Source organism: Melospiza melodia, chromosome 10 (genome assembly GCF_035770615.1).
Source record: "Melospiza melodia melodia isolate bMelMel2 chromosome 10, bMelMel2.pri, whole genome shotgun sequence".
Taxonomy (NCBI): Eukaryota; Metazoa; Chordata; class Aves; order Passeriformes; family Passerellidae; genus Melospiza; species Melospiza melodia.
In genome coordinates this window covers 12,620,904-12,746,223 of record NC_086203.1, presented here as the reverse complement: position 1 = coordinate 12,746,223, position 125,320 = coordinate 12,620,904, and the positions used below count along the sequence as shown (strand labels likewise).

The 125,320-nt window shown below is 43.5% G+C and overlaps 1 protein-coding gene across 2 annotated transcripts; it reads right to left on the bottom strand.

Moving 5' to 3' along the window:
- Window positions 1-15,139: 15,139 nt before the first annotated feature.
- On the bottom strand, window positions 15,140-120,739 carry VGLL4 (vestigial like family member 4). 2 transcript variants are annotated; one of them, XM_063164408.1, is made up of 6 exons: window positions 120,708-120,739; window positions 111,831-111,907; window positions 49,101-49,287; window positions 27,356-27,578; window positions 21,863-21,977; window positions 15,140-17,981 (listed from the first exon to the last, which is right to left on the bottom strand). In XM_063164408.1, exons 2-6 carry the CDS (start codon window positions 111,892-111,894, stop codon window positions 17,719-17,721), a joined length of 852 nt encoding a protein of 283 aa, XP_063020478.1. In that variant the 5' UTR covers window positions 111,895-111,907; window positions 120,708-120,739; the 3' UTR covers window positions 15,140-17,718. The 2 variants fall into 2 exon arrangements, with proteins under 2 accessions (XP_063020478.1, XP_063020477.1); XM_063164407.1 differs by lacking the exons at window positions 111,831-111,907; window positions 120,708-120,739 and adding an exon at window positions 77,095-77,484.
- Between the last annotated feature and the right edge of the window lie 4,581 nt (window positions 120,740-125,320).

Sequence of the window (125,320 nt, the reverse complement as noted above, 5' to 3'; positions counted from 1 at the left end):
AATGTGTGACTCTAATCTTGTTTCTTTGTATAAATTCTGGCTGCTCACCTTAAACAGATGCAACAGAAGTATTTGCAAAATGGACTGGCTCTGCCATCTACAATCCCTTTATTTTAGTTTTTCACTTGTGCTCTTATTTAGAAAACTCACTGAGATGGGGTTTATTTCTGAGCTTTGCTCTGTGGAACCATTTGCAAACTCTTGTTTCTGCCTCTTAGTGAAGCAGTTCCTCCTGAATCTCTGTTAACTTGCCTGACTGGGGTGGGTGATGGAGTGTCTTGGTTTGGAAAGCCAGGAGTCTGCTAAGGAAGGCAGGAGCCTCCCCTGAAATGGAGAATGTAAACCCTCCCCTCCCAATTGCTATAAATTTTAAATTAAGGGGCTCTCAGGCAAAAATATGGGGGCAGGAAATAGCAGTTCTTTAACAGGGAAAGGAAAAAAAGAATAAAGGATAAAATGAACAATGCAGTGCACTAAAACAGCACTGACAGAGTCAGAACCCAACCTGACACCCTGTGGGTCAGGGTGTTGGTGGCAGTCCCATTGGAAATGTGGCTCAGCCCTCCTGCAGTGTCAGGGGTGGTTCTGCTGGAGCAGGGGGATCTGTAGAGAAGGATGGATTCTTCCTCTGAAGATCCAGTGGAAGGAGAGGCAGCTGCTGTTCCTCTGGGGAATCCCGTGGAGAAGCCGTGCTGGTGTCTCAAAACCTCTGGATTATTTCTGGGTAGGAATGCTTGGCTCCTCCCTCTGGGTTATATCTGGGTAGCAATGCTTGGCTCCTCCCTCTGGATTATATCTGGGTAGCAATGCTTGGCTCCTCCCTCTGGATTATATCCATGTAGCAATGCTTGGCTCCTCCCTCTGGATTATATCTGGGTAGCAGTGCTTGGCTCCTCCCTCTGGATTATATCTGGGTAGCAATGCTTGGCTCCTCCCTCTGGATTATATCTGGGTAGCAATGCTTGGCTCCTCCCTCTGGATTATATCTGGGTAGCAATGCTTGGCTCCTCCCCCTGGATTATATCTGGGTAGCAATGCTTGGCTCCTCCCTCTGGATTATATCTGGGTAGCAATGCTTGGCTCCTCCCTCTGGATTATATCTGGGTAGCAATGCTTGGCTCCTCCCTCTGGGCTCACATCTCCCAATGGGATGCTGTAGTTCTTATCAGCCATGCAGTGACATTCAGTAGCTGTTATCAGCAATGTCCCCTCCCGAGGGAGGTGTGAATGTGGTCACTCAGAGAGAGAGATAAGGCAAACTGCCCACTTGGCAAAGGGAATCTGCCATACAGATGGGAATGGAAAACATCTGCATGGCAATCTTCAACATGGAGCCAGAGAAGCATTTGGTTGGAAAAGACCCTTTGATCACCAAGGCCAAGGGTCCTGCAGCCCTTCCAGCTCTCCATGCTCTGGGGCTCTTCTGGGCCACAAAGAGCTCACCCAGCTCCCTTTGAGTTTATTCCCTTTTTTCCAGCCCCACCATAAAAGCAGTGAGATCCTGAGATGGTTTTTGGGAGCAGACTTTGCTGTGCAGGATTCTCACCAGGGCCAGGGATGGCTGAGATCACTGCTCAAGGACACTCTGCCTCTCACACAACCCATGAGTTTATTTTTATATAGCTCCTCTTCAAAGAATAACCAAATTTAAAGAGTTCCAGGTGAATCCCAGCTCTCAGTTCTGGTGGGAATAGGAAGGATTGTCACATTCCTGCAGAAGGAAATCCATTTCAAACTGGCACAGCCCCAGCCTGTCTGCTCCCTCCATGTGCTCCAGGCCACTCTGGTGTCCCTGATTGCTGCTCTGGGACTTTGCATTCAGGGTGCACGCAGGGAGAGAGAGCAGGAGCAGCTCAGTGGTGAGACTTCACTGCCAGGTTTTGGATTTCTTCTTGAAATAACGATGCAAGGCTTTTCTTAGAAACAAGTGAGCACTTATACTCCAAAGAGAGCCATTAAAGAAGAATTTGCAACATGGGAAATTTTAGCTGGCTTCATAAGAAGCAGAGTCTGGAAGATGTCTCCAGCCTGTTACCATTTGGCTTCATTAATTCCTTTTTTTGCTTTTTCTTTCATTTCACTTTCAGTGCAGCTGATGTGCTCGTGCACATCCTGCCAGGATGAAACTTTCCTTTTCCAGAGGCTGTTGTGCACCTTTGCCCTTGCAGAGCACCTGGATTAACTGTTAGGAAAGGCACAAACACTACACTGGGAGGACTTTGGACTGTGCCAGGGTGTAAATCCCCTGCCCCATTTCCAGCTCTCCTGGCCTTCTGCAGAGCCCAGAAACATACTTTAGGTTTGAAATTCATTCAGGCCATGCTTTAGGTTTGAAATTCATCTGAGCTGCCCTCTCTGCTGCCTCTTCAGCTTCCCAGTACAATAATTTGTGGAAAGTTCATTTTCTTACCTCTGCAGCACTTGGCAGGTTTGGAAGTAAAAATACCCTAACAGTTTATTGATATTTTTTAATCTCTCATTTTGCTTTTATTGCTAATTTGTCAATAATCTCTCTGAGCTTTGTTCTCAGTTTCCCTGGCTCAGAACTGTTGTTTTGTGGCCATGTTGAAGGCTCAATAACCAGGCTGTGGCTCCTGCTCCCCTTTCCTTCATTGCCACCCAGCAATGCCCATCCTTCCACCAGTCCAGCTGGAAAGGAATCCCTGGATGAGGCACCTGGGGATTGTTTCAGCTCCTCCCAGGAGAATGAGCAGCTCCAAGCTGCAGTGGCAGTGCTTTAGGCACCCTCAGCTATCCCATGGCTTGGGGCAGCACTTTGCTCACCTCGTTTCCCAGCCCAGGATGCTCCAGCTGTATTTAAATTAAAGCTTTAATTGCAGCCTCACTAATTACGTTATCAGCCTGTTGTGACTTAATTTAGCACTTTCCCAAATGCACTGGGATTATTTAGGAGAGATTTTCAGAGCCCACCAGTTATTTGTCAGAATTTAACCAGCACAGGTTCTTTTTGCTGAATCAAGCCAGACTCTCTTGCTCCTTGGTCTTAGGGAGAAAAGAACATTTTTTTTTGCTAAAAACAGCCTGGTTTGTGTTTCCTGGCTGGCAGGGAGCAACAATCCTTCCATCCATGTCCCTAAATGCCTGTTTCCTCCTGCTCCTGCTGGAAGTTTGTGTGGGACACTGATAGGAAGCACAATGGGCTTTGTCTCTGCAGTGAAGGTCACATGCACACACGTGCCTTTCATTTTCAATGTAAAAAAATGTCAAATTGCTTCTTTACAAAATATTGCAGTGAGCTAACAGGAAAGCACAGGAGCAGCTGTGCTGCTCCAAATCAAAAAAGAGTTTTCAAAACTGATTCCTTGTCATTTCCCTCCGGTTCCTTTCTGTTCTTGCATTCCTTGGCTGTGGCTGGCTGCTTCAGTAGTCTGAGCATGCAAAAACTCCGGCTCGTGTGGAACTCCAGCCTTGGCACCGGGGCCTGGACTTGTGCAAGGTCCCAGCAGGATGATTCATTGTTGGGTCTGTCAGTGAAATCCCGCTCTGCACCGAGGAACCAGGACAGGACAGACATTAAACTGGGCAGCTGAAGGCTTCTGCCTTCATTTCTCTTTGGTCTAAAGGTTTTCATGGTCCTCTGATGGTCTTGACTCATCCCTCAGGAGCTGCACTGGTACATCCTGCAGGCTCAAGGCACGTGAAATGCAGGCTGGAGGCTCCTTGCTGGGATGGTTTGCTTCTCAGTGTCTGGAGCAGAGCTGCTGGGATTGTTTCCTCCAGGGAAGGAGAGAAGCTTCCATGTCTGTGCTCTGAGAGCGTTTGAACTCTGGGGTTTGGTGGCTTTTGGTGTCCTGTCTTTCCTCTTTTTATTTCTTTTCCCTCTCTCCCCACATCCCCAGTGCTGCAGGCTCCCTGCAGGGGAGCTCTCAGTGACTGCATCTCCATTCCCAGTTCATTCCCAGTCCATCTCCATTCCCACTTCACAGAATCCCAGAATGATGAGGTTGGAGGAGACCTCTAAGATCATCGAGTCCAACCCATGCCCTAACACCTCAGCTATAGTGTAGCACCAAGTGCAGTGTCCAGGCTTTTTTAAACACATCCAGAGATGGTGATTCCACCGCCTGCCTGGGAAGAGCATTCCAGTACTTTATTATTCTTTTGGTGAATAAAGTACTGGAATGTACAGTTCATTTCCATTCCCACCTTCATCTCCATTCCCATCCATCTCCATTTCCAGTGGCAGACTTCCCCCACGTTAGCAGGGAGGGATTCTCCACAGCAGGCACGATTTTCCTTGAGGTTTTTCCTTTGTCTGGGAGTGTTTTTATTTTCATTCTGTGCTCCCAGGGCTGCCTTTTCTCCAGCAGTTCCGTAGGTGTTGCCACTTCCTCAGGAGCCTGTGAGTCAGGCCACGTTAAACGCCCTGACACCACAGCGTCCCTGGAGCTGCTGCTTCCCTGCACGGGGGCCTGGCTCTGCTCCGGCACTGCCAGCTCTGCTCTGTGTCACTGTCACTGTGTCACTGTCACTGTGTCACTGTCACTGTGTCACTGTGTCACTGTCACTGTGTCACTGTCACTGTCACTGTGTAACTGTGTCACTGTCACTGTGTCACTGTGTCACTGTCACTGTGTCACTGTCACTGTGTAACTGTGTCACTGTCACTGTGTCACTGCCACTGTCACTGTCACTGTCACTGTGTCACTGTGTCACTGTCACTGTCACTGTCACTGTGTCACTGTCACTGTGTCACTGTCACTGTCATTGTCACTGCCACTGTCACTGTGTCACTGTCACTGCCACTGTGTCACTGTCACTGTGTCACTGTCACTGTGTCACTGCCACTGTCATTGTCACTGCCACTGTCACTGTGTCACTGTCACTGCCACTGTGTCACTGGGTCACTGTCACTGTCACTGTGTCACTGTCACTGTGTCACTGCCACTGTGTCACTGTCACTGCCACTGTGTCACTGTCACTGTCACTGTCACTGTCACTGTGTCTGTGTCACTGTGTCACTGTCACTGCCACTGTGTCACTGTGTCTGTGTCACTGTCACTGTGTCACTGTCACTGTGTCTGTGTCACTGTGTCACTGTCACTGCCACTGTGTCACTGGGTCACTGTCACTGTCACTGTGTCACTGTCACTGTGTCACTGCCACTGTGTCACTGTCACTGCCACTGTGTCACTGTCACTGTCACTGTCACTGTGTCTGTGTCACTGTGTCACTGTCACTGCCACTGTGTCACTGTGTCTGTGTCACTGTCACTGTGTCATTGTCACTGCCACTGTGTCACTGCCATTGTGTCACTGCCACTGTGTCACTGTCACTGCCACTGTGTCACTGTCACTGTCACTGTCACTGTCACTGTGTCTGTGTCACTGTGTCACTGTGTCACTGTCACTGCCACTGTGTCACTGTGTCTGTGTCACTGTCACTGTGTCACTGTCACTGCCACTGTCACTGTCATTTTCACTGTGTCACTGTCACTGTCACTGTGTCACTGTCACTGTGTCACTGTCACTGTGACACTGTCTCTGTGACACTGTCACTGCCACTGCAACAGGAGTATTGATGATATTTCTGCCTGATGTCAGGGAGGAATGATGCATCTGACTCCATCCTATCAGAAGGCTAATTAATTACTTCATTATACTGTATTATTCCATATTAAATTACATTATATTACATCTACACTGAATCTGCCAAGCACTGCACTGCACAGAATTGTGTGACAGTCAGCCCACAGTCCTGACACACACACACACCTGGATTTAATTGGTCAGTGAATCAAAACACTCACACCAGAATCTAATTATTAGATTCTAATCTAATAATCTAATTATTATTATTTATTTCCCTTCAGGTAAAGAATCTTCCACAATGCAATGCACTTGTGAACAACATAGAAGCAGCAAATGAGAAATCATTTTCCTTTCTCTCACGTTCAGAGAATGTGAATCCCAGGAATATTCTTGGGAAGTGACACCTTGGCTTAGATGGATTCAATTGCCCAATGAACCACAACACTCACACCAGAATCTAATTATTAATTCCCTTCAGACAGAAAACCTTACACAATGCACTCTGCTTGTGAACAACAGAGCAGTAAATGATATAAGAATTTTCTTCCTCTGAGACTCGGAGAATGTGAATCCCAGAAATTTCTTGGGAGGTTGCGTCTTGCTTTTCTCGGTGCACGGAAATGCAGACGCAGCAGGAGCTGCAGAGGAGGCAGGGCAGGGGTGCTGCCCATGGCAGGGATGTGTGAGAGTGCCAGCCCATCACCCAGCTGCTCCTGTGCTCGGCCCTTGCCTGGGGCAGCAGCAGCTTTGGGGGCTGGCAGAGCCCTGCAGCCTTTGGGGGAGCCCCCAGGCAGAGCCCCTGTGCTGGCATTTGAAGCAGAACTCAAAGGGAAATGGGGTCAGGGCTGCTCTGGGTCATGGGCTTTCTGCCAGTGATGCCAGACTCTGGCTCTATTATGAATTAACACATTAGGCCAAATTTCTTTTTAAAAAGGATCTCTTCTGCATCTCTTTCTACTTTTTCAGATTTTTTTTAATACATTTTTTAATACATTTTTTTCTCACCTTCTTAAAGTTGCTGTTGAGTCCTGCTGCTTGGGTCCTTTATTTTCTAAATTACCTTATAAATTCCTTTTAACATAAAGCTCTCACTGAAGTCCCACCCAGAGGATTGATCCTATTTCTACATCCCATGAGTGATTTCTCATTTCTGGCACCAAGCTGGGGACACTGAGATGCAGGTGGTGTGAATGTGATAACATCACCACTATTTACCTACAAAAAGGCATTTTTCCTCTAATTAAAACATTTGCAGTTGCGTGTCTCCTGCATGCATTTAGGCCCTATTTGTGATGTTTTCTGGGGCAGTAGTTGGGAGGACTGAGCTGTAAATTCTGCCCTATGAACTCAGTCTTTAGCAACACCACAAACTTAAGCCAGGGGTTTTTTAGCCCTGATTTTCAAGGCAGGGATGGAGCAGTCCCAGCTTTGCCCTGGGGCTGGACAGATCCTGGTCCCACTCCCAGCCACGATGGGATCTGCTCATTCCTTTTCCTGTGGATGGTATTTGGAAATGTCATTAAGAGATTCAGTGAGATAACAACTTCAAGATAGCAACTCCTAAAATTCCTGTGGGAGCAGAGAATAACAAAATACCTGTGGATGTCAGATACTGGAGAAGAATGGGACTGAAATGTCACAGGGGGTGACACTCAGGACGTGGGGACGTGCAGCACAGCACAATTCACAGCATGACCAAAGCTCTGCTCTCAGTTATTCCCTTCCTTTAGCTGAGGGTGAATTCAGACATTTTCTAAGCCAAGGTGTCACAGTTTGGAGTGCAATGTCATGAATTACTGAGGTTTTTTTGAAAACACTGCTGTTTAAAGCACCTCTGTCCTCTCCGTGGCTGCCACCGGAGATTCTTTGTCTGTCCAGAGCTGCCTGGGCTGTGAGAGGCAGGAAAACCCTGAGAGCCTGAGCAGCTTCAGAGGGCTGGGCACAGCAAGCCCAAGCTCACGGAGGCACTGGGCAAGAGGATAAATAATGCAGATTGTGGGGCTGATGCAGCTCTGCCTCCCCCTCACTCTGCTGCTGCCTTGCAGCTGCACTGGGACAACTGCTCCAGAGTTACTGGAATTCATCGGCCTCAGTTTTGGATGCCCAGCTTGGGATGCTCCTTGATCATGTCTTAAACTGGGTTTCAGAGTTCTGAGAGAAGTCTGATGTCAAATGTCAAGACAATCTTCCCCCAAGCGTGTGTTTTTAAAAGTTCTGTGTGCGAAAGAGGAATAAATAAATAAATAAAGCTGCTCTTACCTTGTCATTGCTCTCTGAGTTTGGTTTTTCCCTGCAGGTGTGTTCTGGGCTCTGTGGGACAAATCAGCTGAAATGGAGTCCCCAAAGAGCTTTGCTGTTCTCATGGAATACAAACATCAGGACGGGAAATGTCATTTAATGCTCTTTTTAAAGGGAAATGTCATTTCATGATCTTGTTTAAAGGGAGTTTCTGGTTTTGAGGCTCGTGGTGTTTGTTCCCCATCTCAGTGCAGGAGTTTGGCTCTGTCCCAGTGATCCCAAGGGGATTGGGATCCACACTCAGCTGGAATTGGGGTGCAGGAGCTCAGAAACCCAGGCTGAGAGGGCAGGGAATGGAGGCTGAGCCCTCCCAGGCCCGGCTGGCATTGCAATTTCTGTCCCCAGGAACCAAAGCTTTGGATCCATTTGGTGCCTTGACTTTGGTAATGGAACAGAATTCAGAAACAAATAATTTGGCTTGGGTTTTTTTAAAATAATTCTTAATTAACAAGCATTTCTTCATGCTGAACCTATATTATAAATATACACCAGAGGAGAGGAAAAAAGGGGGTTTGTTCCCTTCCTGAGTGAACTCAGTACAAAGTGTAAATTAGTTGCCATGACCTGTAATTTGTTGGGCTCTACAGGGGTGTTACTGATATTTTTGTGTTTTACAAACCTTCCCAATGTTGTCATTGGCTTTTCACCAGTTAAACTTTTCACTAAAAAAAAAAAAAATACAAAACTTCCATTATGGGAGAAGAGCAAACGAGCTGAGAAATCCTTTGAAAGCCTCACCCACTGCCCCAAATCTCTGCTGCAGTGAAACTCCAGCAATTATTTTTGTCATTCCATGTTCATGTTCTCCTTCCCTCCCTTGTTCCAGCTCTATGTGGAAGATGTGGAGGTGCAGGAGAAGAGGAGGAACCTGGAGGAGAGGCAGGAAAAGCAGCTGGAAGGAGCCCAGTTTGGAGCTTTCCTTGTGGAGCTCCAGCTCATCCCCCAGCCCTGGCACATCCCTTTGTCTGTTTGTCTCTGGGCAGCTCTCCTGATCCTCAGCATCAATTTTATTTTTCTTTTGGGGTTTCCAGATTTTGTGGAGCTACAGGAGCAGTGGCTGTGAGGCTTTGGAGAGTCCCAGGCAGCTCTCAGCTCCTCTGAGCAGAAATGAAATGCAATTTCTTTCTTGTTACCCAGCTCTGGTGCTCTCTAAAAGGACAGGAATCTTCTGAATTTGTACCTACAGAGAAATTAAAGCCACAGATTTGCTTGAGCAGAGTGGCCAGCCCTGAGCTGAGTCAATAAACGCCGTTCTGGAGGGTTCATTTGTGAATTTGGAGCTCAGTGAGCAATCCCTGGGCTCCCAATCCCCGTCCCCATCCAGGCTCTGTTTGGGTTTGAGGTTGGGCTGGAGCTGTTCCCACTTTGGGATGCAGAGCTCAGCAGTGCAGGTTTCCTGAGGGGAGAAGCTTTGCTTTTCACCAGCCTGGGGAAACTGCAGCTTTCCCAACTCTCAGAATGCTGCTGCTCTCCCAGAGCTGGGGTTTTGTTCTTTTGTGCTCCTCCAATTCCCAAGGATCTGTTTTCTTTTTTTTTTTCTTCCATTTCAAAACGAACCCATCTGTTTTGTGGCCGTGTCAAAAAAAGGCTTGAAAATGTGAAGCTAAATGCCTCAAGAACAGAATTAACTCCAAATGTCAGCATTCAGAATAACTTGATTTCCATTTTGCTCCTGAAAAATTGGAGTGAAATATTGGAGTGAAAAACTGGAGTGAAAAACTGGAGTGAAAAATTGGAGTGAAAAATTGGAGTGAAAAATTGGAGTGAAATATTGGAGCGAAATATTTTCTGAGTGTTGGGAGTGCACAAAACAGTTGTGAGATATCTTCTAGAATTGATCACATGAGTTATATCCCAAATATCTGATGGTAAAAAAGCTTTTCAGGCCCTGCAGCACTTTGATGTTGCTCTGTTTGTTGTCCCTGGTTCTGTGCAGGACAAGCAGCCACGGAGCAGTGGAGATTTGTGCAAGCGATATAATATAATATAATATAATATAAAAGCAATGCTCTGTATCTTTCTTTAGCATTAAAAAGGCAAAAAACCCAATTTTTGGATGGCTGGGGAGTTGTGTAAAGAAGTCTCCATAGTGCAGAGTGATGTGTGAGCTGATTTAGCTGTGCTGGTAAAAGGGTCAAATGGTCAAATGGTCAAATGGTAAAATGGTAAAATGGACATTTCTCTTAGGGAAATCCATGGGATTTGTTTGGGGATGTGTCCCAGAATGGGGAGGAGATGAATCTGCCATGGGGCAGTGCTAAAAGCAGCCACATTTTCCTCTAAACAGAGAATATTTCCTGCCTCCCCTTTGTCTGTAATGATCCCCGATGGGTGGATCTGCATTGGGTTTGATCCTCAGCCTCTGCCCCAGTGAAATTCACATTTCCTGTGAGAATTGCTGGGACCAAAACTGCACCAGCTGCCACAGGGCAGAGCAGGAGGAGAATCCCACACTCCTCTTCCTGCATTTCCAGGCAGAAATTGTTTATTTGTTGGATTAATCACCACTCGGAGGTACAGACGTGTCAGCAAAGGCAGGATCTGATTTACTGCTGCTGATTTTGCATCATCCTCAAAGGTCAGAGCTTGACTCACAGCCTGCATTTGTCAGCCTGGCAGCAACCAAAGCATTATTTTCTGTTGTGAGGAAATCTGGTGAAAATCTTTCAAACCAGCCCTGGGATTGTTTTCAATGGTGGCTTTGCAGTTCTTGGTTTTTATTTTCTTCATTTTCCCACCTGAAAACTCCATGTTTGAGTTAATTCCATTAATTACTTTGATCAGACCAGGGACTGGAGGCTGAATTAGCTGTCAGAGGAGGGGAGCACAACAAAGTGCTCTGAAATAGGACAATTTATGCAACATTTTTAAAAGCTGAAGTGCATTTTACCCTTCTGGGGTTGATTCTGAACCCTGTCCTTAGCCTGTCACATCTTGATCAGAGCAAAGAAAATTTCTGCAGTGCTTTCAGATATTGTTTTCCTCTGGGCACTTTCCTGATGTATCCTTGGGGCTTCCTCTTTTTTATGTACCTGGGTATTAATGTGCTGAGTTCTAGGGAAAAATGAGAATATTGCTTGCATTTAACAATCAGGTCTGCTGGTCATTGCTGTTACTTTATTCATGGGACCTGCAGGTTAACAAATGACCTCTTTCAATCTTGATTTTCCAATTCCTGAGGGAGGTATGAGAGCCACTGGGAAGGAGAGACGAGTGCCAAAAGGTTGGAATAATTAAGGTGAAAAGCTTCACAGCAGAGGGTGACTTTGTTTTCAGCAGCTCTGATTTGAGGTGTGTTTGTGTCGGGGCATGGAATGGGACAGGGCAGTAAAAATTGAAAAATTGCATCAAGCTCAGCCCAGGTATGTCAGGGAAATCAGGAGAAAAGCCTTTGTTCCCTGGGGGGCTGTTTGAAGCCACCCACACTTTCCTCTGGGGAAATTGATAAACTGAGATTTTCTGTAGGATTTTCTTAGCAGGAGCCCAAGAACTCACCCCTTGGAAGGGAAAAGGAAAAGGAAAAGCCCTTGCTTTGATGTGTGAGTATTGTTAGTTCTTCCCACTATTTTCATCTCTATTTCCCCCACTAAAAAACCAGGTAAGTGAATATTGCAGTGTGGCAGTGAGAGCAGGGAAATATAATTATATTAATTATATTATATTATATTAATTACATTATATTAATTATATCATATCATATCATATCATATTATATTATATTATATTATATTATATTATATTATATTATATTATATTATATTATATTATATTATATTATATTATATTATATTATATTATATTATATTATATTATATTATATTATATTATATTATATTATATTTCTTGGGAAATATTATTTTTTAAATGTGTTGAATTTTTTCCTCTGAAAGCAAAAACAATCCTGTACTTTTAACTCCCTAGAACTACTCCAACCCTGGTGGTACATTGTTTATATTTTAACAAATATATAATATAATAAAATATAAACACATTGTTTATATTTTAACACACCAGCCAGATGTCATTAACACAAGCCAGAGTATTTTGCTGTTTTCAGGAAGCTGCAGATGAGAGCTTTGTGTTTTCCTGCATTAGAAAAGGTAACTTTGGTTCCCCAGGAGCAGAGGCTCTCAGAGGGGCTCTGTGTGCAGAGAATTTCCCCAGAGTGAGCGAACACTTGGGAGATAAGCAGATTTTTTGGCTCTGAAATGTAGCAGGGCTTGGTGTTGACACATGCCTTTGTGCCTCCCTGTGATGGAGAGAAGGCAGATGTTCTCCCTGGCGTTTCAGAAAGCTGCTGCTTAGCAAAATAAAATGTGAAATTTATGTAAAATGTGAGCAGTGAAACTGGCTGAGCAAGGAAAGACTGAGAGGGTCTCGTGTGCCTGCAGTGAGAGGAGGCAGGAACTGCTTTGTCACGGTGGGAAATGAGCCTGTGGAAAAAGAAATCCTGGTTTTTCCCAATGCATTGCAGGGGGAATATCCAGGTGGAACTGATGCCATGCCAGCATTCCCAGCAGAGAGGAACACCCCTGGCTGTGGATGTCCCAGTGCCACAGCAATCATTCCCAGCAGAGAGGAACACCCCTGGCTGTGGATGTCCCAGTGCCACAGCAATCATTCCCAGCAGAGAGGAACACCCCTGGCTGTGGATGTCCCAGTGCCACAGCAATCATTCCCAGCAGAGAGGAACATCCCTGGCTGTGGATGTCCCAGTGCCACAGCAATCATTCCCAGCAGAGAGGAACATCCCTGGCTGTGGATGTCCCAGTGCCACAGCAATCATTCCCAGCAGAGAGGAACATCCCTGGCTCTGGATGTCCCAGTGCCACAGCAATCATTCCCAGCAGAGAGGAACATCCCTGGCTCTGGATGTCCCAGTGCCACAGCAATCATTCCCAGCAGAGAGGAACATCCCTGGCTCTGGATGTCCCAGTGCCACAGCAATCAGCAGCTCCAAAGCCCTGAAGCTGCCCTTGCTGGCTGAACTGGGCTCCCGACCCTTCCCAAAGGAGAATTCCCTCTCTGGTGCTGCTCCCTGGGATGGGGACAGTGCCCACCACAGGGAAGGGCAGCTCAGGAGCTGGGAATGTGCTGGGAATGGGCTCCTGCTGGCCACTGGTCCCACTGCAGCCTAAAAATCCACATTTACATGATTTTGGCCCTCTTAGACCCAAGCAAGCAGCTGTTGCAGAGAGGGGCAGAATGCTCCCATTTCAAAAGAGGTGAAAACAATTATTAATGGATATAATTAAGTGGATATAATTATTAAATGGATATAACTTCTATCAAGAGCTGCTCAGGGATAAATGTGCTTTATCCTACCTTGTGATCCAGCTGTGGAATCCCTGTGTGCCCAGGGAGCAGAGACTGGGAGCACACCTGGGGCTGGGACAGGGATTGGGAGCAGGCAGAGGGCTTGGGATTTCTAGAAGGATCTAAAGGTGTGTGAGCAGCCCTGGGCCAAGGTGCCACCCTGGGGAGAGCACCAATGGCACTGGAAATGACACTGGAAGGGCTGCTGGGGGTGGCACACTGAGAACAGGAGCTGGTGGCACTGCTGGGACACTGCAGGAGTCTCCATTGATGGGGAGCCTGAGCAGGGCCACTGCCAGGTCCTGAGTGCCACCTCAGTGCCACTGCCAGGTCCTGAGTGCCACCCCAGTGCCACTGAGTGCCAGTGCCAGGCCCCTGAGTGCCACTGCCAGGTCCTGTGTGCCACCCCAGTGCCACTGAGTGCCACCCCAGTGCCACTGCCAGGTTCCTGAGTGCCACCCCAGTGCCACTGAGTGCCACTGCCAGGCCCCTGAGTGCCACCCCAGTGCCACTGCCAGGCCCCTGAGTGCCACTGCCAGGTTCCTGAGTGCCACCCCAGTGCCACTGCCAGGTCCTGAGTGCCACTGCCAGGCTCCTGAGTGCCACCCCAGTGCCACTGCCAGGACACTGAGGTGCCCTCAGCCCAGGTGGGCAGCCCAGGACTCACTGTGGGCACTCAGTGTCACTGGGCACAGCCAGGGCTGGCACCTGTGCCACCACTCCAGGGCACACCAGCACTGGATGCCTTTGCCTGCACAGGTGATTTCCACACCCAGCCCAGCCTGAAATGCACCCAGAGCACCCTCAGGAGAGGGCACTGCCCGAGCTGGGCATCCCTGAGGGTGTTTGTGCTGCCAGCTCTGCTTTCTGACTCCCGGATTTCAACCCAACACGGAAATGGTTGGGCTGCAATCAGCAAAGGTGCCTCTCATTCAGCTCCCAGAAGATGCCACCACAAACACCGAGACATTTGATGGAATACTGAAGTGTCTGGTGGTTCCTCCACGGTGCCAGCTGGAAAAACCCTTTATTCATGCAGGAAATGGAGTCTGCTGTGAGTTACTGACCTGGGAGCCAGCAATGAGCCTGGCCTGTGTCATGGAGCCCCCAGATTTTGGGTGCAGGGACATTTTCCCTTTCCCTGGAGGCCTGGGGGGTGTCCTTGGTCTGCCTCCCACACCCTCCCAGGGCTCTTCAGCAGGGAAATGCTCCAGATGTGTTCCACCAACCCTGCTGAAGTGTTCTCATGGCATCTCCCTCACCCTGAGCCATGTTCCCAAACCTGCTGAGCCAACAGGAGCTTTGTGTCTCCTTCCTTTTAGGGCTTTTTTTTTCATTTTGGAGCTCCTTTCTTGCCTGGCTTGCAGGGCTTTCTCAAACTCAGGTAATTAGAAGCATTTTTTGAGAATTAACCATCTCCAGTGCCATTGGAATGCTCACCTGGACTAGAGGACAGTGGATGAACCAGAGGACAGTGGATGTCAAGATTTGAAATTCAGCTGCTTTCACCAGGGAGGGATTCCCTGAAGAAGTTGAGGGACAAACAAAATGCCACAAAATTGGTGTTTCCAGGAACAGAAATGCAGCACCAGCTGGTGTTTTCCAAACCAGTCCCTGTCCAGGTGATTACAACCACTTTTTGAGAATTAACCACCTCCAGTGCCATGGGAATGTCACTCACCTGGAGCAGAGCATGGTGGATGTCAAGATTTGAAATTCAGCTGCTTTCACCAGAGAGAGATTCCCTGAAGAAGTTGAGGGACAAACAAAATGCCACAAAATTGGTGTTTTCAGGAACAGAAATGCAGCAGCAGGGTTTTTATTGCTGTAAAGGATTTCCTTGGGGTTATTATGGTCCTAAAAAAGGTAGGGATGCTTGGAAGGAAGACAAGACATGGCCAGAGGTTTGCTTCTGCCTCACACACACCAATTCCTGTCTCAGCAGGCAATACAGAGGCTTAGGAACACACCTGTGATTTAAGAGCACTTTATTGTTCTTTAAGGCTACTTTTAAGTACAAAAAAAAAAGATGGCCTGCCAAACCTTTTTTTTTTTTTTTTTCCAGGTGAAACAAGGCCACAAAAGAATGGTATATTACAGATTTACAAACACAGAGAGAATCTTTCAAACTGACCTGTAGATAACCTGGCTCTGTGAAGAAGATGATGGTGAGTTCAGTTTAGTGTCCTTCCACCTCCCCCCAACCCTTTGGCTTTCGTGCCATTGTTGTGCCCAGTGTTTGCTTTACTGGACATAGCACATTAAACTTTATTGCCCTCAAATCCATTTACCTATCTCAGATAAGTAAATGTAACCTTGTAAAACAGCTATTATTGAAAATATTAGCTTTAAAAAAACATTATCTTGTGTTTACAAAGAAATAGAGGAGTCACATTTTCCACAGAGTCCATCTACAGTATTAGTATTGACTGTTATACTGCTCAGTAGCCTGTAGCAATAACAAACGAGTGGCTATTAATGCTAATGCAGTGTCCTCATAGAATAACTGTGTTCCTGCACTTTTTACTGTATTACAGACAAATCTACAACAAAAAAAAAAAAAAAAGATCAACTTTTTTCTCCAAACAAATGAACAAAAAAGAAAAAAAAAAAAAAAAGAATGATTACAATAAAGGAAAAGGGAAAAATTAAATAGCTACATATCATTAACAAATTAATTGTTCCTCAAAAAATACCTACAAATTTCTCTGTACATTCTTTACGCACAGCGTAACGATGGTCTTAAAGTTACCTATATAAAAAAGTGTTCTTTTAACAATCTTCCTACAGAGAGTAGGGTACTGAATGCCAAAGCAAGGAAGCATTGACTACCCAGTAAGATGGTAGTGAAATGTGTAAAATTGGGGGGCTTAGGTGTTGGGTTGGGGTTTTTTTGTGTTTTTTTTTTTTCATTTTTTTACAGAAAATTGAGCAGCCACCTTCTCACCAAGAGTAAGAGCCAATCTCCCGATCTCCTTCTACCCCGCACCTTTTCCAAATTAAATAGCTTAACTTTAAAAAAAAACAATAAAACAAACCAAAAAAAAAAGCATAAAATAAAAGCCACAATGGACCCAATACTGTAACATAGTCCATAATACATCACGTGGAGTTCATCTTCCAACCAGTTCTCACTTCCTACACTGAGCCCATCCTTTCAGGGAGCCCAGCATAAAAACCAAGCCCTGGCTGCAACTGTCCTGGGAAGATGGAATGTACTGGGGAGAGTAGTTACACTTAACAAGAAGAAAGAGAAGCTCTTAGCACTAGCACAGCTGTGGTTTTATGCCTGCCTCTACTGCCTAATTTCTAGTTAGTAGCTATTAATATAGCAAATGATAATAAATGCAGTAATACCTGTATAAAACCTACTGGAGGAATGTATGCTGCGACTCGGCATAGGCTGACGGATAGGCTTCAAAAAAAAAACAAAAACCAACCAAAATGAAAGAAACAAAGGGAAAGATCATCTTTCACAAACTGTAACAATCTGTTGTCCAGCCAGGATGTGTAAGGGTAGCAGTTCCTGGGGGTTGGGAAGCAGATCCCTGTGAAGCAGCAGTGCTGCACGAGGCCTGTCCTGAGCTGCCCTCGGTGCTGCTGCCACTAAAGTGAATAGCAAATACAAATATCATAGAGTACAACTGTACCAGCAGTAAGTATATCTAGGGTTGTTACTGACAAAAATAAACTAATTCTGAAGAGAAGCTAATAAGTATTATGATTCTTACTGTCTATACATTAATAGATACCAGCTATTTTTCATAAAACATGCATCGTTAAGCACTATGGAACCCTCCAACCTCAGCTCTATTCTAACAAACTGCAGTGTTTAGGAAAAAATGCCCGTGTTCTGTAAATTATGCAGTCCAGTTGCAAGCACTAAGCACCTGAAATCTAAAGAGAGAAAGACCTATAACCTGTATGAGACTTCCCCTTCCAAAGCTGTTTTGCTCTAAGAAAAAAATCAAACTGATAGAAATGTCATCCTTAAACCCTTTTTTCAGCAGTTTGCCCTCAAAATATTTAGCCTCTTCCAGAAAGTTGCTGTGCAACTTCAGTCCTCCTCCAATAGTGCAAATCATACATGACAGTTCTTTTCAAGTATATACATACAAAATTACTTCACAGAGGGAAAAAAAAAAAAAAAAAAAAAAGCAATGTAAGCCAACCAGACAAATTCTAGTCTTGAGAAAAGCTAAGAAAAGCAAAAAAAGCACTTGGGTCAACCAACTAAGTGTAATGGCTTTTGTGGATTAGCGTGCATTGTTTTTTTAAGGGGCAGCAGATTTGCATCAGAGGTTTCTTTGGTAATTGAGGCAGGAAGAAAAGGATGCTACATCGTATGAATCTTTATGAAATAGTTCCTGCTATCATCTTTAACGGCACCCTTTTACAAAAAAAAAAAAAAAAAAAAAAACAAAACAAAAAACCAACGAAGCGAGTACACAAAACCGTGTGCTGCACACTGACCTCCCCTCCCCAGCACTAGTGAAGCACTTGTTCCGAGCTCAGTCAAAGCGCGCGGCCGCCGGCGGGAAGGGCTCTGTCCTCAGGAGGCCACGGAGGGCGAGTGGCTGTGGCTCACCATGTGTGAGGAGGGCGACGCCCGGCCCCGCCGCGCCTCGGGGCTGCCGCCCACGGCGTCCTTGGCAGCCTTGATCTGCAGCCACGTGTCCCCCAGCGCTTTGGCAAAGTGATCATCCACCGAGCCCGTGATGGACACCGAGTTCGCCACCGGCTCCGGCTCCTTGTAGTTCTTGCCCAGGCTCCTGCGGAAGTGCTCCTCCACCACCGGGTCGCACGCAGCGGTGGCTGTGGGGACAGCAGCACACGGGGGCGCTTCAGACTCCGCGCTGCGCCCACAATCTGCGTTTCCAGCCTGCTTTGTCTCACACATCTTGGAATGGCCTTAAAGCTCAACCCTCAACTACCCCCAACCACACCACCTAGGGTTCCAGGCTGCTCCAAGCCCATCCAACCCGGCCTTGGGCACTGCCAGGGATCCAGGGGCAGCCACAGCTGCCAGGGCCTGCCCACCCTCAGGAACAATTCCTTCCCAATATCCCACCCAACCCTGCCCACCCTCAGGAACAATTCCTTCTCAATATCCCACCCAACCCTGCCCACCCTCAGGAACAATTCCTTCCCAATATCCCACCCAACCCTGCCCACCCTCAGGAACAATTCCTTCCCAATATCCCACCCAACCCTGCCCACCCTCAGGAAGAATTCCTTCCCCATATCCCACCCAACCCTCCCCTCAGGGCCTGCCCACCCCTTCAGGAACAATTCCCTCCCAATATCCCATCCATCCCCGTCCACCCTCCCAGGAACAATTCCTTCCCAATATCCCATCCAATCCTGCCCACCTTCCCAGGAACAATTCCCTCCCCATATCCCATCCATCCCTGCTCACCCTCCCAGGAACAATTCCCTCCCAATATCCCATCCATCCCTGCCCACCCTCCCAGGAACAATTCCTTCCCAATATCCCATCCAATCCTGCCCACCCTCCCAGGAACAATTCCTTCCCAATATCCCATCCAATCCTGCCCACCTTCCCAGGAACAATTCCCTCCCAATATCCCATCCATCCCTGCTCACCCTCCCAGGAACTATTCCTTCCCCCATATCCCATCCAAACCTGCCCTCTGGGTTGGATGGAATATTGGAAGGAAAAACCAAACCAATATTGGTTTTTTAATTGATATTGGTTGGAAAAACCAACCCAACTCCTCAGCCCCCCAGTTTTACACATTTCACCCTCCCAGGAACAATTCCCTCCCAATATCCCATCCATCCCTGCCCTCTGGGCCATAGGAAGCCATGCCCCTTCTCCCAGCACCCCAGGTCCTTGTCCCCAGTCCTTCCTCAGCTCTCCTGGAGCCTTTTCAGGATCTGGAAGGGCTCTGAGCTCTCCCCAGGGCCTTCTCCTCTCCAGGCTGTCTGCAGAGCACAGGGGCTCCAACCCCCAAGCATCTCCCCTGTAGCCTGATGCCCTGTCACTACAAGTCCCCATCACTAAGATGACCTTCCTCACACCCTTACAGACCTAGGAGTGGGCAATGAGGTGGGAAGGAAAGAGTCAAAATGAAAAAAAAAAACAATTAAATTAAATACTTTTATGTTTCTGTGAGCATTTATATGCAATTGTATTTCTCCCTCAGGCAACTAACAGCTCCAGTTCTATGGAAACCTTCTCCCAAAACAATCACACAGAATTTATATTTAGGCTTAAATGGAGTTAATGATGTAAAGAGTTGTTTAAAATCAGCTCCCAAGCCTGCTGATGGCAGTCAGGTGTGAGGAGAGCCCACCCTAAACTGCAGCATGCCAAAAGTGGGCTCAGGCTTTCATCTCACTCCACACACTTGTGCTGGGAGCAGTCAGGGCTAAATGAATCAGGAGCACTGCAGTAAGTGCTCTAAGACTGTTACAAAAGCCTGAAAAGGCAGGTTTTGACCAAAAACTGTAGTAATTCCTCAGACTAAATAGCAGAGCACTGCAATTTTGCAGTTCAGAATCACTATTTGTGTGTCTTAATAAGAGCTGTCTTTCCAAAAATACACGGAACTGTTAGGATCCATGGCACAGCCTTGCTGCTTGATTGATCCTAAAATAAACCCAAGTGTCATGCACAGACACATCTTCACCTGACAGGAACAGATCTTTTCTGGAAACATCCAGCCCTGTTCCCATGCCCACTGGAGCTGCTATCCTGGGACCAGTAGCACCAGTTTGTGAGATTTTAACATCTGAGATCCTCAACGATTGATTTCTCCAAGAGTCTAAGGGGCTCCTTCAGCTCCCAGTTCTAGTTATCAACAGAATACTGATCTTTATAAAAATAAAAAAATTACTATTTATAAAACATACTAATAATTATGCTGCTGTGGGCTTTAGGTTTCTGCCTCCATCATGCTGGTTTTGTTCCATGCACACATCCTGCCCTGCAAGTTAAAGCTCTGCCCAGCAGCTAAAGGACTTGCAGGGGAAGGGCTGAGCTGCCCTGTGCCCTGTGTGCAGTGAGAGGGAGCAGAACAGCCCAGCTCTCCCAGCCAGTGCTGCCTGAGCAGATTTCATCCAGGCACAAAGCTAAAGCTCCCTGCTTGGGTTGCTGTAGCAACTGCCCTCCAAAGGTTTTTGTGTTCTCCATGCAGAGCAGGGTGCAGGGCCCAGGCTTTGGGAGGGTGTTTGTGGCTGCAGGAAAGATTTCTGTGAGTGCAGCTGAATCACAAAAGTCTCCTGGCCATTGAGAGAGCAGGGAAACTACAGCTCCTAAAAAAGCAGCGTGGGGGGATCTGCTGGCCCTGGCTGCTGTTTGTCAGCTGGATTAAAATAAACATAATGACTAATTTGTCTGTGTGGGGTGCTTGGTTTTTGTTTTGTTTTTAAATAAGCTTTTCCATGCAAGAAGAAAGAACACCTCTCCCTCCCTAGTTCTGCAGCAGTACCTGCAGCTATGGCACAGGAGCAGACAAAGGGGTGACCATCATTTCACCTCCTTTTCTCCCTGTCAGTGTGGGCACAGTGGGCACCACTCTGCTCTGCTGGGACCCCAGTGAGGGCAGGCTGGAGGGTGGCACTGCCGTGGGGTGCAGGGCAAGGTGTGCTGGGGGTGTGTGTTCTATTGCCAGCTCTTGGAGATGGGACAGTTCTGTTCATTGGGCAGTTCTCTTTATCTCTCCCACAAACCCATCCTCCTTCCAGGAGATATTTTCTGTTAATGGGCCAGCGAGTGTCCCTGCAGGGCTGATAAAATTCCACCATCCCATGGGGAGAAGCTCCGCCCAGGGGAGGAGCCGAGCATTCCAAACCAGATGGAATCAGAGATTAGGAACACCTCAGCAGCCTTTGCCCCCTGCACTGCCAGAGGAGCAGCTTTCTGCTGCCCTGCATGGCCAGAGGGAGCCCAGGCCCATCTGCAGCAGCCCTGGAGCTGCAGAGGAAAACTCCCCCCTTGTGCAGGATCCCTGCTGCAGCAGAGCCACAGCTGGCACTGCAGGAGGGCTGAGCCCCCTGGGATGGGGCTGGGACACCCCCTGACACACAGAGTCAGTTCCTATTCTGACTCTGGCTCTGACTCTGGCACTGCTGGTTTGTATCACTGCATTTTACTTTAATTTCCCAAGTCAAGAACTGTTACTCCTACTCCCATGTCTCTGCCTGAGAGCCCCTTAATTTCAAAACTAGAATAATTTGGAGGAATTGATCCTAAAACAAACCCAAGTGTCATGCACAGACACCTCTTCACCTGACAGGAACAGATCTTTTCTGGAAACATCCAGCCCTGTTCCCGTGCCCACTGGAGCAGCTCTCCTGAGACCTTCAGTGTTAAAGTTCCCCCTTGTGCAGGATCCCTGGAGCAGCAGAACCACAGATCCCTGCTCCACCAAAGCCACAGCTGGCACTGCAGGAGGGCTGAGCCCCCATGGGATGGGGCTGGGACACCTCCCTGACCCACAGAGTCCGTTCCTATTCTGACTCTGGCACTGCTGGTTTGTATCACTGCATTTTATTTTAATTTCCCTACTCAATAACTCTTACTCCTACTCCCACATCTCTGCATGAGAGCCCCTTAATTCCAAAACTGTGATAATTCAGAGGGAAGGGGTTGACATTTCCCATTTCAGGGGAGGCTCCTGCCCCCCTCAGCAGCCCCCTGTCCTGTGCAAGCCCAGGCAGGCACTTACAGCTGGAGGGTCTCCTGTAGGCAGCCCCGGCGCAGGCGCTGTGGGCGATGGGGCAGTGGGACAGGTTGCAGTTGCGGTTGTTGGCAGAGGCACAGGTGATCACAGAGGGACGGTTCTGGGGGGACACAAGCACAGGGGCACACTCAGCGCAGCAATTCAACCCTCTGCATGTTAACCACCAAATTCTGTTTGTTGTATTCTGCTGTTTCTTGGATTAAAAGTGAAAATCCACATCGCGTTTCCACAGCGGTTCTTATGTACGTGAACAGAAAATGGGCAGTGTGAAGGTAAATCTTAAAAATAACTGTTGCAATCTCACAGCAATTAAAACCATAAACTATACAATTCATATTAAACCTCTAAATATTCAGCTGTTTCTTTAATTAAAAATGAAAATCCACATCGCATTTCCACAACGGTTCTTATGTATGTGAACAGAAAATGGGCAGTGTAAAAGTGAATCTTAAAAATAATTTTACACTGATTGTGGCAACTTCACAGCAATTAAACCCATAAACTATCCAATTCATATTAACCCCTAAATATTCTGCTGTTTCTTGGATTAAAAATAAAAATCTACATCACATTTCCACAGTGGTTCTTATGTACATGAACAGAAAAAGGAGAAAGGAAAAGTGAGAAAGTAAAACTTAAAAATAATTTTACACTGATTGTTGCAACTTCACAGCAATTAAACCCATAAACTATCCAATTCATATTGAACCCATAAATCATCAAATCCATATTAAATCCCTAAATATTCAGCTGTTTCTTTGATTAAAAATAAAAATCTACATCACATTTCCACAAGTTCTTATGTATGTGAACAGAAAATGGGCAGTGTGAAAGAAAGTCTTAAAATAATTTTACACTGATTGTTGCAACTTCACAGCAAATAAACCCATAAACTATCCAATTCATATTAAACCTCTAAATATTCAGCTATTTCTTTAATTAAAAATTAAAATCCACATCGCATTTCCACAACGGTTCTTATGTAATGAACAGAAAAATGGGCAGTGTAAAAGCAAATCTTAAAAATAATTTTACACTGATTGTTGCAACTTCACAGCAATTAAACCCATAAACTATCCAATTCATATTAACCCCTAAATATTCAGCTGTTTCTCTGATTAAAAATAAAAATCCACATCACATTTCCACAGTGGTTCTTATGTACATGAACAGAAAAAGGAGAAAGGAAAAGTGAGAAAGTAAAACTTAAAAATAATTTTACACTGATTGTTGTAACTTCACGGCAAATAAACCCATAAACTATCCAATTCATATTGAACCCATAAATCATCAAATTCATATTAAATCCCTAAATATTCAGCTGTTTCTTTGATTAAAAATGAAAATCCACATCACATTTCCACAATGGTTCTTATGTACGTGAACAAAAAAAGGGCAGTGTAAAAGTGAATCTTAAAAATAATTTTACACTGATTGTTGCAACTTCACAGCAATTAAACCCACAAACTATCCAATTCATATTAAGCCCCTAAATATCCAGCTGTTTCTTTGATTAAAAATTAAAAATAAAAGTCCATTTTTAAAAATCCATTGCATTTCCATTGAGGTTCCTGTTATTTCAGTGAACAGAAAAATGGAAGCGTGAAAGCCAAACTCTGCAGTGATTTTACAGTGATTGTGTCAGCCTCCCTGAGCTCCATATCAACACATGAACTGCTGGTTTCATTCTGTGGCCACACATACAAGGGGTTTGCAGATTTTCCAGGTTTTTGTTGTCTGGGTGTTATAATTTTTATTCAGAAGTTGAGTTTTCCCAGCCCTACCTCTATTCCACAGTGCATCCTAATCCCATGGCATGTACAATAAGTATGAAGAACTCTGAGCCTGTCTGGACCACAAATCCTTTCTTGTTGGAACTCACCTGCCTTTCCAGCAGGTGAATTAATTAATACTTAATACTTAATTAACTTCACTGTCATTCTCAGCACATGCAAATTCCCCAAAATGTCTATTCACAGCTGCATGATATTAGAACTCCTCCATCTGTACTTTAGGTGTAACATAAAATTCTTTTTTCAGAGTTGTTTACTATGGACATTTACACAAAGCCCTGGGAAAAGAAATGTCCCAGTTTCTCCAGGTGGCTGAAGGGAAATAAAACAGCTATTGGAATAAATTCTATATATTTGATGATGCAAGGAGTCCATTATACTCAATGCAAATTAAGTAGTAAGTTCAAAAGATTAACAGAACTGATGGAATTTAATTCCTTGAAAATTTTACCCACAAAAAAATCACCTACTCCCATAAAAAGTCAGTGAGAAAGGAAGAAATTTCCCTTCTTTGGTGGTACTTTAGGCAGAGTAAGAGCAAGGCCAGTAAAATAAAAGAGCTGAGCTTTCCAGGGAAGTTTAACATCATTTTTGCCAGGCCAAAACAGCAATGAGGTTTTTTACCTCTTACTGCATTGGCAGCAAAGTAGAAAAAAGTAAATAAAGAAAAACAGAAGAATAATTTGATTTTTCTGAAAACAGTTCACATGTGGGAGTAATTATTTTCTGTAGGGGTGAGGATTTTGTGCCTCTCAGAAGTGGTTTTTGAGAAAGGCATGAATTTAATTCTCTTCAGAAGAGTATTTTGGACATGCAGGAGGTGGGGAGCAGAGAGACAGGTAATAATATCAGAAATGCACATGCCAACACCTTGAGAACCCAATAAGGGTTCCTTAACCTCTGCTATGGTTCTGTGTGCATAGAATATAGAAACTTTTATAAAAATATTGAGATAAACTCAGAATTCAGTAATAATCACTAACTATATCAGCTGAATAACATGTCCTGCTGCAAATAAGGTATTCTTCTCCTACCTGTTTTATTAGAAATGAAATCTCATTCAACATGTTAAGGTTAAAAAAATCCCCAAAAAAAGGAATTATCAAACTAGGATTTATTTTTCTCAGTACACTTTTTATTTTGTATGATTCCTACTCTGTGCTCTTAGCAAGGCCTTGCCCCAACATCCTGTTTTCCCAAAAAAATGATTGTAATCTGGTTCAAAATAGAGCAGAGAGGGATCAGGGAAGGCAGAGCTTGGGTACAGGAGCCAGTTTAACTTCTCAGTGCTGCAGCTCATCACAGCTCAATTCTCTGCTTTGTCTCTCCACTTGCAGGAGGGATAAAAGTGAGTCTGGCACATGAGGAAACTGCTCCTGCCTACAGAAATGGCTCAGCTTTGCACTGCTGCAGCAAAACAAATGCCACGTGCAAGATGGCAAAGCAAAAATAACCAGCAAAAAATCCTGAACAACCACTCCAGCACATGGAAATCAGCATAAAATAATCAAAAAGAATGACTTGGCTTTAGGAAAAGGGAATGAGTGGTACAACACTGCTCTGAGCAACACAGCAAATGCTTCTGGCTGGTAAAACCACTAAAATCCCCCAGAGTCAAATTCTCCCTTTGGTGTTGTGCCCCTTGCTGAGGGTGGGGAGAGCTGGGACAGGGCCACAGGAGGGGCTCAGGGGACGTCCCCAGGCACTGCTGGGGGTGCTGGGCCTCCCTGAACCAATCACACTCTGAATTCCCAGTGAAAACACAGCTATTCCCACATAAAAACTCAGGCATTCCCAAAAACAATTGGTTCATTCTTAAATACAAACTCATGCATTCCCAAATATTCCCAAATAAAACTCAGACATTCCCAAATACAATTCCTGCATTCCCAAATACAATTTGTGCATTCCTAAATACAATTTGTGCATTCCCAGATACAACTCCTGCATTCCCAAATAAAACAACTGCATTCCCAAATACAACTCATACATTCCCAAATAAAACTCCTGCATTCCCAAATAAAATACATACATTCCTAAATACAACTCATGCACTCCCAAATAAAATTTGTGCATTCCCAAATACAAAGTCATGCATTCCCAAATAAAACTCATGGATTCCCAAATATTTCCAAATAAAACACATGCATTCCCAAATAAAAACTCACACATTCCCAAGTACAATGCATGCATTCCTAAATAAAACTCACACATTCCCAAATATTTCCAAATAAAATTCATGCATTCCCAAATACAACTCCTGGATTCCCAAATAAAATTCATGCATTCCCAAATAAAAACTCCTGCATTCTCAAATAAAAACTCATGCATTCCCAAATACTACTGCATTCCCAAATATTCCCAAATAAAACAGATGCATTTCCAAATAAAAACTCACACATCCCCAAATAAAATTAATGCATTCCCAAATAAAACCTATGCATTCCTAAATAAAAATCACACATTCCCAAATATTTCCAAATACAATTCATGCATTCCCAAATAAAATACATGCATTCCCAAATACAACTCTTGCATTCCCAAATAAAACCTACGCATTCCTAAATACAACACATGCAATCCAAATTAAAACTCACCCATTCCCAAATACAACTCCTGCCTTCCCAAATATTCCCAAATAAAACTCCTGCATTCTCAAATATTCCCAAATAAAACTGCATTCCCAAATACAACTCCTGCATTCCTAAATACAACTCCTGCATTCCCAAATAAAATTCATAGATTCCTAAATACAAAACATGCATTCCCAAATAAAAAAACACACATTCCCAAATAAAACTCCTGCATTCCCAAGTACAATTCCTGCATTCCCAAATAAAATTCATGCATTCCTAAATACAACACATGCATTCCCAAATAAAAGCACACACATTCCCAAATAAAACTCCTGCATTCCCAAGTACAATTCCTGCATTTCCAAATAAAACTCATGCATTCCTAAATACAACACATGCATTCCCAAATACACACTCATGCATGCCCAAATATTTCCAAATAAAACTCATGCATTCCCAAATACAATTCCTGCATTGCCAAACACAGCACATGCATTCCAAATAAAAGCTCACCCATTCCCAAATACAACCCATGCATTCCCAAATACAATTTCTGCATTCTCAAATAAAACCTATGGATTCCTAAATACAACTCCTGCATTCCCAAATATTCCCAAATAAAACCTATGCATTCCTAAATACAACTCCTGCATTCCCAAGTACAATTCCTGCATTTCCAAATAAAACTCATGCATTCCTAAATACAACACATGCATTCCCAAATACAAACTCATGCATTCCCAAATATTTCCAAATAAAACTCATGCATTCCCAAATACAATTCCTGCATTGTCAAACACAGCACATGCATTCCAAAGAAAAGCTCACCCATTCCCAAATACAACCCATGCATTCCCAAATACAATTTCTGCATTCTCAAATAAAACCTATGCATTCCTAAATACAACTCCTGCATTCCCAAATATTCCCAAATACAACTCCTGCATTCCCAAGCTCGGGAATGTCACAAGGAATACCATGATGACCCTGTGACATTCAGGGCGCGTTTTTAACCCCGTGCTGCCCGCGGAGCAGCCTCTCCTCGGGCTGTGGCTGTGCCCAGAGCCCTCCCCACGGCCCACGGACCGAGCCCGGCGCCAGCCCCGTACCTGCTGCCGCTCCACGCTGCTCAGGCTGGGGGAGATGCCCACCGTCCTGGCTGCATCCAGGCTGTTTTTGGTCAGTGCTAGGGGCTGCTCCACGCTCAGGCTGGGGATGGAGGTGTACATGTGGTTGGCGTGCAGGCTGACGGCGGGGGCGGCCGCCCGCTCGATGGGGCTGCGGCTCCGCTCGCGGTGCTCCTTGCGGTAATCCCCGTTGGCAGGCTTGCTTCTGCAGGGGGCAAACAGCGACAAGGGGTCGGTGTGCTTCCAGGCTGGCCCGAGACACCCCATTCCATCAGCTCTGGCAGGAGTGCACCTTGCCAGGGGAATCCCCCCACACCCCACACCTGCCAGGTTTGTCACAACTCGGTGCATCCCCCCGGCTGTCCAGAGTAGCCAAGGACGCTGCCAGGGGGCTCAGAGACCCTGGCTCAAATCCCCAAACCTGAGGATTTGACTTTGACCCCTGAAGCAAGTCGCCAACTTTGTATGAGGACCCGAAAGTCACACATGTTTGAATAGTATAACAATCCAATTATCACAGGGTGAAAATGTAGACTTTATTGGTATGGGGCTTGTGGGGACAAGATGGAGGAACTTGGGCGTGTCCAGCCTTTCTTCTTCTTGTTCTCCATTTTCTACAGCGCTGTTGGCACTTTGGGAATGGTGTAGAGTAGAAGTGCACTGTCTAACATAGGTGATAGGTATTGGGAATTAAGTGTAAATATGTTATATGGAGTTTGTAGTATAAAAGGACAATGGGGGTTGTGGGGACAAGATGGAGGAACCTGGGCGTGTCCAACCTTTCTTCTTCTTGTTCTCCATTTTCTGCAGTGCTGTTGGCACTTTGGGATTGGTGTAGAGTAGAAGTGCACTGTCTAACATAGGTGATAGGTATTGGGAATTAAGTGTAAATATGTTATAGGTACTTTGTAGTATAAAAGGATAACACAGAGTGCCTGTGGCTGCCCTGCTGAGCAGACCTCGGCTGGGCAGAAAGAAAATTTTATAGATAAGAATTAATAAACAACCTCAAGGCTGAAAAGTGAAGAGTCCAGACTCGTTCTTCAGCTGTGCAGGCTGAAACAGAGACATCCTGCACATCTCAGGGCAGGAATTAACAACAGCTACCCAAGACCAACCAGCATCTCTCTTCAGCCTAGGATTCCTTCAGATACTCATCCACATGCACCAAGAAACAACTGTTCCAAATGTCAGACTAATCCCACTCCATCTAACACTGCAATATTCCCTAAGCATTGTTGAAGCCCAAGAAAAGTTTATTTTACTGAAAAGACATGGCTGATATCAGCAAAAACGCAGGGAATCAAGGCAGGAAGCAACATTTTCAGAGCAGAAAATGAAAGAAGAGCAAATTACACTGCAGTTATCTCAGAATCTTTTATTTACAACTCCTCTATCAAAAGACTAATTTCCAGCTACTCCTGATAAATCCCTGTAGCTGTGCTCACATAATGAGCTCATCATTCACTGCAATGAAAAGAAAGCTGGGTTTGTATCTGTGGATGAGGGATTTCAGCTTCCACACTGCAACAGAATTGTCATTAAAGGCAAACCAGTGACTGAAGGGAAAAACATTTCTCTTATCAGCAGGTGAATGTGGGCATCCCCAGCAGCCTGGAGTCAGCTGCAAATTCCAGCTGCAAAAGCACCAGAGGAGACCCCTGGCTCCATGGAAAAAAAAAATAACAACCTGTCTTTGGATCATTCTTTAGTATCAGTGAAACACCCTCTGTGTCCTGTCTATAAGTGTGTGAAATTCAGGGGTGTTTTTCTCCTGTTTTTTAAAGACTATCATGGCAAATTAATATACAGGAAAATCTTTAAAAAGGCTCTGATGAAAGGCAGAGATAAGGAATCAATATTCAGTGCTGAAATAAGTTACAAGACCAGAAGCTACTGCTTATTTCAATGTCTGAGGAAGTCTCTCCACACACAAGGCTGAGATAAAAAAGTCCTGCCAATGGAGGGAAATGAGGAGCCCCTAAAACACCCACATGGGGTGTGGGGATGTCCCATGGTGATCCTGCCCAGCCCTAAATCCTTTAGCCCCACATCCCCTGGTCATGGACTCCAGGCTTTAAACTCTGTACTTTTTAAAGTACCTTTTCTTCACAGGCTCTTTTTGTTTCTTTTCAACCTAAAATCCAATGGCTTGGATGCCCTGGCCCTGACTCCTGAATGAGGAGAGAGACAAAGCCATTGCTCCCCTCTCATCATCTTGAACTCCCAAATTCATGTCTCCAACAAGATTTCATTCCAGTAAAGCTTGTTCAAATAAAACCTGTAGCCTTGTCATCTTTGTGTCCTCTGTCAGCAAGAGCTAAAATTCACCTCCTTCCTGGAGATGAGGATCCAGATCTCTGCTGGAATCAGGAACAGCAGTTTGGCTGAACTACTCACAATTCCTCTGTGCTGTTCCTCAGCTTGCTCCAGAGCCACTTGGCTGTACAGAAATCACTGCTCCTGCACAGAAATCACTGCTGCTGTACAGAAATCATTGCTCCTGCACAGAAATCACTGCTCCTGCACAGAAATCATTGCTGCTGTACAGAAATCATTGCTGCTGTACAGAAATCACTGCTCCTGCACAGAAATCATTGCTGCTCTACAGAAATCATTGCTCCTGCACAGAAATCATTGCTGCTGTACAGAAATCATTGCTGCTGCACAGAAATCATTGCTCCTGCACAGAAATCACTGCTCCTGCACAGAAATCATTCCTCCTGCACAGAAATCACTGCTCCTGCACAGAAATCACTGCTCCTGCACAGAAATCACTGCTGCTGCACAGAAATCACTGCTCCTGCACAGAAATCAGTGCTCCTGCACTGAAATCATGGCTCCTGCACAGAAATCAGTGCTCCTGCACAGAAATCAGTGCTCCTGCATCAAATCTCAGCTCATTTATCATGGCAGAAGTTGGGTTAACACGATGCCAGGCAACCAGTGCCTTGGGAAGCTCAGGACACAGGGACTCTGTGCCAAATTGCCCTGGCAGCCTGAGAGGGAAGAGCCAACAGCACAACAATACACTCTGTAACCCTTTGCATCCCCTTGCCCTTTTCACTAATTACAAATTAGCAGCTGCAGATTAGGAGAATCCACCGTAAAATGCAACCCTGGAGGTTTCCCAGCTGCTCCTGTGTGTTCTCCAAGCCCATTTTCCAGGCTGGATCTCAGCAGCAGCTCCCAATTGCCCAGGAATCAGTGTCCCAGCACTGTCCCAGTGAGTTCCAGCAGGAAAGTTTGGAATTGCAGCGCTCTGAGCTGATGACTGAGGCAAATGTGAGTTGGTGGCAGCACAAGGGGCTCTATATTTAACCTACAGCAGCTCCTCTTGGATTACAGCATGGAAACAGCTCCTGGATATGGGAATGATCCCACCCCAGCCCTGAGCACACAGGCAGAACCTCACACACAGCCTGGACAAAGCCTGGGAACCCCCAAAACCCCCTAAAATCACTGCTCAGCAAATGCTGCTTCTGGGTGCTGCAGTGCACAACCTCTGGCTGCAGCCAAATTCTCACCTCTCAACTGAATATTAGCTGGGCTTCTACAATTAAAATTACAATTTGCAAGCTGCAAAACCACCAAGAGCTCCAGGAGATTCTCACTGCCTCAAACAGAATCTGTACTCAGAATTCTTGTTTTGTTTTAGTAAGCACAGGCTGATTTTCAAAGCAAAACTTTTGTTTACTCTCTAATAAATGCTTATGAAAATAAATAAAACATGTACCTACACCAGTTGTTTGGGGTTTTATGAGTTAGAAGTCCCTTTTCAACAATTAGTGTTGCATTTACTGAGGGGTGGGGCTCTCAAGTGACCACTGATGAACAAACTTACTGAAATTCCCAAGCAAAATAAACTTTCCATTTTACACAACAACGCTTATTTCACTCATCCTCCCCTTAAATGAAGAGTCACAGCCCTAAATATTGTTGAATTGGCAATTTTTCTGCCAAAAAAAACACCAATCCAGCAACAACAACAACAACAAAAAAACCCCGAACAAAAACACAATCCAAACAAAAATTATAACACTGAAAAACACATCAAAAATTTTCCCTGAAAACTTTTGTAAGAAGAGACTAAAAAAATGGGCAATGGGATAAGTTTGTCTCCAGGACCAAGCCCAAACCTTCCCTAAAGACACCTAAAATGATTGAGTTATCTCAGCAATCTCAGCAGGCCACACCCCAGGCCTTTCTGCAGGCAAATAATTCTCTCTTCTTAAATTAGAACAACTCCTCTTCCGGGCAGGGAGCTGCTTATGATCCTCTCCCTAAAAACCCTCTCCTCACTTCATCCACCTTCACCTCATACATCTCTGGGAAAACTAAAAAACACCTGAAATTTCTCTTCCACATCAGATATTTCTTCTGGAAATGTACCAGCACTGTGTAGGACGGTGCCATGAAAGCTCTGTCCTTGTGAAAACACAGCAGCATTTGTGAGCCCCTCCTGTTCACACAGAAACAGCAAATCCTACAGATTTGGCAGATTATTTATATTTATTTATTATTTATACTCATCAATTCATGTTATGAAGTAATTTAGTTTAGAGCATCACTTACAAAATAATATTCTATTATTATTGGAAAAATTGTTGTTATTATCATGATGATTCTTGTTTTGCTATTAAATATTTTATCTGAAAGGGCAATCACAAGGTAAGTGTGTGAAGAAAATCATATTTCACTCAAGTCCACAAGCTCAAACATTCCCCACACTCTGGCCAAGTTCAGAGATGCATCTCTCAAATTAAACATAAGGACCCAAAATCACAAAGCAGGATTTCTGACCAAGCTCAAAAAAAGAACTTAAAAATATATACTACAAACAAACCCAGCTGTCCAAACAGCTCTGCCATCCCTGGACTCCAGTTTGTCTTAAACATCAGCATATTTTACCAACCCTGAGGCCATCAGCAGTGCATCACAGCTATCCCAGCTACTTCCAGCTTTATCTTAGAAAATTTATTTACACTCCCAAATTCCAGTGAATTTCTCCAATCCTTGCCTTAAACATCAGCCTATTTTACCAACCCTGATTCCATGAGCAGCGAGGGGATACCAGAGCAATTCCAGGGTTTAAAATCCAGTGAGCCCAGAGCAGACCCAAGCTCAGAGATCCATGCCCACCACCCCATTCCCTGCTCACACAGCTATCCCAGCTACTTCCAGCTTTATTTTAGCAAAATTAGACATGATCCCATCCTCCACTGAATGTCTGCAATTTTGGTCTTAAAAACCAGCCTATTTTACCAATCCTGAGTCCCTGAGCAGTGCATCACAGCTATCCCAGCTACTTCCAGCTTTATTTGAGCAAAACTAGACACAATCCCAACCTCCAGTGAATTTCTCCAATCCTTGCCTTAAAAATCAGCCTATTTTACCAACCCTGATTCCATGAGCAGCGAGGGGATACCAGAGCAATTCCAGGGTTAAAATCCAGCAATTCCAGGGTTTAAAATCCAGCAATTCCCATGGGTGAGCCCAGAGCAGACCCAAGATCAGGGATCCATGCCCACCACCCCAATTCCCTGCTCACACAGCTATCCCAGCTACTTCCAGCTTTATTTGAGCCAAATTAGACATGATCCCATCCTCCAGTGAATGTCTGCAATTTTGGTCTTAAAAACCAGCATATTTTACCAATCCTGAGTCCCTGAGCAGTGCATCACAGCTATCCCAGCTACTCCCAGCTTTATTTGAGCAAAACTAGACACAATCCCAACCTCCAGGGAATTTCTCCAATCCTGGTCCTAAAAATCAGCATATTTTACCAACCCTGATTCCATGAGCAGCGAGGGGATACCAGAGCAATTCCAGGGTTAAAATCCAGCAATTCCAGGGTTTAAAATCCAGAAATTCCCATGGGTGAGCCCAGAGCAGACCCAAGATCAGGGATCCATGCCCACCACCCCAATTCCCTGCTCACACAGCTATCCCAGCTACTTCCAGCTTTATTTGAGCCAAATTAGACACAATCCCAACCTCCAGGGAATTTCTCCAATCCTGGTCTTAAAAATCAGCCTATTTTACCAACCCTGAGCCCATGAGCAGCACATCACAGCTATCCCAACTACATCCAGCTTTATTTTAGCAAAACTAGACATACTCCCACCAACCCTCAGTGAATTTCTCCAATCCTTAAATCCCAGCCATGCTTTTCCCCAGTGAATCAGAGCACTTACCAAGCATCACGTGCTGGGGTGGCTGTCCCCAAAGGCACAGCCATGGCAGTGAGGATCTCCAAGGTGGGTAAATCCCCTGTTCCCAGAGTTTTGTGCTCCAAGGTGGGTAAACCCCCCTGTTCCCAGGGTTTTGTGCTCCAAAGTGGGTAACCCCCCTGTTCCCAGGGTTTTGTGCTCCAAAGTGGGCAACTCCCCTGTTCCCAGGGTTTTGTGCTCCTAGGTGGGTAAATCCCCCTGTTCCCAGAGTTTTGTGCTCCCCTGTTCCCAGGTTTTGTGCTCCCCTGTTCCCGGGGTTTTGTGCTCCCCTTTTCCCAGGGTTTTGTGCTCCAAGGTGGGTATCTCCCCTGTTCCCAGGGTTTTGTGCTCCCCTGTTCCCGGGGTTTTGTGCTCCCCTGCTCCCAGGGTTTTGTGCTCCCCTGTTCCCAGGGTTTTTGCTCCCCTGTTCCCAGGGTTTTGTGCTCCAAGGTGGGTATCTCCCCTGTTCCCAGGGTTTTGTGCTCCCCTGTTCCCAGGGTTTTGTGCTCCAAGGTGGGTAAACGCCCCTGTTCCCAGGGTTTTGTGCTCCAAGGTGGGTAAACCCCCCTGTTCCCAGAGTTTTGTGCTATAAAGTGGGTAACCCCCCTGTTCCCAGAGTTTTGTGCTCCTAGGTGGGTAACTCCCCTGTTCCCAGGATTTTGTGCTCCCCTGTTCCTGGGGTTTTGTGCTCCAAGGTGGGTATCTCCCCTGCTCCCAGGGTTTTGTGCTCCCCTGTTCCCGGGGTTTGTGCTCCCCTGCTCCCAGGGTTTGTGCTCCCCTGTTCCCGGGGTTTGTGCTCCCCTGTTCCCGGGGTTTGTGCTCCCCTGTTCCCGGGGTTTGTGCTGCAGGGCCCTCACCCCAGGCTGCTCTGCTGGCTGGCACCGCCAGGGGGGATTCACAGCCGGCCCACAGCAACAGGCGGCCCCTGGCAGCTGCTGCAGGAAAAGGGGAAAAGGAGGCCCACGAAGGGGCCAGAGCTGCCTGCAGTCACTTGCAGGCTGCAGAGCCCTCAGGAATGCTGCCAAAAGCATTACTGTACCTCCAAGGCAAGGGATCCCAGACGGTTCTCACTGCCTTTGGCAGAACCGAGTGCTGGCTCCAAATGGGAGCTGCAGAGTTTCACTGAGCACAAAGAACAAGCACCCCCTTCTCTTCACACACACACGGTGCCTGGCTGGAGAGCAAACTTGTATTCTAATTCCAGCATGATTTGAACGTTTTCAGCATCTTTATGATATTAGTTTTCCATCATCTTCACTAGGTCTGAAAGAGGGCAGCTGCTTTTGTTAATAAATTATTTTTTAAGGATTTCTAACCCACTGATACAGAATATCTGCTGCACATGAGGAGCATCATTTCCTGCAAAGTAACTCCTGGCACACTTTAATTCTGTTACTGTGAGGTGGGAAAACTAGAATTTAAAGTGGTATTTCAAAATGGGATTATATACATCCAAGGAGAAAAATCCTAAGAGTTCCTTACTTTGAATTAAGCAATACAAAATCACTAAATAAAACACACAAAACCCCCGATAAAACCTGAAAGCAGCAGCAATTTGCTCTGAGTCTCAGCCAATTATCTGAAGTATTCAGAACATGAAAAAATACCCCAAGCAGCCCAATGCCCTCCTGAATGACTGTCACCTAAATGTACAGCCCCATTCCATCCCAATTTACCAGCTATGAGCTTCCCAGTTCCTCTGAGCTGCCTTTTCCTTTTCTGGCTCAATATTCCATCCCAAAACTTGCAGAGATCCTTGTTTGTTGCAGGAATCACTCCTGCCACAGAACCAGGTACATAATGAATACTCTCCCTCCAAGGAAAGACCTTTAAGTCTAAACCATTGAAAAAACCACTAAAAAGAAATGGGATCATCTCATATAAACAAACACAAGCCAGATTTCTGTATTTATCCTCACCAAAACAGGATTTTCAGAGATAAACCTTGGACCAGAGAGTTATTTGCAAATGGAATCAACCAGGAGAACAGATTTCACAGTAGAAGAAATAAACCAATAATAAACTGTGAAACGCACAAAGGAGTGTCCCATTACAGCACCGAGCACAAATCTTCAGATTCAGATGAATTTCCCTTCCTGAAGCCTTCATATTCACAAGTCTGAAAGAATGCAAGAGAACTGCATGACATAAGAGCTCAGTGCAAAGCCAAAGGCACAGAACTGAAATCTAAATCTAATGTACAGTAAAATCAATTAACACAATCTCAGATCCTACTCATTTTTCTCACAGGATTCTTTTTTAATGGCTGGCCATCTTTGCTCCAACACTCAGGATTGTTTTAGAAGACAGCCTGGTTGCTTTATAACAGCAAAACTCAGGGATTTATTAAATTAAAAGTTTTGTCACTGCTGGAACATGTGTACAAATACAAAGTGACCTCACTGCAGTGGGTACAGACTGCAGGTTACCTGCAATTCAAGTTGTTTTTTTTTTAAAAAACAGGGAAAAATGTCTCACTAATCTCTCTGTCCTGCACTGCTGCTGCCTTGCACAGCTCCAAATATACTCCAACTCCAAACCTACTCCAGCTCCTGTGTTCAGCTTCTCTTTTGCTGGCACACTTGATGGCTTATTCTAAATTTCCAGCATTTTTTGAGGAGCCTTTATGTGAGGCCATTCCTGAGACACAAACAACAAAAATTTAACTTCTAATAAATACATAGGAATTTAACTTATAATAAATACCCAGGAAACTTCTGAAATGGTAACCAATGTCATTAATTCTACTGAGGTACAAAATTTAGACTGTAAAGAAAATTTTGGAAATCATGCATAGCTCAAAAAGTGGAGCTAGAATAAGAGAAAGCTCCAGATTTCAATGTTACCACAAAAAGTGTCTAGGTATAAGTGAATATTGCAATCAAAGTTTCCCAAAATGCACAGTGATTTCTGGACAATAAATATAACTGTTTTCCATATCTTCAAAGTTTTGTTTAATTCTGACAAGGTGGGAACCAGCTGTTGACTCCCATCAGATCCAACTTACTTTTCAAGGACTGAGGACAAAAAGTCAAAAAGTTTCAGCCTCCCACCAATCCCATCAGTCCAAAAGGAGAAACTTTTTGATGCTCTAACCTGCAGCAGGGCATCTCTGCCTTCCTTCTCCCAGCTCCTGCCCAGGAGCAGAGCAGCCCTTGGAAAGGAGAAAGAAAAAACAACCAACTCTGTGGGATTTATCTGACTCAGCCACCCCTCCATAACTCTCTCTTCAAGGAACAACAGGAGCTCTGTGGGATCTCAGCACCTCAGGATGGAGTTGCAGAGTGGCTGAGACCACCCTTGGGGGGCTCGGGGGTCCTGGAATGTTGCCAGAAGTGTCTGGTGGCTGCACTTTGATCCTACACAGGAGACGACACCTGTATGAGGATGGGAGGATCTCACTGGGATAAATGATGAAGGGATAAGTTAATTAGAGTGTAAAACACAGGGTTTAGGATTTCTGTACAGGGGGGTCTGGAGAAGTAAGATGGAGGAATTGGGGCGTGTCCTGTCCTTCTTCTTCTTCTTCTTCTTGGCCTCCATCTTCTGTGGTGATGGTGGCACTTTGGGATTGGTTATTACTAGAAGTGCACTGGTCAATAAGGGTAGAAGGTATTGGGGAAGAATGATAAACATTGTATACGTAACTTCGGGTATAAAGATAAGTGACCGCCCCGGGGGCTCTCAGTGTGCCCATGGCTGGCTGCTGTGCAGACCTCTCTTGGGCTGAAAGAAAATCTTTTAGATAAACAATTAATAAACACCGAGACCGAGGAAAGATCTGAAGTCTCTCCTCGTCCTTTGGAGCGCCGGCTGTCCAAGGCCACCCTGGGCCTTTCCAGGCCACCTAAACAGCCGAGAAACCGACAGAGCTCCAGCTGCCTCTGGAAAATGCTGCAGTGCACACCAGAAAAATGCTGCATGGAAGGATGATTTCTGGAGCAGGAGCCAGGAGTGGCTGGGAAGCTGAGAAAGCCCTGCAGAGGATGTGGTCTGTGCTTGGGAGATGCTGCTGCTGCTGCACTTTGGAGAGAATTTGTTTGGATGGCAGTTTCAGCAAAATTCAGAGACATCAAAGTGTGCCAGGAACTCCATCCCACAGCTTCCAGTCTGTTGGGGTCTTTAGCTTGTCAGAGTGAGCCTGAGATGTGTTAGAATGTCTCTTTGCCCAGCCCAGCACTCCAAGAAAGAGTCAGAACTCTTCATTTCTCAATCTCAAGGTTGTTTATTGTATCTCATCTATAAAATTCTTTCTTCTGACCTGCCTCTGTCAGACAGAGGCACTCTGCCTGCCCCCAGGGTGGTGTTGTCTTTTTATACTAAAAACTACATATACAATGTTTACAATTACTTTCCAATACCTGTCACCTGTGTTAGACAGTGAGCTTCTACTCTAAACCAATCCAAAAGTGCCAACATCACCCAGAAGGTGGAGGCCAAGGAGAAGAAGGAGAAAGGCTGCACATGCCCAGATGTCTCCATCTTGCCCCCTGGACCTCCATTCTAAAAACCCCAAAATCTACTTTTTCACCTTGTGATAAATTCACTATCCTTCTACTTAATTTGTCATGGCTGGCAGATCTTCACCTGAGGTTGGTAATTTGCTCCATGGGGCATAATCAAACCCACAGGGGCATTCTGGGCTCTGTGCCAGGGTCTCTGAGCCCCCTCAGGGCAGCCAGAGGGATGGCCTGGCTCCTGACACCAGCCCAGCCCAGAAATGAGGTTTCCCTTCTGGCTCAAAAGTCTCAGCCTCCCACCAACGCCATCAGTGCAAGAGGAGAAGCTTTTTGATCCTCCAAGCTGCAGCTTTTGATCCTGAGCCCTGCAGAAGCCAGCACAGTGCCTGGCTGCTCTGAGGCATCAGACAAAGCTGGGGAAGCACAGGGAGTGGAGCAAGGCAGATCCTGGAGGTGCTGGGATGAACAGGATGGGATCTAGAGCAGCAAATCACTGCTGAAGGGAAAGGAAAACTTTCCTTGCAGAATTCTGAGCTGCTTCAAGTGCTAAAGGCTTGGAGGGGAGAACTTCCAGGAGAGCAAAGATAAAAACATGAGGTACAAGAGATCCTCCACATTTCAAACAAGCAGGAAGGAAAAGCTGAGTGCAGGGAAAGAGCAGGGAGGCTTTAGTGGAAACATCAGCAAGGTCAGAGGGTGTGAGGGGATTCATTTGTACCCCTGCAGTGCCCACCCAAACACCTCTGGCTCACTCTACCCATCCATCAGAGGGGTCACGTGCAGCTTCTTAATTCCTTCTGAAGTCAAACTTGGCACATGCAACCAGTCACTGGAAAATACCATAAAAACTATTTATGGTCACCCAGAGAACACCCTGGGCCGGTGTCAGGGGAAGGCTGCACATCCAATGCTGCCGTGGGTCATGGCCCAGGGCACCAGATCAGCCACGGGCACTGCAGGCTCTGGGAAAAGCTGCTGCTGCCCAAACTCACTGCTGAAACCTGCCAGGAGTGTTAGAGCAAACACAAAATGCCAGTTATGTTCTCTTACAGGATTCACCGGGCTGTTCCTTGCAATACTTTTTACTTTTTTAATTTGGAAAAAGCACTTTTGATCATCACCCAATGCCTGCCATGGAACTGCTTTTGTAAAAGTTGGTACCAGCTTGAATCAATCCATGAACCCCAAATGCTCACAAGTCTGTGGGATTTCCCCCAGTTCCATCACCTTTGACAGCAGAGGAGCAGATTGATAATTATCTCCAAATAGATAACAGGGGAAGTGAAAGATACCAACAGCATGAGCATGGCCAGTGAATTTGGTGAGAGCTTTAACAACACAAACCAGGTCACAAATAAGGTCACAGTGCTGGATTTACTGGGCTGTTCCTTGCAATACTTCTTACTTTTTTTATTTGGAAAAAGTACTTTTGATCATCACCCAATCTGTCATGGAACTGTTGCTGTAAAAGTCGAATCTTGAATCAATTCAAGCTCAAATCAATCCAAGAACCCCAAATTCTCACAAGTCTGTGGGATTTCCCCCAGATCCACCACCTAAAACCCTGCATCAGGTTGAATTATGCAGCAGAGGAGCAGATTGATAACTATCTCCAAATAGATAACAGGGGAAGTGAAAGATATCAACAGCATGAGCATGGCCAGTGAATTTGGTGAGAGCTTTAACAAAACAAACCAGGTCACAAATAAGGTCACAGTGCTGGATTTACTGGGCTGTTCCTTGCAATACTTTTTACTTTTTTATTTTGGAAAAAGTATTTTTGATCATCACCTAATATCTGTCATGGAACTGTTTTTATAAAAATGGAATCTTGACTCAATCCAAGCTTGAATCAATCCAAGAACCCCAAATTCTCACAAGTCTGTGGGATTTCCCCCAGTTCCAGCACCTAAAAGCCTGCATCAGGTTGAATTATGCAGCAGAGGAGCAGATTAATAATTTTCTTCAAGTAGATAATAAGGGAAGCGAAAGATACCAACAGCATGAGCATGGCCAGTGAATTTGGTGAGAGCTTTAACAAAACAAACCAGGTCACAAATAAGGTCACAGTGCTGGATTTGCTGGGCTGTTCCTTGCAATACTTTTCACTTTTTTAATTTGGAAAAAATACTTTTGATCATCACCCAATGCCTGTCATGGAACTGTTTCTGTAAAAGTCAAATCTTGAATCAATCAAAGCTTGAATCAGTCCATGAACCCCAAATTCTCACAAGTCTGTGGGATTGCCCCCAGTTCCAGCACCTAAAATCCTGCATCAGGTTGAATTTCACAGCAGAGGAGCAGATTGATAATTATCTCCAAATAGATAATAAGGGAAGTGAAAGATATCAACAGCATGAGCATGGCCAGTGAATTTGGTGAGAGCTTTAACAACACAAAGCAGCCCCTGAAAATCAGGTCACAGTGCTGGATTTACTGGGTTGCTCCTTGCAATACTTTTTACTTTTTTTATTTGGAAAATCACCCAATGATTATTTTTTTTATTTGATCATCACCCAATGCTGTCATGGAACTGTTGCTGTAAAAGTCAAATCTTGAATCAATTCAAGCTCAAATCAATCCAAGAACCCCAAATTCTCACAAGTCTGTGGGATTGCCCCCAGTTCCAGCACCTAAAATCCTGCATCAGGTTGAATTTCACAGCAGAGGAGCAGATTGATAATTATCTCCAAATAGATGATAGGAGAAATGAAAGACATCAACAGCATGAGCATGGCCAGTGAATTTGGTGAGAGCTTTAACAACACAAACCAGGTCACAAATAAGGTCACAGTGCTGGGTTTACTGGGCTGTTCCTTGCAATACTTTTTACTTTTTTAATTTGGAAAAAGTACTTTTGATCATCACCCAATGCCTGTCATGGAACTGTTTTTGTAAAAATGGAATCTTGACTCAATCCAAGCTTGAATCAATCCAAGAACCCCAAATTCTCACAAGTCTGTGGGATTGCCCCCAGTTCCAGCACCTAAAAGCCTGCATCAGGTTGAATTTCACAGCAGAGGAGCAGATTAATAATTTTCTCCAAATAGATAATAAGGGAAGTGAAAGATATCAACAGCATGAGCATGGCCAGTGAATTTGGTGAGAGCTTTAACAACACAAAGCAGCCTCTGAAAATAAGGTCACAGTGCTGGATTTACTGGGTTGTTCCTTGCAATACTTTTTACTTTTTTTATTTGGAAAATCACCCAATGATTATTTTTTTTATTTGATCATCACCCAATGCCTGTCATGGAACTGTTTCTGTAAAAGTCAAATCTTGAGTCAATTCAAGCTCAAATCAATCCATGAACCCCAAATTCTCACAAGTCTGTGGGGTTTCCCCCAGGTCCAGCACCTAAAATCCTGCATCAGGTTGAATTTCACAGCAGAGGAGCAGATTGATAATTTTCTCCAAATAGATGACAGGAGAAATGAAAGACATCAACAGCATGAGCATGGCCAGTGAATTTGGTGAGAGCTTTAACAACACAAAGCAGGTCACAAATCAGGTCGCAGTGCTGGAATTGACTGTGCCAAATCATCAGGAGGAAATGGGACTGCACTGCCTTCCCTTCCAGCTTCACTGGGTCTAATAAGAGAGAAATCCTTCAAACTTACAAATTATGGTCTCTATCCATCAGATACACACTGTAACAATAGCTGAGGTGAAGCAGGAAAAGTTGAGAAATTACAATAACTCACTTCCAGACATGTCAAAAATTTTTAAAAAAAAACCCAGGCTCTTTAGGCCTTCAGACCAAGAGCAGTGTTTAAACAACTGGTTTCAAGAAATTAGACTTTTTCACAGGCTGTTTTAAAGAAGGAGTAAAGATTTCATTAAAAGTTTATTGAAACTGTTTGTAATTGCTAATAAAATCTGAATTACTGAAAACTCTAGAAGCACTATAAAAACAGCAACAGCTTCGTTGTATATTGCACAACCATTCAGACCAATATAGTAAAATATTTCCTTGGAAAGCTGTAACCAATGGACCCCAGCAGCACCAGATGAGTGTTTGGAGGGCATTTCTGCAGCTCAGGCACCCCACACTGTGCAGCCAACAGTCTCCTCCCACAGCAGCTGCTGGTTTAGGGGAAAATTGGAAAATTTAGAAAAGCAAAAATGTTTGGGGACTTTGCTTGCTCCCTTTGAAGGTATTGGTTTGTGAATGATGCCAGGTACTGATTAAAAATGTGACAGAGGTTTATGAAGCATCATTTGGGCAGCAGAACATCACTGATGGCAGTGGTGTCCATGTGGGATCCACCCACACCTGATCCACCCCAGCTGTGGGTTCAGTGCCCTTTCACTGAATGAAGAGCTGGCCCTGATGATCCCTGGGGGTCCTGTTGAACTCAGAATGTTCTGGGGCTCTGTAACCCACCCACAGTGGGACCAGCCCAGCTGGGGACTCACCCACACCAGGATCCCCCCACATGGGATCCATCTCTGCAGAATTCCCACTGGGAAAGGGACCCCAAACCCTCCAGACCCCAATGTCAGCAAAGTCATTTTATTCCCTCCTTTCTTTGAGGACAAACCCCAAACCAACCCAGCCCCAGAGCTCAAGGATTCCCTGGGATCCCTCCAGCTCACTATTTGGGATTTCCAGCACCTGGCAAAGCTGCAGGAAGGAGTGAAACCTGCCAGGCTGTGCCTGCTATCCCACAGCATCAGCACTGCCAGCCTGGGGAACAGAACTACTGATTCAAGTAGAAATTAATGTAAGGTTTTATTCCAAACCTTCCCCTCACACAGTCATTGTCTATAGCAACTGTGTCCATAACACTCTGGATCTCAGGAGCACAACTTTCTAGTAAAAGGCACATCTGTCAAACTGCAGGAAACATCTGGGAAAATGGTTAAATAGAAAGAAGTGAGATGAAACCTTTGTTTCCATGGGATTGGATATACATCCAGAGTATGTTTGCAAAGGTTGCTGGCTCTTTTCTTGCTTCTTTCTAAGATCTCAGGATTTTGGATTGGTGCTGAATTTCACCCCATGTAGACATAATTGATTCACACAATGTAAAATTTTGCTTTTACTCTGGGGTAAAAATCCAACACCAGAGCTCGAGGGATTCCCCATTCATTGAAGAGTTGGATTCCATGATCCCTGTGGGTCCTTCCCAGCTCAGAATATTCTGTGATTCTGTGGCTCCCACAGAATCACAGAAGTTCAAGGCTGGAAGAGACCTATAAGATCATCAAGTCCAGTCCATGTTCTAACTGTTCAACTAGATCATGGCAGCAAGTGCCACATCCAGTCTTTTTTTGAATTCTTCAAGGGATGATGACTCCACCACCTCACTGGGTAAATGATTCCAGTATCTGACCCCACCGCACCCCTGAGTGCACAGGGCCCCCCAAATGCCCTCCCTAAGTGGGAGATCAAACCCCTCTGTGCAACACTAACACAGCTCTGCCCTGAGAGGCAGCTTGGAGCCCTGCCACACCAGGGAAGGGTCATGCTCCTCCACAAAAGAAGGAAAACGAAAGTGGAAAACACGATATCAAAGCAGAAATCTGGAGCTGGCTAACAAACCCCTTCTGTCTGCAAGTGGAGGAGACACCTGAGCTAACATTGCCTGGTTTTTCAAGTGCCTCAACATCTCCCCAAATTTTGACAGATAGGTCTTTTTGTGAAGTACTGATAAGCTATCAATCAAATTGCTTTTAGCCCTGAAACTGTTCCTAACAAACCTTTCACATGTGCTTCAACTGAAAGGGACTGGAGTGCTCTCTGAAATTCCCCTGTGGCTAAGAGCTGCACAGCTCTGGGTTAAATATTAACTCACATATGGTGGCTCTTTCAAGTCTGCCTCTGAAGGTTCCATTGAACATATATTCCTTGAAAACAACTGAATTTTGTGCAGCGTGTGATCTCCATTAATAAATAAGAAAATGTCTGATTCACTCCATCATCCAAGCAACGCAGACAAGGAAAGGAAAAAAAAATTAGGAAAAGCAGTTTGAAATTTGCTCTGTGATCCTTTGTCCACTTAATCAACAAGAGCCACATGGGTTCAGTTCCACTGAGGAGTTTATTTCCAGCAGGACTGCTCTGAGAGCCCCAGGTGAACCCCAAAATCCTTCAGGGGCACATCTGTGCTGAGGACTGGGTGAAGATGCCTCACTCAGCACATGAGAGACACTTTGGGTGTTCTCAACTGTGCACTGGGGTTTTTTCCCAACTCCAATTTGTCACAATAAATGACAGTGGGAACATATTTCTCAATACCACATGAAGTTTGGAACCCAAAGAGCAGCAAAGAGCTTCTCTGACAACTCCCACGCTACCTCTGGGAGCCAGCTCTGCATCTTTTCAAGCCCTGCTGGAGCCACGTTCCTCCACAACAGGGCCCTGATTTTCTGCAGAACATTTCCACCCTGTGCTCTCAGCCAAGCTAAGGAGGAAGGTGACAAAAATGCTCTGATGAGGAACTTTATTTACTCAATATTTCAAATCTTACTCAAAATTTCTCCCTTTGAGCTAACTCTAAACTCACTGAAGATGCAGCTGAGCCTGCTGTGAGCAGGAGGTTGGATGAAATTGTCTGTTCCAACCTGAATTATTCCACAGTCTTCAAATAAAGGTGACAGCACACTTTTTTTAAAAGATTCCCCACTAATTTCTATCACAGTGTCATTAAAGTGAGCAAATGCCATTGGATATTCATGGTAAAAACCTTCAGGAGTGTTTTGGGTGGGATTACCATCATTCTTCAGAGTAACAAAACTAAGACAGCTCAGAATTTGAAGAGTCTGAAACTACACATTTTACATGATACACACTACAGTAACTTATTCATGTGCAGACCTTTTATTACCAGAAAAAGCCAAATTATTTATCACACAAACCAAGAAACAATTATTCCCTCGACTTCACAGCTGTGAACATTTAGCCACAGGAAGATTTTTACACAGAAATGAATTCCCATCACAATCCTAACGCCACCAAACCAAACGGGAACGAGGGGAAAATTCCCAAACGCCAGCTTGCAGGCTGACGTGCTCGGCACAAGGAACAGCAATAATGGTCCCGGCTGAATTGCAAAGGGCATTTCTTTGGAAGGGGCAGCGCCGTGCCCGCTGGCCGCGCTGGGGACTCTTAGGGCGGCGGGGCGGCCGGGACAAGGCGGCCTTTGTGTGCCGGGCTGCGGAACGGGAGGGACGGCAGGGGGAGGAGAGACACCGGGGAGGGAAACACAGCCCGGCAGGGAAGGAGGGAGGGAGGGAGGAGGGAAGAAAAGGGAGAGGGAGCAGGAGAGCGGGGAGGAGGGAGGGAGGGGAGCGGGACGGAACCAGGGAAGGAGAGAGGGAGGGACGAGAGAAGGGGAAGAGGGAAGGAGAAGGGAAGGAGGAGAGCAAGAGTGAGACAGGGAAGGAGAAGGGGAGAGAGAAGAGCAGGAGGAAAAGGGAAGGAGAAGGGAAGGAAGGGAGGAGAGCAGGAGTGAGACGGGAGGGAAGCAGGAGAGAAACAAGGAAGGAGAAAGGGAGGGAGCCAGGGAAGGAGGGGGCCCGGGAAGGAGCTTGAGAGGGACGGAGCTCGAGAAGAAGCCAAGGAAAGAGGGAGGGAAGGCAGGAGCTTGGGAAGGAGGGAAAAGACGACAGGAGCTCGGGAAGGAGGGAAAAGAGGACAGGGGGGAGCTGGGGCGGGAGCTTGAGAGGGAGCTGGAGCAGGAAGGAGAGAAGGCCGGAGCTCGGGAATGAGGGAGAGAGGGAAGGGGCCAGAGAAGAAGGGAGCTCGGGCAGGAGGGAAGAGAGGGAAGGAGGGAAGAGAGGGAGGGAGCTCGGGCAGGAAGGAGAGAAGGCCGGAGCTCAGGAATGAGGGAGAGAGGGCCGGAGCTCGGGCAGGAAGGAGAGAAGGCCGGAGCTCAGGAATGAGGGAGAGAGGGCCGGAGCTCGGGCAGGAAGGAGAGAAGGCCGGAGCTCAGGAATGAGGGAGAGAGGGCCGGAGCTCGGGAATGAGGGAGAGAGGGCCGGAGCTCGGGCAGGAGGGCCCCGAGCATGAGGGCCCCAGAGCCGGCCGCGCTGCCCCAGCGCTCCCCGGACGGTCAGGACGAAGGCAGCCGCCCCTGCACCGCACACAATTCCCGTGTAATCCTATGTCCCAATCACTTTGCTGTAAACCACGGTGGTTATAATGAATTCAAGGGAAAACAAAGCCATGTTTCGAGCCGAGCCTCAAAACAAGCTCCCTTCTCCACAGAGCAGCACAAAGCCAAAAGCACCTTTTACTTCATCAAGACTTAACTTCAGAGAGTGCATTTAAAGTTAAACACCTGAGGCACACACCAGAAAAATAAGACAATTCTATGTTACCTAACACTATATTTTAATTAGGAAGTATTTGTTCTTCCCAGCCGAGGAGTTTATGGGTGTTCACAACTTCTTTCACAACAAAAACACAGAAGCTATAAAAGTACATGAAAGAGAGGCAGTGTCACATGCTGTTTTCTTTTTTTTTTTTTTTTAATTAATCCACAAGCTCTCAAGTATATTATTATCCTAGCACTGAGAATTCTCTCCTTTGAAAAAGCACATTTGATAAAGTGTTCTTTGCACATTCATTCCATTACACATCTGAGGATCCTGCTAGGCTTGCCAGGGCATTTGATTCACTCTGCTCCAGAGACTGCACTCCAATAGTTGTGTTTTTCCACAATAAAAGTAAACATACCCGAGTCCAGCTCACAAATGATCCTTCAGGGAATTACACCTGAGCAGGGAATGTCTCCAAGCACTCCATTTCCCAACAAAAGGCTGACGTAACTGGATTTCTAACAACACATCCAAAGCCTTTCAATGGATTCATTCCTGCTGAAGCACAGTGGGGTGCTGCTACCTCAGAGTAAGGATCAAATTGCTACAGAAAAGGTTCCACCATTTATAACAAACCAAACACACAATTCTTGGCCTATTTAATTACATTTCCAGCCACAAGATGCTGGTGTTAAGAGAATGAATACACAACTGCTTCCCAGTTCTACCAGCACCATCACAAAGACCCAAATGCCCAAACAAGAGCTGTTGCTGGAGGTTCTAAAGACTTCTGTCAGCTGTGCCCAGGTTTTGTGTCAGGAACACTTTCATCCTGTGCTTTCAGGGAACTTGGCCCTGAAAAATTCAAAACACACAGCCTCAAACTAATATTTACAGTTCCAGTCACAGAAATGTCTTTGCTGACACCACAGACACCGTGGCACCTGATCTCCACACTACACTACACATCTCTCACACATTTGGATTTCTAAACTGAACTTTGTCAACCTTACACTTCCAGAATCTCCAAGTCACTACAATGGCTGCCATTATCATGCTCCAGAAAATAATTCTTTCCCCAAATCAACCATGTTTTCTTGGGTGTGAACAAGCCAAGCTTCCACAACACACTCTCATCTCCCAACTCAAATTCTCTGCACAGATCCACAGGGCTTGAGTAATCCAATTCTAGAGTTAAACTAGAACATCAGAATCAGAAAAAGATGGAAAATATGAAAAACAACCAAAAAAAAAAAACCCATTTGAGGCAGTGACAGGGAAATGAGAACAAAATTCAGAGAATGTTTGTGAACTTTTCTGATATATCTGAAATACACAGAAATCCAGGAATTTCAGATGAACCACAAACTTTAATATGGCCAGATCAAACTTACAAAATCAAGTAGAAAAAGAAATGCCCTCATGGATGCTATTTTAGATTCTAATTCATCTGCAGCAGATAGTTTAATTGAAACAGATTAATTCACATGAACCCTGGGCAGAAAACCTGTGCTTTTTATTACAAGAAGAAAAGATGAATGTCTCATACACAAAATCACAGAAAGAATCTATTGAAAAAACCATAAAAATGTACCACACTGGAAAATATTAGCTCTGACATATAGCTAAGAGATCACATGAAAGAACTGCCTGCATCTTTTAGTTTTGAGCCTTGGTTGCACATGAGTCTGTTGATTCAGACTTCATTATTTTTATGGCCTCCGCTATATAAAGTGTTATAATGTACGTAACTGCCAGCTGTGTTTTATTTCATCAGTAGAAAATGAGCCTTTAAAAAAAAAAAATCACACTTTTCCCCCATAAAGTTACATAACATTTCAAAAATGCCATAAAGCCCCTCAGTTGTGTCATGCATCCAGAAATGCAGCACAGGGTTCTTTCCAAGCCCTCCTGGCTCCAGAGCAAGGCTATAAATAGTTAATTTTTCGGGGAGAGGAGGAGGTATGCTGTAAATGAGAAGCGAGCTTTCATTGTTTTGCATTACTTCAGCGCTGGATTCCCGATTTGTAACAAATTCCAAGGCTGCAGACTGCGGGCCCAGCCTGTGAGTAAGGCTGCGGTGATTTATGGCAGGATAAATCCCTCAGTCCACATCCCATGACTGCGGAATGCGCGGAATGCCGGGGCTGCAGGAGCTGAGGCAGCAGCCACAGGAGCTCCATCCATGGCTTCCTCCAGGCAGGAATGCCAGGAATTCTGCAGCAGTGCCAGCCAGGCTCGCATTCCCAGCAATGGCATCTGCTGATTGCCCAACAGGGCTCATCAACGCCTTACCTGGCCGGCACATTCCACACCTGACTGTCAGAGCAGGAATGTTTAGCAACAACTGCGGCTTGCCCAGTTGTCAAGGCAGCCCAGGAAGCAGCTGGCTCGGAGCTGCTGGCCTCGGAAAAATGCAAAGCACTCGTGTTCCTCCTGCTGCTGCTGCTGCTGCCTCCCCACCCCCAGCCAGAGAGCCTGAGAATGGGGGGAAGTGAAAGGAGCGCCTTACAAAGAGCGAGGGAACAATGCTGCAGGAATCGCAAGGTGAATACGTATGGCTTGCTATAAATAGTTAGGCTGAGCTAATTCCTGTTACTTCACGCTGTACAAAAACAAAGGAAAACATGAAAACCCATCTAATCGCGGCGGCTCTTGTGCAGATCTCCCACACAAACTGGAACAAAGGGGAAAAACCGAGCGCAAAGTTGGAGCCAGGACACGATTTTAGCGGATTTTAGCAGGCAGCGCTCAGCTCCGTGCAGGGACAGACACGAGGCACTTACAGATGCGGGTTGAACATGCGGCTCATTTTGGAGACGTGGTCGTTTTCACAGTCCAGCTCCTCGTCCCCTTGGTCCATGCTGAGCTTCCTCTTGCTGGGGCTGATGGGCGGCGGGCCCGTGCGGTGGTTGCTGAGCGCGGGGGATTGCAGGGGCTGCATCCGGGGCTCCCCTCTCAGCGCCGCTTCACCTGCCCGGGGAGACACGACAGGGGTCACCCCACGGGGACAACACTGACAAACACCCCCCGAAATTCCCCAGTGACACCCCCTGAAATTCCCCAGTGACACCCCCTGAAATTCCCCAGTGACACCTCCCAGACTGCACACGTGGGATGCGGTTCTAGAATGGACAAGGCATCCCAAGCCACACTTTATGCTGGAACAAGCAGTGAGAAAAGGCACCAGGAGAGGGGTAGCTCACCCCAGATGATCTCAAAGGCTGAACTAAACCATCTTTGCAGCAGCTTTTTCACTCAGATCCCCCCTCAGCTTTTTCACTCAGATTTCCCCCCTCTGCTTTTTCACTCAGATTTCCCCCCTCAGCTTTTTCCCTCAGGTTTTCCCCCCTCAGCTTTTTCCCTCAGGTTTTCCCCCCTCAGCTTTTTCCCTCAGGTTTTCCCCCCTCAGCTTTTTCCCTCAGGTTTTCCCCCCTCAGCTTTTTCACTCAGGTTCCCCCTCTCAGTTTTTTCACTCAGATTTCCCCCTCAGCTTTTTCACTCAGGTTTCCCCCCCTCAGCTTTTTCACTCAGATTTCCCCCTCAGCCTTTTCCCTCCGATTTCCCCCCTCAGCTTTTTCCCTCAGATTTCCCCCCTCAGCTTTTTCACTCAGGTTCCTCCCCTGGCAGGCTGCAATCCCAGCGCCGGGCTGTGATTACCTCACTCTGCAAACCATGACTATTCACAGAGAAATAAAAGCTTTGTTCCTCTTCTTACAGTCGTGGTTATAAATTCCAGGGCTACAGTTCACGTTAATGCCAAATATTCCAGATCTAAAACTGAATAAACGTTCGAATGATGCAGAATCATTCTCAGATGATTCCCTTTATAAAATGCTGTCCAAAACAAGCTTGTCTGGTATAAGTATGCAAGGGAAGAATTAGGGGGGAAACTGGAACTTGCTGATTCAACTTTTAAATATGTCCCTAAACGTCTTTCTCTATACTTTAAACATATGTTTGGACCCAGGAACAAAAGAGCACAATTCTTCAGCAGGGAATCACAGAAATGCTAATTTCCAGCTGGGGCAGGCTGAGTAGATGGTGAGTTTTTATATAATCTCACCGTTCCCAGAAAAGCCATTGCAATATGGGAGCTGTGTCAGTAACTCCAGCGCTGGCACAGTTACATCCTTGCTCAGCAGGCGTTAAAGCGTGACCAGGCTTTCCCCATTTCCATTAAATGTCTCACTACTCCTATAGCCTGGAGCACAGTACTGCACTTCACTTCACGGACTTTACTGGAACTCACATCCTCTGGTCGGATTTAGACCTCATAGGGATTTAAAGATGTAAAAAAAAGTGCTTTTGGGGCTCCATCAGGGGCTTGGAGAGGAGCTAAATTAACCAGGGTTACCTATTCTGGTAATATTCCTGAAATAGCCGCATTTGCTGCAGTTTAGACTTTGTATTTTTCCTACACTGTCAGAAGCATTTTGTTTTTTGCACAGCCATAATTTCCAGACCTAAAATTAGGCCTAAGTTAACTCCATCTAGAGCCCTGTGGTACCTGACAATGGAAATCTTTGTGTGCCACCACACATTTTCACATCATCACCGAGGCAGATGATTTACAAAATGCTGCCTTAATTCCTACACACGACAAATAACATTTTGTTGGAAAAAGAAGGAGCGAGGAGAAAACCTCCTGAATGTTTACCAGTAAAAATAAGCATTCTGCCAATTTAGTCAGCATAATATAAACTAGCAAATATACGCTGACCTATAATACACCACAAGCCACGATTTCTATTAAAGACTCTGGCACCAAATCTAAATAGGAACTTTCCATCTCAGCTCTAAATAGCAAAAACTGTGCCCTGCTAAATGCTCTGGGACAGACACCCAGAGCTCTCCTGTTCCAACCTAACATTAATTGAGAAGCACCCACAACCACTCCAGTGCCACGAAAAAAGCTTTTATCCACACAAAATCTTTTGGGAATTGTTTTCAGATCGGTGCATTTGTGCATTTTTCCTTTGTATTTTGCCAATAGAAACCCCCACCTACAGAGTGTTCAGGTTCTAAACTTTCAAAGCAAACCACAACACAGCGGTTCCTCTCCATGAGGAATCTCCCTCACTCGTGCCTTTGAGAAGGAATAACCTAAAAGCAATGTCAGGAGATAAAGCTTTCAGCACCTGAGGCTGGAGCTTGTGTCCTCCCACCCATGCACCATCACTCTTACACCTCCCATCACTTCTGGGGACTCCAGCACAAAATTCCACAACAGCAATTACAGATTCCACGTGGGCACCTCACTCCCACTGACTCCTGAGCAGCTCCCAAATACCCTGGGCAGTTGAAATACCCAGGTGAAGCTAACTTGGGTGGTTACAAAACACCAAAATTCTCTAGGCATTCTTCAATCCAGTAAATCAGAAACTTGCCCTTTTTCCTTTAAACAGGACATTGCTACTATAGAGTTACCAAAATTGGGACTTTTTTGTTTCAAAATTAAAATACTCATTTCTTCTATGTGTGGTAAGAACAGCATTTATATATTAACATTCAGAATGAGTATAAAATCTGGTTAAAATGCTATTGAATGCTTGAAGAAACCTATTTTAAGAAGTTTAACAAAGAAAAGAAGGGCTTCTAAAGAAAGCCTATCCAATATAAAAATATATTTTCCTGATTATACAGGGAACACCAAGACTTCAGCTAAACATAGTGGTATCTGACCAGCACCACTGGGCCAAAATTAATCAAATGAACCAAACTTTGAATAGGGGGAGCAGTGAGAGTCTCTTACAGGACAGTAAGAGACTCTCTTACAGTACAGCTCTTCCTGCCCACACCAGGCAGGAGAACAACGCCAAAAATAGTCCAGATAACAAGGAAAATTGAAGAAAAAAAAATCTCTTTACATTGTTTAGAGGGATAAAATGCAAATTCCTATACTGGTTTTGCACAGCTCCCCGAGTTCTCATGGGGCCTGCACATTTGATTAGGGCTAAAAGTGCTCTTCATTTAAATAACATTCCTCCCCCACTACTTTCCTCCTTACCAAACATGAATTTAAAGCAGAGAGAGAGAAACCACAGAGGAGACTATGGCCCCAAGTGCTGTTTTAGGGACTCGATTTGTCTCCCCCAGCTGACCACACTCCATGGAAACCAGACTCCCATCACACAGCTGGCAAGGCAACACACTCTGATAAAACAACTGTGTTTTAGAAATTCCCCAAGTCCAAACTCCAGGCTTCAAAATTCATTACTGTGACGGCTTGTGTCTGCCCTGCAACTGAGAGCAGAGATAGCAAACACATTTCTTGTGCCTCTCATAATGCTCCTCTTTGTTTCAGCCAGCAGCTGCTGGAAGGCACTCCAGATCTGCTGCTTTCAGATACTTCTACTTACAACTATTCATACTAGGCTTTTTTTTTTTCTTCTTCTTCTTTTTCTCCTCCTCCTTCTCTTTTTTTATTAAAACTGTTGGGCATCATGATAAAGCACAGACAAGCTAAACAAAGATAACTCCGTGACGTAGCGTCTGCCTATAGAGCAGCTCTGCTCTCGCCTGACACCAGCCAGTGCAGCCAGCAGGAACGTGCTTTATTTTAACCCTTTAGGAGCCTGCTGCAAGCGTTTCCAGTCAGCACAATGCCTGCCAGGCCAGCAGGGCTCTCCCCAGCCCGGGGACAGCTCTGTGTAAACAGAGGATGGCCAGCTCTGTTTGCCTTTCTCTGGCCCCAGCGGAACGTCCTCAACAGCAGAAGTGGTGTTTGAACAAGTGTGCCTTGCCAGAGACACCCCGGAGGGGTCTGAGATCTGGCTGAGAGCTCCAGGAGCCACCAAAGCCTGGGAGAACAATAATAGACCCTGCTCTGGCAAGCTTCCTTCCTGTGACTCGGCACGGGCTGCAGGGACAGGGCTGCCACATCCTATCCCCCTCCCAACTTCCTCTGCTAAAGCACAGAGTGTGAGCGTCAATTAGAGCCCGGAAAGCCTCGCGTGCCTCTGTCCTGCAGAGCTCTGGCTGCACCTATTCCAACCTTAGGTTAGACCAAAACTCCTCAAAAGAAAATCCCAGCACTGCCCTCACCCTGTTACCATCTTATCACAAAAGCTCCCGTACCTTCTCAGTGATTTCGCATAGGCAGCTCTTCACAGCACTGACTTTTCCTTCTTCACAGTACAAACAACAAATTTCAATTTTCTCCACAGCACAACCCCCTAACCCACTCTTTTGTAGCACTCATTTTCTCATAGGCCACATTTTCTCATGTGGCCTATTAAGGGCAGGCTTGTTATTAATCTCTGTGATTAGTACAGCTGAAACCCTTCAGGTGTGAGACTACCTGTGCACTATCATTATTTTCTTACATTCTATCCCTCCACATCACCCCTTTTTTGTTCTGTGTCTGACAGATGGATTTATCCACAAGGGTAAATTCCTGACAAGTTTATTCACTTTCAGGAAAAAAAAAACAAACCCTTAGAATTCTTCAGTTGTGGTGTTTGTCATCAAGGTCTTCGATTGAATTACTGTGACCTCAGGCCACTCTATTAATTAAAAAATCATGGGCAAGAGCACTAAACAAACTTCAATTAATGAGCATCACACCTTTAATTACCTTTTCCAATACCTGCAGACAAACTCTCATTAGTGAGAGGAGTTGCCTCATATTCCTAAAGCCAAATTCCCAGGAAACAGTAGTGCATGAAGACCTTCAAGGGCAGCTTTTCCCATTGATTCAGGATCAACGTTTACTTGCATGGCATATTCTGAACAGCCAAGATCTTTACAAAAGCAATAAAGACATGAAAAAGACACCATAAAATAAAATTTATTTGATTTTCTATCACTATATTCTAAAAATCATTAGGAGATGAAATAACAGATTGGAACAAATTTCTAAACTATGGAATATTCTGAAAAGCCAAGATCTTCACAAAAGCAACACAGATGTGAAAAAGATACTCTGAAATAAAATTTACTTGATTTTCTATCACTGTGTTCTAGTAATAGTAGATTGGAACAAATTTTTAAACTATGGCATATTCTGAAAAACCAAGATCTTCACAAAAGCAACACAGATGTGAAAAAGATACTTTAAAATAAAATTTGTTTTATTTTCTATTACTATGTTCTAAAAATCATTAGAAGATTGAATAACAAATAGATTGGAAGAAACTTCTAAACTATGGAATATTCTGAAAAGCCAAGATCTTTAGAAAAGCAATACAGATGTGAAAAAGACACTATAAAATAAAATTTACTTGATTTTCTATCACTATGTTGTAAAAATCATTAGGAGAGTGAATAAGAAAGAGATTGGAACAAATTTCTAAACTATGGTTTATGCTGAAAAGCCAAGATCTTTACAAAAGCAATACAGGTGTGAAAAAGATACCATAAAATGAAATTTATTTGATTTTCTATCACTGTGTTCTAAAAATCATTAGGAGATTAAATAACAAAGAGATTCAAACAAATTTCTAAACTGTGGCATATTCTGAAAAGCCAAGATCTTCACAAAATCAATACAGTGAAAAAGATACTATAAAATAAAATTTACTTGATTTTCTATCACTGTGTTCTAATAATTGTAGATTGGAACAAATTTCTAAACTATGGCATATTCTGAAAAGCCAAAATCTTTAGAAAAGCAATACAGTTGTGAAAAAGATACTATAAAATAAAATTTACTTGATTTTCTATCACTATGTTCTAAAAATCATTAGGAGATTGAATAACAAATAGATTGGAACAAATTTCTAAACTATGGAATATTCTGAAAAGCCAAGATCTTTACAAAAGCAATTCAGATGTGAAAAAGATACTATAAAACAAAATTTATTTGATTTTCTACCACTATGTTCTAAAAAATCATTAGGAGGTTGAATAACAAATAGATTGGAACAAATTTCTAAACAAATTTCTAAACTTGAAGGTTTTATTCCACTATGGCATGTGGAATGTTTTATTCCACTATGGCAAACACTGGAATCAGTCAGTGCCAACATAAATTGGGATAAATGGCATAAAAATTCCAATTGATGCAGAAAATAAAAATAATCTCATGACTGGAGCTATCAAATACCACGCAGGGAAGGCAGCACAAGTTCCTCAAACAAAATCCTTTATCCCAAACCCAGCATTCTGCACCACTACTTCATTTCAGGGCTGCTTCTACAGAAGTTATGATTTCAGATGAGCTTAAATAAGATTTCATTCTGGGAAGCAGTAGATCAACCACTATAAACAGAGCCACAGTAGTCTGTGTTTCCTTCAGAGTACATTAAACAGGCCTATCTGGAGAGCATAATAAAACAGCAAAGTACAGAACAACAAAAATTAAGTATTAATGGCAACAGCCTGACTAAAACATGCTGCTGAGACATCAGGTCTTGGAAATATTCTTTATTATAATTGACAGATTTCTCACAGCAGCCAACCTACTGATTCCTTGATCTGCCACATATTTTACTGACTTTCTGCCACGATAACAAAAAGCTAATTTAGGAAACCCAAAAGTCACATACACATGTGGAGAACAACTGGCAAAAAGCCTCTTCTCCTCCGTTTACAAAACACATGAGCAGCACTTACTCCTGGAAGCGAGCTCTGGCTACCACTGTGCACAGATCTGTGTGCCAGAAAAGCCATGGCCAAACCCAAATGCAGAGATTGAAGTGACAGCTCTGGGCTGGCTCCTGCAGCTGGCCCTGCCTGCCAAGCAGGGACACGTTCTGCTCACAGGGACATTCACTGGTGACCTCTGCATTCAATCACCTCCACCCACTCTGCTCCTCTGCCCTTCAAAAGCCTCACAAAGGAGCCAGAATTTGGTGTGGCAGCAGCAGCACTGGCAGCCTGCAGCAGGCTCCTTCCAAAAATGTCTTGTTCATCAAAATTAGAGAGGATTTCTATTCATTAGGTCCTGAAAATGCTGCATTATGTACCAAAAACTGCAGTGCAACAGGCAGAAAATGGCAAATTTGCCTCCCCCAAGCCAACATCACCCCATTTGGAGTATTGCATCCAGTTCTGGGCCCCTCACTTTAGGAGGGACATCGAGTTACTTGAGCGTGTCCAGAGGAGAGCAACGAGGCTGGTGAGGGGCTTGGAGCACAAGCTGTGTGAAGAACGACTGAGGGAGCTGGGGTTGTTCAGCCTGGAGAAAAGGAGACTCAGGGGTGACCTCATCGCTCTCTACAACTTCCTGAAGGGTGGCTGTGCTGAGCTGGGGGTCGGCCTCTCCTGAAGGGTGCCTGTGCTGAGCTGGGGTCGGTCTGTCCTGAAGGGTGGCTGTGCTGAGCTGGGGTCGGTCTCTCCTGAAGGGTGGCTGTGCTGAGCTGGGGTCGGCCTCTTTCTCCGGGCGACAACAGACAGAACAAGAGGACACAGTCTCAAGCTGCGTCAAGCCAGATGTAAGTTAGAATTAAGAAGGAAATATTTCACAGAAAGAGTGGTCAGATACTGGAATCATTTAGCCAGTGAGGTGGTGGAGTCATCATCCCTTGAAGAATTCAAAAAAAGACTGGATGTGGCACTTGCTGCCATGATCTGGTTGAACAGTTAGAACATCGGCTGGACTTGATGATCTTATAGGTCTCTTCCAGCCTTGAACTTCTGTGATTCTGTGATTCTGTGATTCTGTGATTTGCTCCTTACTCATCTGAAATTGTCTCTCCTCACGTTTTGTGAGGAGTTGTTTTGTGTAAAAGCACAGCTGTACAAAACACCATGGCTACAGCAACTGCCTTGCCTGGGCAACTGCTTCAGTTCCACAGACTACTTCACAAATACATAAGATTAATAAAAAAATCTTTGCTGAGCACTCCCACAATGGCTGAAAATGTTCAGGTAACCAGGTATTTTATTTTCCCTGGTACCTAAAAATACCCGAGGGAGTGTCCTTGGTAGGGAGGTAAGGATTGATGGCACGGGAACAAACATGGCAGCAGAGGTGCCACAGAGAAAGCAGGGTGGGATAAATGTGAATGCTGTGGTCTGGCAGAGCTCCTCGATATTTCCTCTGTCCAAGTGCAGCTTTCACAGCTCAGCAGTTGGGACGTGAGGCTGTGCTCACTTCCAGCCCAACAATAAACCCAGCCTTGGGTCTAACTTTGGACCATGGGATTATTTCATGGATTCTCTCACTAAGATCATGTCCCATTTAGGGAACTCTTACAAAACTGAAAAAAGTGTTGATTTTTCTGCTCAGGGTACCTGTACTGTGGCTAAACCAAGATTTCAGTTATCTGGCAGGCACAATTTGGATGCAGTCAATGTAAAACTACACTGATCTCCAGGTAAATCACACCAGGGCTGGCTGCAATATTTGTTAACATCAATATCAGAAAAGGATTTCTCTGGCAGAGGATGGGTTTGTGTCCCTGCAGCCCAGGAACAACTCTGAGCCTTTCTGCCACTCTCCCAGGAAAATCCTGCATCAACCACCCACAGTGAGTTAAAAGGGACTAAAAACTGCACAATTATCATTTTGTCTTTGCTCAGAGAGGAACCATGCTCTGGGCCAAGCCCAGCTCCTGAGTGCAGCCAAGGGCAGCAGTTTGGGCATCCCAAACACAGGAGGGAAGGAAGGAAGAAAGGGAGAAGAATCCTCTACACTGCATGCAGAAAACAGCCAATTCCATATTCATTTTTATTTAGCAAACATGACATTCCTCTTTGCTGGGCAGCAAAAGACACGTGTGATAATGTGATTCTATTGAAAATGTAAAAGAATTATCAAAAAAAATTTTTGTGAGTGAAATATAATTCAGGGAACATGTTGAAGATGTTGTTTCCCTGACCAAAGGTGGTTTTAAATCCAGGTGTTCTTTCTTTGGTCAGCAGAAAGAACAGGGGAACCTTGCAGGGGAAACCTCACCAAGACTGAGAGTCTTAAATGACTTTGTTACATAAAATATGGCAAAGTTAAACTAATCAAAGACCAGCTGAAATAATCCAAGCCAGGAGCCCTGCCATCTATTCCAAAAGTAAATCAAAGTCACAGCAAGGTCACAAGAAGAAAGTGCAAAATTTGGGCTAAAGCTGTATTTCAAGGAATAAATATTTCACTAAATCCTACCTTATAGCTGAGCTGTCATGTGATGGCAAAGAGAGACAAATTCAATTTGTGAAAGCTCAGATTTGAATAATTCCCCCTCAAGAGAAAATATTTGTTACCTTGCCTCTGTTTGGTTGGTTTTGGATTTTTTTTTTTAAATATTATTTCTATTACTGGACACTCAAGTGTAACCCTCCTGCTCCAATGGCTGATATTCCATGGCTGTAACACAAATCAAATCCTGGGGGTTCAGTGTCCCTTGTGGGTATGAACACAGTGCTACAAACATGCTCCAAATATTCATTCTGAGATGTTCACACATTAAAAATAAATCCAATAAATTGTGCACACTCTCCTTCACGAGGGTTTGGAGCAAAAGGTGCAATAGAAAGGTAAAAAAATATTCCACTTATTTCAACTGGAGCCTATTTTTAGAAGTACTACAGGTTTTTATTGCAGTTTAATAGAAACATGCTCTGAACACCTTTTCTCACATTATCCTCCTTTGCTACATGTGGAAAAATTCAGACCATCAAGAAAACGAGCTCTCTAAAAGAGCTGTGAAATGTGATATCCCACTTTCCAGCAATGTTCCTTTAATTCCCATTTTATTTCTCCCCAAATTCCCTACCTGGAAGGTACAACAGCCCTCAGGAGAGGATGGAAATGAACAGAGGAGGAGATGGATTTAAAATGTGAGGAAAAGACATGGATGGGTGGTGGAATAAAGCAGGGTCACTGCTCAGGGCACTGTGCAGGATCCTGAGGGATCCAAGTGACCAAATTCTCTTCCTAAACCACGATGAAATGAGAAAAAAAAAATCACATTTGGGCCCACAAACAGAAGAAAAATTGGATTTCCACTTTGGTTTTGCTACCTGACGTGCAGCCCCATGGTCTCCAGCATGAGGGACGCTGAGCCCCTCCAGCCCAGCTGCTCAGAATATCCAAGATCTCACTGCACTGAGAGCAGAACAACCCCAACCCATCTCCCACAGAGCATCCACTGAGGAGAACAAAATCCCTTTGTCCTTCACAGGGGAAGGGGCTCCAAAATCCCTGGTGCAAAGGGACAGCAGAGAGGGACAGTGACAACTGCACAGGGCAGGGGACCTGGAACCCTCGGGGAGGCAGGGGGGGCGTGCAGGGGAACCTGATCCTGTCTGGGCATGGCACAGGGCAGATGTGCCAGATGTGCCAGCCGGGCCTTTCAGAGCATGGCACAGGGGCAGATGTGCCAGATGTGCCAGCCTGGCCCTTCAGATCATGGCAAAGGGGCAGATGTGCCAGATGTGCCAGCCTGGCCCTTCAGATCATGGCAAAGGGGCAGATGTACCAGCCTGATCCTTCAGATTCTGTCTGGAGCCTGGCACAGGGCCAGATGTGCCAGCCTGGCCCTTCAGATCCTGTCTGGAGCATGGCACAGGGGCAGATGTGCCAGATGTGCCAGCCTGGCCCTTCAGATCATGGCACAGGGGCAGATGTGCCAGATGTGCCAGCCTGATCCTTCAGATCATGGCAAAGGGGCAGATGTGCCAGCCTGATCCTTCAGATCCTGTCTGGGGCATGGCACAGGGGCAGATGTGCCAGCCTGGCCCTTCAGATCATGGCACAGGGGCAGATGTGCCAGATGTGCCAGCCTGGCCCTTCAGATCCTGTCTGGGGCCTGGCACAGGGCAGATGTGCCAGATGTGCCAGCCTGACTTTTCAGATCCTGTCTGGAGCATGGCAAAGGGGCAGATGTGCCAGATGTGTCAGCCTGGCCCTTCAGATCATGGCACAGGGGCAGATGTGCCAGATGTGCCAGCCTGGCCCTTCAGATCCTGTCTGGGGCCTGGCACAGGGCAGATGTGCCAGATGTGCCAGCCTGGCCCTTCAGATCATGGCACAGGGGCAGATGTGCCAGATGTGCCAGCCTGATCCTTCAGATCCTGTCTGGGGCATGGCACAGGGGCAGATGTGCCAGCCTGGCCCTTCAGATCATGGCACAGGGGCAGATGTGCCAGATGTGCCAGCCTGATCCTTCAGATCCTGTCTGGGGCATGGCACAGGGGCAGATGTGCCAGCCTGGCCCTTCAGATCATGGCACAGGGGCAGATGTGCCAGCCTGGCCCTTCAGATCCTGTCTGGAGCATGGCGCAGGGGCAGATGTGCCAGATGTGCCAGCCTGGCCCCTCCTCCTGGGCAGGGCTCACGCAGGGCCCAGGCAGTGCCCCAGAAGGAGAATAAAGCAGATTCACTCAGCCCAAGGCCTGGGTGGGGCACAGTGCAGCACCTCCAGCCCTCTGACCTGTGCTATTGTGAGGTACAGCTCAACACTCCCTCAGGGGCTGCTCTCATGCAGTGTTTGATCGTCCAGGAACTTCTAGAAAAGTGCAGCTCATTAGATTCAGAGAAAGGATTCCATCTGATTTCTCCATTTTCTAATTTTCTCTGGTATAAAGAAACACACAAAAGCCAAAATATCACCGTTGTTCCTGACAGGACTGGCTTCCAAAACAAACAGCACCACTAAGGAAAAAGATAAAACTCAATCTGTGTTTTATCTAAAAACCTAAAGAAGTTTTTAATCTTGGGTTCATGACACACAACTACATTGATTTTACTGGAGAAAAAGAAAATTAAGAGATGAAGAGAAATAAAATTATGAAGAGATGTACAGAAATAAAAATTAGCTAACCAGAGAGCACCAAAGCTCTCAAACTGCTGCTCCACTACAAGGTTGAGCTGGTGGACAATGAATCCCTGCCCAGAAGGACTGAAGGGCAGGGCAGGGAGAAGGACTGGAGGCTGTCAGGGAGCAGGGATGGCAGCACTGGGCAGCCCTGGCTGTTTGTTGCACAAGCACAGGCTGCTTTGTGGGGCCAAGCTGCAGGGTCACTCCAAATCAGAGTTCTCTCCAAGGGGAAGAGAAGGCAGGGCACACAGAGGGAGGGATTGTGCTCGCTCCCAAGAAATGACATGCTGCCTGCACAGCCTTTCTCACAGTTCTCTGGGCACTGAGGACAGGTTTTCCAGAGCTCTTGGAAAAACAAGAACAAGCAGAGGTTCTTGAAGTTTTCTTGACAGTCGTGGGGTTGGAAGGGGTGAGCAGCACCAAAGTTACACTCTGCCTTTAACTGGGGCTGTGTCTTGCTGCCCTACACCCACCAGTCCTTACCTGAATGTCATTTTTAACCACTCCAGTTCCTTCTCTATTTATTTCAGAGCTGCAGAAGCACCTCAATCCTGACAGAAGCCAGAAAAGAGCAGAAGTGCAGATTGGTTGGTAAAACAAGGGTAACAAAACCAGCTGTGTGTTTGTGAGCCACCACTCACACCACACTGCTCCCACAGGAGAAATCCAACCTCTCACTGCATCACTGGGATGTAATTCCCCAATGAATCATCTGTTAAACCTTCCCCATCTCACTTGGAAAACATTTCTGCAGCTCTCTACCCCCTTATCACACGTTTAAGGTGTTCTACGCCATAATTAAGCAGTTTGTGAAGTTTTTAATGGGACCAAAGAGCAGTGCTGGGGGCAGTGAGACACTGAGGATTAATTAGAAGGTTTAAATGGGCTCAGCCTGGCCTGCACTGCAGGAGCACAGCTGGGCTGCTGTTTCATTGAGCCTCTGATCCCAACTCATCCTGCAAAGAGAATATAAAATGAACATCTGTGGGCACATTCCTTTTATCCAGCTCAGCGGGCTCCGATCTCAGGGAACCGACCTGGGGAGGTCCTGTGCCTCAGACAGGCAAACTTCCAATTCTCCCCAGCATTGTCTGCAGGGCCTCATTGCTTTTCTCACCTCAAAAGTCTCAACTGCATCCACAGGAGGAGATTCCATCACCTCAGCTTGGGTGGGGTCACTACAGAGGGACCAAAGTCCCAAGATTTGGGTCCAGAAGCTCCTGTTTCCCCTCCATGACTGCTGAGCACAATGGAAGGATCAAGCCCAGCATCGTTCTCACCTGCTTAGCTTATCAATGACATTTTATTTGAACATCTCAAACAGCTAAAAGCAATTTTCTTTACTCAGAGGTCACAGCAAGGTTTAGCAGCTGTGACAAAATATTCCAATGGAGGCACTTGGAATGCTGCTGACAGCTTTACCCCAAACTTCTGTGAATTCAACCAGTTGCAGCTCTTTATTCCCCACTGTAAATAAGGACAACAGCCATGGTTTATTTCACAAAGTTGCATTAACTGGGCTTCTGTGAGAGCAAGGATTGTGCAGAGAGGATTAAAAATCTATGCAGATGTGAGCATTAAAACGTTTGCTGTCACACTTGTTGCTAAACACACCAGTTGAGAAACACTTGGAACTCCAACAGGGCAGTGTTCAATTCACTGTGCTGCAAAGAACAACTCAGAGCACCCCAGATCAGCTGCTAGGGCAAGGATAATGCACCTCAGAGCAGTCAGTCTTAGACATTTGCACTTTTAAGAGTTTTAGGATGTATGCAATGTAGTGTTTTAAGAGTAAAAATTCTTTTAAGAGTTTTAGGATGTATGTAATATGTTTTAAGAGTTAAAATTCTTTTAAGAGTTTTAGGATGTATGTAATATGTTTTAAGAGTTAAAATTCTTTTAAGAGTTTTAGGATGTATGTAATGTAGTGTTTTAAGAGTTAAAATTCTTTGAAGAGTTTTAGGATATATGTAATATGTTTTAAGAGTTAAAATTCTTTTAAGAGTTTTAGGATGTATGTAATGTAGTGTTTTAAGAGTAAAAATTCTTTTAAGAGTTTTAGGATGTATGCAATGTAGTGTTTTAAGAGTTAAAATTCTTTGAAGAGTTTTAGGATGTATGTAATGTAGTGTTTTAAGAGTTAAAATTCTTTGAAGAGTTTTAGGATGTATGTAATATGTTTTAAGAGTTAAAATTCTTTTAAGAGTTTTAGGATGTATGCAATGTAATGTACCTCAAAGGAGTCACAGTCAGATATTTGGACTTGTAAGAATTTTAGGATGTATCTAATGTAATGTCTTAAGAGTTAAAATTCTTTTCAGAGTTTTAAGATGTAAGTAATGTCATGTTTTAAGAGTTAAAATTCTTTTAAGAGTTTTAGGATGTATGGAATGTAATGCTTTAAGAGTTTTAAGATTAATTTAATGTAATATACCTCAAAGTAGTCATAGTCTTAGATATTTGGACTTTTAAGAGTTTTTCAAGAAAGACAACAATTTTTTAAATATTTTATTTGTGACAAGTTGAGTTAAATACGTGGATTATGTAACATCAGTGAGAGAAGCGTTTTTGAAGCTCGAGAACCCAGCCAAGGCTCTGTAAACATCCCTGCTAATGCTGGAATTCCTACTTTTGCTACCTTCAGTCTTAGATGTTTGGACTTTTAAGAGTTTTTCAAGAAAGATAATAATTTTTAAACTTTTTTTTTGTGCTGAGCTGAGTTAAATACGTGGATTATGTAGCATCAGTGAGAGAAGCGTTTTTGAAGATTGAGAACCCAGACAAGGCTCAGGTAACATGTTTAACTGTAAATATCCTTGTTAATGCTGGAATTGCTATTTTTGCTACCTTCAATGTTAGATATTTGGACTTTGAAGAGTTTTTCAAGAAAGATAATAATTTTTAAACTTTTTTTTTGTGATGAGCTGAGTTAAACACGTGGATTATGTAGCATCAGTGAGAGAAGAATTTTTGAAGCTCGAGAACCCAGGCAAGGCTCAGGTAACATGTTTAACTGTAAATATCCTTGCTAATGCTGGAATTCCTATTTTTGCCACCTTCAGTCTTAGATATTTGGACTTTTAAGAGTTTTTCAAGAAATATAATAATTTTTACACTTTTTTTTGTGCTGAGCTGAGTTAAATACGTGGATTATGTAACATCAGTGAGAGAAGCATTTTTGAAGATAGAGAACCCAGCCAAGACTGTAAACATCCTTGCTAATGCTGGAATTCCTATTTTTGCTACCTTCAATGTTAGATATTTGGACTTTGAAGAGTTTTTCAAGAAATATAATAATTTTTACACTTTTTTTTGTGCTGAGCTGAGTTAAATACGTGGATTATGTAACATCAGTGAGAGAAGCGTTTTTGAAGATTGAGAACCCAGGCAAGGCTCAGGTAACATGTTTAACTGTAAATATCCTTGTTAATGCTGGAATTGCTATTTTTGCTACCTTCAGTCTTAGATATTTGGACTTTTAAGAGTTTTTCAAGAAAGATAACAAATTTTTAAACTTTGTTTTTCGTGACAAGCTGAGTTAAATACGTGGATTATGTAGCATCAGTGAGAGAAGCGTTTTTGAGGCTCGAGAACCCAGGCAAGGCTCAGGTAACATGTTTAACTGTAAATATCCCTGCTAATGCTGGAATTGCTATTTTTGCTACCTTCAGTCTTAGATATTTGGACTTTGAAGAGTTTTTCAAGAAAGATAACAAATTTTTACACTTTTTTTTTGTGCTGAGCTGAGTTAAATACGTGGATTATGTAACATCAGTGAGAGAAGAATTTTTGAAGCTCGAGAACCCAGGCAAGGCTCAGGTAACATGTTTAACTGTGGACATCCCTGCTAATGCTGGAATTGCCATTTTTGCCACCTTTGGTAAATGGCTCAGTGTGATGCCTGCAGCAGGACAAGAGCAGAGTGCTCACCTCAGGGTTTGGAGTGTTCAGCAGGAAAAGCCTTCAGTCAGCAGTGCCCGAGGAGCCCCAGCCCACAGCAAGCACAGAGCTCTGAGAGGGCACAGCAGGAAAACTCCAGCCTGGGGAGGTTAAACAAGCACCACTGCTCACCAGATGGCTGAGGAGCACATCTAAAAAGGATCCAGAGCATGAGGAAGAATATTAAATTTAAAATAAAAAAAAAAAAATCCCCTTCAATGCCATAAATATTTATACTAAATCCAAGGAACTGGCCGAGTTCAGACTTGCCTTACATGAATCATGCAGCACTTCCCTCATTTCATGTTCTGGAGAAAAGCACCACAGAGGAGGTGCCACACTTGTGGCAGCTGCTTTTCTCTGTGCTTGGAGCAGTTTTGTCTTTAAAGATGTTGCTTTCCAAAGAATATAAACAGAACCACTGAATAGTCCTATTTTACTTGGCATGCACTGATCTTCCCAGATCATTTAGATTCATAGAAATGGTTTCCCTTTGCCTGGACAGTTTAATTTTCTTCACAGGGATATTTAATTACAATCAGCAGAGCATCACAGAAAACAACTCCAATGTTGTAATCAGGAGCCAAGAAATCACATTTTACTGAAAGGTTCTGCTCTGAAAGTGTCCAAACCTGCTACTGCCACAAATATCTTAATTTACTCCCAGAAGTAAACATTAGCAATTAAATAACAAAATTAAAAGCCTCAATATCATGTCTAAAGTGCAAGCACAGTGTGTTGATAGCATTTGCAAAAGAAATAAATCCCCACTCAATCCCAAAAGAACAACAGCTACTCAAAAAGATCCATTTGGGTTTCACTCTTCCATTTGGGCAGTTTTGGGTTTCACTTTTCTCATGCAAAAGATGGCTGAGCTGGACACTTTGTAGGTTGTAACTACAAAGGGTACTGCCAATCTGCTGATCTGAGATTTTGAGTTAAAACTAAACATAATAAATGTTCCAAATTGGTTTATATTCCCATACAACAGTGTCATTTCTACCCTGGGAAAAAAAAAAATTTACTAAATCTCTCTCACATCTAGCTACAACCCATATTCAAATGCAAAAATCCCTATTTCTGCATGCTGAGAAGTAAATATGAAACCTCCCAAAGCAGGACAGTGCAGTGCTGAGAGGTTTCCATGCCTGCCCTGTCAAATGGGTTTCCAGGAAAATCTACTGCTTTTTAAACACAACGGGTTCCAGCCTTTCCCTGGGAGAGCAAATCTGTTTCCTGGAACCTGCCAGCAACATTTGGAAGAACGGGAGGAAAGTTGTGCACTGCACTGCCTGCTGCTCCCAGCTGACAGCGAGCACTCCAGAGACGAGCAGCGAGAAGGAACACGGCTTTAAATCATCACAGGCCCTGGTGATGAGGGCAATCAGGAGAGGACAGCAGCCACAGGTTCTGGGAGGGAGCTGAGCCTGCTTAAAGCAACTTCCCTTCCTCCCTGAGTGCCACCCAGGCTGTAACATTCCACTTTAACATTCCACTTTATCCCAAATATTATCTGCTTCTGTCCACGAACACTGCTGTGGGTGAGCTTTTTCTTAAAAACCAAAATGAGGCACAAAGTATCACACAACATTTCAGGGGAAAAGCTGAACTTCACCAAGTGCTACTATGTGTAACAAGTTCTTGCTTTTAACACTGGCAACAATCAAGTTTAAAAGAAAAGGGAAAAAGTGTTACTTAAAAAAACAGTTACCAAACAGTGCCATGAAATTTAGGCAAGGAAACACTCTATAAACTCCTGTTTAAAAATAATCTGATACCGACCAGCTGTGGAACTGAGATAAGGAATGATTCCAACCTCAGTTACACACTTTTGTCCCCAGCACCCACATCACCCTGAGATTTAAGGACTGCCATTCCTATAAAACAGGATCTCTGATGGGGTCCCATCACCTCATCCAGGTCTCTGGGTGACTTTAAGGACTGCCATTGCTATAAAACAGGATCTCTGATGGAGTCCCATCACCTCACCCAGGTTCCTGGGTGACTTTAAGGACTGCCATTGCTATAAAACAGGATCTCTGATGGAGTCCCATCACCTCACCCAGGTCTCTGGGTGACTTTAAGGACTGCCATTCCTATAAAACAGGATCTCTGATGGAGTTCCATCACCCCACCGAGGTTTCTGGTGACTTTAAATCAGGATCTATTAAATCAGGATCTCTGAAGATCTTTGATGGAGTCCCATCACCTCATCCAGGTCTCTGGGTGACTTTAAGAACTGCCATTCCTATTAAAAGAGGATCTCTGAAGGTCTTTGATGAAGTCCCATCACCTCACCTAGGTTTGTGCATGACTTTAAGGGCTGCCATTCCTATTCAAACAGGATCTTTGATTGAGCTCCATCACCTTACCCAGGTTTGAGGGTGACTTTAAGGACTGCCATTCCTATAAAACAGGATCTCTGAAGATCTCTGATGGAGTCCCATCACCTCATCCAGGTCTCTGGTGACTTTAAGGACATGCCTATTAAAGCAGCATCTCTGAAGATCTCTGAAGTCCCATCACCTCACTCAGGTTCCTGGGTGACTTTAAGGGCTGCCATTCCTATAAAACAGGATCTTTGATGGGGTCCCATCACCTCATCCAGGTTTCTGGTGACTTTAAGGACTGCCATTGCTATTGAAACAGGATCTCTGAAGATCTTTGATGAAGTCCCATCACCTCACCTAGGTTTGTGAATGACTTTAAGGACTGCCATTCCTATTCAAACAGGATCTTTGATGGAGTCCCATCACCCCACCAAGGTTTCTGGTGACTTTAAGGACTGCCATTTCTACTAAAACTGGATCTCTGAAGATCTTTGATGGGGTCCCATCACCTCACCAGGTTCCTGGGTGACTTTAAGGACTGCCATTCCTATAAAACAGGATCTCTGATGGAGTCCCATCACCTCACTCAGGTTCCTGGGTGACTTTAAGGACTGCCATTCCTATTAAATCAGGATCTCTGAAGGTCTTTGATGAAGTCCCATCACCTCACCTAGGTTTGTGCATGACTTTAAGGGCTGCCATTCCTATTAAAACAGGATCTTTGATCGAGCTCCATCACCTTACCCAGGTTTCTGGGTGACTTTAAGGACTGCCATTCCTATAAAACAGGATCTCTGAAGATCTTTGTTGGAGTCCCATCACCCCACCCAGGTTTCCTGGGTGACTTTAAGGACTGCCATTCCTATAAAACAGGATCTCTGATGGGGTCCCATCACCTCACCAGGTCTCTGGGTGACTTTAGGGACTGCCATTTCTATAAAACAGGATCTCTGATGAAGTCCCATCACCTCACCAGGTTTCTGGGTGACTTTCCCTTTGGCAGGAACCAATGCTGTGCTGGTGCTGGGTCCCTCAGCCTCCCCAGGGTTGCACAAGAAGCTGCACTGAGATGTTTCTTAACAAGAATGACCTTTTCTAAGGGAATGGCCTCAAGTTGCATCAGGGTGGATCTCAGGGAAAGGTTCTACCCCAGAGGGTGCTGGGCACTGCCCAGGCTCCCCAGGGAATGGGCACAGCCCCCAGAGCTGCAGGAGCTCCCCGGGATGCCCAGGGTGGGATTGTTGGGGTCTGTGCAGAGATAGGACCCAGACTCATGGTCCCCACGTGTCCCTTCCAGCTCAGGACATTCTGTGAAATCCCCCAAGCTCACCCTACCCTCCAACCAGTGCCAGCTACTCCTGCTGTGAAGAGCAAACCCCTTGCAGCTCCATCCATCTGTGACATGAGGATTACAAGTGGGCAGAGATGACCCTAATTAAGAGCTCAACTGCCCCCAGCCCTCCCAGGACACACAGCAGTGCTCCCTGAGCTTCCCTAACCCACCGCAGGAAGGCTGGGAATGAAAATGTGTAAAGGAGCTGGCAGATGAACCCCAGGGGCAATGGGAGGTGCAGAGGAGGCTGCTGGCACTGCTGCTGTGTGTCCGTGTGTCCCAGCCCTCCCAGGACACACTCCAGTGCTCCCTGGGCTCCTCACCCACCGCAGGAAGGCTGACAATGAAAATGTGTAAAGGAGCTGGGAGATGAACCCCAGGGGCACTGTGGACATGCAGAGGAAGCTGCTGGCACTGTCCGTGTGCCCCAGCCCTCCCAGGACACATCCCAGTGCTCCCTGAGCTCCTCACCCACCGCAGGAAGGCTGACAATGAGAAGGTGTGAAGGAGCTGGCAGATGAACCCCAGGGGCAATGTGGACATGCAGAGGAAGCTGCTGGCACTGTCCGTGTGCCCCAGCCCTCCCAGGACACACAGCACTGCTCCCTGAGCTCCTCACCCACTGCGGGAAGGCTGGGAAAGAAAATGTGTAAAGGAGCTGGCAGATGAACCCTAGGGGCACTGTGGAGGTGCAGAGGAGGCTGCTGGCACTGCTGCTGGCACTGTCCATGTGCCCCAGCCCTCCCAGGACACACCCCAGTGCTCCCTGAGCTCCTCACCCACCGCCGGAAGGCACATGTGAAAGAGCCAGGAGATGAACTCCAGAGGCAATGTGGAGGTGCAGAGGAGGCTGCTGGCACTGTCCATGTGCCCCCAGCCCTCCCAGGACACACAGCACTGCTCCCTGAGCTCCTCACCCACCGCAGGGAAGGCTGACAATGACAAGGTGTGAAGGAGCGGGCAGATGAACCCCGGGGCAATGTGGAGGTGCAGAGGAGGCTGCTGGCACCGCTGCTGTGTGTCCGTGTGCCCCAGCCCTTCCAGGACACACAGCACTGATCCCTGAGCTCCTCACCCACCGCAGGGAAGGCTGACAATGAGAAGGTGTGAAGGAGCAGGCAGATGAACCCCGGGACAATGTGGAGGTGCAGAGGGACCTGCTGGCACGGCTGCTGCCTGTCCTGCCCCTCAGCCTCACGGCACAGCCATCCCCAAGGCAGGGACACACAATGCCCCTGTGTCTGAGCTGCAGAGCAATGTGCAGGGGATGATGCAGGCTGCAGGAAAAGCTGGCTGCCTGTAAAGAAGGGATTCAAGCCCAAAGCCCTGCAGTTCTCCGAGGCTGAGGAAGCATAAAGCCGTTCTTGTAAACACTTCTCCAGGAACTTGTGCTCAGCACTACCTCACACCATTATCAGGGAGCAATGATGGGCTGTGTCCTGCTGGATTATTGTTAGTGTAAACAGCTTTGCTCAATTGCTTGGCACCGTGTGTGCATGCAGCATGTTCAAACTCTGCAGCCTATTCATCCAAAATCAAATATAAAGGCCCATCTGTATTAAAGCTCAAGAAGAAATTAATAGAAGGCTATTTTCATGCAAAGCAGATATTTAAAAAAGGCAAAGCCAATACATATGGATGAACTTTTTCATTCATAATTTTAGATGCCACACAATGAAGACTGTTGTTGAAGCTTTATTTTTTCTCTAACAGCTCTCCATACAATGCAGGGCATTGTTCAAACTCTGCAGCAATTTAAGCTTTTTCAATGTCTCCTAAAATCCCTGGATTTATATCCAAAGAGAGCTGGCACTGTAACAAATTTGACTTGTGAGTAACAAGTTACAGCCTTTAAGCAAATTGCTCATTAACACAGACTTCAACTTACTGCTACAAACCTCACTACCTTTTATCTCAGGAAAAAAAATATGCTGCCTATCTTATCTACAGCAAGCTGTGGGATAACACTCTATTATATTTGGGTTTTTAATTTCCTTGTTTGAGTTCTCAGTACAAATGCTGAACTAGCATCCAGGGTGAGAACAACAGAACTCCGGGGGAAAAGAAAAAAAAAGTTCAAGTATGACCTAAATCTATCCTGCCTTTGATGGAGGAAGAAAATAAACTGAATTTTGATGTCAGCCCTAAAGAGGATATTCCCAACTTCATGCTAGGAGGAAATGAGCAAGAAAAGCCCAACTGTGAAGCTGGGGCTCTTTGTTGTTTTCCTGAAGATGAAAGAGATTGAAAATGCAAAACCCACAGAATGTTCTATAAATGGGGAGCTGTTCTGTAGGTGCATCTTAATTTCCATGGCTTTGAACAGAAATTTTACACTGTGTTTCAAATAAGAACACTTAATTTGCCATGAAGGAGATTCTTATCCAATTCTCAGCAGAAGAATAGTGCTTAAGTCATTTTACATCTTTAGAAACTAACCCAAACTTTGCAGTTAATCGGAGAAACTGATGGTAGAGAAAGAGAAAAATGCAAGGTCAGCAGAGAGAGCTGATGGAAACTCTTTTTTAGAACTTAAGAAAACATGTTGCATTTCATGAAAAAGCAAATGAAGTGAGCAGGATCTGACAGCAAAGATCTGAAGTGCCTTTTGGGGCAGGCACAGACATTTTCAGGATGCTCTGAGTGCCCTGAGAGGACACCCAGCTCTGCAAGCCAAGGAACTTCAGCCTCACAGGAAGTCAGTAATAATTATGTAACATGCCACTAACTAATGAAAGCTGTCCTGCAACCCAAAAGGGGTGTTTGGCTAAAATCTGGATCCAATTTTCTTCATTAAAAAAAAAAAAAAATAAAAATCCCAGTCTTCTGGACTATCCAGAGAACTCTGCATAACTATAAGTAACATGCCTGGGGGATTTCTTAGCCTCTTATTGCATTTCTTTATACCTTTCCCAGCACAGCAGTTGCAGCTCTGAGAATGCAGCAATAACCCAGGGAGAGGGAGAGGAAGGAAGGCAGAAATGTGCCTTGCAAGCCAGCACCATCTGTGACAAACACCAGAAGGAAAGAGATCTGCCTGGAGACTGCTCCTCCTCATGCATATTCCGTGGGAAAGCAGGAGAACAGCCCCGGAGTCCGGGAGCAGCATCACCTGTGCTCTGCTCTGTGTCACTCTGAGCACGGCGTTACCTCAGCAGGGGTAATGAAGGATCACGGAGCTGCAGCTCAGCGAGTTTCCAGCACAGAACGAGGTGCAGATGTTGCAGCCTCAATCCCTGTCACCGGATAGGGAGTGCCAGCCCCCCTCAGAGCGCTGCTGCACCTCGGCCAGGGCTCCCGGCAGCTTCCCCGGGGCGCTGAGCTCGTTAGGAACAGGGCAATCAGCTGAAAGCACCGCTCATTAAACTGCCCATCGCTGGCAACTGGCAGCAAGTGCTGCGGAGAAGAGTATCAGATGTATTCACGTCCAGATGCCAAGGCAACAATTCCCAAACTACAGAATCACAGAAGTTCAAGGCTGGAAGAGACCTATAAGATCATCAAGTCCAGCCCATGTTCTAACTGTTCAACTAGATCATGGCAGCAAGTGCCACATCCAGTCTTTTTTTGAATTCTTCAAGGGATGATGACTCCACCACCTCACTGGGTAAATGATTCCAGTATCTGACCACTCTTTCTGTGAAATATTTCCTTCTTAATTCTAACTTACATCTGGCTTGACGCAGCTTGAGACTGTGTCCTCTTGTTCTGTCTGTTGTCGCCCGGAGAAAGAGACCGACCCCAGCTGAGCACAGCCACCCTTCAGGAGAGGCCGACCCCAGCTCAGCACAGGCACCCTTCAGGAGAGACTGACCCCAGCTCAGCACAGGCACCCTTCAGGAGAGGCCGACCCCAGCTCAGCACAGGCACCCTTCAGGAGAGACTGACCCCAGCTCAGCACAGGCACCCTTCAGGAGAGACCGACCCCAGCTCAGCACAGGCACCCTTCAGGAGAGGCCGACCCCAGCTCAGCACAGGCACCCTTCAGGAGAGGCCGACCCCAGCTCAGCACAGGCACCCTTCAGGAGAGGCCGACCCCAGCTCAGCACAGGCACCCTTCAGGAGAGACCGACCCCAGCTCAGCACAGGCACCCTTCAGGAAGTTGAAGAGAGTGATGAGGTCACCCCTGAGTCTCCTTTTCTCCAGGCTGAACAACCCCAGCTCCCTCAGTCGTTCTTCACACAGCTTGTGCTCCAAGCCCCTCACCAGCCTCGTTGCTCTCCTCTGGACACGCTCAAGTAACTCGATGTCCCTCCTGAAGTGAGGGGCCCAGAACTGGATGCAATACTCCAGGTGAGGCCTCACCAGTGCCGAGTACAGGGGAAGAATGACCTCCCTGCTCCTGCTGGCCACACCGTTCCTGATACTGGCCAGGATGGTGTGGGATCTCAGCACCTCAGGACTGATGTGCCGAGTCACCGAGACCACCCTTGGGGGGCTCGGGAGTCCTGGAATGTTGCCAGAAGTGTCTGGTGGCTGCACTTTGATCCTACACAGGAGACGACACCTGTATGAGGATGGGAGGATTTCACTGGGATAAATGGTGAAGGGATGGGTTAATTAGAGTGTAAAACACAGGGTTTAGGATTTCTGTACAGGGGGGTCTAAAGAAGTAAGATGGAGGAATTGGGACGTGTCCTGTCCTTCTTCTTCTTCTTCTTGGCCTCCATCTTCTGTGGTGATGTTGGCACTTTGGGATTGGTTATTACTAGAAGTGCACTGGTCAATAAGGGTAGAAGGTATTGGGGAAAATTATAAATATTGTATACGTAACTTCGGGTATAAAGATAAGTGACCGCCCCGGGGGCTCTCAGTGTGCTCATGGCTGGCTGCTGTGCAGACCTCTGTTGGGCCAGGAGAAAATCTTTTAGATAAACAATTAATAAACACCGAGACCGAGAAAAGATCTGAAGCCTCTTCTCGTCCTTTGGAGCGCCGGGCTGTCCAAGGCCACCCTGGGCCTTTCCAGGCCACCTAAACAGCCGAGAAACCGACAGGATGGCATTGGCCCTCTTGGCTACCTGGGCACACTGCTGGCTCATGTTCAATCGACTGTCAACCAGCACAAATTATTGCTTCTTTGCTCCAAAACTGTTACAATAAATTGCTTGAAATGGTTGATCATCGCTAATATAACTGTCCTTTTCCAAGCATTCCCATTTGAATGATTTAAAATTTTTCTTCCAAATGTTTTTTTTAGGCAATTTGTTAAAAGAAACCCCACCTCGTTAACATTCATTTTTCTTCCAAAAGCATCAGTTGGATTTGAGATTACCATGGGGCACCATGAGGGCTCAAAGGTAGTAAATGAGATGAAGAAAACCCTCCAAGGACACAAATAATCAGGGTAAAACCAACAGCCTTGAGGAAAGGAAATGGCTTTATCCTGTGCTTCAGAGTTATGGATCCCTTTTCTAAAACTCCCCTCATTTCTGTTTATAATCCTTTCCCTGGTTGTTTTAATTGCATGAGTGTGCAGAAATTTCCAAGAGGCTACAAAGGCACCTTTCGAGGTCATTTAGAAACCTCCTGCTCAAAACCTCAGGGAAGGTGGGATTTGAGTATCTCCAAAGGTGGAAACTCCACGGCCTCTCTGGAGAACCTGTGGCTCACCAACCTCACAACAAAAACTAAAAGAAATCACCCCATGTTTGAGAAAACAGCCAACCCCAGGTGGGGTTTCACCTGCAGCACAGCCTCACTTTTGGACAGCTAAAGGGAGAACTTCCAACTCTCCCACTCCCAGCCCAGCCCCAGCTGAAGCACAATTTGCTGCCCACAAGGCTGATCCCATCTGTGTTATCACCATCTCTTCTCTTCTCACAAAATCAGAGATGTGATTAATGAATTAAACAGCGCCAGTTTCCACACTCGGAGATGTTGAATGAACTTAGCAGCACCAGTTTCCAAACTCAGAGATGTTGAATGAACTTAGCAGCCCGATATTTCCATGCTGGGAGCTCCGTGGCTGGAGTGTGAGCACGGATGGCACAATTCAGGAGCAGGGTGAGATGAAGGCACAGCTGAGGCTCCTGGGAGGTTCCTGCCCCTCTCAGCAGCCTGCAGCTCACACACAACAAATTGCTCTCTGGGACTCTTGCTGGGCAAGGAAAAGCAGGGCTCCTCTCAGGATCAGCAAATCACACTCCTGTGCTCCGTGTTGAACTGAAGGGTTGCCAGTGCACACACTGGAGGAACTTTTCCCCCTTTTCCCCCTATCTCTGATGCACAGGCTGTTGCAAATCCAGCAGTTCCAGTGCCAGAGGAGTAAAATCACCAGTAAAGTGCATCAAAACACGCTGGCATAGCTCACCAGCATAGAAATCATCTCAAAAACCAAAACCAAATGTTTCCAGAGGGACTCTAAAGGAACGAGGAACCCATCTATTTCCTGTGGCCTGTAGGCCCATCACTCTTGCCTCTGAAGTTTCAAACCTATTTTTATCTTATCCTGCATCTTCAGAAGCACTTTTCAGGAAGGCATCAATTTATAAGTAGCTCAAGTGTGGCCTTCAATAAATCCTAATTAACTGAGTGTGAGAGGGCATTTTGTTGTCAGTGCAGTTCCTACTGCAACAGCGTCCCTGGAAAGACAAATCCATCACTGCTGATACAACAACTCACTTCTAAAATAAACCCCGTGGCAGAGGCCAGGAGGATCTGTAGGCATCTCAGAAACACCCTTTGAGTTCAGAGCAGATGTTGCCAGTGTTTACACTTTTTAAACCATCGGGATATAAACACCTCGCTATAAACACCACTGAAGTTTTGCTTTCCTTCTCTTCATTTTGTGCGTGTTTATTTTAGTGTTAAAAATGTTGACTTCCAGAATGAGGAAAATAGCAACAGATGGTTAACCTAAACAAAAACTGCTCCAGGGGAGTGTATTCCTTAAGTTCTTTTGAACTATTAAAGCTAAGATTTGGTTAAATAACAATTACTGGAGAAGGGGGTGGGGAATAAAAAGGGGACTGGAAAGAATATTCCATAAATATTAGGCATAATTACAATGAATTGAACTAATGAGCCAAAACTACAGAGCAACAAAACTTAGTGAACAGAACGCTCAGAAAGATGAATTATGTAAATAAAGCTCTGCATAAAATTTCATGGTCTTCATCAGAAGTTACCAATGGCTTCCAAAGAAAACACTAATTACTGCAGAGAGCAGTGAACAAGTTATAGGACCCTGAAATGAAAAAGTTAAAGGATCCTGAAAGTTTTTTTTTATTATTATTTTAAAAGAGTTTTCTTGCTCTAACAAAGAAAGCATGGCATAAGAAAGAAGTTGGGAAGTCAACTTCATGGAACTCCAGCTCCGTATTTTTCAGCTCAATCTTCTGTAAAAGAGCTTAATCCGAATTAATATTTGTGCAGGAAAGAAAAAGCAGGAAAAAAGGAGAAACAAAGACATTGAAAGTACAACAGGGAGCCCCTCCACTTCCTGAAGGGAAGAAAAGTGGCCATGCTGGTTTAGGGATAGAAGGGACTGTAATTTCCAAAGTGAGATTCAGCTGCCTGCCTTCTGGCCCGGCCTTTTTCTGAGCAGAGATATCCCCTTGGCCTGTGTACGCTCCTCATTGTTTCTTCCCTGACAACTCCAGCAAGTTTATTTTCTGAACGAACATGGAAAGCTGAATCAGGAAGAAAAAAAAAAAAAAAAAAAAAAAAAAAAAAAGCAAGCAGCTTTTCGCGGCGCTGGTGTGTGGCTAGAGCAAAAGCAGCGCCGCTGCCAAGCCGAATTAGCTCAGTGGTGCCTTTCTGTGAAGGCACAGCCAAGCCATAGCCGCTCCTCGCAGCCGCACGTACAGAACTCGGCGCACACGAACGGGGCGATCCTGCCCGGGTACCAGCGGGGCTCTGAGGGGACACCGGGGGAGGGCAGCGAGCCCCGGCCCCGCCGGACACAGCGGGCCCGGGGCTATGGCCACGGGGGACACTCGGCCACGGGGGACACGCCGGACACTCGGGGACACGCCGGGCAATGGCCACAACCCCGCGGGGACACGCCGGACATTCGGCCCCGGCCGGGCCCACGCGTGTCCGGCCGCGGCCCAGCCCCGCGGCGCCGGCACGGACCGACAAACCCCAGACCGACAAACCCCCGCCTTTAGCGCCAGCAGGGAGAGGGAAAGGAAAGTTGGCGCTCAAAACGCGGATTTTGTGGGGAAAAAAAATAATGTAAAAAAGAACAGGAAAAAAATCACAAAGAAAGAAAGAAAGAAACCCCTGCCCTGTAACAAAGCTCTGACAACAGCCCGCGGGGCGTCCCGCACCGGCGGTGTCCAAAAACATCCCCGCTGACAAACAACAGCGAGCACGGCTCGGACAAGGATCCATCCCTGGAAAGGATCCGTCCCTGGAAGGATCCACCTCGGGAAGGGATCCATCCCTCCCCGTGCGAGGGATCGAGGGATCCGTCCCCCCCCACCCATGCGAAGGCACCATTGATTTTCCGCGGCCAGGCGCTGTTACCTTCGTAGCACAGGATGCCGATATTGTTGTTCATCTTGTCCAAGTACTGGTAGTTCAACAGGTCCATCCTCATAAACAGCATTTATCGGGCTGGCGGAGACGAGCGGCTCCGGGAGGGGGAGGCAGAGGGTGCCGAGGCGCTCCCGGCTTCCAAAGCCCAGCAGAGGCCCAGCCTGGAGCGGGTCGGGAAGGGGGAGCGGGCTCCGACAGCCCGGGGAACGCGCTGCGGGCCGGGGGGGAGCGAGCGAGCAGCGCGGGGGCTTCTTCCAAGTTTGTTTTTTTTCTTTTTTAAATAATAACAATAATAATTAAAAATAAGAGCGTAAAAGCAAAGCGGAGGCGGCGGGGCAGGGCAGGCAGGGAGGAGGGCGCAGCCTGCTGCGAGCGCCGGCGCTGACAGCGGCAGTGGCCGGCACTGCCCGCCGGGCCCCGCTCCGAGCCCGCTGCCCTCAGAGCCCGGCCCGCCCCGCGCAGGCGCTGCCGGCCGGCCGCGGGTGCTTTGTGCTCGGCAGGGCCCGGCGGGGAGCGGGGGAAGGAGGGAGGGCAGGGCCGCGTCAGAGCCGCTCGCACAGGAAACAGCGGCGGCAGCAGGAGGAGGAGGAGGAGGCGGCGGCGAGGGGAGGAAGCGGCGCTGAGGGGCCTCCTCCGGGCACGGGCGGGTGCTGAGGCTGCTGTTTGAAACCAAGCCTGCCTCTGTGCGCTCCCCGGCGCGGCCTCAGCGCCTCACAGCGAGCAGCAATGCGCTGCTACAGCAACGGCAGCCATGGAATCACGGCCTGGCATGGCAGGAATGACACATGGAATCACAGGAATGAGAGAGACAAAAGGCGTGAGGCAATGGCCATTGCGCCGCGCATGTAGTTTATATATAATTAGTTTTAAAAGGTTTATCTGTCTCTCCATATAAACAGGCGTCGCACACATTGCTACAGCTCCATCAGGGCGCAGCCAGATCAGATTTTTTAAGGGCTATTAGAGGTTAAACATTCCGGGATCTGGAACTTTAGCAGCTGCCAAAGCTCCGGCTGAGGTGACAGAGGCGGTCGAGGCTGGTGCTGCTGCAGCTCTCTCATTTGGGGATGCGCTGCCCTTCTGCAGCTCTCCCATCCCTGGATGTGCTGCCCTTGTGCAGCTCTCCCATCCCGGGATGTGCTGCCCTTGTGCAGCTCTCCCATCCCGGGATGTGCTGCCCTTGTGCAGCTCTCCCATCCCGGGATGTGCTGCCCTTCTGCAGCTCTCTCATTTGGGGATGTGCTGCCCTTCTGCAGCTCTCCCATCCCGGGATGTGCTGCCCTTCTGCAGCTCTCCCATCCCGGGATGTGCTGCCCTTCTGCAGCTCTCTCATTTGGGGATGTGCTGCCCTTCTGCAGCTCTCCCATCCCGGGATGTGCTGCCCTTCTGCAGCTCTCTCATTTGGGGATGTGCTGCCTTTGTGCAGCTCTCCCATCCCGAGATCTGTGGTGCCCTTGTGCAGCTCTCCCATCCCAAGATGTGCTGCTTTTCTGCAGCCCAGAGCTCTCAGACAGATGTGTGCCACTCATCCTGGCACAACAAACATCTGGGCAGGTGGCATCAGTTCGCATTTCCTGTGGCTCATCAGCACCTGAAATCTTGGGCTGATACAAAAAGAGAAATTTAAAAAGCTAATGGAATCCTAATTTCCCCTCTGCCCTCTCCAGCTTGGAGCACAGCTCATCCCTGCCCATCTAGGATGGGAAATCTTCATGGTGCACACCAGTAAAAAACTTCAATTTCCAATCTGAGAACTTTTCCCCTCAGGAAGGGGATGATAAAATGACAAGAACTTCTCCCCTCAGGAAGGGGAAGGGATGACAAGACAGAAGCAACTCCCAGAGTGACACTTTGTGATGGCACTTTGAGAGTCACTGCCTGAATGCTCTGGGTATTTCAGTAAGAACAGGTAGCTTAAATTTACTGCTGGTGTCTGCTGAATATTCCAAGGAAGGTTGCCTAGAACATAAAAAAGTATCTCCCCACTTCAGATACACAATGCTGAGGTAACAGTACATTTCTTGAATAAAAAGTTGCAGTTGTTTTGCAAAAGTTGCAACCACACAGACCAAAGCAGCCCATGCTATTTTCCAGAAAGAGCAACATCTTTAATATAAAGGGTAGTGTATGGTGATTTTTAAGCAGGGCATAAGGAGTTTTGCATATTGTGCATACCCTGAGATATTCTACACCAATCCCTCAAGTTAAAACAGCCATCTAATAAAGACAGCAAGAGAAATCTGAGCCCTCTAAGATATAAACAACAATAAAAACCCACACCTACAACATTAAAAAAAGAGAGGCCTGTTCCTTCAGCATGAAATGCAAGTTCCTCACCAATTTTAGGGACAATATTTTGATTTGTACAGTTTATAACACAGAGAGCATCCCAGAATTCATAGGAATGCAACACATTTATTGGGTGCTTGGAAAGGACAAGAAGATAAGTATTTGATTTTTTCACTTTAAAATACTTAGATTTTTGTGGGAGGTGCAGGTGATGAGGAAGAAAACACAATTTAAACTCCTTTAGAGCAGTGTTCTACAAGACAGGGGTGCACATGGGCATTACAATTCCCAGTCCAATTTGAATTCTCTATATTCAAAGTTACAGATTTCTTCAAGCTGTTTGGAAAAGCATGGTTGGGTGCTGTCCAGAAACCACTGACTACTCAGGAGTGCTGTCCAGACACTAATAAAGGAGTTAATTCTTCTTTATTAGACCAGCAGTCACTGGTGTGCAGGACTTTAGGCAGTAATGATCCTTGTTAGGTGAATGGCTTTCAGCATTTCAGTACAAACTCTGATTGGACTTGTCAAATGTTGCATAACGAGCATGCTTCACAATAAATAATAATAAAGTGTACCAAAACACCAGGAGCTTTTTGAACCTCTAAATTAAAATATCTTCTAAATTGAAATATCTTCTAAATTTAAAATATCTTCTAAATTAAAATATCTATGCTGCAAACAAGGCAATGCCTAGTGAAAGAGTGGAGGGGAATTATCAATGCAAACATATCCCTTACATTGCATTTTAAACCTTAAATCCATTCTTAGGAAAACTTTCTTTGACAGAAAATTGTATCAGCTCAACAAAGCCAAGTCCAGCAGGCATTAACCTCAAATGCTGACAGGGTCACTGTAAAGTACTTGGTTCCTGTCAGCAAATTCTCAATTCACATTGCTGCTCATCACTCTCAGAGCCCTTGCACTGAACTGAAACCAATAATCAGTGAATCAGGGGCTGGTAAAAAAGGCTGTTTTTCATCAGTTCCTGATATCTGCAAACACAGAGCCGAGCTGAGGCATCTCTGCCTCTCCCTGTCTGCAGAATTTCCTCTGGGATTGCACCTTCCCTGCTCCTGCAGTGAATCCCAGCCCTGGGATCTGCTGGGAACTAGCTGAACTTTAATTTAACACAACAGCAGCCTCTAGAGGTAACGGGAAAGGCTCGGGTGGGATTGACGTGGGATTTATTCTGATTATCCCTCAGAGCAGAGCCTTCACCTCTCAGGGGTCTGCCTCACTTGTACTCAGAAAGCAAACCCAGTCTGCACACAGCAACCTCAGAACACACAAAAAGCAAAGCAAGGAAAGCAAAAAGAGCAGGCGATTCACCACTGTAAATCACCACTTAATATAAAAGTAAATCCTTGCAACTCTGTATTATTCACCTGGATTTTTGGAGGGAAAGCTCTTGATATCTCAGGTCTGTGATGTCAGATTTGACAGTGAGTTTATATGGGTTTTGGAGCATTTGAACAAGCACTGAGCTGCTTTAGAGCATTACAAACACACAGGGAGCTGCTTTTTTCTGTGCCTTTTCTCTGCCCTCCTCGACCCTCTCCTCTCTCACACGTGCTGCTGCCTCAGGCGGTGCTGAAGAGCCTGAGAAAATCAAATTCCTTTGGTGCCTGCACTCCACATCATCTTCCAGGGGCAAAATGGGCAACACTGGCTGAGAACCAACCCCACAGATGGGACACAACAGAAATTCCCCCATGAAGATCATCAGCAGGGAGTAACTATTGAAACAGTGACCAGCTCTGCAACTGAGAGAAAAAATAGTCTCTGTAGAGGTGTGACACACTCTGCTGTGTCTGTGTGCTCAGCATAATCCATTTTTGAATGGAATCTCTATTATTATTATTTCTGAGCTGATAATTATCAGCTGCAGCTCCTCAGGTCAGACAGGCACCTACTGGAGCCTCAATGCACACTGAGGAGGAGGTGGAGGAATAAAGCAAGAACACTTCAGAACAGGTTTTACCTTTCTTCTTGCCCTAAGAAAAGAGCAAATTGGAGGTGAGGGTTGCTAGGTGGCGATGAAGTAAAAGGCTTTTCTTTTTCCACACACTCCACAGCAGTGGATGGGAAAAGCTGCTCTCAGCATCTCTGTTCTTACATTTGTTGGAGTGCATTGCACAGCAAAAAGGCAAAACAGAAATTCCCCTTGAAGCAGGATGGGGTGTTTGCTTTGAAATGCATTCAGGTGTGCTGAGGAAATACAGTTAGAAGGGACTGGACACGCAGCAAGGCCAGAAATGGATGACAAGGAAAATGACATTTCAAGTTCCCTGCAAGCAGCAATCTCCCAGCTGTGCCTCTGAGATCCACAAACACAACTCTTCCCTCAGTGACTCACATCCCACAAAAATAACTTTACACACTCCTTACAAAGCATTGAGCACCAGTGAACAGACAATACCAAAACACACATCATTCCCACGTGCATTCTTCCACTTTTTTTTCCTTAATCATAAAATTGCACTGCAGATAGATTTTAATCACAACTACCCGTTCCCTTAAAATAAATTAATAATTAAAGAAAGCCCCATCAGGTAGGGCATCTCTGAGCCCAAGCTGGTGCCTTCCTGTTTGACCTGTCCCCTAGTTAAAGGTTTCAACCACGTGCCAGACATTACAGAACACAAAAATTGCCTTTTCAATTATCCCTGGAGCTTCTCAAGCCTGAAATAGGAAACTTACACCCAATATTGTAACAAAAGAGTTTGTGTATCCTATCATTCTTGTCATTTGTGTATCCTATCATAACCTAAACTTAAAAATGTTGCTTAAAAACCCCAAACACAGCATTATCTAGTGAGGAAATGTGTGAGTGTCACAAAGTGCTGAGTCCCCAGAGAACAAAATGCCAGGAAAACCAAAAATACAGAGATGCCTCAGAGTGTCTGGAGTTGCAAACACTTGTAGGGCCCAGGAGGAGATGGGAATGACTTGTCTGGACTGGAAGATGGACTTTTTAAATTTCTTTTTAATTTTTTCTTTTAAATGCCTTGCTGTACTGCAGTTTTTATTCTGTACTTCATTTCTTATTCTGTACTTCATTTCTTATTCTGTACTACTCACTTCTTTAAAGACACACAGATTTCACCACCACCTCACCATGGTGATAAATAAAAACTTCAGCTCACTTGTTTGTAAATATGGAGTGATTTAGGACCAGCTATTTCATACCAGATCAGAAAATTCCAAGGTGTTTATCAACTCCGAAAGCTTTTGGTGAATGAAAGCCTGCCCTGAGCAGCAGGAATCATTTGCCTCCCACCCCAAACTAAACACACCTGCTGTCCTTCCACTGCCTTGTCCAGGTGGAAATTTGGGCCAGGAAAGGCAGAATCCAAGGCAGGGCACACACTGAGATTCCCTTGTAGGTTTTTTTTTTTTGGCAAAAAACCACATTTATTTCTGTGTGAATATATAAAACAGGCACAAAGATCCTGGGTGAGGTGTCTGGTTTATCAAGGACATTTTCCATTTCTCACTGGTATCTTGCAGCTCTCAATTTGCTGCTGTTTATCTCTTTTTGTTTTCTTAGGCTGGGCTGAGAACACTTCAAAAACACAGCTAAAACACACAACAGATAAATCTAGTTTATCTGGGTGGGAAAATTGTTATGTGCTAATTAAAAACTTGATAATCTTTTTCTGTTATTTGCATACTAATTTAAATTTCTGAAGGGTTGATGATAATCACAAACATAATTCAACTTGAACTACAAAGAGTCTCCAGATGCAAACAGTGAAGTGCAAACCTTGCCATGTCCTGACATTGTGTGAGCAGGGCAAAAATTACTTTATATTCTTCAATTAGGAGAAATGAGAGGATTAAAAAAAAGGAAAATAAAAAAAAGGGAGATTACTAAAGAAAAAAAGGCAATTTTAAGTCAGCTTGATGCTCAGGCATCTAAACCACTTTTAACTTAGGAAAATGAGGAGCCAGACTGTGTTTAGAGGTTAGATTTCAAAATTACCAAGTGTATCCCTGAGCTTTGGGAAGAAGCAAATCCAGTTTCCAGAAGCCACTAATTGCAGGGTTTAGAAATAAAGCAGAGAGTTCTAAGATTGCTCAAGTCTTTGAAAACATTTCCCCTTATAGCTCGCTTGGCAAGACATGAAATACACTTTTTTATATAAATACATACATATATATATATATAAATGTGTATGGCCTAATTGAGCTTAGGTATTAACATGTGTAAATCTGTGCAGCTCACCTTGCTGGCACACAGACTGAACGTTCCAATAATTACAATCACCTTGCAAATGAGATAAAACCAGGATTCCCAATGCTGTCCCATGCACTAAAATCAATCACAACTTTTCTTAAAGAATGAAATAATTTTGGCTTCAACACATCACAGCAATTACTTATCCTAAATTTTAAGATTAAAATATTAAATAAGGAGCTGTTGCAAAACCCAATTATACAACTTGCAACTTATTGCATTAAATTAAAGTGAAATTTCATTCAAGCTCTAAGGCTATTCTTTTCCAATTGAGGGGCTTGTTCTCTATTATTTCAAAAGTATTTGACCTTAATAAGATTTTTTACCACACCTTAAAAAATAAAAAACAAACAAACAAACAAAAAACCCCAAACAAAAACAAGCCCAGCCTTAATCACATTCTCACTTATTCCAAATTTTAGTGCTCACAAAAACCCAAAACCTTTGCTCAGGATGCTGAGGGGTGTCCTCTGGATTATTGGAAGAAAAAAGAACAAAGAAAACAAGAAAAAGAGCAATGCCCTTGCATTATTTAAAGTAATAATACAAGAAGAGCATGTTTTAGTATATAAACATATAAAATTGCATATTATTTATTCACACACATGGATGTGTGCAGGGTTCTGTAGGGCACAAGTGCAATGTGATAAATGGTCCTAATCCCACTAAATCCTGCAGAAGATGCCTGTGCTGTCCAGAAGTACAAATTCAGGTCTCAGAAATAGAGAAATAATAGGGAAAACCTCACAAAAGCAGTGCCAAAAGCCCTCCCTATTCCAAAGCACACCCTTCCAACTGAAATCCTTTTTCCCATGGATCAAAGTCACCATTTCCAATTCCACAGGTACATTTTCCTTCCAAAAATGAAACCCAGAGAACGCTGAAAATTCCTCACCAAAACTATTTTTCGGTGGAATCAACACTAGCTTTTTTTTTATTGGGCTTTTGCTGTTTTCACTCCAAAAAGAAATAGGTGGTGAGCTGGGCTAATTACGTAAATCAAATTATTGCCAAAAATTCTGGGCTTGTTGCTTGCAGAAGTTGGAGGAATTGAAGTGTCATGAAAATGATTGTTGGGGCTGGGCCAGCACAGTGAAAGGAGGAGTCACATCCCTGTGTGAGGCACTGATTTGCTGAAAGGGTGATAAACAGAGACACAGCATGCACCAACATGAATTCCAGCAGCACCGGAGCCTGACAAAGCACTGAGCCTCACCAGGAAAAGCTGCCAGTTTATAACCTGAATATTGAGTGTGGTCAGACTCGGAAATGGGGCTGTGACCACCTAAATACTGAATTTGTGTCACCATTGGACATGGGGCTGTGACCACCTAAATACTGAATTTGTGTCACCATTGGCAATGGGGCTGTGACCACGTAAATACTGAATTTGTGTCAGCCTGGACAATGGGGCTGTGATCACCTAAATACTGAATTTGTGTCACCATTGGCAATGGGGCTGTGACCACCTAAATACTGAATTTGTGTCAGCCCTGGAAATGGGGCTGTGACCACCTAAACACTGAATTTGTGTCAGCATTGGGAATGGGGCTGTGACCATCTAAATACTGAATTTGTGTCACCATTGGGAATGGGGCTGTGACCACCTAAATACTGAATTTGTGTCACCATTGGCCATGGGGCTGTGACCACCTAAACACTGAATTTGTGTCAGCCCTGGAAATGGGGCTGTGACCACCTAAATACTGAATTTGTGTCACCATTGGCCATGGGGCTGTGACCACCTAAATACTGAATTTGTGTCAGCCCTGGAAATGGGGCTGTGACCACCTAAATACTGAATTTGTGTCACCATTGGCCATGGGGCTGTGACCACCTAAATACTGAATTTGTGTCAGCCCTGGAAATGGGGCTGTGACCACCTAAATACTGAATTTGTGTCAGCCTGGGCCATGGGGCTGTGACCACCTAAATACTGAATTTGTGTCACCATTGGCCATGGGGCTGTGACCACCTAAATACTGAATTTGTGTCAGCCCTGGAAATGGGGCTGTGACCACCTAAATACTGAATTTGTGTCACCATTGGCCATGGGGTTGTGACCACCTAAATACTGAATTTGTGTCACCATTGGAAATGGGGCTGTGACCACCTAAATACTGAATTTGTGTCACCATTGGAAATGGGGCTGTGACCACCTAAATACTGAATTTGTGTCACCATTGGTAGTGGGGCTGTGACCATCTAAATACTGAATTTGTGTCACCATTGGAAATGGGGCTGTGACCACCTAAATACTGAATTTGTGTCACCATTGGCCATGGGGCTGTGACCACCTAAATACTGAATTTGTGTCACCATTGGGAATGGGGCTGTGACCACCTAAACACTGAATTTGTGTCACCATTGGTAGTGGGGCTGTGACCACCTAAATACTGAATTTGTGGCTGTGACCACCTAAATACTGAATTTAGTATTTAGTAATACTTGGCCATGGGGCAGAAGCCCTGGGGATCTGCTCCAGGAGCTCCCAATCCCACACTGGCCTTCTCTTTGAAAAGATCAGCAGCAAAAAGGTTGGCTGCAAAGCATTTCACTTAATAAACTAGTAACTATATAAATAAATAAATAAATATACATAATAGAAATATATAATAGTGATTATATATATATAATATATATATATACATTAAACTTTTGTTTATATATTTATTTATATATAAAATATATAAGTAAAACATAAAATACATATAAATATATATAAATATATATAAATATATAATATACAATATAGAATACATAATAAATATATACGCATATAAATAATATAAATGTATCTATAAATAAAATATTTTTATATATTTATATGTAAAATATATAAATAATATAAATTTTATATTTATTTATAAAACATATAAATAAACATATAAACAAATAGTATAAAATATAGATATGTTATAAATATATAGAATATAAAATTATAGCTAAATCTATAAAAATATATCATATCACTAATATAAAGAATAAATATATACAAATATAGAATTAGAAATTAATAATAAATATATAAATATATAATGTCTATAATATAGATATATGTAAATATAAACTATAAAAATAATTTCTATGCAACTATCAAAATAATTAAATGAATTAAAATTAATTTTATACAATTTAATAAATGTTTTATAACAGTTTTTGATTTATTAATAAACTAAATTTAACAAAGCATCCAAAATCCTGAGCTGGAGACACTCTACTCTTTACATTACATGTCTTAGGAATCAGTTGTCAGGATAAATATTGTAAAGTATTATTTTATAATACAGAAATGTTTAAAGAGTACTGCTCCTTTTTTTCTCCAGGTTCTTTACGTTGCAACTCCATCATATTGCAAAGTTTTGCAATGCTGATGCTTCTCTTAAAGGCTCCTTTCTCCCATAGGCACCTGAAGATATTGCACACAATTTCTTTTTTTCAGCTTTTGAATCTCACATATTTTTTTTAATCATGTAAATTAGGCCTCAAAGTGAATCCACAAGCTCAGAACTGGAAATTAGAGGAAACTTTTGAACTGAACATTTTTGAAGGCCGATCGTGAAGTGCCAAAATATTTTAGGTTGGGCAGAACATGACTTTTTAAAAATATAGACGGATAAAGGCTGTCCCAAGTGTCAAAATACATTTTCTCCTTTGGTGTCCCATCCATCAAATGCACTCAGCCATGTTGAGCTCTTCTGTCAGAACAAATTCACGATCTTGAGCTTTCCCTGGTCACATACTTGGACACCCACTATACGATGGAACAAATTATTCTATTTTTAATTCTATGTAAAGACAAGAATGCACCTAAACTGAAGCCGCGTGATCAGTATTTTTACTTCTAAAAGGTGAATTTTCTAACATTTCATACAGATGACGGATTAGAAATACTGTGCATGCAGAATTTCTGTCTGCAAGGAGCCCTGCACACAGGAATCCATCCAGTTTTCACCTGGGGCAAGGATCCAGCTCCGTGGCAGCTGCAGAAATCAGGGAGGAAGATGAGATTTCCCTGAGGGCACAGAAGCCAGTCAGGTCCTGACTCTCCAAGGACCACACCTTGCTTTCATCCACGCTCAAAATTACAAATAAAAGAACTTCTGCTCTGGATATTCCTTTCAGGCAGAACCTGTCTGACCTGTTAATGCACTGACAATGGATTTTAAACAGCAGCAGCCTTCATTAAAGTGGTATTAAAGGAACCCTGGTGGAACACCCACCTCCTTCTCCGCACTCTGCTCAGGCTGCAAACTGGTTGGAACCCTGGAAAATGAGAATTTCAGACTTTCTGTGCTGCCACTGACCCCCAGGAGAACACTGCACTGACCTGAGGCTGTGGAGAAGCTTCCAGAATGGAATGACAGAACTGGGATTGTGGGTGTGGAGTTTGAATAGAAGTGTGTGATACCACAGGCTGGGAAACTCAGAGTTTAAGGGTTTAGAATATAATAATAGATATAAAACTATCTATTAGTTTTGGGGCAGAGGTTGGTCCTTCATCCTCACCTCCTTCTCCAGGGGATTGGGTGGTTTTGTGTAATTGGATAGGCATGGGTGGTTGGTTATTGGGTTAAAGGTAAAAATAATTTGGGTGTCATTTCTTAATTGGACAGTTTATCCTTAAAAGGCCTTGTAGAGAGAGACATAGCTCCATTTTTTAGTTTGTAAAGTGCTGTAGAAATCAGGGTTTGTGAGACTGTGACATAGATAAGAACTAACAAACATCTGAGTCACAACAAGAAATTCCATCTCACACATTTAATCCCATCCCTGGCAAAAAAGAAGCAAAGACTCACACAAACTCCTCTCTTTATCTATGGAGGATATAAATTCAGATTCTCCCAGGAAGGTTTGATCTCACCAGAAAGTGAAGCATTTCCCCCCTGCATGAGAGAGAAGCAGCCAATTCCTGCCTGTACAACTGCAAGCCCAGCATTGCAGCCCCCAAAACCTTTTGGGAAAAGCTGGGTGAGTTGCACATCTTGGACATTCTGGGGTCCTTGTGACCCTTCACACATCTCAGTGAGCACAGTCTGCTCCTTAACTTCAGCTAAAATCCGCCCCCAGCCTGACCTGGGGCTCAGGAAGATGTCCTTGCACAGTTTCTCTGATCTATATAAGAATGAGGACTCCACATCCACGAAGCTCACAATAATTAGCATTAATTACTGTTCCTGGGAATGAGCCCTGGCAAGACAGCAGCCCCAGGAAGAAATGTGCAGAGCAGATGATGCCAAGATCAAAGTTCACCTGGCAGAGCCATCAGCAGCAGGATCAGCCACGAAGGGAACCTCACATCAGTGCTATCAGATATCCCAGTTTTAAGGATAAACTGTCCAATTAAGAAATGACACCCAAATTATTTTTACCTTTAACCCAATAACCAACCACCCATGCCTATCCAATTACACAAAACCACCCAATCCCCTGGAGAAGGAGGTGAGGATGAAGGACCAACCTCTGCCCCAAAACTAATAGATAGTTTTATATCTATTACTATATTCTAAACCCTTAAACTCTGAGTTTCCCAGCCTGTGGTATCACACACTTCTATTCAAACTCCACACCCACAATCCCAGTTCTGTCATTCCATTCTGGAAGCTTCTCCACAGCCTCAGGTCAGTGCAGTGTTCTCCTGGGGGTCAGTGGCAGCACAGAAAGTCTGAAATTCTCATTTTCCAGGGTTCCAACCAGTTTGCAGCCTGAGCAGAGTGTGGAGAAGGAGGTGGGTGTTCTCCCTGTGCACACATCCCTCCTCAGGCAGCACCAAAGCAACACAAACCAGCTGCCTGCTGATTTTCCTCAGCAAACAACCCTCCCAGCTCCACAGCCTTCACGTTCAGCCATGGTGCAGCACATTTGCACCAGTAAATTCTTGTCACTGATAACAAAGTGGAGGTCAGCTGTGGAACGACGCTCACACATCATCCCGGCAAAACTTCTGCATGAATTTTTACTTCTGTGGAATTTTATGCCACCAAGAAAATCCAGCTCTGGTGAGCTTTATCCCATCTCAACCTCCCCTCCTTTTTGCCTCTGTGTACATGTGGAACATGAATTTTCAAAATGAAAATGAAATTTCAATCAAGCTCTAAGGCTATTGTTTTCCAATTGAGGGTCTTGTTCTCTATTATTTCAAAAGTATTTGACCTTAATATTCTTTTTTACCACATCTAAAAAAAGAAAAAAAAAAAGAACAAAAACCAAATATCCCAAACAAACAAGCCAAAAACAAAAACAAGCCCAACCTTCAACATACTCTGTTGAATTTTTAAAGTTGAAGCCAACCTTCCCAGCCTGGCAGTGCCGCTGCTCCCACTGCATTCACCATTCTCAGATCATTCTTATTTACTGCTAGGCAAAACATGGATTTTTATACCCCACTTTCTGCTCAGGCTCTCCACAAACTGAGCCCTCAGAGCTGTGTCAGCCTCACAGGTGCTGGCAAAATGTGCTGAAGTTTCTCAAAATGTGCTCAGTTGTCTCTGAAGTTTCAGACCAACTCCAGAGACAACCATCACAGCCCAGAACATTCCAACACCATTTCTGCTGAGCTAATTTAGATTTTATTTTATACTCCCAGACAGTTCAAGCAGCTCAGCCTAAAGCCTGCTCCATTCAGCTTTCCTCCGCTCGCTGGAAGATTGAGTTTGTGTCAGGAGTGTCTGTGCCGTGAGACAATCCCAAAGAAACCAATTGGCCACACCAGGATTCAGCAGCTGGAGTGACAGCTGAGCACGGCCAGAGGTTATCAAAGACCCAACAGCTTGCAAAGTTGCACAGAAAAAACCACTAAAAATACTATTAAAAATACTATAAAATAAATAATAATAAATTGAATAATATGTATTATTAAATTATTATTAAAATACTATACTATATTATATATATACAATACTATGTATATATACTATATGTATATATATACTATATATATTATAGTACTATATTCCATATAACCTATATATATTATATGAACTATAACTATATATTACTCCCCCCTGATTTATTCCCCCTTTTCTGTTATGACTTTAAATTTAATGACACATTCATGGAAAGGTGCTCCAGAGCCCTTCAAGATTATTTTTTTATTTTTTATATTTCATATAATATATGGTAAATATGGTATAATAATATATATCATACATAATAAATATAATAGAGTATTATAGTATATATAGTATGTATATTATATTAATATACATACTATATATACTATAATACTATATTTAGTATAATATACACTAAATATATTTAGATAATATAATATATAATACATTAAAAATATGATATATAACACATATTGATATATATTAAATATATTAAATATATGAATATACTATATACTAAAATACTGTATATATTATATATTATGTATTATATATAGTATTATAGTATATATATTATATACAGTATAAAGTATATATAATTATATTATATATAATACATATTAATATTTTATATATGATATAAATATATTAAATATATTATTATACATATACATAATTTCTGTATATATATGTATATATAGTGTATATATATAGTGTATATATATATATATATACACATACTATAATACTGTATTTAATATAATTTTAAAAAATACTATAAAATGGGAACACAAGTCATTTGGTGTGTTGCATAACAAAGGTTGAAAACAAACCCTGCACCTCTGGGTGCCAGAGTTGAGCAATGCCGTTCAGGATAAGCTCGGCCCAGCAGTGATTGCAGACAGACAGGTCCCAGGGCAGGGTGTCAGCAGGGGACATTCAGCACACACAGGTCCTGACAGAAGCATCAAATCCTCACCTTCTCACACTCACATGTCTCGTCTCGTATATATTATAAAGATTATATATTATATATATTATATATATATATATATATAGTTTATTATATATAAAGATTAATCTTGGTCTGATCTGTCTGAACTGCAGTAGGAACTCTAAAGATTGGGATCAATAAAAAATCTTTATATTATTAATTTTTTAATTAATCATATTAACGATTTATTTTGTTAACCATAGCAGAGAACTCACTAAACTGGTGCTGCTGGGCCAGGAGAACTTCCCAAAGCTGTTCCCTGAATTCCAAGGAATATTGATAATGCACAGCCTGTAACCGAGAACAAGCTTTTATACTGATGCCAGCAGCATTTGTCAGCTGTTATTTCATCCCTCAATTTATTATTTTATCCCAACATTGCACAGCACAAACTGCTGTCACTGATTTAAATCACAACAGCTCCAACAGCTCCTTCTCAGAACAGTGACAAACCCAAACTCAGGTTGAAAAAACAATTAGGGGTAAAATATGATTTAGCAGACTTGAAGAAATGATGTTTATTATGGTTTTTTTTTATTTATGGGCTAAAATATGATTGTAGCAGACTTCCAAGAAATGCAGTTACAGATCTTAAAGGAACTTTTAAGTTGCCAATTCGTTTCTCCCCAACCTCCAGCTTAATTCCCTATAGAATTCCCAATTTCCTTCTCATACATTTACTTCAGAAGCACCTGGATATTAAATCTTATAAAATATCTCTATATCTAAACCCTTATGAATTATGGGCTAAAACAATGATTCAAACCTTCCTGCAGCCCCAATTTCACCATTTCTCACATCTTCTTTACTGACTTACTGTTAGAATTTTCCACTTTTGTGTTTCCACCTTAGTGTTAGGATTTTCCACTTTTGGAAGAGCAACTCTCAAATTGCAGAAGAATATTTCAGTTAAAGCTGACAACACAAATCTCTAACTGAAACAAAAGCACCTTCCAATTTTTTCTAGCTATTTCAACAAAATGCAAAAGCAATTCTCATTAAAAAATAAATTAACTATTGCTTAAAAGCTTTAAATACATTAAATGTTTTATTACATTAATAACAATTAATTTCTGTGCAATCAAAATAATCTCTGTTACTTCACAAGTGACATGGTGTGGGTTTCCTTACAGCCATACAAAATCAAGGATGCCATTAATTAATGGAATATTTAATTAAATAGCTGGCCCATGGAATTTAATGAATTTAATTCCAGCAATAAGTTGCACACTCATTTGCAGCCTCCAACCCATTACCCACCCACCAGGGCCTTCATAATGGCAGCTAGAGAGAAAATTAAAAATAAGACCTCAGAGAACACAGAGAGTAAATTGAAAGAGACCTTTAAAAAAAAAAATCCTCATTTACAGCTTCTGTTTCTCAAAGGAAACATCAGTTACTCTACAGAGAAATTATTTATCTTCTCTGTGCTTTAATAATAAAAAAAAGATCACAAGGTAGCATCATTTGCATAAATATTTTCCCTTTAGTTCAATGAACATGCAATTTCAGCCAGTTAAAAAGGAAAATTATGATCCCTTGCCAACTTAATGAAGAACAAGAATCCAAAGAGCAAAGGAAAACAAGGAGTTCGTAAAAATATATTTGGAATCTGTCATGTCAGAAGGAAAAAACTGTTCCAGCCAAACCCAGGACAGAATCCAGTCTGAGACATAAATAAAAGTTCTTCCACAAAACTCCTTTAGTGCTTTACACGTGTTAATGGAATTCCTGGAGTGCCAGCAGAACCTGCTGTAACCAATAACTGAAATTGTGATGGGGGCACAGGTTGGAACAGAGCAGGGCAGGAGGAACAGTCACAAGAAGTGGTAAAAATCCACATTTTCTGTTGTCAGCCTTCCTCCCATTCCTAATTAATATTTGAGCATGACAGAGCAGGAAGTGGCATTAATGGGATTGCACTGGGGTCAGAGGGACAGCTCACAGTGCCACTGGGCCCTGCTTCTGAGGGGGAAAAAGAGAAATAAATTCAGGGTAGAGCTGCCAGATGATCAGACAGACACAGGCATGCAAACCTTAACAAGTGGCAACACATCAGAGTGCAGGCAGATAACTATATTCAAGTCTCTATGACAATTTTTATTTCATTTTATTCAAGATTTTATTAAAATATCATACTGCAATTGTCACATGGGTTTGCCAGGTTGCCTCTACCTATATATCTAACCTATAGATGGATAAATTTAATCTTGGGTCAAGCTAATGGGTCAATCAAAGGGATCAATCAAAGGGATCAATGTGATGGGTAAACCAAAAGGATCAATCTGATGGGTAAATCAAAGGGATCAATCAAAAAGGGATCAATAAAAAAGGGATCAATCAGATGGGTAAATCAAAGGAATCAATCTGATGGATAAACCAAAGGGATCAATCAAAAAGGGATCAATAAAAAAGGGATCAATCAGATGGGTAAATCAAAGGAATCAATCTGATGGATAAACCAAAGGGATCAATCAAAAAGGGATCAATAAAAAAGGGATCAATCAGATGGGTAAATCAAAGGAATCAATCTGATGGATAAACCAAAGGGATCAATCAAAGGGATCAATCAAAGGGATCAATGTGATGGGTAAACCAAAAGGATCAATCTGATAGGTAAATCAAAGGGATCAATCAAAAAGGGATCAATCAAAAAGGGATCAATCAGATGGGTAAATCAAAGGGATCAATCTGATGGATAAACCAAAGGGATCAATCAAAGGGATCAATCAAAGGAATCAATTTAAGGGATCAATCAAAGGGATCAATCCGATGGGTAAATCAAAGGGATCGATCAAAGGGATTGATCAGATGGGTAAATCAAAGGGATCAAAAAGGGGTCAATCAAAAAGGGGTCAGCATCAAAGGGATCAATATCTAATGGGTCAATAACTAAAGGGTCAATAACTAATGGGTCAATATCTAATGGGTCAATTTAATGTTGAATTCCTGCCAAACTCGGGCCCTTCCAAGCACAGAGATTGTGTCCTGAGCCCCTCAGAGCCCCAGCAGTGCTGGTTGCTCCCACCCCTCTGCTCTGACGCACAATTCCCATTTCAGTCCCTCTCTCCCAGCTGTGGGGGGCTGTGGGGACCCGTGGCAGTGCCCCAGAAATGCCAGGAATTCCCTTTCCCTGCTGCTGGAGCTGTGCTGGCAGCAGGAGCCAGCCTGGCACCGAGCCCCAGCGCCCTTTAAAGGCAGAACATCTGCAGGGACTCGGGGCAGGCTGGCTCTGCTGAGCGCCCCGAGCTTGCCACGGGCACCAGGAACTGGCCTTTTAAAAACGAAATAAACCAAAATCTAATTGTTTTTTTAATTTTCCAAATTTTTCTTCATTTCCACAGAAGACAACAGTGCAAAGCCCCATTATCTTCCTTCATACCCAAATGTCGGTTTCTCGGCTGTTTAGGTGGCCTGGAAAGGCCCAGGGTGGCCTTGTACAGCCGGCGCTCCAAAGGACGAGAAGAGACTTCTGATCTTGTTTCGGTCTCGGTGTTTATTAATTGTTTATCTAAAAGATTTTCTCCTGGCCCAACAGAGGTCTGCACAGCAGCCAGCCATGGGCACACTGAGAGCCCCTGGGGCGGTCACTTATCTTTATACCCGAAGTTACGTATACAATATTTATAATTTTTCCCCAATACCTTCTACCCTTATTGACCAGTGCACTTCTAGTAATAACCAATCCCAAAGTGCCACCATCACCACAGAAATGGAGGCCAAGAAGAAGAAGAAGAAGGACAGGACACGCCCCAATTCCTCCATCTTACTTCTTTAGACCCCCCTGTACAGAAATCCTAAACTCTGTGTTTTACACTCTAATTAACTTATCCCTTCACCATTCACCCAGTGAGATCCTCCCATCCTCATACAGGTGTCGTCTCCTGTGTAGGATCAAAGTGCAGCCACCAGACACTTCTGGCAACATTCCAGGACTCCCGAGCCCCCCAAGGGTGGTCTCGGTGACTCGGCACATCAGTCCTGAGGTGCTGAGATCCCACACCCAAACGTGGACACAAGGTTAGTTACCTGTTTCAAACAGGCTTTTAATGACACTAAGCTAATTAAGTTCATTAAAAATGACGTTTTAAATAAGCTGTGCACCTATTTTGTGCAACAATAAAATTCATACTCAACATATTAATAAATTATGAAAAATTAAATAAATATTATTAAAATAAATATCCAGCACATGAATAAATTATTGATTGATAATTCTGTTAAGGACTACTATCCGCCTTGATGTATTTAAAGCTAAATAACTACCCAAATATACTTCTAAAATCTTTCACTTTGGAATAAAAGAATTAACAGGATAGGTATAAATGTAGCATAAGATTGTGTCATTATAGTAAGTAGCAGCATTCTGCAATAAATGTATTGTGAAAAAATATATTCTGAAAAAAGTATTGTGGAAAAAACAATATTCTGAAAAAAAATCCTGAAAAATATATATACTGAAAAAATGTATATTCTGAAAAAAAAATATATTCTGAAAAAAAATATATTCTGAAAAAATATATATTCTGAAAAAATATATATTCTGAAAAAATACATTCTGAAAAAATACATTCTGAAAAAATACATTCTGAAAAAATACATTCTGAAAAAAATACATTCTGAAAAAAATATATTCCGAAAAAAATATATTTATAATCTGAAAAAATAGACATATTCTGGAAAAGTAGATATATACTCTGAAAAAAAGGTACATGTATTCTGAAAAGAGATATATATACATTCTGAATAATAGATATATTCTGAAAAATATGCAGATATTCTGGAAAAAATACATGTACTCTGAAAATGTATATAGATATATATTCTGAAAATAATATATATATACATTCTGAAAATAAATAAATACATATAGTGTGGAAATATATATACATATATAAATATACTTATATACATATATACATATATACATATATATATATATATATATATATATATATATATATATACACATATATATATATATATATATATATATACATATATATATTCTAAAAAAAAAAATATATATATATATATTTATATATTCTGAAATTCTCCCAAACAGATCCTTGCACAGCAAGATCACAAATTTCAACACTGCTCAATCTGAACATATTGGAATTCCAGAGCTCCACTGGAAAACCATCACCTTGTCTGCTGATGAGGCAAATCTGAGGCTAAACCAACTGAAATAAGTCCTTAATAAATGTCACAGTTTGGAGGATGTTCAAATGGGAAGCCCAAGTTTTGCACGTTGATAAAATCCAACCCATTCCAGGCTAAGCAAGAGCAGCAGCAAGGCCAGAAGTGGGCCTTGCAAATAAAGGCAGGAGATTTGCAGGGATGGAGCCACAGCTGGAACACACAGATGTTCTCACACAAACCAAACAAAAATGTGGGCATGACCCAGAAAATAAAAAATAGAAGCAGTTACTGCTCCCAGCATGGCTCCAGAAATACCCCAGTGCTTGGGCTAAAATTGCTCCCTTTGAGACAAGAAAGCACACAAAGGGCCACTCCTGCCCAGCTGTTCAGAATTAAACCTCAGAATTTAGAATATGTTCAGAATTAAACCTCAGAATTTAGAATATTAGCAGTAAATGTGTATCTAAAGAACATTTATTCCAGTGCTGTGCAATTCTCATCACCCAGTCCAACACTGTTACAGGGGATGCACAAAAATACCCTCGGAGGGTTTTGGGGCATCTTTCAATGAATGTGTCAATAAACTGAAAGTCAGAACTGAAAAGGGGAATAAAAAGCAGAGGGGAGTAATAAATCACTGTTCAATTTGCTAAATAAGAAGCGTTTCTCCCTTTAAGCTCACGGATGGCAGAATTTTCTGTAGTGACACGGTTTATAGCTGCCCTGCAGATCTGTACCCAGAATTCTGCTTCCACAGGGAATTGGTTTTTGAGTCAGCAGCAAAAGAGAGGGTGTGAGAAATGAATTGTAGAGAATTTTTAAAGTCTGATAAAAATATTATAATATATAATATATTGTAATGATGAGTATATAGTAATTTTATTATTTATTTATTAATAAGTATCTATTGCTATTACAATGTACTGTAATTATAACATATTGTAATTAAGGGATAGTTAACTTCTGCTTGTGCTAGCGTGAATTATAATATCTATATTGTCTCACCCTTCACATGACACTAAAAATAGAATAAAAGTTTTTAAATAAATAAATATAAAAGTTTTATATTAATTAAATTATTAATTAATTAATATAAATTATAATAAATTAATTATTATTAATTATTAATACAAAAATATTATTAATATAAATATAAATATTAATGTTAAATTTATAGTTTAATATTTACTTATTAAATAAATAACAAATTAAAAAATTTAATATTAATTTATTATATATTAATAAGTATTTATTACTATTACAGTATACTGCAATTACAATATATTGTAATTAAGAGATAGTTAACTTCTGCTTGTGCTAGCATGATTTATAACATCTGTATTGTCTCACCCTTCACATGAGACTAAAAATAGAATATAAGTTTTTAAATAAATAAATAATAAATTTAAAAGTTTTAATATATTAACAAATTAATTTTATTTATAATTTACTAATTATTAAATAAATAAATAATAAATATAAAAGTTTTTATATATTAATTTTATTATTTATTTATTAATAAGTATGTATTACTATTACAATATACTGTAATTATAATATATTGTAATAAAGAGATAGTTAATTTCTGATTGTGACGGCATGAATTATAACAACTGTATTGTCTCACCTTTCACATGAGACTAAAAATAGAACAAGTTTTTAAATAAATAAAAAATAAATATAAAAGGGTTTTATATTAATTTATTAATTTATTAATTTAATTTATATTTATTTATTAATAAATAAGAAATAGAAAAGCTTTTATAGATTAATTTTATTACTTATTTATTAATAAGTATTGATTGCTATTACAATATACTGTAAATAGAATGTAATTAAAAAATAGCTAACTTCTGATTGTGATGGCATGAATTATAACATCAGCATTGTCTCACCTTTCACATGAGACTAAAAACAGAATAAGTTTTTAAAACGCCTCTCAGTTACCCCATCTCTAAGTCAAAAAAACCCCATATAATCCATCAAGGGGGAAAAAAAAGGCAAAAAACCACCATACAATCCATCAAGGGAAAAAATAAAAGCAAGCCCTTTTGGTGTTTGCTTCTTGGAGAACAAATGAGTTTCTGTTCAGGCTGAAGCAAGGCATTGCTGGGTTTTTGTCCTTGTGGGAGAGCAGAACACAAGGCAGAAGTCAGAAAAGCAGAGTGTTAATTGACTGCATCCTCCCTTTGCTTCTCAAGCCATTGCAAGGACTCACCTTGGGCTGCAAAATCCGTGTGCAGCTCCCTCCTGCTCCACTCAGGGTGTGAACGGCACACCGTAAATAAAGCCTGGCTTCCCAGCCAGGGAAAAATGGAAATTCCAAACAGATGCTCACCAACCAAGGGCTTGCATGCCGCCTTTTACAGCAGAACTGTAAAATTTCCATCATCATTCCACTAAAGGCTGTGTGACTGAGCAAGGAGTGAAGGTTGCATAGGACCACCTCAGTTTTAACTTTTAATTTACAGGCAATTTTAACTGCTGCTGAAAGAACTGGGTTTATAATGTTGAGCCTGGTTTAAGACACGCTGTTAGAGGCAACAAGGAAGTTGCAAAGTGCTCTATTCCAACCCTTCAGACACTTTATCAAGTGCTGAAATAAGCACCTACACATAAAAAAAGAGTAGAGAAAGTGGTAAATGTGCCAAATGCAAATCCTGCTGCAATATTTCAACTCCTTTCCTCTCCCCAGTTGTGCCTTGCTGCCATTTCCAGGAATGCCCTGTGTGCTCCCTGTGCTCCTGAAGGACATCCTGGAAATCACCCTGAGGTACTTCTAATCAACAAAAAACTTTCTATTTCCTTTCTAAAACCAAATTAAACACGCCAAATAACACGTACCACGGGAAGAATGGCCACATTGCCACTATTCCACTTTCCATCCCCAGCAGAAAGCTGCACAGACAAACCCCAATCAGGGAATAATTTCCCTGCATTGTTGGGGAGTTCAGGCTGTAACAAACAGGAATTCTGGCTTGTGCAAACCCAGGGCACACAGGGAATATTTCTCTGTCTGCTCTGGGGTGCCCTGACCCCCAGGGAAGCTCTGACTTTGACTCTCATTCATGGAGAAAGTTTCCCAGACTTCAAGATAAACCAGAATCCACAAAAGTGTGAAATAGATTATAGAGAGCAGTGTAGGTGTGTCACTTGGTGAGAAATTTAGTTTTGGGATTTTTAGTGTGTTGTGGATGGAAGCAAGATGGAGGGCACAGGGTGTCATCCTGGGTTTCTTCTCCATGCTCCTTCTTCCTCCTTCTCCATGGGTTTGGGTGGCATTTTGTAATTGGGCAGAAAAGTCCACATTGCAGCTCTGTGGGATCAGTTATTGGGTTAAAAGGGAAAATAATCCAGGTGTCAGCTCTTAATTGGATAGTTTAGTCTTAAAATACCTTGGAACAAGAGCTTGTTGGCCATTTTGTGCCTTCTAATGAAAAGCTGCTGAACTCACAGCAGTGAGACTGTTTTACTGATAAATAATAAACACCTGAGTCCAAACATGAACTACCATTCAAGTGCCTTCAATCCAGACCCAGAAAAACCAAAAACTGGTAAAACCCCAAGGGCAGCATGTGAGAAATGACAACCAGGGAGCAGCAGAAATGGAACCATTTGTGCACTGACAGTGCCCATGTGCCATCCCCTCAGCAGCCTGCAATTCAGCCAGACGGGATTTCCAGAGCCCTGCTTGGCATCTGATGGCAAATTCCAGCATCCAGAGAGATAAAATTGCAGCAAACACCATTTATTGGGGGGGGAATGGCAGCAGCCCCCCATATTTTATCCCGAATTAAGGGGGTGAGGAAGAAAAGGCACAATTGTGTGGATGCTGCTGCTGCTCAGGAACATCTGGGCAGCCCGAAGGATGCTGTGACTGTTTGCAAACTGCAGGCAGCTGAACTTTTGAAAAAAATCATTCCAAAGGAACACGCAGGCCCTTTGTTCCTGCAGGAATTTCCACCCCTCCAGTGGCTCTGCTAATGGGGTTCCCCTCCCCTAAAACACACCGAGGCGCCAGGCACACAATTGCCCCATTTTCCAGCCTATTTAACACGTTGAAAACATCCTTTTATTTTCTTGCTACAATAAACTCCGAGGGGAAAAAAAAAAAAAAAAAAAGAAAAAAAAAAGGGGTGAAACTTCCCGGGGATAAGAATAATTCATTGTTTTTTTAAAACAAAACAAGCCAAGCAAGCAGTTGTCCTATGTAACACTGGTGCTTCCAAGAAAATCCTAAAATTAATGGGATGGCCCTGACAGCACTCACAGGAAGCTGCTCTGTGAGACCCTGGGTGATACAAACAGCTAAAGGTTTGGGAAAGACAAAAAAGCAGAGGGTCAGAAGTTCAGCCATTCAGATATTTTACTGAAAAAACAGCTTTACTGATATTTTAAACAGTGGAGATATTAGGATTTTCTGTGGGGCTCAATTTAAAAGCAGAACACTCTGCGTGTTCTTACTCAGAGTTTTATTATTTCAAGCTTTTGGTATTCATACATCATCAGATGATTCAGGCTGCATCCCCAGGACTGAATCACTTCTGGTTTTTCATCACATTATCAGTGTGCTCAAACATCACATTTCCATACTTTTCCCACTTCCATTAAAAAAAAAAAAGGATGATTTATGTCACAAATTCCACTCCAGAACTAACTGGACTCCCTCCACCATTGATCAAGCATTACTTACATGACAAACTGATAAATGTACTTTTAACACCTCTCATGGCTGTTTAGGGATTACAAATGTAGATTTTTGCTGACACTGCTCCTCAGAAACGAGAACTTTCCTCCAGGAAACTTCAGTTTCTCTTTTGCTGGACAGCACAGATAAGCTCTGACAACAAGCACAGTTGCTAAATCATTAAAATTGTTCCATTACTGAACTAAACATTAATTTCCACAATTAAAGGATCCAGGGTATTAAAGTGAGTTGCAGAGCACCACCAGTCTGATCACACCCCTAATTTTTAAGGGCAGCTTTTTGTGTATATCAAATATCTGCCTCTTCTCCGAACCAACCTGGCAAAAAGATGACCAAATCAATTCTGAAAAATAGATATATATTCTAAAATGTATATTCTGCAAAAATATATGTATATTCTGCAAAAATATATGTATCTCCTGAAAAAATATATCTATATTCTCTGCAAATATATATATTTTGCAAACATATATATTCTGTAAATATATATATATTCTGCAAATATATATATATTCTGCAAATATATATATATATTCTGCAAATATAAATACATATATATTCTGCAAAAAAAAAAATATATATTATGCAAAAAATATATAACCTGAAATTCTCCCAAAGACAGATCCTTGCACAGTAGGATCACAAATTTCAACACTGCTCAACCTGAACATATTGGAATTCCAGAGCACTGCTGGAAAACCATTCCATTGTCTGCTGATGAGGCAAATCTGAGGATAAAAATGACTGAAATAAGTCCTTAATAGGACTTATTTAAATAAATCTTAAATAATATTAATAGGACTTATTAAAATCAATATTTTAATTAGCCATAAAAGAAGAAACAAACATCCATGTGGTTAATCCATCCATACTCATATTAGATATTATCCTGGAAAAATTCTCACCTTCCCCTCAACCCAAGTCCTGAGGAAGTTGCCAAGCTCTGAATGAAAATTTGTGCTGGGTTCATTGATAAGAGACACCCAAGAGCTGACAGACCCTAAATAAAAACCCCTAAACTCTGAAAGCACTCAGAAAAAACACACACACACACAAAACACTGTTAAATTTATCTACAAAATGCAAACTGAAGATCTGAATTCAAGTGGTTGTGTTGCCCTCAACCGAGCAGGATTGCAGCAAGCACTGTCCAACAAAACAAAAAACTTCATTACTGGAGGAGTCCTGGAAGTCACAGGAAAGGAGATTTTTAGTAGAAGCATCGTATCCAACATTTCCATGGGAAGGTAAATTCTTACTTAGGCTCACTGGGAAATGCCAAACCAGGGATTTTGTCAGTTCTTGTAATGACTCCCAGGTAAAGGAACAGAGCCCAGCACTCTCCAAAGCGAGGAATTTTGAAAGACACAAACTTATTTTGAATGTCAGAAGATCCCTAAACATGCTACAGGATGCCCTTATTAAACCAGTTTGATTCCCCTCCACCCCAAAGCAAAAGTTCATGGATGAGCAGCAATACTGAAATCTCTTAATTCAGGATCCAAGACCTTTTCCATTTATTTCTTTGCCTCAAGATTTGCTGGTTTTGACCCACAGGTGCAAATAAAAAGCAGAGGGAGCATCACATGATAAGATTGGGTTCTGCTGAAAATCTTTCCTTGTTTTGAGTGATATTTTGGTGTGGAATATTTTCTGTCCTTACACTACAATTCCTCCCAGTTCTACTCAGAATGGTGTACAGAAAACACACAAGGATTGTGCCACAAAACTGCTATTTCACACCTGGGCAAAAATGCTGTCCTGCTGCCCATTTTTCTGATGAATCTCCATGGGGAAAAAAAAAAAAAAAAAAAAAAAAAAAAAGGAAAACAAACAAACAAAAAACCCCAAAACACAGAACCAAACTAACACTGGCCAAATCTCACAATCCTCTAAAACCAAACTGCAAACGATCCTGGAGATTTCCCTTGTACCAACTGCATTCACAGATCAAAATCCATCAAATTCCATCCAATATCATCCAACTCCATCCAACTCCATCCAACTCCATCCAACTCCATCCAACTCCATCCAACTCCTCATTTTCAGTCACTCAGAAGCCCTTCAGGACCTGGGGAATTTGCAGTGCTGATGGAATTGCTTCCACAGAAGGATGGAGGCTCTTTCAAGTCCTGCAAACATTGATTTTAGATCCTGCCTCAGAGGAAAACAAACAAATAAAAAACCCCAAAACACAGAACCAAACTAATGCTGGCCGAACCTCACAATCCTCTAAAACCAAACTGCAAATGATCCTTGAGATTTCCCCTGTACCAACTGCATTCACAGACCAAAATCCATCAAAATTCATCGAATTCCATCCAACTCCATCCACTTCCATCCAACTCCTCATTTTTAGTCACTCAGAACCCCTTCAGACCTGGGGTATTTGCAGTGCTGATGGAACTGCTCCCACAGAAGGATGGAGGCTCTTTCAAGTCCTGCAAACATTGATTTTAAATCCTGCCCATCATTTGCCACAAATTTACACAAGAAACAGCAGCAGCAGAGTGGGTGGAAAGTCCTGGTGATGCTGGAAATATTTCATCATTAATATCTTCAACACAAATAACAGCACTCAAGTCTAATTCTGCTATAAATCCTGCTTGGTTTTCATTTAAATCAACAAGCCTACAGAGCCACCATCTTCTTCAATAGTGCTAAAAAATAATCAATTCTCCTCAACCCAGCCTTGAAATTTTTGGGCTCAGCTATCCAAAACAAATAATCATTGGATATTTATTCATCGGGGGCGGCAGCCAGCACAAAATCTGTGCTCCTAATGAACTCCTGATATCAGAGAGGAGCAGTAAAATCTGCTTGGTGGCTCTTGTCTACACCAGGATTTTATTACAAAGCAGATTAGGGCAGGGATTTTAAAGCACAATAATTCTTCTGTACTAGAAATATCAACTGCAATGGTCTGGCTTAATTATTTGAAGTGGATTAAACTAAACCACATAAAAGCAACTGTTGCCAAACAATCACAGTGTTCACAGGCAAGGAGGGTGGAATTGCAGCTCCAGGCTGCCCTGCACACATGAGACTGATGGCACATGTGCACAAAGCATGGATTCATCAAAGATAATTCTGTTTTTTTTTAATTTAATGTAGTTCTCTATCAGTTTTGCAAAACATAAATCAAGGCTCAGCAGGTGTGGATTCGGTCCAAAGCATTAAAATGCAAAGTTTTACCCAGGAATTGGTGGCGCCATTTGTGAGCTGTTCCCAAACCTTTCATTTCCAGAATAAGTTCAAGGATAACATCTAAATTCAAAATTCAAAACTAACTTCCAAACTAACTTCCTTTTACCCAAAATGAGCTCAATAACTGCTAAATTCAAGATTAAAACTAACTTCCAAACTAACTTCTTTTTATCCAGAACAAATTTAGGGATAACAGCTAAATTAAAGATTAAAACTAACTTTCTTTTTTACCCAGAACAAGTTTAAGGATAACAGCTAAATTCAAGATTTAAAATTAACTTCTTTTTACCCAGAACGAGCTCAAAGATAACCTGCTAAATTCAAAATTTAAAACTAACTTCCAACAAACTTCTTTTTACCCAGAACGAGCTCAAGGAAAACTGCTAAATTCAGAATTTAAAACTAACTTCATTTTACCTGGAACAAGTTTAGGGATAACAGCTAAATCCAGAAATGTAGATTTTCTCCTGCTTGCCCACAGCAGCCTTTTCACTACATTACCCTGAGAGAAGTCATGGTTTTTCTCATTCTTTACCACATTTTTAAACTGGGCTTACATTCTGGAGGGAAGTGTAAATAAAGTGTTCCTGTAAATCCACACACACAAAGTGCTTACAATAAAATCTGCAAGCACAAGTCCTGATCAGTGTTTTCCTTCACTGTTCTCTCAAAGTCAAGATTATGCTTTTAAAATTCTGTTTGTGACTGAAAGACAGGATCCCAAACCCCTTATACCAGACAAATAAAAATGGGAAATAATAATGGGGAATAATAATGGGGAATAAAAATGGGGAATAAAAATGGGGAATAAAAATGGGGAATAAAAATGGGGAATAAAAATGGGGAATAAAAATGGGGAATAAAAATGGGGAATAAAAATGGGGAATAAAAATGGGGAATAAGAATGGGGAATAAGAATGGGGAATAAGAATGGGGAATAAGAATGGGGAATAAGAATGGGGAATAAGAATGGGGAATAAGAATGGGGAATAAGAATGGGGAATAAGAATGGGGAATAAGAATGGGGAATAAGAATGGGGAATAAGAATGGGGAATAAGAATGGGGAATAAGAATGGGGAATAAGAATGGGGAATAAGAATGGGGAATAAGAATGGGAAATAAGAATGGGAAATAAGAATGGGAAATAAGAATGGGAAATAAGAATGGGAAATAAGAATGGGAAATAAGAATGGGAAATAAGAATGGGAAATAAGAATGGGAAATAAGAATGGGAAATAAGAATGGGAAATAAGAATGGGAAATAAGAATGGGAAATAAGAATGGGAAATAAGAATGGGAAATAAGAATGGGAAATGGAATAAAAATGGGAAATGGAATAAAAATGGGAAATGGAATAAAAATGGGAAATGGAATAAAAATGGGAAATGGAATAAAAATGGGAAATGGAATAAGAATGGGAAATGGAATAAGAATGGGAAATGGAATAAGAATGGGAAATGGAATAAGAATGGGAAATGGAATAAAAATGGGAAATGGAATAAAAATGGGAAATGGAATAAAAATGGGAAATGGAATAAGAATGGGAAATGGAATAAGAATGGGAAATGGAATAAAAATGGGAAATGGAATAAAAATGGGAAAGAAAGAATGGAGAAAAATTGCGAAAAAATAATCCTCCTCACTGCTTGAATAGTTACTCAAACCCTACCAGCTCACCCTGTGCCCTTCCAGAAGTGGCCAAACTGAGCCCTCAGCAGGTGAGGAACCAGAACAAACCCAGGAAGAACAGTGCAGGGAGGGAAGAGGAGCGAGTGCCAAGAATCCCATTGGAAGCTGCAAAAATCAAGTTTACAATCACCCACCTTGTGTGAGGTTTAGGGCTGTGATAACAGTAAAACCCAGCATGGGTGCACATCACAGAGATGGTTATTTCTTCTAAACCCCATCCCTGAAAAGACCCAGCAAAACCTTCCAGGTGCCATTTAGAGGGGAAACAAATGAAGTTGCACGTCACCTATAGCTCCTCATCAGTGCAAACAGATTTTTATGGCCTTTCCTCCACTATTGACAAGTCAGAAATTAGTGACCGTGTCTGGCTGATAATGACATCATTGCCTGTCTTTTGTTCTTTTTAAAGTAGAATAAACCTAAATAAGTGCCTCCATCCCCGTGGCAGGAGTTAAAATCCCCAAGTGCAGCAGCCACTCCTGCTCCATAATTAATCCTTCCCCTGACACAGCAGCTAAACAAATGTGCTTCACAAATCCTCATGGCTAACAAGTGCAGGGTGATTTCAGCTGCTGAAATTCAGTTTATAGTTGCTGAGCTAAAGCAGAGCTGGGGCTGAAAGCAGCAGCCAGGGTTAACTTGGCACTGCCCAGGATGGAAACTGGGCATCAACTGGGGATCACCCATCCATCAGTGCTGGGCACCACTCAGTGGCTCTGCCCTGGGCTTTATTCCTCCCTCTTTCCCCTTTCTCTTTGCTTTATCATAAATATAACATTTTATTCCAATAATTAAATTGTTCTGGCCTCAACCCACAGGTTTCACCCTTTTTTCTGATTCCAGTCCTTGCAGGGCTGGCAAGTGAGGAGCTGTGTGGGCCCTTGGTTGCTGGCTGAGGTTAAATTCATTTTTTTAAGTGCTGCTAAGTTGAAAGGTGTTTGTTTGAAACAGCTCATGATTTGTGTACACACAGATACACTCCAGTGTTACTCAGCCCTGCAGTGGATCCTTCACATTTCAAAGCATTCAATTCATAAATATTGGAGATATTGCTGCACTCCTGGTCATTACTGGAATATTGGAAACACGGCAGAATTCTGGTTTAGACAAAGTTCAGAGACATCCAAAGATTTCCACTTATCATTCCACAGGTCAAGAAATCACAAAATTTCCAGTACCACTGCTAGAACCTCACTGAAAGCTCGAGGATAACAGCTAAATTCAGAATTTAAAACTAACTTCCAACTAACTTCTTACCCAGAACAAGTTTAGGGATAACAGCTAAAGTCAAGATTAAAACCAGCTCCCAAACTAACTTCTTCTTACCAAGAAGGAGTTCAAGGATGACAGCTAAATTTAAGATTTAAAACTACCTTCTTTTTACCCAGAACAAGTTAAGAATAACATTTAAATTCAAAATTTAAAACTAACTTCCAATCTAACTTCTTTTTACCCAGAATAAGTTTAAGGAAAACTGCCAAATTCAAGAGTAAAAGCAACTTTTTCTTACCCAGAACAAGCTCAAGGATAACAGCTAAATTCAAAATTTAAAACTAACTTCCAACTAACTTCTTTTAACCCAGAACAAGCTTAAGGAAAACTGCTAAATTCAGAATTTAAAACTAATGAGCTCAAAGATAACTGCTAAATTCAAGATTAAAACTAACTTCCAAACTTCATTTTACCCAGAACAAACTCAAGGGTACCTAGTAAATTCAAGATTTAAAACTAACTTCTTTTTACCCAGAACAAGTTCAAGGATGACATCTAAATTCAAAATTTAAAACTAACTTTTTCTCACCCAGAACAAGCTCAAGGGTAGCTGCTAAATTCAGAATTTAAACCTAACTTCCAACTAACTTTTTACCCAGAACAACTTTAAGGATAGCAGCTAAATTCAAGATTTAAAACCAACTTCCAACTAACTTCTTTTGTTCCCAGAATGAGCTCAAAGATAACTGCTAAATTCAAGATTAAAACTAACTTCCAACTAAGTTCTTTTTACCCAGAACAAGCTCAAGCATAACACCTAAAATCAAAATTTAAAACTAACTTCTTTTTACCCAGAATGAGCTCAAGGATAACAGCTAAATTCAAGATTAAACCTAACTTGCAACTTAACTTCTTTTTACCCAGAACATGTTTAGGGATAACAGCTAAATTCAAGATTAAAACTAACATCCAAACTAACTTCATTTTACCCAGAACAAACTCAAGGGTAACTGCTAAATTCAGAATTTAAAACTAACTTGCAACAACTTTTTACCCAGAATGAGCTTGAAGATAACTGCTAAATTCAGGATTAAAACTAACTTCCAACTAACTTCTTTTTACCCAGAATAAGTTCAAGGATAACAGCTAAATTAAAGATCAAAACTAGCTTCCAAACGAACTTCTTTCAACCCAGAACAAATTTAAGGATAAGAGCTAAATTGAAAATTTAAAACTAACTTTTTCTTACCCAGAACAAGCTCAAGGAAAACTGCTAAATTCAAGATTTAAATCTAACTTATTTTTACACAGAACAAGCTCAAACATAACTGCTAAATTCAAGACTTAAAACTAGCTTCCAATCTAACCTCTTTTTACCCAGAACAAGCTCAAGGATAACAGCTAAACTCAAGATTTAAAACCAACTTCTTTTTACTCAGAAAAAGCTTAAGGACAACAGCTAAATTCAAGGTTAAAGCTAGCTTCCAATCTACTTCATTTTACCCAGAACAAGTTTAGGGACGACAGCTAAATTCAAAATTTCAAACTCATTTTTTTCTTACCCAGAACAAGCTCAAGGAAAACTGCTAAACTCAGGATTAAAACTGACTTTTTTCACCCAGAAGGAGCTGCCAGAGGAAGGCACAGGCCCAGGACATCCCTCCCATTTCCCTTTTCCTTTGGGCTGCAGGGAGCAGGGCAGGCTGCACACAGCACAACCCAGGAGCTGCAGAGTGGCATAAATCTGATTAATCTAAGTGGAAAGACCAAAGGAATGTAAATTAGAAGCAGATCCACATCAGCCCCCTCACAGACTTCCTCTGGATTCCCCAAATCCAGCATCCCTACCCTGTGGAGCTCAACATCAAGCTACAGTCTTAGGCAAAAAGAACGCGTTGAAGCTCAAGAAAATTGAGAGAATAAATTGCAAAATATACTTTTTTAAAATGTAGCCAAAAGGAATTCCCCCTCCCCCAGGTACAAAATCATTGAAATTATTTCCTCAAGGAGTTTCAATGCTGTTCGTTTTACCAGAAATGGTCAAGAATTGAGGCAAATGAACCAAAGCATCCCTCCTCAGTGGCACCACTGGAACCTGGAGCTTCTCCAGAGAGAAGATGCAAGAACAGCAAAACCAACCTTCCTGACAAAGCAGATCTGCAGCAGCAAAACAATTATTTTATCCAATATTCAAGGCTAATCACTTTCAAAAATATATACAGAACAAAGGAAGAAAAGCTGCATTCATCTTTAAAGGTGATTTTAGGCACAGAAGTGACTTGCAAAAGCAGTTTGAAATCCAAAAATGCCATTTTCTCGTCAGAAGCCCAAAATGCCATTTTTCTCGTCAGAAACCCAAAATGCCATTTTTTCTCATCAGAAACCCAAAATGCCATTTTTCTCGTCAGAAACCCAAAATGCCATTTTTCTCGTCAGAAACCCAAAATGCCATTTTTCTCGTCAGAAACCCAAAATGCCATTTTTTCTCGTCAGAAACCCAAAATGCCATTTTCCTCATCAGAAACCCAAAATGCCATTTTTCTCCTGAGGCTGATACCCAAAGTGCACACACCACTCAGAAAGCACCCAGGACATTTCTTACTGAGCATGCAGGGAACAATCTGATCTGTGGAACTGGCACTGCAGCTTGGCAGACTTGAAATTGTTACTCTAACAAGAGTTAACCCATCTGGAACTCTTACCATGAATGGCAAAGGCAAAAATATTACCAAATAATACCAAAAATATTATCAAAATATTACCCAAATAATACCAAAAACTATTACCAAAATATTACACAAATAATACCAAAAAACTATTACCAAAATAATACCAAAAATATTTCCAAAATATTACCCAAACATTACCAAATAATTCACCCAAATAATACAAAAAATATTACTAAAATAATACCAAAACTATTACCAAAACATTACCCAAATAATACCAAAACCATTTACAAAATAGGACCCAAATAATACCACAAATATTTCCAAAATATTGCCCAAATAATACCACAAATAATACCAAAAATATTACAAAAATATTACCCAATTAATACAAAAAATATTACTAACATATTAATAAAATAATACCAAAATTATTTCCAAAATATTGCCCAAATAATACCAAAACTATTTCCAAAATATGATCCAAATAATACCAAAAATATGACTAAAAATTTACCCAAATAATACCAAAACTACTACAAAAATATTACCGAAATAATACCAAAACTATTACCATAACTATTACCAAAATAATACCAAAACTATTACAAAAATATTACCCAAATAATACCAAAACTATTACAAAAATATTACCCAAATAATACCAAAACTATTACAAAAATATTTCCAAAATAATGCCAAAATATTACCAAAATATTATGCAAATAATAGCAAAACTATTACCAAAATATTACCCAAATAATATCACAACTAATACCAAAACATTACCCAAATAATACCAAAAAATAATACCAAAATATGACCCAAATAATACCAAAACTATTACCAAAATATTACCCAAATAATACCAAAAATTTCTAAAATATTACCCAGATATTACCAAAACTATTACCAAAATATTGCCCAAATAATATAAAAAACAATTACCAAAATATTACCCAAATGATACCAAAACTATTTCCAAAATATTACCCAATTAATACCAAAATATTACCAAATAATACCAAAGCTATTTCCAAAATATTCCCAAATAATACCAAAATATCATCAAATAATACCAAAAATATTTCCAAAATATGACCCAAATAATACCAAAATATAACCAAATAATACCAAAGCTATTTCCAAAGTATTTCCAAATAATACCAAAATATTACCAAATAATACAAAAAATATTACCAAAATATTACTCAAATAATGACCAAGGTGAGCCTCTGACTATTAAACTGCTCCAATTCCATTTTGCTGGCAGAGGAAGGCAAACGAAGAGCTCATTAACAATGAGAAAAGTCAACCTGAGAGTTTTTATCAACTGAAATCTTCACAGCCCCTGGTGCCCACCCAGTTTTGAGTTTTTAAATGAGATCCAACCAAAATTATCTGAGCTTTCAACCTGGCCTGAGTTTGACACCACAACTTCTTGGCTGCCAACCATGCAAATGCAACTGGGAAAAGGGAGGCACCTTGAATTAAACACATTTTTACATAAATTCGTATTTTTGTATCTGTTTGCACACATTAATTTTTTTAATCCAGTCATTCTCTCCTGCCCAGTGGCCATTTTAAATGCAAGGGGTTGGGGAAAACAAGCTCTGAAGGGTTTTTTTGCACATCTCTGTGGCTCTGAAAAGAGATTGCTGCACATTTTGGGCTCAGGGAAATTGCAGCTGGGCAAACACAAAGCTGCTGGCTCCAGCAGGGCAGGGAACTCACGTTTCTCATCATCAGCATGGACCAGGGATGCTGCTCGGGACAGCACATCCAAGGGAGTCTCCATCCCTCTCTGGATCCTGCAAAATTCACAGCCAAGGTTCAGAGAGCACCCAGAGCACACACACACACACACCCCAGATTACAGCAATGCACAGCAGCAAAAAAAAACCCCAAAATCCAAATTTGTGCTGCTCTTTTCTCGTTACACCAGCACAGGGCAGGTGCAAAGTGTCACTGCTGAAACAGCAAAATCAATGCTGGCATTGCCTTTCCCACCCAACACAGCAGAACAGCAAATTTCCATCATTTTATTATTCTAGTTATTAAAATTAATTTATCATTTATTATTTGTCATCTTATTTATATAAACATTATCTAAGCACTTCACAATATTTATATAAACATTTACATATCTAAATAGATAACCCAGGGTGTGTGAGAAACCACAGAACTGGATTTTTTTTTTTCAGTCAATCACACCACAGTAGCTGCTTTTCCCTGGATTTTGCCCCTTATAAATTCTAATTAAAAAAATGAATTCCCACCACATTAAAAGCACTTATTCCAGCACTACACCAATAAAACTCCCACAAATCCAAGGACTGCATTGCAGCTCCTCAAAGTTTCACATGAATGGCTTCAAAATTAAAAAAAAAAAGATGTTTCAGTATGAAATTCCAAAAATATGGAAGGAAAAGGAAGAGAATAACGCGTTGTCAAGATGTTTTTTACAAGGCCAACAATTTATATGTGTTTCAAATAAAAAGGCACAGGCAGAACTGTTTCAAAATGGAGAAAGAGAAAAAAAACCCAGAACAACTAAATTTTGTTGAGGTTTTTCCACAAAAACTTCTCTCATAAGAGCTGTTTACTGTAACTCACTTTACGGTATGATCTTAAAAAAAAATTTTAAAAAATAAGGTAGTGGCAACTGCAGAAATGTCAAACACATGTCCAGCATGTACACTGCCTTAACAACAAGCACATGTTTGGGAAGCAATTTCCTTGGCTTTGCACTAAAACAATAAACCTCACCATCCTCTCTCCCTCTTCCTAAATACTCAGACTTTATTCAAAGATTTTAAAGCACAAGAGAAAGGATTGTGAAGCATTTACAGGTTGAAAATGTATTTTTAAGGTTCAAGTTTGTATTTTTAAGTTTAAATAATGAAATCCAGTAGGATTTCCATAGAGCAAAGTAAGAAGAAGAGATAAATTTGAAATAACCAGGTGTATTGAGGATTAAAAAACTGTTTCTCCCTCCCTGCCCGAATCAGCTTTTGCTCAAGAATATAAGTTCAGTTAAAATAAAGTCAATTAACTCTAATTTGAAGAGAATACCTGCAGGGAAGAGGTTTTAGAACACAGGATCTTAGATTATTTAACTATTTTGTCTTCATTAAACATTTCTTCCTTCACCTGGCCTCATCTCCTCCAAAGCAAAGATTTGGAGAGGGAATTCCCTGAATCCCTTCAGCACCATCCACCTGCATCCCTCACACCCTGATGCTTCATTTCTTTCAGATTTTCCGTTTTCTTGGGCGTCACTGACCCTCTCACAAAAACTCCTCTAATTCAGTTAAAATCCAGTTGGAAAAATGATTTTGATTTTTCTGATCAGGGGATGCAGCTACAGCAGACTGAGATAACTCAGGGTCCAGTGCTAAATTCATCTTACACTTCAAAAAGACAATAATACAGATATTTTTGGTCAAGTCTTTGGGATAAAAATAATCAACCTTTGATAAAGACCAATGTAAAGGATAGTAAGAGGTTTTATTAAAAACAAATTGACTACGTTAAGTTAAAAATTCTTAACTACATTAAGAAAATTGATGTAGTTACGACTACATTAAGAAACTGAACTACATCAATTTTCTTAATGTAGTTAAGAATTTTTTTTTGTACAATTTTTAATGTAGTTTCAATTTTTTTTTTTTTCTTTCAGCTTTCCAGTAATTTTTAAATAATGGGAATAGCAGATGCCCAAAGCCTTGCCAGCCTGTGCTCCCAGTAAGAACGAACTGGTGACAGAAACCCACACTGGGAGAAGGAAACAGGAACCAAGCCTTGGTGCAGTTCAGGAAATTGGACACTTAACAAACAATAATAAATGTGAATAAAAGTGGCCTCAACAGAGCTTTGCAGCTTTGTGTAGTATTAAATTCTATTATTAAATTCTATTATTAAATTCTATTATTAAATTCTTCACATCATGGGAGAGCTGCTGAGGCATCAGGGCCTTGCGTTCATTCAAAAACTGCAATTCCCAGGCTGGAATCCCAGATATTCTGGCACTTTTTGGAACAGGGAACGAAAATCACCTGCAAGGAGCGACACACTGCCAGATTGTTCTCCAAGTAGGGTTAAATATCTCTTTATCTCTAAATTAGGCTGACAAATCAGTGATTATAGCTCAGGAAAGAAATGCAGGTTGCTCAGGAGAGGGAGGGAGGGAGGGATCCTCTCTTGAGTCCAAGTTTAAATCCCTGATTTGGGCAGGACAAGGTCTGGAAATGCAGCCTGGATTGGACAGAAGGAAAAGGGGGGAAAGGAAAAGGGGGAAAAAAAGGAAAAGGGAAAAAAAAAAGGAAAAGGGGGAAAAAAAGGAAAAGGGGGAAAAAAAGGGAAAAGGGGGAAAAAAATAAAAGGGGGGAAAAAAGGGAAAAGGGAAAAAAAAAAGGAAAAGGGGAAAGGGGGGAAAGGGGAAAGGGGGTAAAAAGGAAAAGGGGGAAAAAAAGGAAAGGGGGGAAAAAAGGAAAAGGGGAAAAAAAGGAAAAGTGGGGGGAAAAGGAAAAGGGGGAAAAAAAAGGAAAAGGGGAAAAGGGGAAAAAGGGGAAAGGGGAAAAAAGGGAAAGGGGAAAAAAAGGGAAAGGGGAAAAAAGGGAAAGGGGAAAAAAAAGGAAAAGGGGAAAAAGGGGAAAGGGGAAAAAAGGGAAAGGGGAAAAAAGGGAAAGGGGGGAAAAGGGAAAGGGGGGAAAAGGGAAAGGGGAAAAAAAAGGAAAAGGGGAAAAGGGGAAAAAAAGGGAAAGGGGGGGAAAAAAGGAAAAGGGGGGAAAAAAGGAAAAGGGGGGGAAAAAAGGAAAAGGGGGAAAAGGAAAGGGGAAATTAAAAACCACAAACGCAGAAAACCACACAAAAAAAACACCGCCAAACAAAAACAAACAAACAAAAAAAAAGAATTTTAAAAAAATCCCAAACCCAACCAGTTAATAAGGAGATTCCTGAGCAAACCCAGCTGATTCTCAGTGTGACACAAACCTGTCTGTGCAGGAATTTTTGTGTGTCCCCAGCAAAGCAGAGCTCTCGGTAAGGGAAAGGCAGGAGCAGCGAAACTCAGGACAAATCTGGATTTCCCCCGGCCGCAGCGGAGTTAAACACCCTGGAAACAGTTTCCCAGCAAATCTCACAAATCTCTTTGTAACCAATCTCACTGGTTACAAAGTCTTGACTGCTGGATCCAGCAGGCAGCGGCCAAAAGCACTTCCACAAGCGTTTTTATCTAGTGTTACTTCAAATATTAGTTTAATATCTTCCAAAGTGCTCTTATTTATCAGTCACTGCTCCCACTCAGCGCTGCCCTGCTCTGTCCTCTCCCTACACAGCGGCAAAGAAACATTCTGCAAAGAGTAAAGACATAAAATGGGAAATCAGAGATGCCTGAAACGCTGACCTAAACCCTGACCCACCTGTCATTTTTTAATGTAATCATTAAAAAACAATAATCCATCAGTGTGAAGAAACGGCAATTCATTTTTCCTGTTCTCCACTTCATTTTCCCTCTCCTCCACTTTATTTTCCCTTCTCCTGACATTTTTACCAGACTCAGAAACACAAAGTGTACTCTCAGCTTTACAAATAGTTGCTAATATTTTGAGGGTTTTTTTGGTTTTGATTTTTGGTGGGTTTTTTTGTTTGTTTGTTTTGGGGGTTTTTGGGTGTTTTGTTGTTGTTGTTGTTGTTGTTTGTTTGATTTTTTTTTTTTTTTGTGGGTTTTGGGTTTTTTTGGTTTTTTTTTTTTTTGGTTTTTTGGAAGGCTCTAGGGAAGCGAAAGCTTTAGGAAACGAACTTCAGAAAGTGTTTTCAGGGATTTCTGCAGCACCTTCCAAGCATCAGCAAGGGACAAACCCTGAGGTCGCTGGTTTGAAATTCAGGTCACAGGAGCTCCACTCACTCAGCCCAAACACAGACACAATTAATTAATTAATTAATTAAACCAAAGTTCACGTTCACAGGGGGAAATGTCAGGGAAAAGTGAGATTACAAATATTAGTTTAATATTACAATATAATAGAATGGAATAGAATGGAATAGAATATAGTGAATATAGTGAATATAATATAATAGAATAGAATATAGTGAATATAGTGAATATAATAGAATATAGTGAATATAGTGAATATAGTGAATATAGTGAATATAGTGAATATAGTGAATATAGTGAATATAGTGAATATAGTGAATATAGTGAATATAGTGAATATAGTGAATATAGTGAATATAGTGAATATAGTGAATATAGTGAATATAGTGAATATAGTGAATATAGTGAATATAGTGAATATAATTGAATATAATAGAATATAATAGAATATAGTGAATATAGTGAATATAATTGAATATAATAGAATATAGTGAATATAGTGAATATCATGCAGTGAATATCATGCAGTGAATATCATGCAGTGAATATCATGCAGTGAATATCATGCAGTGAATACAATAAATATCATATTAAATACAATAAATATCATATCGTATAATAGTATAACAAAGAGAAGAACTTCACATTTTATTTTTAAAAAGGGAGTGCCAAAGGGAAAGCAAGGAAACAGAAGCAAAGGTGATGTTTGGGCAGTGATCTCATACAGAGTTACGATGGGTCAGGGACAGACCTGGCGCCAAAAGTGGGTGATGAGAAGAGACAGGAGTGCAGGAACCACAAAAAGAGAAGAATTTGGGTACAATTTAGGTATGGAATCCCAAAGAGAAGTCAATGGCAACAGCAAAAATATTACCCACATAATACCAAAACTATTAGAGAGCCAAGGGACAAATGGCACTGCCTGGGTGCCAGTGGGACAGACAGAACACCTGAGGGACACCAAAAGCAGCCTCAAAGCTGCTGAGACACAGCTGCACCTGCCAGCAGAGAGAAAGGGACAGAAAAACCCAGAAACTGAATTCCCATCTGCATACATCACACGGATAACACTGAAGGGAGAAGAGCAGGATTAATAAACAAAGGCCACTAATTACGGCAATTCATGAGTGAAAAGACACTTGAGCGAAGTGCAGATAAACATAAGAGCAGGGAAAACAAGGTTAATTGAAAAGAGTGGTCAAAAGCAGCTCCCACCTGGGGAGAGACAGCCCCAAATCTGCCCAAATTCACCCCCAGAAATGCCAAAAAGAAGCAGACTCTGCTGATTTCAATGGGAGAGAGAGAAATTGAAGAGGAAACTCAAACAAAATTGATCAGCACAGTCAGTAAATCCACACAGGGATGGAGGAAAAAGCAGAAGTTTGATGCAAAATAGGCAAATATTGTTTATTTTTATGACAGGAGAGAGTAAGGCATATTTGCCCCATGAATGAGAACAATGACAGGCACATTGTAATCAATATTTTTTTCAAATAAGCACAATAGACATAAATTTCTTCAGATAAAATGTATAAGTGCTCACTTTAGATCATGATTACCAAGCAGCACTGATCATTCCCTATTTACAACTCCAAATCTTGAGAGTAATTTCAGCCTATTTGGCTAAATACCAATTTAATTTTATTTTTTTTAATGTATTTATCCCCTGTTTTGGGGTTTCTTTAACCCATGCTTGTTATGCATGTGGAAAATGTGTTTGAACAGGGAAATCTTCAGCCAGAAACAAGGATTTAACTCATTACATAGAAAATTATAAGCTTAAAGCAGAGCTTTGGTATTTTACCTCACGCTTTTTGTTGTCTTGTTACATAAATCCACCTTAACAAGACAACATTTTAAGAAGCAAACTATCAGTAATTTTTGAAAACTAAGAAATTGAAGGTGGGAAAGTCCAAGCTGACCTTGGCCTGTACCTACAAGACCACTCAGAGCATCCTACAGGTTATCCAATCTGCTGCAAAGATATTATGAAATATTTAAGCACAGTAAAAAAAACTGAACCAAAGCTCCCTTTTCCAACAGAAAACTTCCAGGTGTGTCTGGAAACAAACCAATTAACCCCTGAGATATGGAGGTGCTCAGAAGGTTATCAAAGCTGCTCATGTGTAAATAAGAAACTGATGGTTTGTGGTGTGGATGCTCTTAATTAACCTGTCTGTACAGATCTTTTCTATCCTATTTTAGTTACCGGGTTAATTTTATAGCAGGTTGATTGCAGATCTCAGCAGCACTCCTGGGTGTTCAGCTCCTGCTCTAGGGTGGGTCTAAAAGCTGACTCCACCCCACAGAGGGGTTCCTGAGCAGGGAAGGAAGAGCATCCTGCCCCAAAATACCCATCCCTGCCCCAAAGCATCCATCCATCCATCCATCCATCCCTGCCCCAAAGCATCCATCCATCCATCCATCCCTGCCCCAAAACATCCATCCATCCATCCATCCATCCCCCAAAACATCCATCCATCCATCCAACCATCCATCCCCTGCCCCAAAACATCCATCCATCCATCCATCCATCCATCCATCCATCCATCCATCCATCCATCCATCCCCCAAAACATCCATCCATCCATCCAACCATCCATCCCCTGCCCCAAAACATCCATCCATCCATCCATCCATCCCCTGCCCCAAAACATCCATCCATCCATCCATCCATCCATCCATCCATCCAACCATCCATCCATCCCTGCCCCAAAACATCCATCCATCCATCCATCCATCCATCCATCCATCCATCCATCCATCCATCCATCCATCCATCCATCCATCCATCCCCTGCCCCAAAGCATCCATCCATCCATCCATCCATCCATCCATCCATCCATCCCTGCCCCAAAACGTCCATCCATCCAACCATCCATCCCCTGCCCCAAAGCATCCATCCATCCATCCATCCATCCCTGCCCCAAAACATCCATCCATCCCTGCCCCAAAGCATCCATCCATCCATCCCTGCCCCAAAGCATCCATCCATCCATCCATCCATCCATCCCTGCCCCAAAACATCCATCCATCCATCCCTGCCCCCAAAGCATCCATCCATCCATCCATCCATCCATCCATCCATCCATCCATCCATCCATCCCTGCCCCAAAGCATCCATCCATCCATCCATCCATCCCTGCCCCCAAAGCATCCATCCCCTGCCCCAAAGCATCCATCCAACCATCCATCCATCCCTGGCCCAAAGCATCCATCCATCCATCCATCCATCCATCCATCCATCCATCCATCCATCCATCCATCCATCCATCCATCCATCCATCCCCTGCCCCCAAAATGCAAACGCACAAACAAAATGCAAATTTAGTTTAGTGCAGGGAAACCGCACTAAACTAAATCTGGCAGGCCCAAATTCCACCAACAACTGGGAAAATGCAAATGTACAACAGGCAGCCCCAAATTCTACCAAGAGTTAAGAGGTCAGATCTGTATCTCACTTGTGAATCAAAGTTCTTGTACCTGAACCCCGAAAGCCTCACAGCCTGACCCCCAAAAACCAGATTATAACTGTGTCTCGATAAGAAGAGATGTAGAGAATTCAAGCAAAACACATTCCACATCAGAAGTCTCGCAAGTTCACAGATAGGAAAATACAAATTAAGGGCCTTCAAATCTTTAAAAAGTTTATTATTAAGGCAGGAGGGGGATATTGCTGCCCAATTTTAGAGAGTTTTGGATCTGAGTGTTCTCAGCAGCACTGCCTGCAAAGAGTTTCACTCAGGTTTCCCAAACTGCAGTTTGCTTCTCTGGGAGGAACACTCTTTAAACAAAGAGGAAAACTAACCAGATAAATCACCCTGCAGGAGAAATCCTGGAACTCTTGATCAGCCAGGTCCTCTTAGGTGTAATTAAAAAAAAATTCTTGTTCCTGATAATCCTGAAGCACCAACACAGAGAAAGGAAGCGAGCTGGCTTTATGAGCGTTAAATTCCCATTCATGCACTCTCAGCAAAGGGATGCACTGGCACCAGCATGGACAGCTTAACTCATTAATTAATTACAGCTGATCCCATCTGGGGAACAGCACGGCGCTGAAGGCTACAGAAACACCCCAGCCCACGGAACGGAGCAGCTGCAGCGCCAGGAGCCGGCACAGCGCTCGGGAAGGATTCACCTCCCTGCCCGAGCGGCACCGGGGATCCACCGGGCAGGAGGAACGGAGGGGCGGGAGCCAAGCGGGGAGATCCGAGCAGCGACAGCGGGGCCGGGATAGCCCCGGGGAACGATCCTGCCGGGCCGGCTGCTCCGGGAGCGGCTGCCTGAGGGATCGGCACCGGCACCGGGGAGAGAGAGAGCGGCACCGGCCCCGGGCCACGGGCACTGAGCGGGACCGGCCCCGGGCACAGCGAGACCCATTCCGGACACGGGGAGCGGGTCCTTCTCGGGCCACGGGCACAGAGCGGCTCCCACTCCGGACACGGGGACCGGCTCCCTTTCCAGACATGGGCAGCGGGTCCCTCCCCGCCCGGATCCCGACACCGCCGGGAGCTTCCCCGGCCGCCGGCAGCGCCCGCCCCGGCGCGGCTCCGGCGGGGAGAGCCCCGCAGCGCGGAGAGGACGGGCCGGGACAGCCCCGTCCCAGCTCTATCCCAGCCCCGTCCCAGCTCTATCCCAGCCCCGTCCCAGCCCCGTCCCGCCCGCCAGCGCCGCTCCCTCCGCCCCCGCGGCCACCTGTGCGCGCTGTCCCCGCGCTGTCCCCGCGCACTCACCGCGCTCCGGGCGGTGCCGGTGCCGGCAGCGCGGCCGCGGCGCCCCGCGGGCCGGGCCGGGCCGGGCCGGGCCGGGCGGAGGCAGCGGCGGCGGTGCGGGCCCGGGGCAGACTCGGCTGGGCTCGGCTCGGCTCGGCCGGCGGCGCTGGCCCCGCTGGCTGCGCGGGCCCGCCGAGGAATCCCAGGAATGAGGGAATTCTGCGGCGAGCAGGTGGGGAGCGCCGCCCGCCCCCATTGGCCGCCCGCCCGTGACGTCAGCGCAATTAGGGTAATGAGGCGCTGACGTCACATCCTCGCAGGTAGGGAGAGCGCGGGCCCCGCCCCCGGGGAGGAGGGACGCGGGGCCGGAGGGTCGGGGGTTCGAGACCCAGCAGCGACACCGGGGACAGGAGAACGCGGGAGGGGAAAACGCCGCTTCTCTGCACCCCTGCTCCCCGCGCAGGAAAGCTACAGGGAAACAACAAAACCCGTCTCTCAAGAGGAAAGCACTTTTACAAAGCAGAAACGCGTTCCGAATGAAAGCACGCTGTCACAGCCTGTGACAGAGCGGCTCGGTGCCCCCAGCACACCGAAACACGCACGAGTGAGGAGCGTCAGAGCTGCCGTGAATGGATGGGCTCACACCCAAGCTGACGGGAACTGCTGGGAGCAGCTCCGGCACTTTCCTGTTTACTGCTCGCCCTGCAGCGGGGATTCACCGAGCCCTCCTCCCGCCGTGACTCAGCCTGGGAGGAGCCGCCGGGTTCGGGGAGGGCAGAGCCGAGCCCTGGTCACCAGAGCACAGCCGAGCCCTCCTGGTCACCAGAGCACAGCCGAGCTCTCCTGGTCACCAGAGCACAGCCGAGCTCTCCTGGTCAGCTAAGTGCTCCTGTCCCTTCCTCCCGCAGGGCAGGAGCTCCCGGCCCCGCTGCACACAGCCGGAATATTCCCATTTCCATCCCGGCATTGCTGCACAAATCCGAAATATTCCCATTTCCATCCTGGCATTGCTGCACAAATCCGAAATATTCCCATTTCCATCCCAGCCCCGCTGCACAAATCCGGAATATTCCCATTTCCATCCCGGCATTGCTGCACAAAGCCAGAATATTCCTATTCCCATTTCCATCCCAGCCCCACTGCACAAAGCCAGGATATTCCCATTTCCATCCAGGCCCTACTGCACAAATCCGGAATATTCCCATTTCCATCCTGGCATTGCTGCACAAAGCCGGAATATTCCTATTCCCATTTCCATCCAGGCCCTACTGCACAGAGCCGGAATATTCCCATTTCCATTGCTGCAAAAACCCAGAATATTCCCATTTCCATCCCAACACTGCTGCACAAAGCTGGAATATTCCCATTTCCATCCCAACACTGCTGCACAAAGCTGGAATATTCCCATTTCCATCCCGGCATTGCTGCACAAAGCCAAAATATTACCATTCCCATTTCCATCCCGTCCCCACTGCACAAAGCCGGAATATTCCCATTTCCATCCCGGCATTGCTGCAAAAACCCAGAATATTCCCATTTCCATCCTAACACTGCTGCACAAAGGTGGAATATTCCCATTTCCATCCTGGCATTGCTGCACAAAGCCAGAATATTCCCATTTCCATCCCAACACTGCTGCACAAAGCCAAAATATTACCATTCCCATTTCCATCCCGTCCCCACTGCACAAAGCCGGAATATTCCCATTTTCCATCCCGGCCCCGCTGCACAAAGCTGAAATATTCCCATTTCCATCCTGTCCCCAGCTGCTGGGGAAGGATCATGCCTGAGTGTCCATGCCAGGGGTGCCACTTCCATCAATTCAGGAGCAAGTCTTGCTAAAAAGTGCTGGGATTTTGGTCCATGCAGTTATTAGGGTAGATAGCTTTAGGACTTGGATTGTGTTTAGGTTGAGGAAAACGGCTGCAGTTATTATAGGGTGTAGGTAGAAGTTGAGGAGGGTGAGTTTAGAGTTGTAGATGATAATGGTTGCTATTCAGCCTAGGTGGGAGATGGAAGAAAAAGCTAGGATTTTTCAGATTTGTGTTTGGTTGAGTTCTATTCATCCTCCCAGGGCTGCTGAGAGGACAGGCAGGATAGTTAGGAGTGTAGGCTTTAATGAGGGTGAGGCTATGCAGAGTAGTGTGGTTTTACCAAATCAAGCTGTCGGGCAGCTTGTGCACCTGGAGGAGCCACTTCCCCAAAGCCAAGGTGAGGTTTCTCCAAGAAGAACCTGGGAATGCTGTTCCAGGCTTGCAGAAATGAGTTCCAGAGCAGGAAAGTGTTGCAGTGCTCTCCTGGTGGCCACACTGAACTGGAGGAGCCACTTCCCCAAAGCCAGGGCAAGGTTTCTCCAAGGTACCCTATTAATCCAAATACCAAATCAAGCTGTCAGGCAGCTTGCGCACCTGGAGGAGCCACTTCCCCAAAGCCAAGGTGAGGTTTCTCCAAGAAGAACCTGGGAATGCTGTTCCAGGCTCACAGAAATTAGTTCCAGAGCAGGAAAGTGCTGCAGTGCTCTCCTGGTGGCCACACTGAACAGGGCAAGGTTTCTCCAAGAAGAACCTGGGAATGCTGTTCCAGGCTCACAGAAATGAGCTCCAGAGCAGGAAAGTGTTGCAGTGCTCTCCTGGTGGCCACACCGAACTGGAGGAGCCACTTCCCCAAAGCCAAGGCAAGGTTTCTCCAAGAAGAACGTGGGAATGCTGTTCCAGGCTCACAGAAATGAGCTCCAGAGCAGGAAAGTGCTGCAGTGCTCTCCTGGTGGCCACACTGAACTGGAGGAGCCACTTCCCCAAAGCCAGGGCAAGGTTTCTCCAAGGTACCCTATTAATCCAAATACCAAATCAAGCTGTTGGGCAGCTTGTGCACCTGGAGGAGCCACTTCCCCAAAGCCAAGGTGAGGTTTCTCCAAGAAGAACCCGGGAATGCTGTTCCAGGCTCACAGAAATGAGTTCCAGAGCACGAAAGTGCTGCAGCGATCTCCTGGTGGCCACACCGAACTGGAGGAGCCACTTCCCCAAAGCCAAGGCGAGGTTTCTCCAAGAAGAACCTGGGAATGCTGTTCCAGGCTCACAGAAATGAATTCCAGAGCAGGAAAGTGCTGCAGCGATCTCCTGGTGGCCACACTGAGCATCAGTCACCAAACTGTCACAGACATGTTTTATGAAAAATCTTTATGCTAAGATTTTTTTTCTCTTGAGAAACTGAGAGGCCTCAGAAATGAAATGTGAACAATGGTTATCTGCTGCTGTGGAATGCAACAGGTGGATCTTTGATTCGTTTTATGTATTTGTTTTTAATTAATAGCTAATCACAGTTTAGCAGTCTCAGACTTTCTAGTCAGTCACAAGGTTTTATTATCATTCTATTCTTTTCCTTTCTTAGCTAGCCTTCTGATGAAATCTTATTTTCCTATTCTTTTAGTATAGTTTAATATAATATATATCATAAAATAATAAATCAAGCCTTCTGAAACATGGAGCCAGATCCTCATCTCTTCCCTCATGCTGGGACCCCTGTGAACACCACCACACCAAACAGTCCCAGAATGGGGCATTTTATCCTCAGGAGGATCTGAGGTGGCCCCAGGCACCTCTTGGAGTGCATTGCAAAGGCAAAGAAAAGGAAAATAAATCAATCTGAGCCCCTTGAAGAGCTTTAGGGCTGCAGCTTTGTGGTGGAACCCAAAAAGAGCACAGGGCAGCAGAAACAGAGAACGTTTGTGTGCAATTCTGCTCAGGACATTTCTCCTGAGCTCCTCCTCCCTGGCCGGGACAATAAATGCACAAGAACAGAAAAGCAGGGTTTGCTCCAGGAAAAGCAGCACTGGGGAACAGCAGGGCTCCTTTGGATGCTGAGAGTGGGATTGGTGCAGGAAATGCTGCAGGAAATGCTGCAGGAGCAGGGCTGGAGCCAGCAGGGCTCCTTTAGAGTGGGATTAGCGCAGGAAATGCTGCAGGAGCAGGGCTGCAGGGCCAGCAGGGCTCCTTTGGATGCTGAGAGTGGGATTGGTGCAGAGAATGGTGCAGGAATTGCTGCAGGAGCAGGGTTGCAGAGCCAGCAGGGCTCCTTTAGATGCTGAAACTGGGATTGGTGCAGGGAATGGTGCAGGAAATGGTGCAGGAGCAGGGCTGCAGAGCCAGCAGGGCTCCCTTAGAGTGGGATTGGTGCAGGAAATGCTGCAGGAGCAGGGCTGCAGGGCCAGCAGGGCTCCTTTAGAGTGGGATTGGTGCAGGAAATGCTGCAGGAGCAGGGCTGCAGGGCCAGCAGGGTTCCTTCAGACTGGGATTGGTGCAGGAGCAGGGCTGCAGGGCCAGCAGGGCTCCTTTAGAGTGGGATTGGTGCAGGAAATGCTGCAGGAGCAGGGCTGCAGAGCCAGGGCTGTGGGAGGTGCAGGCAGGGAGCAGCCAGGCTGACCCCACACACCCTGAGCTTGGATTCCTGGAGAGATCCAGAGCCCTGAAGGCTCCAGGCTCTCCAGTTCCCATCTCCAAGTCCATCACAATCATGCTGACACCGAAGTATTTTCATATCCTTGCAAGGACAGGTCATGAGATCTCCAGGCCACCAAAAGCTAGCCAAAAGCACATTCCAAACCTAAATGAAATCCAGATTTAGACTCCACACACTCA

Bases quoted from the DNA above. Each gene is read 5' to 3' on its own strand.
- VGLL4 (XM_063164407.1), bottom strand. From the start codon at position 77,176: ATGCTGTTTATGAGGATGGACCTGTTGAACTACCAGTACTTGGACAAG. The intron at 49,288-77,094 runs GTAACAGCGCCT...CTCCCCGGGCAG, and splicing joins CGGCATCCTGTGCTACGAAG to GTGAAGCGGCGCTGAGAGGG. The intron at 21,978-27,355 runs GTACGGGGCTGG...GTGTCCCCCCAG, and splicing joins GCAGCGTGGAGCGGCAGCAG to AACCGTCCCTCTGTGATCAC.